Here is a 144,179-nt window from a genome sequence, read left to right on the forward strand (position 1 = left end):
CCAGGGAGCATCTATGAGATGCCCTGGAGCATCTCTCAGACGTCATGGAACATCTCTACGACGCCTGCAGCATCGCTGGGACGCCTTGGAGCATCTCTGGGACACCTGGAGCATCTCTGGGACATCTTGGAGCATGCCCTGGAGCATCACTGGTATGCCTGGAGCATCTCTGAGACGCCCTGGAGTATCTCTGGGACGCCCTGGATCATCTATGAAACGTCCTGGAGCCTCTCTGGGATGCCTGGAGCATTTCTGAGATGCCCTGGAGCATCTCAGGGACGCCTGGAAATCTCTATGAGACGCCCTGGAGCATCTCTCAGACACCCTGGAGCATCTCTGGGATGCCCCGGAGCAAGCACTGGAGCCTCGCTGGGATGACTGGAGCATCTCTGAGACGCCCTGGAGTATCTCTGGGATGCACTGGAGCATCTCTGGGACACCCTGGAGCATCACTGGGATGCCTGGAGCATCTCTGAGACGCCCTGGAGTATCTCTGGGATGCACTGAAGCATCACTGGGACGCCCTGGAGCATCTCTGAGAAGCCCTGTAGTATCTCTGGGATGCCTATAGCATCTCTGGGATGCACTGTAGTACCTCTGGGATGCCTGGAGCATCTCTGAGACGGCTGGAGCATCTCTGAGATGTCCTGGAGCATCTATGGGACTCCTGGAGCATCTATGAAACACTCTGGAGCATCTAAGAGATGCCCTGGAGCATTTCTGAGGCACTCTTGAACATCTCTGGGATGCCCTGGAGCATCTCTGGGACTCACTGCAGCATCTATGAGATGCCCTGGAGGATCTCTGGGATGCCCTGGTGCATCTCTGAGATGCACTGGAGCACGTATGAGACGCCTGAATCATCTCTGAGACACCAGGAGCATCCCTGAGGCGACCTGGAGCATCTCTGGAATGCCTGGAGTATATCTGGGATGCACTGGAGCATCTATGAGATGCCCTGAAGCATCTGTGAGACACCTTGGAGCATCTCTGGGACGCCCTGGAGCGTCTCTCGGATGCCTGGAGCATCTTTGAAACGCCCTTGACCAATTCGATGAAACCCTGGAGCATCGCTTGGATGCACTGGAGCACCTCTGAGATGCCCTGGACTATCTCTGGGATGCATTGGCACATCTATGAGACGCCCTGGAGCATCTATGAGACGTCCTGGAGCTTCTCTGGGATCCCTGGAGCATTTCTGAGATGCCCTGGAGCATCTCTGGGACGTCTTGGAGCATGCCCTGGAGCATCACTGGTATGGCTGGAGCATCTCTGAGACGCCCTGGAATATCTCTGGGACGCACTGGAGCATCTATGAGACGCCATGCAGCATCTATGAGACGTCCTGGAGCCTCTCTGGGATGCCTGGAGCATTTCTGAGGTGCCCTGGAGCATCTCGGGACGCCTGGAAATCTCTATGAGACGCCCTGGAGCATCTCTGGGATGCCCTGGAGAAGCTCTGGGATGCCTGGAGAATCTATGAGACGCCCTGGAGCATCTCTGAAACGCCCTCGAGCAACTTGATGAAACCCTCGAGCATCGTTTGGATGCACTGGAGCATCTATGAGACACCTGGAGCATCTCTCGGACGTCATGGAACATCTCTGGGATGCCTGGAGCATCTCTGGGACGTCCTGGAGCATGACATGGAGCATTTCTGAGATTCCCTGGAGCATCTCCGGGACGCCCTGGAGCACCTCTGAGATTCCTTGGAGCATCTCTGGGACGCCCTGGAGCATCTGAGATGCCCTGAAGCATCTCTGGGATGCCCTGAAGCACCTCTGGGACGCCTGAAGCATCTATGAGATGACCTGGAGCATCTTTGAGACGGCTGGAGCATCTGTAGGACACCTGGAGAATCTATGAGACGCCCTGGAGCATCTCTTGGACAACTGGAGCATCTATGAGATGCCCAGGGGCATCTATAGGACACCTGGACAATCTATTAGATGCTCTGGAGCATCTCTGGGACACGCAGATATTCTATGAGATTCCCTGGAGCATCTCTGGGACGCATGGAGCATCTCTGGGATGCCCTGGAACATCTCTGGGATGCCCTGGAGCATCTCTGGGATGGCTGGAGCATCTCTGAGACACCCTGGAGCATCTACGAGACGCCCTGGAGCATCTCTGAGATGCCGTGGAGCATCTATGGGAAGCCTGGAGCATCTCTGAGATACCCTGGAGCATCTCTGAGACGCTCTGGAGGATCTCTGGGATGCCCTGGAGCATCTATGGGATGGCTGGAGCATTTCTGGGATGCCCTGGAGCATCTCTGGGATACACTGGAGCATCTCTGAGACACTGGTAGATGCCCTGGAGCATCTCTGGGATGCCCTAGAGTATCTCTGGGACGCACTCGAGCATAAATGAGATGCCCTGGAGCATCTGTGAAGCGCCTGGAGCATCTCTGGGACGCCTGGAGCATCTCCGAGACGACCTGGTACATCTCAGAGACGGCCTGGAGCATCTATCAGACGCCCTGGAGCATCTCTGGGATGCCCTGGAGCAAGCCTTGGAGCCTCACTGGGCCGCCTGGAGAATCTCTGAGACGCCCTGGAGTATCTCTGGAACGCACTGGAGCATCTCTGGGACATCCTGGAGCATCACTCGGATGCCTGGAGCATCTCTGAGACGCCCTGGAGTATCTCTGGGACGCACTGGAGCATCACTGGGACTCCTTGGAGCATCTCCGAGAAGACCTGTAGTATCTCTGGGATGCCTGGAGCATCTCTGGGATGCACTGTAGTACCTCTGGGATGCCTGGAGCATCTCTGAGATGCACTGGAGCACCTATAAGACGCCTGAATCATTTCTGATACGCCGGGAGCATCCATGAGACGCCCTGGAACATCTCTGGATTGGATGGGGTATCTCTGGGACGCACTGGAGCATCTATGAGATGCCCTGGAGCATCTGTGGGATGCCCTGGAGCATCTCCGGGATGACTGGAGATTCTCTGAGACGCCCTGGGGCATCTCTGTGATGCCTGGAGCATCTCTGAGACACCCTGGAGTATCTCTGGGATGCACTGGAGCATCTATGAGACGCCCTAGAGCATCTTGGAGATGCCCTGGAGCATCTTTGAGACGTCCTGGAGCATCTCTGGGACGCCTGGAGCATTTCTGAGATGCCCTGGAGCATCTCTGGGATGCCTGGAGATCTCTATGAGACACCCTGGAGCATCTCTGGGATGCCCTGGAGTATCTCTGGGATGCCTGGAGAATTATGTGACGCCCTGGAGCATCTGTGAAATGCCCTTGAGCAACTCAGAGATGCATTGGAGCATCTCTTGGACGTCATGAAACATCTCTGGGACGCCAGGGAGCATCTATGAGATGCCCTGGAGCATCTCTCGGACGTCATGGAACATCTCTTGGACGCCTGCAGCATCGCTGGGACGCCTTGGAGCATCTCTGGGACACCTGGAGCATCTCTGGGACATCTTGGAGCATGCCCTGGAGCATCACTGGTATGCCTGGAGCATCTCTGAGACGCCCTGGAGTATCTCTGGGACGCCCTGGATCATCTATGAAACGTCCTGGAGCCTCTCTGGGATGCCTGGAGCATTTCTGAGATGCCCTGGAGCATCTCAGGGACGCCTGGAAATCTCTATGAGACGCCCTGGAGCATCTCTCAGACGCCCTGGAGAATCTCTGAGATGCCTGGAGAATCTATGAGATGCCCTGGAGCATCTCTGAAACGCCCTCGATCAACTTGGAGACGTCTTGGAACATCTCTGGGACGCCTGGAGCATTTCTGGGACGTCCTGGAGCATCCCTGGGATGCTTGGAACATCCCTGAGCCTCCCTGGAGCATCTCTGGGACGCCCTGGAGCATCTCTGGGATGCATGGAAATTCTCTGGGACGCCTGGAGCATCTCTGGGACATCCTGGAGCATCTCTGAAACAACCTCGAGCAACTTGGAGATGCCCTGGAGCATCTCTTGGATTCACTGAAGCATCCATGAGACGCCTCATGCATCTCTGGGACGTCATGGAACATCTCTGGGACGCCTGGAGCATCTCTGCGACATTCTGGAGCATGCTCTGGAGCATCACTGGGTCGTCCTGGAGCATCTCTGGGACATCCTGGAGCATCTCTGGGATGTACTGTAGCATCTCTGGGATGCCCTGGAGAATCTCTTCGATGCCTGTAGCATCTCTGGGATGCCCTGTAGTATCTCTGAGATGCCCGGAATATCTCTGGGATGCACTGTAGTACCTCTGGGATGTCTGGAGCATCTCTGAGATGGCTGTAGCATCTTCGAGATGTCCTGGAGCATCTATGGGACTCCTGGAGCATCTCTGAGACGCCCTGGAGCATTTCTGGGACACACTGGAGCATCTCTGGGGTGCCTAGAGCATCTATGAGACGCCCTGGATCATCTCTGGGACGCCATCAAGCAACACAGAGACGCCCTGGAATATCTCTGGGACGTATTGGAGCATCTATGAGACGCCCTGGAGCATCTCAGGGACGCCCTCAAGCAACTCGGAGACGCCCTGGAGTATCTCTGGGACGCACTGGAGCATCTTTGAGACGTCCTGGAGAATCTCTATTACATCCTGGAGCATCTCAGAGACACCCTCGAGCATGTATCAGACACCCTGGAGCATCTCTGGGATGCCCTGGAGCAAGCCCTGGAGCCTCGCTGGGATGACTGGAGCATCTCTGAGACGCCCTGGAGTATCTCTGGGATGCACTGGAGCATCTCTGGGACACCCTGGAGCATCACTGGGATGCCTGGAGCATCTCTGAGATGCCCTGGAGTATCTCTGGGATGCACTGGAGCATCACTGGGACGCCCTGGAGCATCTCTGAGAAGCCCTGTAGTATCTCTGGGATGCCTATAGCATCTCTGGGATGCACTGTAGTACCTCTGGGATGCCTGGAGCATCTCTGAGACGGCTGGAGCATCTCTGAGATGTCCTGGGGCATCTATGGGACTCCTGGAGCATCTATGAAACACTCTGGAGCATCTAAGAGATGCCCTGGAGCATTTCTGAGACACCCTTGAGCATCTCTGGGATGCACTGGAGCATCTCTGGGACTCACTGGAGCATCTATGAGATGCCCTGGAGGATCTCTGAGATGCCCTGGAGCATCTCTGGGATGCACTGGAGCACATATTAGACGCCTGGATCATCTCTGAGACACCAGGAGCATCCCTGAGGCGCCCTGGAGCATCTCAGGAATGCCTGGAGTATATCTGGGATGCACTGGAGCATCTATGAGACGCCCTGGAGCATCTATGAGACGTCCTGGAGCCTCTCTGGGATCCCTGGAGCATTTCTGAGATGCCCTGGAGCGTCTCTGGGACGTCTTGGAGCATGCCCTGGAGCATCACTGGTATGGCTGGAGCATCTCTGAGACACCCTGGAATATCTCTGGGACGCACTGGAGCATCTATGAGACGCCCTGGAGCATCTATGGGACGTCCTGGAGCCTCTCTGGGATGCCTGGAGCATTTCTGAGGTGCCCTGGAGCATCTCGGGACGCCTGGAAATCTCTATGAGACGCCCTGGAGCATCTCTGGGATGCCCTGGAGAAGCTCTAGGATGCCTGGAGAATCTATGAGACGCCCTGGAGCATCTCTGGGATGCCTGGATATCTCTATGAGACACCCTGGAGCATCTCTGGGATGCCCTGGAGTATCTCTGGGATGCCTGAAGAATATATGAGACGCCCTGGAGCATCTGTGAAATGCCCTTGAGCAACTCAGAGATGCACTGGAGCATCTCTTGGACGTCATGAAACATCTCTGGGACGCCTGCAGCATCTCTGGGACGCCAGGGAGCATCTATGAGATGCCCTGAAGCATCTCTCGGACGTCATGGAACATCTCTGGGACGCCTGCAGCATCGCTGGGACGTCTTGGAGCATCTCTGGGATGCCTGGAGCATCTCTGGGACGTCTTGGAGCATGCCCTGGAGCATCACTGGTATGCCTGGAGCATCTCTGAGACGCCCTGGAGTATATCTGGGACCCCTGGATCATCTATGAAACGTCCTGGAGCCTCTCTGGGATGCCTGGAGCATTTCTGAGATGCCCTGGAGCATCTCAGGGACGCCTGGAAATCTCTATGAGACGCCCTGGAGCATCTCTCAGACGCCCTGGAGAATCTCTGAGATGCCTGGAGAATCTATGAGACGCCCTGGAGCATCTCTGAAACACCCTCGAGCAACTTGGAGACATGCCCTGGAGCATCCCTGGGATGCCTGGAACATCTCTGAGACTCCCTGGAGCATCTCTGGGACACCCTGGAGCATCTCTGGGCCTCATGGAACATTTCTGGGACGCCTGGAGCATCTCTGGGACATCCTGGAGCATCTCTGAAACACCCTCGAGCAACTTGGAGATGCCCTGGAGCATCTCTTGGATTCACTGGAGCATCCATGAGACGCCTAATGCATCTCTGGGACGTCATGGAACATCTCTGGGACGCCTGGAGCATCTCTGGGACGTCCTGGAGCATGCCATGGAGCATTTCTGAGATTCCCTGGAGCATCTCCGGGACGCCCTGGAGCACCTCTGAGATTCCTTGGAGCATCTCTGGGACGCCCTGGAGCACCTCTGAGATGCTTGGAGCATCTATGAGACGCCCTGGAGCATCTGAGATGCCCTGAAGCATCTGTGAGAGGCCCTGAAGCACCTCTGGGACGCCTGAAGCATCTATGAGATGACCTGGAGAATCTTTGAGACGGCTGGAGCATCTGTAGGACACCTGGAGAATCTATGAGACGCCCTGGAGCATCTCTTGGACAACTGGAGCATCTATGAGATGCCCAGGGGCATCTATAGGACACCTGGACAATCTATTAGGTGCTCTGGAGCATCTCTGGGACACGCAGATAATCTATGAGATTCCCTGGAGCATCTCTGGGACGCATGGAGCATCTCTGGGATGCCCAGGAACATCTCTGGGATGCCCTGGAGCATCTCTGGGATGGCTGGAGCATCTCTGAGACACCCTGGAGCATCTACGAGATGCCCTGGAGCATCTCTGAGATGCCGTGGAGCATCTATGGGAAGCCTGGAGCATCTCTGAGATGCCCTGGAGCATCTCTGAGACGCTCTGGAGGATCTCTGGGATGCCCTGGAGCATCTATGGGATGGCTGGAGCATTTCTGGGATGCCCTGGAGCATCTCTGGGATACACTGGAGAATCTCTGAGACACTGGTAGATGCCCTGGAGCATCTCTGGTATGCCCTGGAGTATCTCTGGGATGCACTCGAGCATAAATGAGATGCCCTGGAGCATCTGTGAAGCGCCCTGGAGCATCTCTGGGACACCCTGGAGCATCGCTGAGATGCCCTGGAGCATCTCTGGGACGCCTGGAGAATTTATGTGACGCCCTGGAGCATCTCTGGGACGCCTAGAGCATCTCTGGGACGACCTGGTGCATCTCAGAGACGCCCTGGAGCATCTATCAGACGCCCTGGAGCATCTCTGGGATGCCCTGGAGCAAGCCTTGGAGCCTCACTGGGCCGCCTGGAGAATCTCTGAGACGCCCTGGAGTATCTCTGGAACACACTGGAGCATCTCTGGGACATCCTGGAGCATCACTCGGATGCCTGGAGCATCTCTGAGAAGACCTGTAGTATCTCTGGGATGCCTGGAGCATCTCTGGGATGCACTGGAGCACCTATAAGACGCCTGAATCATTTCTGATACGCCGGAAGCATCCATGAGACGCCCTGGAACATCTCTGGAATGGATGGGGTATCTCTGGGACGCACTGGAGCATCTATGAGATGCCCTGGAGCATCTGTGGGATGCCCTGGAGCATCTCCGGGATGACTGGAGATTCCCTGAGACGCCCTGGGGCATCTCTGTGATGCCTGGAGCATCTCTGAGACACCCTGGAGTATCTCTGGGATGCACTGGAGCATCTATGAGACGCCCTAGAGCATCTTTGAGATGCCCTGGAGCATCTTTGAGATGTCCTGGAGCATCTTTGGGACGCCTGGAGCATTTCTGAGATGCCCTGGAGCATCTCTGGGATGCCTGGAGATCTCTATGAGACACCCTGGAGCATCTCTGGGATGCCCTGGAGTATCTCTGGGATGCCTGGAGAATTATGTGACGCCCTGGAGCATCTGTGAAATGCCCTTGAGCAACTCAGAGATGCACTGGAGCATCTCTTGGACGTCATGAAACATCTCTTGGACGTCATGAAACATCTCTGGGACGCCTGCAGCATCTCTTGGACGCCAGGGAGCATCTATGAGATGCCCTGGAGCATCTCTCGGACGTCATGGAACATCTCTGGTACGCCTGCAGCATCGCTGGGACGTCTTGGAGCATCTCTGGGATGCCTGGAGCATCTCTGGGACCTCTTGGAGCATGCCCTGGAGCATCACTGGTATGCCTGGAGCATTTCTGAGACGCCCTGGAGTATCTCTGGGACGCCCTGGATCATCTATGAAACGTCCTGGAGCCTCTCTGGGATGCCTGGAGCATTTCTGAGATGCCCTGGAGCATCTCAGGGACGCCTGGAAATCTCTATGAGACGCCCTGGAGCATCTCTCAGATGCCCTGGAGAATCTCTGAGATGCCTGGAGAATCTATGAGATGCCCTGGAGCATCTCTGAAACGCCCTCGAGCAACTTGGAGACGTCATGGAGCATCTCTGGGACGCCTGGAGCATTTCTGGGACTTCCTGGAGCATGCCCTGGAGCATCCCTGGCATGCTTGGAACATCTCTGATACTCCCTGGAGCATCTCTGGGACGCCCTGGAGTATCTCTGGGACGCATGGAACATCTCTGGGACTCCTGGAGCATCTCTGGGAAATCCTGGAGCATCTCTGAAACACCCTCGAGCAACTTGGAGATGCCCTGGAGCATCTCTTGGATTCACTGGAGCATCCATGAGACGCCTAATGCATCTTTGGGACGTCATGGAACATCTCTGGGACGCCTGGAGCATCTCTGCGACATTCTGGAGCATGCTCTGGAGCATCACTGGGTCGTCCTGGAGCATCTCTGGGACATCCTGGAGCATCTCTGGGATGTACTGTAGCATCTCTGGGATGCCCTGGAGAATCTCTTCGATGCCTGGAGCATCTCTGGGATGCCCTGTAGTATCTCTGAGATGCCCGGAATATCTCTGGGATGCACTGTAGTACCTCTGGGATGCCTGGAGCATCTCTGAGATGGCTGTAGCATCTTTGAGATGTCCTGGAGCATCTATGGGACTCCTGGAGCATCTCTGAGACGCCCTGGAGCATTTCTGGGACACACTGGAGCATCTCTGGGGTGCCTAGAGCATCTATGAGACGCTCTGGATCATCTCTGGGACGCCATCAAGCAACACAGAGACGCCCTGGAGTATCTCTGGGACGTATTGGAGCATCTATGAGACGCCCTGGAGCATCTCTGGGACGCCCTCAAGCAACTCAGAGACGCCCTGGAGTATCACTGGGACACACTGGAGCATCTATGAGACGTCCTGGAGAATCTCTATGACGTCCTGGAGCATCTCAGAGACACCCTCGAGCATGTATCAGACACCCTGGAGCATCTCTGGGATGCCCTGGAGCAAGCCCTGGAGCCTCGCTGGGATGACTGGAGCTTCTCTGAGACGCCCTGGAGTAGCTCTGGGATGCATTGGAGCATCTCTGGGACACCCTGGAGCATCACTGGTATGCCTGGAGCATCTCTGAGACGCCCTGGAGTATCTCTGGGATGCACTGGAGCATCACTGGGACGCACTGGAGCATCTCTAAGAATCCCTGTAGTATCTCTGGGATGCCTGGAGCATCTCTGGGATGCACTGTAGTACCTCTGGGATGATTGGAGCATCTCTGAGATGTCCTGGAGCATCTATGGGACTCCTTGAACATCTATGAAACGCCCTGGAGCATCTAAGAGATGCCCTGGATTATTTCTGAGACACCCTGGAGCATCTCTGGGATGCCCTGGAGCATCTCTGGGGCTCACTGGAGCATCTATGAGATGCCCTGGAGGATCTCTGGGATGCCCTGGAGCATCTCTGGTATGCACTGGAGCACCTATGAGACGCCTGGAGCATCTGTGAGACGCCAGAGGCATCCATGAGGAGCACTGGAGCATCTATGCGATGCCCTGGAGGATCATCTCTGGGATGCCCTGGAGCATCGCTGGGATGCACTGGAGCACCTATGAGACGCCTGGATCATCTCTGAGACGCCAGGAGCATCCATGAGGCGCCCTGGAGCATCTCTGGGATTCACTGGAGCATCTATGAGACACCCTGAAGGATCATCTCTGGGATGCCCTGGAGCATCTCTGGGATGCCCTGGAGCATCTCTGGGACTCTCTGGAGCATCTATGAGATGCCCTGGAGGATCATCTCTGGGATGCCCTGGAGCATCTCTGGGATTCCCTGAAGCACCTATGATGCGCCTGGATCATCTCTGAAATGCCAGGAGCATCCATGATGCGCCGTGGAGCATCTCCGGAATGCCTGGAGTGTATCTGGGACGCACTGGAGCATCTATGAGACGCCCTGGAGCATCTGTGAGACACCCTGTAGCATCACTACGACGCCCCAAGAATCTATGAGACGCCGTGGAGCATCTCTGGGATGCCCTAGAGCATCTCTGAGATGCCCTGGAGTATCTCTGGGATGCACTGGAGCATCTATGAGACGCCATAGAGCATCTCTGAGATGCGCTGGAGCATCTATGCGATGTCCTGGAGCATCTCTGGGACTCCTGGAGCATTTCTGAGATGCCATTGAGCATCTCTGGGACGCCCTGGAGGATCTCTGGGATGCCTGGAGCATCTCTGGGATGCACTGGAGCATCTTCGGGACGCCCTGGAACATCTCTGGGGCGCCTGGAGCATCTCTAGGGTGCCGTGCAGTATCTCTGGGATGCCTGGAGCATCTCTGGGATACACTGTAGTACCTCTGGGTTGCCTGGAGCTTCTCTGAGACGGCTCGAGCATCTCCCAGATGTCCTGGAGCATCTATGGGACTCCTGGAACATCTCTGAGACGCCCTGGAGCATTTCTGGGACACACTGGAGCATATCTGGGGCGCCTGGATCATCTATGAGACGCCCTGGAGAATCTCTGGGACGCCCTCAAGCAACTCTGAGACGCCATAGAGTATCTCTGAGACGCACTGGAGCATCTATGAGACGCCCTCAAGCATCTCTGGGATGCCTGGAACATCTCTGGGATGTCATGAAGCGTCTCTGGGACGCCTGGAGCATCTCTGGGATGCATGGAGCATCTCGGGGACGTTCTGGAGTATCTCAGAGATGCCCTGGAGCCTCTATCAGACACCCTGGAGCATCTCTGGGATGCCTTGGAGCAAGCCCTGGAGCATAACTGGGACGACTGGAGCATCTCTGACACGCCCTGGAATATCTCTGGGACGCACTGGAGCATCTCTGGGACGCCCTGGAGCATCACTGGGATGCCTGGAGCATCTCTTCGACGCCCTGGAGTATCTCTGGGACGCACTGGGGCATCACTGGGATGCCCTGGAGCATCTCTAAGAAGCCCTGTAGTATCACTGGGATGCATGGAGCATCTCTGGGATGCACTGTAGTACCTCTGGGATGATTGGAGCATCTCTGAGATGTCCTGGAGCATCTATGCGACTCCTTGAACATCTATGAAATGCCCTGGAGCATCTAAGAGATGCCCTGGAGTATTTCTGAGACACCCTGGAGCATCTCTGGGATGCCCTGGAGCATCTCTGGGACTCACTGGAGCATCTATGAGATGCGCTGGAGGATCTCTGGGATGCCCTGGAGCATCTCTGGTATGCACTGGAGCACCTATGAGACGCCTTGAGCATCTGGGAGACGCCAGGGGCATCCATGAGGAGCCCTGGCGCATCTCTGGGATGCCCTGGAGCATCTCTGGGACTCACTGGAGAATCTATGAGACGCCCTGGAGAATCTCCGGGATGCCTTGGAGCACCTATGAGACTCCTGGATCATCTCTGAGACGCCAGGAGCATCCATGAGGCGCCCTGGAGCATCTCTGGAATGCCTGGAGTATATCTGGGACACACTGGAGCGTCTATGAGACGCCATAGAACATCTCTGAGATGCCCTGGACCATATATGAGACATCCTGGAGCATCTCCGGGACTCCTGGAGCATTTCTGAGATGCCATGGAGCATCTCTCGGACACCTGGGGATCTCTATGAGACTCCCTGGAGCATCTATGGGACGCCCTGGAGCATCTCTGGGATGCCTGGAGAATCTATGAGACCCCCTGGAGCATCTGTGAAACGCCCTTGAGCATCTCTTTGATGCACTGGAGCATCTATGAGACGCCCTGGAGCATCTATGAGACGCCCTGGAGCATCTCTGGGACGTCATGGAACATCTCTGGGAAGCCTGGAGCATCTCAGGGAGGTCTTGGAGCATGCCCTGGAGCATCACAGGGACGCCTGGAGCATCTCCGAGATGCCCTGGTGTATCTCTGGAACGCACTGGAGCATCTGTGAGACGCCCTGGAGCATCTATGAGACGTCCTGGAGAATCTCTGGGATGCCTGAAGCATCTCTATAAGACTTCTCTGAGCATCTCTGGGATGCCCTGGAGCATCTCTGAAATGCCCTCGAGCAACTCGGAGACGCCCTGGAGCATCTCTTGGATGGACTGGAGCATCTATGACACGCCTGGAGCATTTCTGGGACGTCATGGAACATCTCTGGGACGCCTGGAGCATCTCTGGGACGCCCTGGAGCATGCCTTGGAGCATCGCTGAGACTCACTGGCGCATCTCTGGGACGCACTGGAGCATCTCTGGGACGCACTGGAGCATCTCTGGAACGCTCTGGAGCATCACTGGGATGCCTGGAGCATCTCTGTGACGCCCTGGAGTATCTCTGGGACGTACCGGAGCATCACTGGGATGCCCTGGAGCATCTCTGGGACGTCCTGGAGCATGCATGGCCTGGAGTTTCACTGGGACGTCCTGGAGCATCTCTGGGACTCACTGGAGCATCTCTGGGATGCACTGGAGCATCTCTGGGATGACCTGGAGCATCTCTGGGATGCCTGGAGCATCTATGAGATGCTTTGGAGCATCTCTGAGAAGCCCTGTAGTATCTCTGGGATGCCTGGAGCATCTCTGAGACGGCCGGAGCATCTCTGAGATGTCCTGGATCATCCATGGGACTTCTTGAACATCTATGAAACGCCCTGGAGCATCTAAGAGATGCCCTGGAGTATTTCTGAGACACCATGGAGCATCTCTGGGACGCCTGAAACATCTCTGAGACGCCCTGGAGTATCTCTGGGATGCACTGGAGCATCTATGAGACGCCATAGAGCATCTCTGAGATGCCCTGGAGCATCTATGAGACGTCCTGGAGCATCTCTGGGACGCCTGAAACATCTCTGAGACGCCTTGGAGTATCTCTGGGAATGCACTGGAGCATCGATGAGACGCCATAGAGCATCTCTGAGATGCCCTGAGCTTCTATGAGACGTCCTGTAGCATCTCTGGGACTCCTGGAGCATTTCTGAGATGCCATGGAGCATCTCTGGGACACCTGGAGATCTCTATGAGACTCCCTGAAGCATCTCTGGCACGCCCTAGAGCATCTCTGGTATGGCTGGAGAATCTATGAGACGCCCTGGAGCATCTGTGAAATGCCCTTGAGCAAATCAGAGACACCCTGGAGCATCTCTTGGATGCACTGGAGCATCTATGAGACGTGCTGGAGCATCTACGAGATGCCCTGGAGTATTTCTGAGACACACTGGAGCATCTCAGGGATGCCTGAAGCATTTCTGAGACGCCCTGGAGTATCTCTGGGATGCACTGGAGCATCTATGAGATGCCCTGGAGGATCTCTGGGATGCCCTGGAGCATCTCTGGTATGCATTGGAGCACCTATGAGACGCCTGGAGCATCTGTGAGACGCCAGGGGCATCCATGAGGAGCCCTGTCGCATCTCTGGGATGCCTGGAGCATCTCTGGGACGTCCTGGAACATGTTCTGGAGCATCACTGGGACGCCTGGAACATCTCTGAGACTCCCTGGAGCATCTCTGGGATGCCCTGGAACATCTCTGCGACGCATGGAACATCTCTGGAATGCCTGGAGCATCTCTGGGACGTCCTGGAGCATCTCTGAAACGCCCTCGAGCAACCCGGAGATGCCCTGGAGCATCTCTTGGATGCCTGGAGCATCTCTGTGACATCCTGGAGTATGCTCTGGAGCATCACTGGGACGTACTGGAGCATCTCTGGGACATCCTGGGGCATCTCTGGGATGTACTGGAGCATCTCTGGGACGCCCTGGAGCATCACTGGGACGTCCTGGAGCATCTCTGGGACATCCTGGAGCATTTGTGGGACGTACTGGGGCATCTCTGGGACGCCCTGGAGCATCTCTGGGATGCCTGGAGCATCTCTGGGACGCCCTGGAGCATCTCTGGGACGCCTGGAGCATCTCTGGGATGGCCTGTAGTATCTCTGGGATGCCTGGAACATCCCTGGGATGCACTGTAGTACCTCTGGGATGCCTGGAGCATCTCGGGGATGCACTGTAGTACCTCTGGGATGCCTGGAGCATCTCTGGGATGCACTGTAGTACCTCTGGGATGCCTGGAGCATATCTGAGACGGCTGGAGCATCTCAGAGATGTCCTGGACCATCTATGGGACTCCTGGAGCATCTCTGAGATGCCCTGGAGCATTTCTGGGACACACTGGAGCATCTCTGGGGCGCCTGGAGCATCTATGAGACGCCCTGGAGCATCTCTGGGATGCCCTCAAGCAACTCTGAGACGCCCTGGAGTATCTCTGGTACGCACTGGAGCATCGATGAGATGCCCTGGAGCATCTCTGGGATGCCTGGAACATCGCTGGGTCGTCATGAAGCATCCCTGGGACGCCTGGAGCATCTCTGGGATGTCCTGGAGCATCTCAGATACGCCCTAGAGCATCTACCAGATGCCCTGGAGCCTCTATCAGACAGCCTGGAGCATCTCTGGGATACCCTGGAGCAAGCCCTGGAGCATAACTGGGACGAATGGAGCATCTCTGAGACGCCCTGGAGCATCACTGGGACGAATGGAGCATCTCTGAGACGCCCTGGAATATCTCTGGGACGCACTGGAGCATCTCTGGAACGCCCTGAAGCATCACTGGGACGAATGGAGCATCTCTGAGATGCCCTGGAATATCTCTGGTACGCACTGGAGCATCTCTGGGACGCCCCGTAGCATCTCTAAGAAGCCCTGTAGTATCTCTGGGATGCATGGAGCATCTCTGGGGTGCACTGTAATACCTTTGGGATGCCTGGAACATCTCTAAGAGAGCTGGAGCATCTCTGAGATATCCTGGCGCATCTATGGGATTCCTTGAGCATCTATGAAACACCATGGAGCATCTAAGAGATACCCTGGAGCATTTCTGAGACACCCTGGAACATCTCTGGGATGCCCTGGAGCATCTCTGGGACTCCTGGAGCATTTCTGAGATGCCATTGAGCATCTCTGGGAGCCCTGGAGGATCTCTGGGATGCCTGGAGCATCTCTGGGACGCACTGGAGCATCTCTGGGACGCCTGGAGCATCTCTAGGGTGCCCTGCAGTATCTCTGGGACTCTCTGGAGCATCTATGAGATGCCCTGGAGGATCATCTCTGGGATGCCCTGGAGCATCTCTGGGATGCACTGGAGCATCTCTGGGACTCTCTGGTGTATCTATGAGACGCCCTGGAGGATCATCTCTGGGATGCCCTGGAGGATCATCTCTGGGATGCCCTGGAGCATCTCTGAGACGCCTGGAGCATCTCTGAGACGCCAGGAGCATCCATGAGGCGCCCTGGAGCATCTCTGGGATGCCCTGGAGCATCTCTGGGATTCACTGGAGCATCTATGAGACGCCCTGAAGGATCTCTGGGATGCCCTGGAGCACCTATGAGACGCCTGGATCATCTCTGAAACGCCAGGAGCATCCATGAGGTGCCCTGGAGCATTTCTGGAATGCCTGGAGTGTATCTGGGACGCCCTGGAGCATCTGTGAGACACCCTGTAGCATCTCTATGACGCCCCAAGAACCTATGAGACGCCGTGGAGCATCTCTGGGATGCCCTGGAGCATCTCTGAGATGCCCTGGAGTATCTCTGGGATGCACTGGAGCATTTATGAGACGCCCTAGAGCATCTCTGAGATGCCCTGGAGCATCTCTGAGACGCCCTGGAGCATCTCTGGGACTCCTGGAGCATTTCTGAGATGCCATTGAGCATCTCTGGGACGACCTGGAGGATCTCTGGGATGCCTGGAGCATTTCCGGGACGCACTGGAGCATCTCTGGGACGCCTGGAGCATCTCTAGGGTGCCCTGCAGTATCTCTGGGATGCCTGGAGCATCTCTGGGATACACTGTAGTACCTCTGGGTTGCCTGGAGCGTCTCTGAGATGGCTGGATCATCTCTGAGATGTTCTGGAGCATCTTAGGGACTCCTGGAACATCTCTGAGACGCCCTGGAGCATTTCTGGGACACACTGGAGCATCTCTGGGGCTCCTGGATCATCTATGAGACGTCCTGGAGCATCTCTGGGACTCCTGGAGCATTTCTGAGATGCCATTGAGCATCTCTGGGACGCCCTGGAGGATCTCTGGGATGCCTGGAGCATCTCTCGGATGCACTGGAACATCTCTGAGACGCCCTGGAGCATCTCTGGGACGCCTGGAGCATCTCTAGGGTACCCTGCAGTATCTCTGGGATGACTGGAGCATCTGTGGGATACACTGTAGTGCCTCTGGGTTGCCTGGAGCGTCTCTGAGACGGCTGGAGCATTTCTTGGACACACTGGAGCATCTCTGGGGCGCCTGGATCATCTATGAGACGTCCTGGAGCATCTCTGGGACTCCTGGAGCATTTCTGAGATGCCATTGAGCATCTCTGGGACGCCCTGGAGGATCTCTGGGATGCCTGGAGCATCTCTCGGATGCACTGGAACATCTCTGAGACGCCCTGGAGCATCTCTGGGACGCCTGGAGCATCTCTAGGGTACCCTGCAGTATCTCTGGGATGACTGGAGCATCTCTGGGATACACTGTAGTGCCTCTGGGTTGCCTGGAGCGTCTCTGAGACGGCTGGAGCATTTCTTGGACACACTGGAGCATCTCTGGGGCGCCTGGATCATCTATGAGACGTCCTGGAGAATCTCTGGGACGCCCTCAAGCAACTATGAGACGCCCTAGAGTATCTCTGAGACGCACTGGAGCATCTATGAGACGCCCTCAAGCATCTCTGGGATGCCTGGAACATCTCTGGGACGTCATGAAGCATCTCTGGGACGCCTGGAGCATCTCTGGGATGCATGGAGCATCTCGGGACGCTCTGGAGTATCTCAGAGATGCCCTGGAGCCTCTATCAGACACCCTGGAGCATCTCTGGGATGCCCTGGAGCAAGCCCTGGAGCATAACTGGGACGACTGGAGCATCTCTGACACGCCCTGGAATATCTCTGGGACGCACTGGAGCATCTCTGGGACGCCCTGGAGCATCACTGGGTTGCCTGGAGCATCTCTGCGACGCCCTGGAGTATCTCTGGGACGCACTGGGGCATCACTGGGATGCCCTGGAGCATTTCTAAGAAGCCCTGTAGTATCTCTGGGATGCCTGGGGCATGCATGGCCTGGAGTATCACTGGGACAGCCTGGAGCATCTCTGGGACTCACTGGAGCATCTCTGGGATGCACTGGAGCATCTCTGGGATGCCTGGAGCATCTATGAGATGCCTTGGAGCATCTCTGAGAAGCCCTGTCGTATCTCTGGGATGCCTGGAGCATCTCTGAGACGGCCGGAGCATCTCTGAGATGTCCTGGATCATCCATGGGACTTCTTGAACATCTATGAAACGCCCTGGAGCATCTAAGAGATGCCCTGGAGTATTTCTGAGACACCCTGGAGCATCTCTGGGACGCCTGAAACATCTCTGAGACACCCTGGAGTATCTCTGGGATGCACTGGAGCATCTATGAGACGCCATAGAGCATCTCTGAGATGCCCTGGAGCATCTATGAGACGTCCTGGAGCATCTCTGGGACGCCTGAAACATCTCTGAGACGCCTTGGAGTATCTCTGGGAATGCACTGGAGCATCAATGAGACGCCATAGAGCATCTCTGAGATGCCCTGAGCTTCTATGAGACGTCCTGTAGCATCTCTGGGACTCCTGGAGCATTTCTGAGATGCCATGGAGCATCTCTGGGACACCTGGAGATCTCTATGAGACTCCCTGAAGCATCTCTGGCACGCCCTAGAGCATCTCTGGTATGGCTGGAGAATCTATGAGACGCCCTGGAGCATCTGTCAAATGCCCTTGAGCAAATCAGAGACACCCTGGAGCATCTCTTGGATGCACTGGAGCATCTATGAGACGTGCTGGAGCATCTACGAGATGCCCTGGAGTATTTCTGAGACACACTGGAGCATCTCAGGGACGCCTGAAGCATTTCTGAGACGCCCTGGAGTATCTCTGGGATGCACTGGAGCATCTATGAGATGCCCTGGAGGATCTCTGGGATGCCCTGGAGCATCTCTGGTATGCATTGGAGCACCTATGAGACGCCTGGAGCATCTGTGAGACGCCAGGGGCATCCATGAGGAGCCCTGGCGCATCTCTGGGATGCCTGGAGCATCTCTGGGACGTCCTGGAGCATGTTCTGGAGCATCACTGGGACGCCTGGAACTTCTCTGAGACTCCCTGGAGCATCTCTGGGATGCCCTGGAACATCTCTGCGACACATGGAACATCTCTGGAATGCCTGGAGCATCTCTGGGACGTCCTGGAGCATCTCTGAAAACGCCCTCGAGCAACCCGGAGATGCCCTGGAGCATCTCTTGGATGCCTGGAGCATCTCTGTGACATCCTGGAGTATGCTCTGGAGCATCACTGGGACGTACTGGAGCATCTCTGGGACATCCTGGGGCATCTCTGGGATGTACTGGAGCATCTCTGGGACGCCCTGGAGCATCACTGGGACGTCCTGGAGCATCTCTGGGACATCCTGGAGCATCTGTGGGACGTACTGGAGCATCTCTGGGACGCCCTGGAGCATCTCTGGGATGCCTGGAGCATCTCTGGGATGCCCTGGAGCATCTCTGGGACGCCTGGAGCATCTCTGGGATGGCCTGTAGTATCTCTGGGATGCCTGGAACATCCCTGGGATGCACTGTAGTACCTCTGGGATGCCTGGAGCATCTCGGGGATGCACTGTAGTACCTCTGGGATGCCTGGAGCATCTCTGAGACGGCTGGAGCATCTCCGAGATGTCCTGAACCATCTATGGGACTCCTGGAGCATCTCTGAGATGCCCTGGAGCATTTCTGGGACACACTGGAGCATCTCTGGGGCGCCTGGAGCATCTATGAGACGCCCTGGAGCATCTCTGGGATGCCCTCAAGCAACTCTGAGACGCCCTGGAGTATCTCTGGTACGCACTGGAGCATCGATGAGATGCCCTGGAGCATCTCTGGGATGCCTGGAACATCGCTGGGACGTCATGAAGCATCCCTGGGACGCCTGGAGCATCTCTGGGATGTCCTGGAGCATCTCAGATACGCCCTAGAGCATCTACCAGATGCCCTGGAGCCTCTAACAGACAGCCTGGAGCATCTCTGGGATACCCTGGAGCAAGCCCTGGAGCATAACTGGGACGAATGGAGCATCTCTGAGACGCCCTGGAGCATCACTGGGACGAATGGAGCATCTCTGAGACGCCCTGGAATATCTCTGGGACGCACTGGAGCATCTCTGGAATGCCCTGGAGCATCACTGGGACGAATGGAGCATCTCTGAGATGCCCTGGAATATCTCTGGGACGCACTGGAGCATCTCTGGGACGCCCAGTAGCATCTCTAAGAAGCCCTGTAGTATCTCTGGGATGCATGGAGCATCTCTGGGGTGCGTTGTAATACCTTTGGGATGCCTGGAACATCTCTAAGAGAGCTGGAGCATCTCTGAGATATCCTGGCGCATCTATGGGATTCCTTGAGCATCTATGAAACACCATGGAGCATCTAAGAGATACCCTGGAGCATTTCTGAGACACCCTGGAACATCTCTGGGATGCCCTGGAGCATCTCTGGGACTCCTGGAGCATTTCTGAGATGCCATTGAGCATCTCTGGGAGCCCTGGAGGATCTCTGGGATGCCTGGAGCATCTCTGGGACGCACTGGAGCATCTCTGGGACGCCTGGAGCATCTCTAGGGTGCCCTGCAGTATCTCTGGGACTCTCTGGAGCATCTATGAGATGCCCTGGAGGATCATCTCTGGGATGCACTGGAGCATCTCTGGGACTCTCTGGTGCATCTATGAGACGCCCTGGAGGATCATCTCTGGGATGCCCTGGAGGATCATCTCTGGGATGCCCTGGAGCATCTCTGAGACGCCTGGAGCATCTCTGAGACGCCAGGAGCATCCATGAGGCGCCCTGGAGCATCTCTGGGATGCCCTGGAGCATCTCTGGGATTCACTGGAGCATCTATGAGACGCCCTGAAGGATCTCTGGGATGCCCTGGAGCACCTATGAGACGCCTGGATCATCTCTGAAACGCCAGGAGCATCCATGAGGCGCCCTGGAGCATTTCTGGAATGCCTGGAGTGTATCTGGGACGCACTGGAGCATCTATGAGACGCCCTGGAGCATCTGTGAGACACCCTGTAGCATCTCTACGACGCCCCAAGAATCTATGAGACGCCGTGGAGCATCTCTGGGATGCCCTGGAGCATCTCTGAGATGCCCTGGAGTATCTCTGGGATGCACTGGAGCATTTATGAGACGCCCTAGAGCATCTCTGAGATGCCCTGGAGCATCTCTGAGATGCCCTGGAGCATCTCTGGGACTCCTGGAGCATTTCTGAGATGCCATTGAGCATCTCTGGGACGACCTGGAGGATCTCTGGGATGCCTGGAGCATTTCCGGGACTCACTGGAGCATATCTGGGACGCCTGGAGCATCTCTAGGGTGCCCTGCAGTATCTCTGGGATGCCTGGAGCATCTCTGGGATACACTGTAGTACCTCTGGGTTGCCTGGAGCGTCTCTGAGATGGCTGGATCATCTCTGAGATGTTCTGGAGCATCTTAGGGACTCCTGGAACATCTCTGAGACACCCTGGAGCATTTCCGGGACACACTGGAGCATTTCTGGGGCTCCTGGATCATCTATGAGACGTCCTGGAGCATCTCTGGGACTCCTGGAGCATTTCTGAGATGCCATTGAGCATCTCTGGGACGCCCTGGAGGATCTCTGGGATGCCTGGAGCATCTCTCGGATGCACTGGAACATCTCTGAGACGCCCTGGAGCATCTCTGGGACGCCTGGAGCATCTCTAGGGTGCCCTGCAGTATCTCTGGGATGCCTGGAGCATCTCTGGGATACACTGTAGTACCTCTGGGTTGCCTGGAGCGTCTCTGAGACGGCTGGAGCATTTCTTGGACACACTGGAGCATCTCTGGGGTGCCTGGATCATCTATGAGACGTCCTGGAGAATCTCTGGGACGCCCTCAAGCAACTATGAGACGCCCTAGAGTATCTCTGAGACGCACTGGAGCATCTATGAGACGCCCTCAAGCATCTCTGGGATGCCTGGAACATCTCTGGGACGTCATGAAGCATCTCTGGGACGCCTGGAGCATCTCTGGGATGCATGGAGCATCTCGGGACGCTCTGGAGTATCCCAGAGATGCCCTGGAGCCTCTATCAGACACCCTGGAGCATCTCTGGGATGCCCTGGAGCAAGCCCTGGAGCATAACTGGGACGACTGGAGCATCTCTGACACGCCCTGGAATATCTCTGGGACGCACTGGAGCATCTCTGGGACGCCCTGGAGCATCACTGGGTTGCCTGGAGCATCTCTGCGACGCCCTGGAGTATCTCTGGGACGCACTGGGGCATCACTGGGATGCCCTGGAGCATTTCTAAGAAGCCCTGTAGTATCTCTGGGATGCCTGGGGCATGCATGGCCTGGAGTATCACTGGGACGTCCTGGAGCATCTCTGGGACTCACTGGAGCATCTCTGGGATGCACTGGAGCATCTCTGGGATGACCTAGAGCATCTCTGGGATGCCTGGAGCATCTATGAGATGCCTTGGAGCATCTCTGAGAAGCCCTGTAGTATCTCTGGGATGCCTGGAGCATCTCTGAGACGGCCGGAGCATCTCTGAGATGTCCTGGATCATCCATGGGACTTCTTGAACATCTATGAAACGCCCTGGAGCATCTAAGAGATGCCCTGGAGTATTTCTGAGACACCCTGGAGCATCTCTGGGACGCCTGAAACATCTCTGAGACGCCCTGGAGTATCTCTGGTATGCACTGGAGCATCTATGAGACGCCATAGAGCATCTCTGAGATGCCCTGGAGCATCTATGAGACGTCCTGGAGCATCTCTGGGACGCCTGAAACATCTCTGAGACGCCTTGGAGTATCTCTGGGAATGCACTGGAGCATCGATGAGACGCCATAGAGCATCTCTGAGATGCCCTGAGCTTCTATGAGACGTCCTGTAGCATCTCTGGGACTCCTGGAGCATTTCTGAGATGCCATGGAGCATCTCTGGGACACCTGGAGATCTCTATGAGACTCCCTGAAGCATCTCTGGCACGCCCTAGAGCATCTCTGGTATGGCTGGAGAATCTATGAGACGCCCTGGAGCATCTGTGAAATGCCCTTGAGCAAATCAGAGACACCCTGGAGCATCTCTTGGATGCACTGGAGCATCTATGAGACGTGCTGGAGCATCTACGAGATGCCCTGGAGTATTTCTGAGACACACTGGAGCATCTCAGGGACGCCTGAAGCATTTCTGAGACGCCCTGGAGTATCTCTGGGATGCACTGGAGCATCTATGAGATGCCCTGGAGGATCTCTGGGATGCCCTGGAGCATCTCTGGTATGCATTGGAGCACCTATGAGACGCCTGGAGCATCTGTGAGACGCCAGGGGCATCCATGAGGAGCCCTGGCGCATCTCTGGGATGCCTGGAGCATCTCTGGGACGTCCTGGAGCATGTTCTGGAGCATCACTGGGACGCCTGGAACATCTCTGAGACTCCCTGGAGCATCTCTGGGATGCCCTGGAACATCTCTGCGACGCATGGAACATCTCTGGAATGCCTGGAGCATCTCTGGGACGTCCTGGAGCATCTCTGAAACGCCCTCGAGCAACCCGGAGATGCCCTGGAGCATCTCTTGGATGCCTGGAGCATCTCTGTGACACCCTGGAGTATGCTCTGGAGCATCACTGGGACGTACTGGAGCATCTCTGGGACATCCTGGGGCATCTCTGGGATGTACTGGAGCATCTCTGGGACGCCCTGGAGCATCACTGGGACGTCCTGGAGCATCTCTGGGACATCCTGGAGCATCTGTGGGACGTACTGGAGCATCTCTGGGACGCCCTGGAGCATCTCTGGGATGCCTGGAGCATCTCTGGGACGCCCTGGAGCATCTCTGGAACGCCTGGAGCATCTCTGGGATGGCCTGTAGTATCTCTGGGATGCCTGGAACATCCCTGGGATGCACTGTAGTACCTCTGGGATGCCTGGAGCATCTCGGGGATGCACTGTAGTACCTCTGGGATGCCTGGAGCATCTCTGGGATGCACTGTAGTACCTCTGGGATGCCTGGAGCATCTCTGAGACGGCTGGAGCATCTCCGAGATGTCCTGGACCATCTATGGGACTCCTGGAGCATCTCTGAGATGCCCTGGAGCATTTCTGGGACACACTGGAGCATCTCTGGGGCGCCTGGAGCATCTATGAGACGCCCTGGAGCATCTCTGGGATGCCCTCAAGCAACTCTGAGACACCCTGGAGTATCTCTGGTACGCACTGGAGCATCGATGAGATGCCCTGGAGCATCTCTGGGATGCCTGGAACATCGCTGGGACGTCATGAAGCATCCCTGGGACGCCTGGAGCATCTCTGGGATGTCCTGGAGCATCTCAGATACGCCCTAGAGCATCTACCAGATGCCCTGGAGCCTCTATCAGACAGCCTGGAGCATCTCTGGGATACCCTGGAGCAAGCCCTGGAGCATAACTGGGACGAATGGAGCATCTCTGAGACGCCCTGGAGCATCACTGGGACGAATGGAGCATCTCTGAGACGCCCTGGAATATCTCTGGGATGCACTGGAGCATCTCTGGAACACCCTGGAGGATCACTGGGACGAATGGAGCATCTCTGAGATGCCCTGGAATATCTCTGGGACGCACTGGAGCATCTCTGGGACGCCCCGTAGCATCTCTAAGAAGCCCTGTAGTATCTCTGGGATGCATGGAGCATCTCTGGGGTGCACTGTAATACCTTTGGGATGCCTGGAACATCTCTAAGAGAGCTGGAGCATCTCTGAGATATCCTGGCGCATCTATGGGATTCCTTGAGCATCTATGAAACACCATGGAGCATCTAAGAGATACCCTGGAGCATTTCTGAGACACCCTGGAACATCTCTGGGATGCCCTGGAGCATCTCTGGGACTCCTGGAGCATTTCTGAGATGCCATTGAGCATCTCTGGGACGCCCTGGAGGATCTCTGGGATGCCTGGAGCATCTCTGGGACGCACTGGAGCATCTCTGGGACGCCTGGAGCATCTTTAGGGTGCCCTGCAGTATCTCTGGGACTCTCTGGAGCATCTATGAGATGCCCTGGAGGATCATCTCTGGGATGCCCTGGAGCATCTCTGGGATGCACTGGAGCATCTCTGGGACTCTCTGGTGCATCTATGAGACGCCCTGGTGGATCATCTCTGGGATGCCCTGGAGGATCATCTCTGGGATGCCCTGGAGCATCTCTGAGACGCCTGGAGCATCTCTGAGACGCCAGGAGCATCCATGAGGCGCCCTGGAGCATCTCTGGGATGCCCTGGAGCATCTCTGGGATTCACTGGAGCATCTATGAGACGCCCTGAAGGATCTCTGGGATGCCCTGGAGCACCTATGAGACGCCTGGATCATCTCTGAAACGCCAGGAGCATCCATGAGGCGCCCTGGAGCATTTCTGGAATGCCTGGAGTGTATCTGGGACGCACTGGAGCATCTATGAGACGCCCTGGAGCATCTGTGAGACACCCTATAGCATCTCTACGACGCCTCAAGAATCTATGAGACGCCGTGGAGCATCTCTGGGATGCCCTGGAGCATCTCTGAGATGCCCTGGAGTATCTCTGGGATGCACTGGAGCATTTATGAGACGCCCTATAGCATCTCTGAGATGCCCTGGAGCATCTCTGGGACTCCTGGAGCATTTCTGAGATGCCATTGAGCATCTCTGGGACGACCTGGAGGATCTCTGGGATGCCTGGAGCATTTCCGGGACGCACTGGAGCATCTCTGGGACGCTTGGAGCATCTCTAGGGTGCCCTGCAGTATCTCTGGGATGCCTGGAGCATCTCTGGGATACACTGTAGTACCTCTGGGTTGCCTGGAGCGTCTCTGAGATGGCTGGATCATCTCCGAGATGTTCTGGAGCATCTTAGGGACTCCTGGAACATCTCTGAGACGCCCTGGAGCATTTCTGGGACACACTGGAGCATCTCTGGGGCTCCTGGATCATCTATGAGACGTCCTGGAGCATCTCTGGGACTCCTGGAGCATTTCTGAGATGCCATTGAGCATCTCTGGGACGCCCTGGAGGATCTCTGGGATGCCTGGAGCATCTCTCGGATGCACTGGAACATCTCTGAGACGCCCTGGAGCATCTCTGGGACGCCTGGAGCATCTCTAGGGTGCCCTGCAGTATCTCTGGGATGCCTGGAGCATCTCTGGGATACACTGTAGTACCTCTGGGTTGCCTGGAGCGTCTCTGAGATGGCTGGAGCATTTCTTGGACACACTGGAGCATCTCTGGGGCGCCTGGATCATCTATGAGACGTCCTGGAGAATCTCTGGGACGCCCTCAAGCAACTATGAGATGCCCTAGAGTATCTCTGAGACGCACTGGAGGATCTATGAGACGCCCTCAAGCATCTCTGGGATGCCTGGAACATCTCTGGGACGTCATGAAGCATCTCTGGGACGCCTGGAGCATCTCTGGGATGCATGGAGCATCTCGGGACGCTCTGGAGTATCTCAGAGATGCCCTGGAGCCTCTATCAGACACCCTGGAGCATCTCTGGGATGCCCTGGAGCAAGCCCTGGAGCATAACTGGGACGACTGGAGCATCTCTGACACGCCCTGGAATATCTCTGGGACGCACTGGAGCATCTCTGGGACGCCCTGGAGCATCACTGGGTTGCCTGGAGCATCTCTGCGACACCCTGGAGTATCTCTGGGACGCACTGGGGCATCACTGGGATGCCCTGGAGCATTTCTAAGAAGCCCTGTAGTATCTCTGGGATGCCTGGGGCATCTCGGGGATGCACTGTAGTACCTCAGGGATGATTGGAGCATCTCTGAGATGTCCTGGAGCATCTATGGAACTCATTGAACATCTATGAAACGCCCTGGAGCATCTAACAGATGCCCTGGAGTATTTCTGAGACACCCTGGAGCATCTCTGGGACTCACTGGAGCAACTATGAGATGCCTGGAGCATCTCTGAGACGCCAGGAGCATCCATGAGGCGCCCTGGAGCATCTCTGGGATGCCCTGGAGCATCTCTGGGATTCACTGGAGCATCTATGAGACGCCCTGAAGGATCTCTGGGATGCCCTGGAGCACCTATGAGACGCCTGGATCATCTCTGAAACGCCAGGAGCATCCTTGAGGCGCCCTGGAGCATTTCTGGAATGCCTGGAGTGTATCTGGGACGCACTGGAGCATCTATGAGATGCCCTGGAGCATCTGTGAGACACCCTGTAGCATCTCTACGACGCCCCAAGAATCTATGAGACGCCATGGAGCATCTCTGGGATGCTCTGGAGCATCTCTGAGATGCCCTGGAGTATCTCTGAGATGCACTGGAGCATCTATGAGACGCCCTAGAGCATCTCTGAGATGCGCTGGAGCATCTATGAGACGTCCTGGAGCATCTTTGGGACTCCTGGAGCATTTCTGAGATGCCATTTGGCATCTCTGGGACGCCCTGGAGGAACCTCTGGGATGCCTGGAGCATTTCTGGGACGCACTGGAGCATCTCTGGGACGCCTGGAGCTTCTCTAGGGTGCCCTGCAGTATCTCTGGGATGCCTGGAGTATCTCTGGTACGCCTTGGAGCATCTATGAGACGCCCTGGAGCATCTCTGGGATGCCTGGAACATCGCTGGGACGTCATGAAGCATCCCTGGGACGCCTGGAGCATCTCTGGGATGTCCTGGAGCATCTCAGAGACGCCCTAGAGCATCTACCAGATGCCCTGGAGCCTCTATCAGACACCCTGGAGCATCTCTGGGATGCCCTGGAGCAAGCCCTGGAACATCACTGGGACGAATGGAGCATCTCTGAGACGCCCTGGAATATCTCTGGGACGCACTGGAGCATCTCTGGAACGCCCTGGAGCATCACTGGGATGCCTGGCGCATCTCTGTGATGCCCTGGAGTATCTCTTGGACGCGCTGGAGCATCACTGGGACGCCCCGGAGCATCTCTAAGAAGCCCTGTAGTATCTCTGGGATGCATGGAGCATCTCTGGGATGCACTGTAATACCTCTGGGATGCCTGGAACATCTCTAAGAGAGCTGGAGCATCTCTGAGATATCCTGGAGCATCTATGGGATTCCTTGAGCACCTATGAAACGCCCTGGAGCATCTAAGAGATGCCCTCGAGCATTTCTGTGACACCCTGGAGCATCTCTGGGATGCCCTGGAGCATCTCTGGGACTCTCTGGAGCATATATGAGATGCCCTGGAGGATCATCTCTGGGATGCCCTGGAGCATCTCTGGGATGCACTTGAGCACCTATGAGACGCCTGGAGCATCTCTGAGACGCCAGGAGCATCCATGAGGCGCCCTGGAGCATCTCTGGGATGCCCTGGAGCATCTCTGGGATGCACTGGAGCATCTATAAGACGCCCTGGAGCATCTGTGAGACACCCTGTAGCATCTCTACGACGCCCCAAGAATCTATGAGACGCCGTGGAGCATCTCTGGGATGCCCTGGACCATATATGAGACGTCCTGGAGCATCTCTGGGACTCCTGGAGCATTTCTGAGATGCCATGGAGCATCTCTCGGACACCTGGAGATCTCTATGAGACTCCCTGGAGCATCTATGGGACGCCCTGGGGCATCTCTGGGATGCCTGGAGAATCTATGAGACCCCCTGGAGCATCTGTGAAACGCCCTTGAGCATCTCTTGGATGCACTGGAGCATCTATGAGACGCCCTGGAGCATCTATGAGACGCCCTGGAGCATCTCTGGGACGTCATGGAACATCTCTGGGAAGCCTGGAGCATCTCTGAGACGCCCTGGAGTATCTCTGGGATGCACTGGAGTATCTCTGGGACACCCTGGAGCATCACTGGGATGCCTGGAGCATCTCTGAGACGCCCTGGAGTATCTCTGGGATGCACTGGAGCATCACTGGGACGCCCTGGAGCATCTCTAAGAATCCCTGTAGTATCTCTGGGATGCCTGGAGCATCTCTGGGATGCACTGTAGTACCTCTGGGATAAATGGAGCATCTCTGAGATGTCCTGGAGCATCCATGGGACTCCTTGAACATCTATGAAACGCCCTGGAGCATCTAAGAGATGCCCTGGATTATTTCTGAGACACCCTGGAGCATCTCTGGGATGCCCTGGAGAATCTCTGGGACTCACTGGAGCATCTATGAGATGCCCTGGAGGATCTCCGGGATGCCCTGGAGCATCTATGGTATGCACTGGAGCACCTATGAGACACATGGAGCATCTGTGAGACGCCAGCGGCATCCATGAGGAGCACTGGAGCATCTATGAGATGCCCTGGAGGATCATCTCTGGGATGCCCTGGAGCATCTCTGGGATGCACTGGAGCACCTATGAGACACCTGGATCATCTCTGAGACGCCAGGAGCATCCATGAGGCGCCCTGGAGCATCTCTGGGATTCACTGGAGCATCTATGAGACGCCCTGAAGGATGTCTGGGATGCCCTGAAGCACCTATGATGCGCCTGGATCATCTCTGAAATGCCAGGAGCATCCATGATGCGCCGTGGAGCATCTCCGGAATGCCTGGAGTGTATCTGGGACGCACTGGAGCATCTATGAGACGCCCTGGAGCACTTGTGAGACACCCTGTAGCATCTCTACGACGCCCCAAGAATCTATGAGACGCCGTGGAGCATCTCTGGGATGCCCTAGAGCATCTCTGAGATGCCCTGGAGTATCTCTGGGATGCACTGGAGCATCTATGAGACGCCATAGAGCATCTCTGAGATGCGCTGGAGCATCTATGCGACGTCCTGGAGCATCTCTGGGACTCCTGGAGCATTTCTGAGATGCCATTGAGCATCTCTGGGACGCCCTGGAGGATCTCTGGGATGCCTGGAGCATCTCTGGGATGCACTGGAGCATCTCTGGGACGCCCTGGAACATCTCTGGGGCGCCTGGAGCATTTCTAGGGCGCCGTGCAGTATCTCTGGGATGCCTGGAGCATCTCTGGGATACACTGTAGTACCTCTGGGTTGCCTGGAGCGGCTCTGAGACGGCTGGAGCATCTCCGAGATGTCCTGGAGCATCTATGGGACTCCTGGAACATCTCGGAGACGCCCTGGAGCATTTCTGGGACACACTGGAGCATCTCTGGGGCGCCTGGGTCATCTATGAGACGCCCTGGAGAATCTCTGGGACGCCCTCAAGCAACTCTGAGACGCCATAGAGTATCTCTGAGACGCACTGGAGCATCTATGAGACGCCCTCAAGCATCTCTGGGATGCCTGGAACATCTCTGGGACGTCATGAAGCATTTTTGGGATGCCTGGGGCATCTCTGGGATGCACTGGAGCATCTATAAGACGCCCTGGAGCATCTGTGAGACACCCTGTAGCATCTCTACGACGCCCCAAGAATCTATGAGACGCCGTGGAGCATCTCTGGGATGCCCTGGACCATATATGAGACGTCCTGGAGCATCTCTGGGACTCCTGGAGCATTTCTGAGATGCCATGGAGCATCTCTCGGACACCTGGAGATCTCTATGAGACTCCCTGGAGCATCTATGGGACGCCCTGGGGCATCTCTGGGATGCCTGGAGAATCTATGAGACCCCCTGGAGCATCTGTGAAACGCCCTTGAGCATCTCTTGGATGCACTGGAGCATCTATGAGACGCCCTGGAGCATCTATGAGACGCCCTGGAGCATCTCTGGGACATCATGGAACATCTCTGGGAAGCCTGGAGCATCTCTGAGACGCCCTGGAGTATCTCTGGGATGCACTGGAGTATCTCTGGGACACCCTGGAGCATCACTGGGATGCCTGGAGCATCTCTGAGACGCCCTGGAGTATCTCTGGGATGCACTGGAGCATCACTGGGACGCCCTGGAGCATCTCTAAGAATCCCTGTAGTATCTCTGGGATGCCTGGAGCATCTCTGGGATGCACTGTAGTACCTCTGGGATGAATGGAGCATCTCTGAGATGTCCTGGAGCATCCATGGGACTCCTTGAACATCTATGAAACGCCCTGGAGCATCTAAGAGATGCCCTGGATTATTTCTGAGACACCCTGGAGCATCTCTGGGATGCCCTGGAGAATCTCTGGGACTCACTGGAGCATCTATGAGATGCCCTGGAGGATCTCCGGGATGCCCTGGAGCATCTCTGGTATGCACTGGAGCACCTATGAGACACATGGAGCATCTGTGAGACGCCAGCGGCATCCATGAGGAGCACTGGAGCATCTATGAGATGCCCTGGAGGATCATCTCTGGGATGCCCTGGAGCATCTCTGGGATGCACTGGAGCACCTATGAGACACCTGGATCATCTCTGAGACGCCAGGAGCATCCATGAGGCGCTCTGGAGCATCTCTGGGATTCACTGGAGCATCTATGAGACGCCCTAAAGGATGTCTGGGATGCCCTGAAGCACCTATGATGCGCCTGGATCATCTCTGAAATGCCAGGAGCATCCATGATGCGCCGTGGAGCATCTCCGGAATGCCTGGAGTGTATCTGGGACGCACTGGAGCATCTATGAGACGCCCTGGAGCACTTGTGAGACACCCTGTAGCATCTCTACGACGCCCCAAGAATCTATGAGACGCCGTGGAGCATCTCTGGGATGCCCTAGAGCATCTCTGAGATGCCCTGGAGTATCTCTGGGATGCACTGGAGCATCTATGAGAGGCCATAGAGCATCTCTGAGATGCGCTGGAGCATCTATGCGACGTCCTGGAGCATCTCTGGGACTCCTCTAGCATTTCTGAGATGCCATTGAGCATCTCTGGGACGCCCTGGAGGATCTCTGGGATGCCTGGAGCATCTCTGGGATGCACTGGAGCATCTCTGGGACGCCCTGGAACATCTCTGGGGCGCCTGGAGCATTTCTAGGGCGCCGTGCAGTATTTCTGGGATGCCTGGAGCATCTCTGGGATACACTGTAGTACCTCTGGGTTGCCTGGAGCGGCTCTGAGACGGCTGGAGCATCTCCGAGATGTCCTGGAGCATCTATGGGACTCCTGGAACATCTCGGAGACGCCCTGGAGCATTTCTGGGACACACTGGAGCATCTCTGGGGCGCCTGGGTCATCTATGAGACGCCCTGGAGAATCTCTGGGACGCCCTCAAGCAACTCTGAGACGCCATAGAGTATCTCTGAGACGCACTGGAGCATCTATGAGACGCCCTCAAGCATCTCTGGGATGCCTGGAACATCTCTGGGACGTCATGAAGCATTTTTGGGACGCCTGGGGCATCTCTGGGATGCATGGAGCATCTGGGGGACGTTCTGGAGTATCTCAGAGATGCCCTGGAGCCTCTATCAGACACCCTGGAGCATCTCTGGGATGCCTTGGAGCAAGCCCTGGAATATCTCTGAGACGTACTGGAGCATCTCTGGGACGCCCTGGAGCATCACTGGGATGCCTGGAGCATCTCTGCGACGCCCTGGAGTATCTCTGGGACGCACTGGGGCATCACTGGGATGCCCTGGAGCATCTCTAAGAAGCCCTGTAGTATCTCTGGGGTGCCTGGAGCATCTCTGGGATGCACTGTAGTACCTCTGGGATGATTGGAGCATCTCTGAGATGTCCTGGAGCATCTATGGGACTCCTTGAACATCTATGAAACGCCCTGGAGCATCTAAGAGATGCCCTGAAGTATTTCTGAGACACCCTGGAGCATCTCTGGGATGCCCTGGAGCATCTCTGGGACTCACTGGAGCACCTATGAGACGCCTGGAGCATCTGTGAGACGCCAGGGGCATCCATGAGGAGCCCTGGTGCATCTCTGGGATGCCCTGGAGCATCTCTGGGACTCACTGGAGCATCTATGAGACGCCCTGGAGGATCTCAGGGATGCCTTGGAGCACCTATGAGACTCCTGGATCATCTCTGAGACGCCAGGAGCATCCATGAGGCGCCCTGGAGCATCTCTGGAATGCCTGGAGTATATCTGGGACACATTGGAGCGTCTATGAGACACCCTGGAGCATCTGTGAGACACACTGTAGCATCTCTGGTATGCCCTGGAGCATCTCCGGGATGACTGGAGCATCTCTGAAACGCCCTGGAGCATCTCTGGAACACCTGGAGCATCTCTGGGACGCCTCGAGAAGTTTTGAGATGCCGTAGAGCATCTCTGGGACGCCTGGAGCATTTCCGAGACACCCTGGAGCATCTCTGGGATGCCCTGGAGCATCTCTGGGACTCTCTGGAGCATATCTGGGATGCACTGGAGCACCTATGAGATGCCTGGAGCATCTCTGAGACGCCAGGAGCATCCATGAGGCGCCCTGGAGCATCTCTGGGATGCCCTGGAGCATCTCTGGGATTCACTGGAGCATCTATGAGACGCCCTGAAGGATCTCTGGGATGCCCTGGAGGATCTCTGGGATGCACTGGGGCATCACTGGGATGCCCTGGAGCATCTCTAAGAAGCCCTGTAGTATCTCTGGGATGCATGGAGCATCTCTGGGATGCACTGTAGTACCTCTGGGATAATTGGAGCATCTCTGAGATGTCCTGGAGCATCTATGCGACTCCTTGAACATCTATGAAACACCCTGGAGCATCTAAGAGATGCCCTGGAGTATTTCTGAGACACTCTGGAGCATCTCTGGGATGCCCTGGAGCATCTCTGGGACTCACTGGAGCATCTATGAGATGCGCTGGAGGATCTCTGGGATGCCCTGGATCATCTCTGGTATGCACTGGAGCACCTATGAGACGCCTTGAGCATCTGTGAGACGCCAGGGGCATCCATGAGGAGCCCTGGCGCATCTCTGGGATGCCCTGGAGCATCTCTGGGACTCACTGGAGCATCTATGAGACGCCCTGGAGGATCTCTGGGATGCCTTGGAGCACCTATGATACTACTTGATCATTTCTGAGACGCCAGGAGCATCCATGAGGCGCCCTGGAGCATCTCTGGAATGCCTGGAGTATATCTGGGACACACTGGAGCGTCTATGAGATGCCATAGAACATCTCTGAGATGCCCTGGACCATATATGAGACATCCTGGAGCATCTCTGGGACTCCTGGAGCATTTCTGAGATGCCATGGAGCATCTCTCGGACACCTGGAGATCTCTATGAGACTCCCTGGATCATCTATGGGACGCCCTGGGGCATCTCTGGGATGCCTGGAGAATCTATGAGACCCCCTGGAGCATCTGTGAAACGCCCTTGAGCATCTCTTGGATGCACTGGAGCATCTATGAGACGCCCTGGAGCATCTCTGGGACGTCATGGAACATCTCTGGGAAGCCTGGAGCATCTCTGGGAGGTCTTGGAACATGCCCTGGAGCATCACAGGGACGCCTGGAGCATCTCCGAGATGCCTTGGTGTATATCTGGAACGCACTGGAGCATCTGTGAGACGTCCTGGAGCATCTATGAGACGTCCTGGAGAATCTCTGGGATGCCTGAAGCATCTCTATAAGACTTCTCGGAGCATCTCTGGGATGCTCTGGAGCATCTCTAAAATGCCCTCGAGCAACTCGGAGACGCCCTGGAGCATCTCTTGGATGGACTGGAGCATCTATGACACGCCTGGCGCATTTCTGGGACGTCATGGAACATCTCTGGGACGCCTGGAGCATCTCTGGGACGCCCTGGAGCATGCCTTGGAACATCGCTGAGACTCACTGGAGCATCTCTGGGACGCACTGGAGCATCTCTGGGACGCACTGGAGCATCTCTGGGATGCTCTGGAGCATCACTGGGATGCCTGGAGCATCTCTGTGACGCCCTGGAGTATCTCTGGGACGTACCGGAGCATCACTGGGATGCCCTGGAGCATCTCTGGGACGTCCTGGAGCATGCATGGCCTGGATTATCACTGGGACGTCCTGGAGCATCTCTGGGACTCACTGGAGCATCTCTGGGATGCACTGCAGCATCTCTGGGATGACCTGGAGCATCTCTGGGATGCCTGGAGCATCTATGAGATGCCTTGGAGCATCTCTGAGAAGCCTTGTAGGATCTCTGGGATGCCTGGAGCATCTCTGAGACGGCCGGAGCATCTCTGAGATGTCCTGGATCATCTATGGGACTTCTTGAACATCTATGAAACGCCCTGGAGCATCTAAGAGATGCCCTGGAGTATTTCTGAGACACCCTGGAGCATCTCTGGGACGCCTGAAACATCTCTGAGACGCCCTGGAGTATCTCTGGGATGCACTGGAGCATCTATGAGACGCCATGGAGCATCACTGAGATGCCCTGGAGCATCTTTGAGACGTCCTGGAGCATCTCTGGGACTCCTGAAACATCTCTGAGACGCCCTGGAGTATCTCTGGGATGCACTGGAGCATCTATGAGACGCCATAGAGCATCTCTGAGATGCCCTGAGCTTCTATGAGACGTCCTGTAGCATCTCTGGGACTCCTGGAGCATTTCTGATATGCCATGGAGCATCTCTGGGACACCTGGAGATCTCTATGAGACTCCCTGAAGCACCTCTGGCACGCCCTAGAGCATCTCTGGTATGGCTGGAGAATCTATGAGACGCCCTGGAGCATCTGTGAAATGCCCTTGAGCAAATCAGAGACACCCTGGAGCATCTCTTGGATGCACTGGAGCATCTATGAGACGTGCTGGAGCATCTACGAGATGCCTTGGAGTATTTCTGAGACACACTGCAGCATCTCAGGGATGCCCTGGAGCATCTCTGCGACGCATGTAACATCTCTGGGATGCCTGGATCATCTCTGGGACGTCCTGGAGCATCTCTGAAATGCCCTCGAGCAACCCGGAGATGCCCTGGAGCATCTCTTGGATGCCTGGAGCATCTCTGTGACATCCTGGAGTATGCTCTGGAGCATCACTGGGACTCACTGGAGCATCTCTGGGATGCACTGGAGCATCTCTGGGACGCACTGGAGCATCTCTGGGATGCTCTGGAGCATCACTGGGATGCCTGGAGCATCTCTGTGACGCCCTGGAGTATCTCTGGGACGTACCGGAGCATCACTGGGATGCCCTGGAGTATATCTGGGACACACTGGAGCGTCTATGAGATGCCATAGAACATCTCTGAGATGCCCTGGACCATATATGAGACATCCTGGAGCATCTCTGGGACTCCTGGAGCATTTCTGAGATGCCATGGAGCATCTCTCGGACACCTGGAGATCTCTATGAGACTCCCTGGAGCATCTATGGGACGCCCTGGGGCATCTCTGGGATGCCTGGAGAATCTATGAGACCCCCTGGAGCATCTGTGAAACGCCCTTGAGCATCTCTTGGATGCACTGGAGCATCTATGAGACGCCCTGGAGCATCTATGAGACGCCCTGGAGCATCTCTGGGACGTCATGGAACATCTCTGGGAAGCCTGGAGCATCTCTGGGAGGTCTTGGAACATGCCCTGGAGCATCACAGGGACGCCTGGAGCATCTCCGAGATGCCTTGGTGTATATCTGGAACGCACTGGAGCATCTGTGAGACGTCCTGGAGCATCTATGAGACGTCCTGGAGAATCTCTGGAATGCCTGAAGCATCTCTATAAGACTTCTCGGAGCATCTCTGGGATGCTCTGGAGCATCTCTAAAATGCCCTCGAGCAACTCGGAGACGCCCTGGAGCATCTCTTGGATGGACTGGAGCATCTATGACACGCCTGGCGCATTTCTGGGACGTCATGGAACATCTCTGGGACGCCTGGAGCATCTCTGGGACGCCCTGGAGCATGCCTTGGAGCATCGCTGAGACTCACTGGAGCATCTCTGGGACGCACTGGAGCATCTCTGGGACGCACTGGAGCATCTCTGGGATGCTCTGGAGCATCACTGGGATGCCTGGAGCATCTCTGTGACGCCCTGGAGTATCTCTGGGACGTACCGGAGCATCACTGGGATGCCCTGGAGCATCTCTGGGACGTCCTGGAGCATGCATGGCCTGGATTATCACTGGGACGTCCTGGAGCATCTCTGGGACTCACTGGAGCATCTCTGGGATGCACTGCAGCATCTCTGGGATGACCTGGAGCATCTCTGGGATGCCTGGAGCATCTATGAGATGCCTTGGAGCATCTCTGAGAAGCCTTGTAGGATCTCTGGGATGCCTGGAGCATCTCTGAGACGGCCGGAGCATCTCTGAGATGTCCTGGATCATCTATGGGACTTCTTGAACATCTATGAAACGCCCTGGAGCATCTAAGAGATGCCCTGGAGTATTTCTGAGACACCCTGGAGCATCTCTGGGACGCCTGAAACATCTCTGAGACGCCCTGGAGTATCTCTGGGATGCACTGGAGCATCTATGAGACGCCATGGAGCATCTCTGAGATGCCCTGGAGCATCTTTGAGACGTCCTGGAGCATCTCTGGGACTCCTGAAACATCTCTGAGACGCCCTGGAGTATCTCTGGGATGCACTGGAGCATCTATGAGACGCCATAGAGCATCTCTGAGATGCCCTGAGCTTCTATGAGACGTCCTGTAGCATCTCTGGGACTCCTGGAGCATTTCTGATATGCCATGGAGCATCTCTGGGACACCTGGAGATCTCTATGAGACTCCCTGAAGCACCTCTGGCACGCCCTAGAGCATCTCTGGTATGGCTGGAGAATCTATGAGACGCCCTGGAGCATCTGTGAAATAACCTTGAGCAAATCAGAGACACCCTGGAGCATCTCTTGGATGCACTGGAGCATCTATGAGACAGGCTGGAGCATCTACGAGATGCCTTGGAGTATTTCTGAGACACACTGCAGCATCTCAGGGATGCCCTGGAGCATCTCTGCGACGCATGTAACATCTCTGGGATGCCTGGATCATCTCTGGGACGTCCTGGAGCATCTCTGAAATGCCCTCGAGCAACCCGGAGATGCCCTGGAGCATCTCTTGGATGCCTGGAGCATCTCTGTGACATCCTGGAGTATGCTCTGGAGCATCACTGGGACGTACTGGAGCATCTCTGGGACATCCTGGGGCATCTCTGGGATGTACTGGAGCATCTCTGGGACGCCCTGGAGCATCACTGGAACGTCCTGGAGCATCTCTGGGACATCCTGGAGCATCTGTGGGACGTACTGGAGCATCTTTGGGACGCCCTGGAGCATCTCTGGGATGCCTGGAGCATCTCTGGGACACCTGGAGCATCTCTGGGATGGCCTGTAGTATCTCTGGGATGCCTGGAACATCTCTGGGATGCACTGTAGTACCTCTGGGATGCCTGGAGCATCTCTGGGATGCACTGTAGTACCTCTGGGATGCCTGGAGCATCTCTGAGACGGCAGGAGCATCTCCGAGATGTCCTGGACCATCTATGGGACTCCTGGAGCATCTCTGAGATGCCCTGGAGCATTTCTGGGACACACTGGAGCATCTCTGGGGCTCCTGGAGCATCTATGAGACGCCCTGGAGCATCTCTGGGATGCCCTCAAGCAACTCTGAGACGCCCTGGAGTATCTCTGGTACGCACTGGAGCATCGATGAGACGCCCTGGAGCATCTCTGGGATGCCTGGAGCATCTCTGGGATGTCCTGGGGCATCTCAGAGACGCCCTAGAGCATCTACCAGATGCACTGGAGCCTCTATCAGACACCCTGGAGCATCTCTGGGATACCCTGGAGCAAGCCCTGGAGCATAACTGGGACGAATGGAGCATCTCTGAGACGCCCTGGAGCATCACTTGGACGAATGGAGCATCTCTGAGATGCCCTGGAATATCTCTGGGACGCACTGGAGCATCTCTGGAACGCCCAGGAGCATCACTGGGACGAATGGAGCATCTCTGAGACGCCCTGGAATATCTCTGGGACGCACTGGAGCATCTCTGGGACGCCCCGTAGCATCTCTAAGAAGCCCTGTAGTATCTCTGGGATGCATGGAGCATCTCTGGGATGCACTGTAATACCTCTGGGATGCGTGGAACATCTCTAAGAGAGCTGGAGCATCTATGGGATTCCTTGAGCATCTATGAGATGCCCTGGAGGATCATCTCTGAGATGCCCTGGAGCACCTATGAGACGCCGGGAGCACCTATGAGACGCCTGGAGCATCTCTGAGACGCCAGGAGCATCCATGAGGCGCCCTGGAGCATCTCTGTGATGCCTGGAGCATCTCTGGGATGCCCTGGAGCATCTCTGGGATTCACTGGAGCATCTATGAGACGCCCTGAAGGATCTCTGGGATGCCCTGGAGCACCTATGAGACGCTGGATCATCTCTGAAACGCCAGGAGCATCCTTGAGGCGCCCTGGAGCATTTCTGGAATGCCTGGAGTGTATCTGGGACGCACTGGAGCATCTATGAGACGCCCTGGAGCATCTGTGAGACACCCTGTAGCATCTCTACGACGCCCCAAGAATCTATGAGACGCCGTGGAGCATCTCTGGGATGCCCTGGAACATCTCTGAGATGCCCTGGAGTATCTCTGAGATGCACTGGAGCATTTATGAGACGCCCTAGAGCATCTCTGAGACGCCCTGGAGCATCTCTGAGACGCCCTGGAGCATCTCTGAGACGCACTGAAGCATCTCTGGGACTCCTGGAGCATCTCTGAGATGCCATTGAGCATCTCTGGGACGCCCTGGAGGATCTCTGGGATGCCTGGAGCATTTCTGGGACGCACTGGAGCATCTCTGGGACGCCTTGAGCATCTCTAGGGTGCCCTGCAGTATCTCTGGGATGCCTGGAGCATCTCTGGGATACACTGTAGTACCTCTGGGTTGCCTGGAGCATCTCTGAGACGGCTGGAGCATCTCCGAGATGTCCTGGAGCATCTATGGGACTCCTGGAACATCTCTGAGACGCCCTGGAGCATTTCTGGGACACACTGGAGTATCTCTGGGGCGCCTGGATCATCTATGAGACGTCCTGGAGCATCTCTGGGACTCCTGAAGCATTTCTGAGATGCCATTGAGCATCTCTGGGACGCCCTGGAGGATCTCTGGGATGCCTGGAGCATCTCTCGGATGCACTGGAACATCTTCGGGACGCCCTGGAGCATCTCTGGGACGCCTGGAGCATCTCTAGGGTGCCCTGCAGTATCTCTGGAATGCCTGGAGCATCTCTGGGATACACTGTAGTACCTCCGGGTTACCTGGAGCATCTCTGAGACGCCTGGAGCATCTCTGAGATGTCCTGGAGCATCTATGGGACTCCTGGAACATCTCTGAGATGCCCTGGAGCATTTCTTGGACACACTGGAGCATCTCTGGGGCGCCTGGATCATCTATGAGACGTCCTGGAGAATCTCTGGGACGCCCTCAAGCAACTATGAGACGCCCTAGAGTATCTCTGAGACGCACTGGCGCATCTATGAGACGCCCTCAAGCATCTCTGGGATGCCTGGAACATCTCTGGGACATCATGAAGCATCTCTGGTACGCCTGGAGCATCTCTGGGATGCATGGAGCATCTCGGGGCACTCTGGAGTATCTCAGAGATGCCCTGGAGCCTCTATCAGACACCCTGGAGCATCTCTGGGATGCCCTGGAGCAAGCCCTGGAGCATAACTGGGACGACTGGAGCATCTCTGACACGCCCTGGAATATCTCTGGGACGCACTGGAGCATCTCTGGGACGCCCTGGAGCATCACTGGGTTGCCTGGAGCATCTCTGCGACGCCCTGGAGTATCTCTGGGATGCACTGGGGCATCACTGGGATGCCCTGGAGCATCTCTAAGAAGCCCTGTAGTATCTCTGGGATGCCTGGGGCATCTCGAGGATGCACTGTAGTACCTCTGGGATGATTGGAGCATCTCTGAGACGCCAGGAGCATCCATGAGGCGCCCTGGAGCATCTCTGGGATGCCCTGGAGCATCTCTGGGATTCACTGGAGCATCTATGAGACGCCCTGAAGGATCTCAGGGATGCCCTAGAGCACCTATGAGACGCCTGGATCATCTCTGAAACGCCAGGAGCATCCATGAGGCGCCCTGGAGCATTTCTGGAATGCCTGGAGTGTATCTGGGACGCACTGGAGCATCTATGAGATGCCCTGGAGCATCTGTGAGACACCCTGTAGCATCTCTACGACGCCCCAAGAATCTATGAGACGCAGTGGAGCATCTCTGGGATGCCCTGGAGCATCTCTGAGATGCCCTGGAGTATCTCTGAGATGCACTGGAGCATCTATGAGACGCCCTAGAGCATCTCTGAGATGCGCTGGAGCATCTATTAGACGTCCTGGAGCATCTTTGGGACTCCTGGAGCATTTCTGAGATGCCCTGGAGCATCTCTGGGACGCCCTGGAGGAACCTCTGGGATGCCTGGAGCATTTCTGGGACGCACTGGAGCATCTCTGGGACGCCTGGAGCATCTCTAGGGTGCCCTGCAGTATCTCTGGGATGCCTGGAGTATCTCTGGTACGCCTTGGAGCATCTATGAGACGCCCTGGAGCATCTCTGGGATGCCTGGAACATCGCTGGGACGTCATGAAGCATCCCTGGGACGCCTGGAGCATCTCTGGGATGTCCTGGAGCATCTCAGAGACGCCCTGGAGCCTCTATCAGACACCCTGGAGCATCTCTGGGATGCCCTGGAGCAAGCCCTGGAAAATCACTAGGACGAATGGAGCATCTCTGAGACGCCCTGGAATATCTCTGGGACGCAGTGGAGCATCTCTGGAACGCCCTGGAGCATCACTGGGATGCCTGGCGCATCTCTGTGATGCCCTGGAGTATCTCTTGGACGCGCTGGAGCATCACTGGGACGCCCCGGAGCATCTCTAAGAAGCCCTGTAGTATCTCTGGGATGCATGGAGCATCTCTGGGATGCACTGTAATACCTCTGGGATGCCTGGAACATCTCTAAGAGAGCTGGAGCATCTATGGGATTCCTTGAGCATCTATGAGATGCCCTGGAGGATCATCTCTGGGATGCCCTGGAGCACCTATGAGACGCCTGGAGCACCTATGAGACGCCTGGAGCATCTCTGGGACGCCAGGAGCATCCATGAGGCGCCCTGGAGCATCTCTGTGATGCCTGGAGCATCTCTGGAATGCCCTGGAGCATCTCTGGGATTCACTGGAGCATCTATGAGACGCCCTGAAGGATCTCTGGGATGCCCTGGAGCACCTATGAGACGCCTGGATCATCTCTGAAACGCCAGGAGCATCCATGAGGCGCCCTGGAGCATTTCTGGAATGCCTGGAGTGTATCTGGGACGCACTGGAGCATCTATGAGACGCCCTGGAGCATCTGTGAGACACCCTGTAGCATCTCTACGACGCCCAAAGAATCTATGAGACGCCGTGGAGCATCTCTGGGATGCCCTGGAACATCTCTGAGCTGCCCTGAAGTATCTCTGGGATGCACTGGAGCATTTATGAGACGCCCTAGAGCATCTCTGAGACGCCCTGGAGCATCTCTGGGACTCATGGAGCATTTCTGAGACGCACTGGAGCATCTCTGGGACGACTGGAGCATCTCTGAGATGCCATTGAGCATCTCTGGGATGCCCTGGAGGATCTCTGGGATGCCTGGAGCATTTCTGGGACGCACTGGAGCATCTCTGGGACGCCTGGAGTATCTCTAGGGTGCCCTGCAGTATCTCTGGGATGCCTGGAGCATCTCTGGGATACACTGTAGTACCTCTGGGTTGCCTGGAGCGTCTCTGAGACGGCTGGAGCATCTCTGAGATGTCCTGGAGCATCTATGGGACTCCTGGAACATCTCTGAGACGCCCTGGAGCATTTCTGGGACACACTGGAGCATCTCTGGGGCGCCTGGATCATCTATGAGACGTCCTGGAGCATCTCTGGGACTCCTGGAGCATTTCTGAGATGCCATTGAGCATCTCTGGGACGCCCTGGAGGATCTCTGGGATGCCTCGAGCATCTCTCGGATGCACTGGAACATCTCTGGGACGCCCTGGAGCATCTCTGGGACGCCTGGAGCATCTCTAGGGTGCCCTGCAGTATCTCTGGGATGCCTGGAGCATCTCTGGGATACACTGTAGTACCTCTGGGTTGCCTGGAGCGTCTCTGAGACGGCTGGAGCATCTCTGAGATGTCCTGGAGCATCTATGGGACTCCTGGAACATCTCTGAGACGCCCTGGAGCATTTCCTGGACACACTGGAGCATCTCTGGGTCACCTGGATCATCTATGAGACGTCCTGGAGAATCTCTGGGACGCCCTCAAGCAACTATGAGACGCCCTAGAGTATCTCTGAGACGCACTGGCGCATCTATGAGATGCCCTCAAGCATCTCTGGGATGCCTGGAACATCTCTGGGACGTCATGAAGCATCTCTGGGATGCCTGGCGCATCTCTGGGATGCATGGAGCATCTCGGGACGCTCTGGAGTATCTCAGAGATGCCCTGGAGCCTCTATCAGACACCCTGGAGCATCTCTGGGATGCCCTGGAGCAAGCCCTGGAGCATAACTGGGACGACTGGAGCATCTCTGACACGCCCTGGAATATCTCTGGGATGCACTGGAGCATCTCTTGGACGCCCTGGAGCATCACTGGGTTGCCTGGAGCATCTCTGCGACGCCCTGGAGTATCTCTGGGATGCACTGGGGCATCACTGGGATGCCCTGGAGCATCTCTAAGAAGCCCTGTAGTATCTCTGAGATGCCTGGGGCATCTCGGTGATGCACTGTAGTACCTCTGGGAGGATTGGAGCATCTCTGAGATGTCCTGGAGCATCTATGGAACTCATTGAACATCTATGAAACGCCATGGAGCATCTAAGAGATGCCCTGAAGAGTATTTCTAAGACACCCTGGAGCATCTCTGGGATGCCCTGGAGCATCTCTGGGACTCACTGGAGCACCTATGAGATGCCTGGAGCATCTCTGAGACGCCAGGAGCATCCATGAGGCGCCCTGGAGCATCTCTGGGATGCCTGGAGCATCTCTGGGACGCCCTGGAGCATCTCTGGGACGCCTGGAGCATCTCTGGGATGGCCTGTAGTATCTCTGGGATGCCTGGAACATCTCTGGGATGCACTGTAGTACCTCTGGGATGCCTGGAGCATCTCTGAGACGGCTGGAGCATCTCAGAGATGTCCTGGACCATCTATGGGACTCCTGGACCATCTCTGAGATGCCCTGGAGCATTTCTGAGACACACTGGAGCATCTCTGGGATGCCCTCAAGCAACTCTGAGACGCCCTGGAGTATCTCTGGTACGCACTGGAGCATCGATGAGATGCCCTGGAGCATCTCTGGGATGCCTGGAACATCGCTGGGACGTCATGAAGCATCCCTTGGACGCCTGGAGCATCTCTGGGATGTCCTGGAGCATCTCAGATACGCCCTAGAGCATCTACCAGATGCCCTGGAGCCTCTATCAGACAGCCTGGAGCATCTCTGGGATACCCTGGAGCAAGCCCTGGAGCATAACTGGGACAAATGGAGCATCTCTGAGACGCCCTGGAGCATCACTGGGACGAATGGAGCATCTCTGAGACGCCCTGGAATATCTCTGGGACGCACTGGAGCATCTCTGGAACGCCCTGGAGCATCACTGGGACGAATGGAGCATCTCTGAGACGCCCTGGAATATCTCTGGGACGCACTGGAGCATCTCTGAGACGCCCCGTAGCATCTCTAAGAAGCCCTGTAGTATCTCTGGGATGCATGGAGCATCTCTGGGATGCACTGTAATACCTTTGGGATGCCTGGAACATCTCTAAGAGAGCTGGAGCATCTCTGAGATATCTTGGAGCATCTATGGGATTCCTTGAGCATCTATGAAACACCATGGAGCATCTAAGAGATGCCCTGGAGCATTTCTGAGACACCCTGGAACATCTCTGGGATGCCCTGGAGCATCTCTGGGACGCACTGGAGCATCTATAAGACGCCCTGGAGCATCTGTGAGACACCCTGTAGCATCTCTACGACGCCCCAAGAATCTATGAGACGCCGTGGAGCATCTCTGGAATGCCCTGGAGCATCTCTGAGATGCCCTGGAGCATCTATGAGACGTCCTGGAGCATCTCTGGGACTCCTGGAGCATTTCTGAGATGCCATTGAGCATCTCTGGGACGCCCTGGAGGATCTCTGGGATGCCTGGAGCATCTCTGGGACGCACTGGAGCATCTCTGGGACGCCTGGAGCATCTCTAGGGTGCCCTGCAGTATCTCTGGGACTCTCTGGAGCATCTATGAGATGCCCTGGAGGATCATCTCTGGGATGCCCTGGAGCATCTCTGGGATGCACTGGAGCATCTCTGGGACTCTCTGGTGCATCTATGAGACGCCCTGGAGGATCATCTCTGGGATGCCCTGGAGGATCATCTCTGGGATGCCCTGGAGCATCTCTGAGACGCCTGGAGCATCTCTGAGACGCCAGGAGCATCCATGAGGCGCCCTGGAGCATCTCTGGGATGCCCTGGAGCATCTCTGGGATTCACTGGAGCATCTATGAGACGCCCTGAAGGATCTCTGGGATGCCCTGGAGCACCTATGAGACGCCTGGATCATCTCTGAAACGCCAGGAGCATCCATGAGGCGCCCTGGAGCATTTCTGGAATGCCTGGAGTGTATCTGGGATGCACTGGAGCATCTATGAGACGCCCTGGAGCATCTGTGAGACACCCTGTAGCATCTCTACAACGCCCCAAGAATCTATGAGACGCCGTGGAGCATCTCTGGGATGCCCTGGAGCATCTCTGAGATGCCCTGGAGTATCTCTGGGATGCACTGGAGCATTTATGAGACGCCCTAGAGCATCTCTGAGATGCCCTGGAGCATCTCTGAGACGCCCTGGAGCATCTCTGGGACTCCTGGAGCATTTCTTAGATGCCATTGAGCATCTCTGGGACGACCTGGAGGATCTCTGGGATGCCTGGAGCTTTTCCGGGACGCACTGGAGCATCTCTGGGACGCCTGGAGCATCTCTAGGGTGCCCTGCAGTATCTCTGGGATGCCTGGAGCATCTGTGGGATACACTGTAGTACCTCTGGGTTGCCTGGAGCGTCTCTGAGATGGCTGGATCATCTCCGAGATGTTCTGGAGCATCTATGGGACTCCTGGAACATCTCTGAGACGCCCTGGAGCATTTCTGGGACACACTGGAGCATCTCTGGGGCTCCTGGATCATCTATGAGACGTCCTGGAGCATCTCTGGGACTCCTGGAGCATTTCTGAGATGCCATTGAGCATCTCTGGGACGCCCTGGAGGATCTCTGGGATGCCTGGAGCATCTCTCGGATGCACTGGAACATCTCTGGGACGCCCTGGAGCATCTCTGGGACGCCTGGAGCATCTCTAGGGTGCCCTGCAGTATCTCTGGGATGCCTGGAGCATCTCTGGGATACACTGTAGTACCTCTGGGTTGCCTGGAGCGTCTCTGAGATGGCTGGAGCATTTCTTGGACACACTGGAGCATCTCTGGGGCGCCTGGATCATCTATGAGACGTCCTGGAGAATCTCTGGGACGCCCTCAAGCAACTATGAGACGCCCTAGAGTAGAGTATCTCTGAGACGCACTGGAGCATCTATGAGACGCCCTCAAGCATCTCTGGGATGCCTGTAACATCTCTGGGACGTCATGAAGCATCTCTGGGACGCCTGGAGCATCTCTCGGATGCATGGAGCATCTCGGGACGCTCTGGAGTATCTCAGAGATGCCCTGGAGCCTCTATCAGACACCCTGGAGCATCTCTGGGATGCCCTGGAGCAAGCCCTGGAGCATAACTGGGACGACTGGAGCATCTCTGACACGCCCTGGAATATCTCTGGGACGCACTGGAGCATCTCTGGGACGCCCTGGAGCATCACTGGGTTGCCTGGAGCATCTCTGCGACGCCCTGGAGTATCTCTGGGACGCACTGGGGCATCACTGGGATGCCCTGGAGCATCTCTAAGAAGCCCTGTAGTATCTCTGGGATGCCTGGGGCATCTCGGGGATGCACTGTAGTACCTCTGGGAGGATTGGAGCATCTCTGAGATGTCCTGGAGCATCTATGGAACTCATTGAACATCTATGAAACGCCCTGGAGCATCTAAGAGACACCCTGGAGCATCTCTGGGACTCACTGGAGCACCTATGAGATGCCTGGAGCATCTCTGAGACGCCAGGAGCATCCATGAGGCGCCCTAGAGCATCTCTGGGATGCCCTGGAGCATCTCTGGGATTCACTGGAGCATCTATGAGACACCCTGAAGGATCTCTGGGATGCCCTGGAGCACCTATGAGACTCCTGGATCATCTCTGAAACGCCAGGAGCATCCATGAGGCGCCCTGGAGCATTTCTGGAATGCCTGGAGTGTATCTGGGACGCACTGGAGCATCTATGAGATGCCCTGGTGCATCTGTGAGACACCCTGTAGCATCTCTACGACGCCCCAAGAATCTATGAGACGCCATGGAGCATCTCTGGGATGCCATGGAGCATCTCTGGGACGCCTGGAGCATCTCTAGGGTGCCCTGCAGTATCTCTGGGACTCTCTGGAGCATCTATGAGATGCCCTGGAGGATCATCTCTGGGATGCCCTGGAGCATCTCTGGGATGCACTGGAGCATCTCTGGGACTCTCTGGTGCATCTATGGGACGCCCTGGAGGATCATCTCTGGGATGCCCTGGAGGATCATCTCTGGGATGCCCTGGAGCATCTCTGAGACGCCTGGAGCATCTCTGAGACGCCAGGAGCATCCATGAGGCGCCCTGGAGCATCTCTGGGATGCCCTGGAGCATCTCTGGGATTCACTGGAGCATCTATGAGACGCCCTGAAGGATCTCTGGGATGCCCTGGAGCACCTATGAGACGCCTGGATCATCTCTGAAACGCCAGGAGCATCCATGAGGCGCCCTGGAGCATTTCTGGAATGCCTGGAGTGTATCTGGGACGCACTGGAGCATCTATGAGACGTCCTGGAGCATCTGTGAGACACCCTGTAGCATCTCTACGACGCCCCAAGAATCTATGAGACGCCGTGGAGCATCTCTGGGATGCCCTGGAGCATCTCTGAGATGCCCTGGAGTATCTCTGGGATGCACTGGAGCATTTATGAGACGCCCTAGAGCATCTCTGAGATGCCCTGGAGCATCTCTGAGACGCCCTGGAGCATCTCTGGGACTCCTGGAGCATTTCTGAGATGCCATTGAGCATCTCTGGGACGACCTGGAGGATCTCTGGGATGCCTGGAGCATTTCCGGGACGCACTGGAGCATCTCTGGGACGCCTGGAGCATCTCTAGGGTGCCCTGCAGTATCTCTGGGATGCCTGGAGCATCTCTGGGATACACTGTAGTACCTCTGGGTTGCCTGGAGCGTCTCTGAGACGGCTGGATCGTCTCCGAGATGTTCTGTAGCATCTATGGGACTCCTGGAACATCTCTGAGACGCCCTGGAGCATTTCTGGGACACACTGGAGCATCTCTGGGGCTCCTGGATCATCTATGAGACGTCCTGGAGCATCTCTGGGACTCCTGGAGCATTTCTGAGATGCCATTGAGCATCTCTGGGACGCCCTGGAGGATCTCTGGGATGCCTGGAGCATCTCTCGGATGCACTGGAACATCTCTGGGACGCCCTGGAGCATCTCTGGGACGCCTGGAGCATCTCTAGGGTGCCCTGCAGTATCTCTGGGATGCCTGGAGCATCTCTGGGATACACTGTAGTACCTCTGGGTTGCCTGTAGCGTCTCTGAGACGGCTGGAGCATTTCTTGGACACACTGGAGCATCTCTGGGGCGCCTGGATCATCTATGAGACGTCCTGGAGAATCTCTGGGACGCCCTCAAGCAACTATGAGACGCCCTAGAGTATCTCTGAGACGCACTGGAGCATCTATGAGACGCCCTCAAGCATCTCTGGGATCCCTGTAACATCTCTGGGACGTCATGAAGCATCTCTGGGACGCCTGGAGCATCTCTGGGATGCATGGAGCATCTCGGGACGCTCTGGAGTATCTCAGAGATGCCCTGGAGCCTCTATCAGAGACCCTGGAGCATCTCTGGGATGCCCTGGAGCAAGCCCTGGAGCATAACTGGGACGACTGGAGCATCTCTGACACGCCCTGGAATATCTCTGGGACGCACTGGAGCATCTCTGGGACGCCCTGGAGCATCACTGGGTTGCCTGGAGCATCTCTGCGACGCCCTGGAGTATCTCTGGGACGCACTGGGGCATCACTGGGATGCCCTGGAGCATCTCTAAGAAGCCCTGTAGTAACTCTGGGATGCCTGGGGCATCTCGGGGATGCACTGTAGTACCTCTGGGAGGATTGGAGCATCTCTGAGATGTCCTGGAGCATCTATGGAACTCATTGAACATCTATGAAACGCCCTGGAGCATCTAAGAGATGCCCTGGAGTATTTCTGAGACACCCTGGAGCATCTCTGGGACTCACTGGAGCACCTATGAGATGCCTGGAGCATCTCTGAGACGCCAGGAGCATCCATGAGACGCCCTGGAGCATCTCTGGGATGCCCTGGAGCATCTCTGGGATTCACTGGAGCATCTCTGAGATGCCCTGAAGGATCTCTGCGATTCCCTGGAGCACCTATGAGACGCCTGGATCATCTCTGAAACGCCAGGAGCATCCATGAGGCGCCCTGGAGCATTTCTGGAATGCCTGGAGTGTATCTGGGACGCACTGGAGCATCTATGAGATGCCCTGGTGCATCTGTGAGACACCCTGTAGCATCTCTACGATGCCCCAAGAATCTATGAGACGCCGTGGAGCATCTCTGGGATGCCCTGGAGCATCTCTGAGATGCCCTGGAGTATCTCTGAGATGCACTGGAGCATCTATGAGACGCCCTAGAGCATCTCTGAGATGCGCTGGAGCATCTATGAGACGTCCTGGAGCATCTTTGGGACTCCTTGAGCATTTCTGAGATGCCATTTGGCATCTCTGGGACGACCTGGAGGAACCTCTGGGATGCCTGGAGCATTTCTGGGACGCACTGGAGCATCTCTGGGACGCCTGGAGCATCTCTAGGGTGCCCTGCAGTATCTCTGGGATGCCTGGAGTATCTCTGGTACGCCTTGGAGCATCTATGAGACGCCCTGGAGCATCTCTGGGATACACTGTAGTACCTCTGGGTTGCCTGGAGCGTCTCTGAGACGGCTGGATCATCTCCGAGATGTTCTGGAGCATCTATGGGACTCCTGGAACATCTCTGAGACGCCCTGGAGCATTTCTGGGACACACTGGAGCATCTCTGGGGCTCCTGGATCATCTATGAGACGTCCTGGAGCATCTCTGGGACTCCTGGAGCATTTCTGAGATGCCATTGAGCATCTCTGGGACGCCCTGGAGGATCTCTGGGATGCCTGGAGCATCTCTCGGATGCACTGGAACATCTCTGGGACGCCCTGGAGCATCTCTGGGACGCCTGGAGCATCTCTAGGGTGCCCTGCAGTATCTCTGGGATGCCTGGAGCATCTCTGGGATACACTGTAGTACCTCTGGGTTGCCTGTAGCGTCTCTGAGACGGCTGGAGCATTTCTTGGACACACTGGAGCATCTCTGGGGCGCCTGGATCATCTATGAGACGTCCTGGAGAATCTCTGGGACGCCCTCAAGCAACTATGAGACGCCCTAGAGTATCTCTGAGACGCACTGGAGCATCTATGAGACGCCCTCAAGCATCTCTGGGATGCCTGTAACATCTCTGGGACGTCATGAAGCATCTCTGGGACGCCTGGAGCATCTCTGGGATGCATGGAGCATCTCGGGACGCTCTGGAGTATCTCAGAGATGCCCTGGAGCCTCTATCAGAGACCCTGGAGCATCTCTGGGATGCCCTGGAGCAAGCCCTGGAGCATAACTGGGACGACTGGAGCATCTCTGACACGCCCTGGAATATCTCTGGGACGCACTGGAGCATCTCTGGGACGCCCTGGAGCATCACTGGGTTGCCTGGAGCATCTCTGCGACGCCCTGGAGTATCTCTGGGACGCACTGGGGCATCACTGGGATGCCCTGGAGCATCTCTAAGAAGCCCTGTAGTAACTCTGGGATGCCTGGGGCATCTCGGGGATGCACTGTAGTACCTCTGGGAGGATTGGAGCATCTCTGAGATGTCCTGTAGCATCTATGGAACTCATTGAACATCTATGAAACGCCCTGGAGCATCTAAGAGATGCCCTGGAGTATTTCTGAGACACCCTGGAGCATCTCTGGGACTTACTGGAGCACCTATGAGATGCCTGGAGCATCTCTGAGACGCCAGGAGCATCCATGAGACGCCCTGGAGCATCTCTGGGATGCCCTGGAGCATCTCTGGGATTCACTGGAGCATCTCTGAGACGCCCTGAAGGATCTCTGCGATTCCCTGGAGCACCTATGAGACGCCTGGATCATCTCTGAAACGCCAGGAGCATCCATGAGGCGCCCTGGAGCATTTCTGGAATGCCTGGAGTGTATCTGGGACGCACTGGAGCATCTATGAGATGCCCTGGTGCATCTGTGAGACACCCTGTAGCATCTCTACGATGCCCCAAGAATCTATGAGACGCCGTGGAGCATCTCTGGGATGCCCTGGAGCATCTCTGAGATGCCCTGGAGTATCTCTGAGATGCACTGGAGCATCTATGAGACGCCCTAGAGCATCTCTGAGATGCGCTGGAGCATCTATGAGACGTCCTGGAGCATCTTTGGGACTCCTTGAGCATTTCTGAGATGCCATTTGGCATCTCTGGGACGACCTGGAGGAACCTCTGGGATGCCTGGAGCATTTCTGGGACGCACTGGAGCATCTCTGGGACGCCTGGAGCATCTCTAGGGTGCCCTGCAGTATCTCTGGGATGCCTGGAGTATCTCTGGTACGCCTTGGAGCATCTATGAGACGCCCTGGAGCATCTCTGGGATACACTGTAGTACCTCTGGGTTGCCTGGAGCGTCTCTGAGACGGCTGGATCATCTCCGAGATGTTCTGGAGCATCTATGGGACTCCTGGAACATCTCTGAGACGCCCTGGAGCATTTCTGGGACACACTGGAGCATCTCTGGGGCTCCTGGATCATCTATGAGACGTCCTGGAGCATCTCTGGGACTCCTGGAGCATTTCTGAGATGCCATTGAACATCTCTGGGACGCCCTGGAGGATCTCTGGGATGCCTGGAGCATCTCTCGGATGCACGGGAACATCTCTGGGACGCCCTGGAGCATCTCTGGGACGCCTGGAGCATCTCTAGGGTGCCCTGCAGTATCTCTGGGATGCCTGGAGCATCTCTGGGATACACTGTAGTACCTCTGGGTTGCCTGGAGCGTCTCTGAGACGGCTGGAGCATTTCTTGGACACACTGGAGCATCTCTGGGGCGCCTGGATCATCTATGAGACGTCCTGGAGAATCTCTGGGACGCCCTCAAGCAACTATGAGACGCCCTAGAGTATCTCTGAGACGCACTGGAGCATCTATGAGACGCCCTCAAGCATCTCTGGGATGCCTGTAACATCTCTGGGACGTCATGAAGCATCTCTGGGACGCCTGGAGCATCTCTGTGATGCCCTGGAGTATCTCTTGGACGCGCTGGAGCATCACTGGGACGCCCCGGAGCATCTCTAAGAAGCCCTGTAGTATCTCTGGGATGCATGGAGCATCTCTGGGATGCACTGTAATACCTCTGGGATGCCTGGAACATCTCTAAGAGAGCTGGAGCATCTCTGAGATATCCTGGAGCATCTATGGGATTCCTTGAGCATCTATGAAACGCCCTGGAGCATCTAAGAGATGCCCTGGAGCATTTCTGTGACACCCTGGAGCATCTCTGGGATGCCCTGGAGCATCTCTGGGACTCTCTGGAGCATATATGAGATGCCCTGGAGGATCATCTCTGGGATGCCCTGGAGCATCTCTGGGATGCACTTGAGCACCTATGAGACCCCTGGAGCATCTCCGAGATGCCAGGAGCATCCATGAGGCGCCCTGGAGCATCTCTGGGATGCCCTGGAGCATCTCTGGGATGCACTGGAGCATCTATAAGACGCCCTGGAGCATCTGTGAGACACCCTGTAGCATCTCTACGACGCCCCAAGAATCTATGAGACGCCGTGGAGCATCTCCGGGATGCCCTGGACCATATATGAGACGTCCTGGAGCATCTCTGGGACTCCTGGAGCATTTCTGAGATGCCATGGAGCATCTCTCAGACACCTGGAGATCTCTATGAGACTCCCTGGAGCATCTATGGGACGCCCTGGGGCATCTCTGGGATGCCTGGAGAATCTATGAGACCCCCTGGAGCATCTGTGAAACGCCCTTGAGCATCTCTTGGATGCACTGGAGCATCTATGAGACGCCCTGGAGCATCTATGAGACGCCCTGGAGCATCTCTGGGACGTCATGGAACATCTCTGGGAAGCCTGGAGCATCTCTGAGACGCCCTGGAGTATCTCTGGGATGCACTGGAGCATCTCTGGGACACCCTGGAGCATCACTGGGATGCCTGGAGCATCTCTGAGACGCCCTGGAGTATCTCTGGGATGCACTGGAGCATCACTGGGACGCCCTGGAGCATCTCTAAGAATCCCTGTAGTATCTCTGGGATGCCTGGAGCATCTCTGGGATGCACTGTAGTACCTCTGGGATGAATGGAGCATCTCTGAGATGTCCTGGAGCATCCATGTGACTCCTTGAACATCTATGAAACGCCCTGGAGCATCTAAGAGATGCCCTGGATTATTTCTGAGACACCCTGGAGCATCTCTGGGATGCCCTGGAGAATCTCTGGTACTCACTGGAGCATCTATGAGATGCCCTGGAGGATCTCTGGGATGCCCTGGAGCATCGCTGGTATGCACGGGAGCACCTATGAGACACCTGGAGCATCTGTGAGACACCAGGGGCATCCATGAGCACTGGAGCATCTATGAGATGCCCTGGAGGATCATCTCTGGGATGCTCTGGAGCATCTCTGGGATGCACTGGAGCACCTATGAGACGCCTGGATCATCTCTGAGACGCCAGGAGCATCCATGAGGCGCCCTGGAGCATCTCTGGGATTCACTGGAGCATCTATGAGATGCCCTGAAGGATGTCTGGGATGCCCTGAAGCACCTATGATGCGCCTGGATCATCTCTGAAATGCCAGGAGCATCCATGATGCGCCGTGGAGCATCTCCGGAATGCCTGGAGTGTATCTGGGACGCACTGGAGCATCTATGAGACGCCCTGGAGCACCTGTGAGACATCCTGTAGCATCTCTATGACCCCCAAGAATCTATGAGACGCCGTGGAGCATCTCTGGGATGCCCTAGAGCATCTCTGAGATGCCCTGGAGTATCTCTGGGATGCACTGGAGCATCTATGAGACACCATAGAGCATCTCTGAGATGCGCTGGAGCATCTATGCGACGTCCTGGAGCATCTCTGGGACTCCTGGAGCATTTCTGAGATGCCATTGAGCATCTCTGGGACGCCCTGGAGGATCTCTGGGATGCCTGGAGCATCTCTGGGATGCACTGGAGCATCTCTGGGACGCCCTGGAACATCTCTGGGGCGCCTGGAGCATTTCTAGGGCACCGTGCAGTATCTCTGGGATGCCTGGAGCATCTCTGGGATACACTGTAGTACCTCTGGGTTGCCTGGAGCATCTCTGAGACGGCTGGAGCATCTCCGAGATGTCCTGGAGCATCTATGGGACTCCTGGAACATCTCTGAGAGGCCCTGGAGCATTTCTGGGACACACTGGAGCATCTCTGGGGCGCCCGGGTCATCTATGAGACGCCCTGGAGAATCTCTGGGACGCCCTCAAGCAACTCTGAGACGCCATAGAGTATCTCTGAGACGCACTGGAGCATCTATGAGACGCCCTCAAGCATCTCTGGGATGCCTGGAACATCTCTGGGACGTCATGAAGCATCTTTGGGACGCCTGGAGCATCTCTGGGATGCATGGAGCATCTGGGGGACGTTCTGGAGTATCTCAGAGATGCCCTGGAGCCTCTATCAGACACCCTGGAGCATCTCTGGGATGCCTTGGAGCAAGCCCTGGAGCATAACTGGGACGACTGGAGCATCTCTGACACGCCCTGGAATATCTCTGAGACGTACTGGAGCATCTCTGGGACGCCCTGGAGCATCACTGGGATGCCTGGAGCATCTCTGCGACGCCCTGGGTTATCTCTGGGACGCACTGGGGCATCACTGGGATGCCCTGGAGCATCTCTAAGAAGCCCTGTAGTATCTCTGGGGTGCCTGGAGCATACTGGGATGCACTGTAGTACCTCTGGGATGATTGGAGCATCTCTGAGATGTCCTGGAGCATCTATGGGACTCCTTGAACATCTATGAAACGCCCTGGAGCATCTAAGAGATGCCCTGGAGTATTTCTGAGACACCCTGGAGCATCTCTGGGATGCCCTGGAGCATCTCTGGGACTCACTGGAGCATCTATGAGATGCGCTGGAGGATCTCTAGGATGCCCTGGAGCATCTCTGGTATGCACTGGAGCACCTATGAGACGCCTGGAGCATCTGTGAGACGCCAGGGGCATCCATGAGGAGCCCTGGCGCATCTCTGGGATGCCCTGGAGCATCTCTGGGACTCACTGGAGCATCTATGAGACGCCCTGGAGGATCTCAGGGATGCCTTGGAGCACCTATGAGACTCCTGGATCATCTCTGAGACGCCAGGAGCATCCATGAGGCGCCCTGGAGCATCTCTGGAATGCCTGGAGTATACCTGGGACACACTAGAGCGTCTATGAGACACCCTGGAGCATCTGTGAGACACACTGTAGCATCTCTGGTATGCCCTGGAGCATCTCCGGGATGACTGGAGCATCTCTGAAACGCCCTGGAGCATCTCTGGAACACCTGGAGCATCTCTGGGACGCCTCGAGAAGTTTTGAAATGCCGTAGAGCATCTCTGGGACGCCTGGAGCATTTCCGAGACACCCTGGAGCATCTCTGGGATGCCCTGGAGGATCTCTGGGATGCACTGGGATGCCCTGGAGCATCTCTAAGAAGCCCTGTAGTATCTCTGGGATGCATGGAGCATCTCTGGGATGCACTGTAGTACCTCTGGGATAATTGGAGCATCTCTGAGATGTCCTGGAGCATCTATGCGACTCCTTGAACATCTATGAAACGCCCTGGAGCATCTAAGAGATGCCCTGGAGTATTTCTGAGGCACCCTGGAGCATCTCTGGGATGCCCTGGAGCATCTCTGGGACTCACTGGAGCATCTATGAGATGCGCTGGAGGATCTCTGGGATGCCCTGGATCATCTCTGGTATGCACTGGAGCACCTATGAGACGCCTTGAGCATCTGTGAGACGCCAGGGGCATCCGTGAGGAGCCCTGGCGCATCTCTGGGATGCCCTGGAGCATCTCTGGGACTCACTGGAGCATCTATGAGACGCCCTGGAGGATCTCTGGGATGCCTTGGAGCACCTATGATACTACTTGATCATTTCTGAGACGCCAGGAGCATCCATGAGGCGCCCTGGAGCATCTCTGGAATGCCTGGAGTATATCTGGGACACACTGGAGCGTCTATGAGACGCCATAGAACATCTCTGAGATGCCCTGGACCATATATGAGACGTCCTGGAGCATCTCTGGGACTCCTGGAGCATTTCTGAGATGCCATGGAGCATCTCTCGGACACCTGGAGATCTCTATGAGACTCCCTGGAGCATCTATGGGACGCCCTGGGGCATCTCTGGGATGCCTGGAGAATCTATGAGACCCCCTGGAGCATCTGTGAAACGCCCTTGAGCATCTCTTGGATGCACTGGAGCATCTATGAGACGCCCTGGAGCATCTATGAGACGCCCTGGAGCATCTCTGGGACGTCATGGAACATCTCTGGGAAGCCTGGAGCATCTCTGGGAGGTCTTGGAGCATGCCCTGGAGCATCACAGGGACGCCTGGAGCATCTCCGAGATGCCCTGGTGTATCTCTGGAACGCCCTGGAGCATCTCTGAAATGCCCTCGAGCAACTCAGAGACGCCCTGGAGCATCTCTTGGATGGACGGGAGCATCTATGACACGCCTGGCACATTTCTGGGACGTCATGGAACATCTCTGGGACGCCTGGAGCATCTCTGGGACGCCCTGGAGCATGCCTTGGAGCATCGCTGAGACTCACTGGAGCATCTCGGGGACGCACTGGAGCATCTCTGGGACGCACTGGAGCATCTCTGGGACGCTCTGGAGCATCACTGGGATGCCTGGAGCATCTCTGTGACGCCCTGGAGTATCTCTGGGACGTACCGGCGCATCACTGGGATGCCCTGGAGCATCTCTGGGACGTCCTGGAGCATGCATGGCCTGGAGTATCACTGGGACGTCCTGGTGCATCTCTGGGACTCACTGGAGCATCTCTGGGATGCACTGGAGCATCTCTGGGATGCCTGGAGCATCTAAGAGATGCCCTGGAGTATTTCTGAGACACCCTGGAGCATCTCTGGGACGCCTGAAACATCTCTGAGACACCCTGGAGTATCTCTGGGATGCACTGGAGCATCTATGAGACGCCATAGAGCATCTCTGAGATGCCCTGGAGCACCTTTGAGACGTCCTGGAGCATCTCTGGGACGCCTGAAACATCTCTGAGACGCCCTGGAGTATCTCTGGGATGCACTGGAGCATCTATGAGACGCCATAGAGCATCTCTGAGATGCCCTGAGCTTCTATGAGACGTCCTGTAGCATCTCTGGGACTCCTGGAGCATTTCTGAGATGCCATGGAGCATCTCTGGGAAACCTGGAGATCTCTATGAGACTCCCTGAAGCATCTCTGGCACGCCCTAGAGCATCTCTGGTATGGCTGGAGAATCCATGAGACGCCCTGGAGCATCTGTGAAATGCCCTTGAGCAAATCAGAGACACCCTGGAGCATCTCTTGGATGCACTGGAGCATCTATGAGACGTGCTGGAGCATCTACGAGATGCCTTGGAGTATTTCTGAGACACACTGCAGCATCTCAGGGACGCCTGAAGCATTTCTGAGACGCCCTGGAGTATCTCTGGGACGCCCTGGAACATCTCTGGGGCGCCTGGAGCATTTCTAGGGCGCCGTGCAGTATCTCTGGGATGCCTGGAGCATCTCTGGGATACACTGTAGTACCTCTGGGTTGCCTGGAGCGTCTCTGAGACGGCTGGAGCATCTCCGAGATGTCCTGGAGCATCTATGGGACTCCTGGAACATCTCTGAGATGCCCTGGAGCATTTCTGGGACACACTGGAGCATCTCTGGGGCGCCTGGGTCATCTATGAGACGCCCTGGAGAATCTCTGGGACGCCCTCAAGCAACTCTGAGACGCCATAGAGTATCTCTGAGACGCACTGGAGCATCTATGAGACGCCCTCAAGCATCTCTGGGATGCCTGGAACATCTCTGGGACGTCATGAAGCATCTTTGGGACGCCTGGAGCATCTCTGGGATGCATGGAGCATCTGGGGGACGTTCTGGAGTATCTCAGAGATGCCCTGGAGCCTCTATCAGACACCCTGGAGCATCTCTGGGATGCCTTGGAGCAAGCCCTGGAGCATAACTGGGACGACTGGAGCATCTCTGACACGCCCTGGAATATCTCTGAGACGTACTGGAGCATCTCTGGGACGCCCTGGAGCATCACTGGGATGCCTGGAGCATCTCTGCGACGCCCTGGGTTATCTCTGGGACGCACTGGGGCATCACTGGGATGCCCTGGAGCATCTCTAAGAAGCCCTGTAGTATCTCTGGGGTGCCTGGAGCATCTCTGGGATGCACTGTAGTACCTCTGGGATGATTGGAGCATCTCTGAGATGTCCTGGAGCATCTATGGGACTCCTTGAACATCTATGAAACGCCCTGGAGCTTCTAAGAGATGCCCTGGAGTATTTCTGAGACACCCTGGAGCATCTCTGGGATGCCCTGGAGCATCTCTGGGACTCACTGGAGCATCTATGAGAGGAGCCCTGGCGCATCTCTGGGATGCCCTGGAGCATCTCTGGGACTCACTGGAACATCTATGAGACGCCCTGGAGGATCTCAGGGATGCCTTGGAGCACCTATGAGACTCCTGGATCATCTCTGAGACGCCAGGAGCATCCATGAGGCGCCCTGGAGCATCTCTGGAATGCCTGGAGTATATCTGGGACACACTAGAGCGTCTATGAGACACCCTGGAGCATCTGTGAGACACACTGTAGCATCTCTGGTATGCCCTGGAGCATCTCCGGGATGACTGGAGCATCTCTGAAACGCCCTGGAGCATCTCTGGAACACCTGGAGCATCTCTGGGACGCCTCGAGAAGTTTTGAAATGCCGTAGAGCATCTCTGGGACGCCTGGAGCATTTCCGAGACACCCTGCAGCATCTCTGGGATGCCCTGGAGGATCTCTGGGATGCACTGGGGCATCACTGGGATGCCCTGGAGCATCTCTAAGAAGCCCTGTAGTATCTCTGTGATGCATGGAGCATCTCTGGGATGCACTGTAGTACCTCTGGGATAATTGGAGCATCTCTGAGATGTCCTGGAGCATCTATGCGACTCCTTGAACATCTATGAAACGCCCTGGAGCATCTAAGAGATGCCCTGGAGTATTTCTGAGGCACCCTGGAGCATCTCTGGGATGCCCTGGAGCATCTCTGGGACTCACTGGAGCATCTATGAGATGCGCTGGAGGATCTCTGGGATGCCCTGGATCATCTCTGGTATGCACTGGAGCACCTATGAGACGCCTTGAGCATCTGTGAGACGCCAGGGGCATCCATGAGGAGCCCTGGCGCATCTCTGGGATGCCCTGGAGCATCTCTGGGACTCACTGGAGCATCTATGAGACGCCCTGGAGGATCTCTGGGATGCCTTGTAGCACCTATGATACTACTTGATCATTTCTGAGACGCCAGGAGCATCCATGAGGCACCCTGGAGCATCTCTGGAATGCCTGGAGTATATCTGGGACACACTGGAGCGTCTATGAGACGCCATAGAACATCTCTGAGATGCCCTGGACCATATATGAGACGTCCTGGAGCATCTCTGGGACTCCTGGAGCATTTCTGAGATGCCATGGAGCATCTCTCGGACACCTGGAGATCTCTATGAGACTCCCTGGAGCATCTATGGGACGCCCTGGGGCATCTCTGGGATGCCTGGAGAATCTATGAGACCCCCTGGAGCATCTGTGAAACGCCCTTGAGCATCTCTTGGATGCACTGGAGCATCTATGAGACGCCCTGGAGCATCTATGAGACGCCCTGGAGCATCTCTGGGACGTCATGGAACATCTCTGGGAAGCCTGGAGCATCTCTGGGAGGTCTTGGAGCATGCCCTGGAGCATCACAGGGACGCCTGGAGCATCTCCGAGATGCCCTGGTGTATCTCTGGAACGCACTGGAGCATCTGTGAGATGTCCTGGAGCATCTATGAGACGTCCTGGAGAATCTCTGGGATGCCTGAAGCATCTCTATAAGACTTCTCGGAGCATCTCTGGGATGCCCTGGAGCATCTCTGAAATGCCCTCGAGCAACTCGGAGACGCCCTGGAGCATCTCTTGGATGGACTGGAGCATCTATGACACGCCTGGCGCATTTCTGGGACGTCATGGAACATCTCTGGGACGCCTGGAGCATCTCTGGGACGCCCTGGAGCATGCCTTGGAGCATCGCTGAGACTCACTGGAGCATCTCGGGGACGCACTGGAGCATCTCTGGGACGCACTGGAGCATCTCTGGGACGTTCTGGAGCATCACTGGGATGCCTGGAGCATCTCTGTGACGCCCTGGAGTATCTCTGGGACGTACCGGCGCATCCCTGGGATGCCCTGGAGCATCTCTGGAACGTCCTGGAGCATGCATGGCCTGGAGTATCACTGGGACGTCCTGGTGCATCTCTGGGACTCACTGGAGCATCTCTGGGATGCACTGGAGCATCTCTGGGATGACCTGGAGCATCTCTGGGATGCCTGGAGCATCTAAGAGATGCCCTGGAGTATTTCTGAGACACCCTGGAGCATCTCTGGGACGCCTGAAACATCTCTGAGACGCCCTGGAGTATCTCTGGGATGCACTGGAGCATCTATGAGACGCCATAGAGCATCTCTGAGATGCCCTGAGCTTCTATGAGACGTCCTGTAGCATCTCTGGGACGCCTGGAGCATTTCTGAGATGCCATGGAGCATCTCTGGGACACCTGGAGATCTCTATGAGACTCCCTGAAGCATCTCTGGCACGCCCTAGAGCATCTCTGGTATGGCTGGAGAATCTATGAGACGCCCTGGAGCATCTGTGAAATGCCCTTGAGCAAATCAGAGACACCCTGGAGCATCTCTTGGATGCACTGGAGCATCTATGAGACGTGCTGGAGCATCTACGAGATGCCTTGGAGTATTTCTGAGACACACTGCAGCATCTCAGGGACGCCTGAAGCATTTCTGAGACGCCCTGGAGTATCTCTGGGATGCACTGGAGCATCTATGAGATGCCCTGGAGGATCTCTGGGATGCCCTGGAGCATCTCTGGTATGCATTGGAGCACCTATGAGACGCCTGGAGCATCTGTGAGACGCCAGGGGCATCCATGAGGAGCCCTGGCGCATCTCTGGATGCCTGGAGCATCTCTGGGACGTCCTGGAGCATGTCCTGGAGCATCACTGGGACGCCTGGAACATCTCTGAGACTCCCCGGAGCATCTCTGGGATGCCCTGGAGCATCTCTGCGACGCATGGAACATCTCTGGGATGCCTGGATCATCTCTGGGATGTCCTGGAGCATCTCTGAAACGCCCTCGAGCAACCCGGAGATGCCCTGGAGCATCTCTTGGATGCCTGGAGCATCTCTGTGACATCCTGGAGTATGCTCTGGAGCATCACTGGGACGTACTGGAGCATTTCTGGGACATCCTGGGGCATCTCTGGGATGTACTGAGCCTCTCTGGGACGCCCTGGAGCATCACTGGAACGTCCTGGAGCATCTCTGGGACATCCTGGAGCATCTGTGGGACGTACTGGAGCATCTTTGGGACGGCCTGGAGCATCTCTGGGATGCCTGGAGCATCTCTGGGATGCCCTGGGGCATCTCTGGGACGCCTGGAGCATCTCTGGGATGGCCTGTAGTATCTCTGGGATGCCTGGAACATCTCTGGGATGCACTGTAGTACCTCTGGGATGCCTGGAGCATCTCTGGGATGCACTGTAGTACCTCTGGGATGCCTGGAGCATCTCTGAGACGGCGGGAGCATCTCCGAGATGTCCTGGACCATCTATGGGACTCCTGGAGCATCTCTGAGATGCCCTGGAGCATTTCTGGGAGACACTGGAGCATCTCTGGGGCGCCTGGAGCATCTATGAGACGCCCTGGAGCATCTCTGGTACACCTGGAGCATCTCTGGGACGCCTCGAGAAGTTTTGAAATGCCGTAGAGCATCTCTGGGACGCCTGGAGCATTTCCGAGACACCCTGGAGCATCTCTGGGATGCCCTGGAGGATCTCTGGGATGCACTGGGGCATCACTGGGATGCCCTGGAGCATCTCTAAGAAGCCCTGTAGTATCTCTGGGATGCATGGAGCATCTCTGGGATGCACTGTAGTACCTCTGGGATAATTGGAGCATCTCTGAGATGTCCTGGAGCATCTATGCGACTCCTTGAACATCTATGAAACGCCCTGGAGCATCTAAGAGATGCCCTGGAGTATTTCTGAGGCACCCTGGAGCATCTCTGGGATGCCCTGGAGCATCTCTGGGACTCACTGGAGCATCTATGAGATGCGCTGGAGGATCTCTGGGATGCCCTGGATCATCTCTGGTATGCACTGGAGCACCTATGAGACGCCTTGAGCATCTGTGAGACGCCAGGGGCATCCATGAGGAGCCCTGGCGCATCTCTGGGATGCCCTGGAGCATCTCTGGGACTCACTGGAGCATCTATGAGACGCCCTGGAGGATCTCTGGGATGCCTTGGAGCACCTATGATACTACTTGATCATTTCTGAGACGCCAGGAGCATCCATGAGGCGCCCTGGAGCATCTCTGGAATGCCTGGAGTATATCTGGGACACACTGGAGCGTCTATGAGACACCATAGAACATCTCTGAGATGCCCTGGACCATATATGAGACGTCCTGGAGCATCTCTGGGACTCCTGGAGCATTTCTGAGATGCCATGGAGCATCTCTCGGACACCTGGAGATCTCTATGAGACTCCCTGGAGCATCTATGGGACGCCCTGGGGCATCTCTGGGATGCCTGGAGAATCTATGAGACCCCCTGGAGCATCTGTGAAACGCCCTTGAGCATCTCTTGGATGCACTGGAGCATCTATGAGACGCCCTGGAGCATCTATGAGACGCCCTGGAGCATCTCTGGGACGTCATGGAACATCTCTGGGAAGCCTGGAGCATCTCTGGGAGGTCTTGGAGCATGCCCTGGAGCATCACAGGGACGCCTGGAGCATCTCCGAGATGCCCTGGTGTATCTCTGGAACGCACTGGAGCATCTGTGAGACGTCCTGGAGCATCTATGAGACGTCCTGGAGAATCTCTGGGATGCCTGAAGCATCTCTATAAGACTTCTCGGAGCATCTCTGGGATGCCCTGGAGCATCTCTGAAATGCCCTCGAGCAACTCGGAGACGCCCTGGAGCATCTCTTGGATGGACGGGAGCATCTATGACACGCCTGGCGCATTTCTGGGACGTCATGGAACATCTCTGGGACGCCTGGAGCATCTCTGGGACGCCCTGGAGCATGCCTTGGAGCATCGCTGAGACTAACTGGAGCATCTCGGGGACGCACTGGAGCATCTCTGGGACGCACTGGAGCATCTCTGGGACGCTCTGGAGCATCACTGGGATGCCTGGAGCATCTCTGTGACGCCCTGGAGTATCTCTGGGACGTACCGGGCCATCACTGGGATGCCCTGGAGCATCTCTGGGACGTCCTGGAGCATGCATGGCCTGGAGTATCACTGGGACGTCCTGGTGCATCTCTGGGACTCACTGGAGCATCTCTGGGATGCACTGGAGCATCTCTGGGATGACCTGGAGCATCTCTGGGATGCCTGGAGCATCTAAGAGATGCCCTGGAGTATTTCTGAGACACCCTGGAGCATCTCTGGGACGCCTGAAACATCTCTGAGACGCCCTGGAGTATCTCTGGGATGCACTGGAGCATCTATGAGACGCCATAGAGCATCTCTGAGATGCCCTGGAGCACCTTTGAGACGTCCTGGAGCATCTCTGGGACGCCTGAAACATCTTTGAGACGCCCTGGAGTATCTCTGGGATGCACTGGAGCATCTATGAGACGCCATAGAGCATCTCTGAGATGCCCTGAGCTTCTATGAGACGTCCTGTAGCATCTCTGGGACTCCTGGAGCATTTCTGAGATGCCATGGAGCATCTCTGGGACACCTGGAGATCTCTATGAGACTCCCTGAAGCATCTCTGGCACTCCCTAGAGCATCTCTGGTATGGCTGGAGAATCTATGAGACGCCCTGGAGCATCTGTGAAATGCCCTTGAGCAAATCAGAGACACCCTGGAGCATCTCTTGGATGCACTGGAGCATCTATGAGACGTGCTGGAGCATCTACGAGATGCCTTGGAGTATTTCTGAGACACACTGCAGCATCTCAGGGACGCCTGAAGCATTTCTGAGACGCCCTGGAGTATCTCTGGGACGCCCTGGAACATCTCTGGGGCGCCTGGAGCATTTCTAGGGCGCCGTGCAGTATCTCTGGGATGCCTGGAGCATCTCTGGGATACACTGTAGTACCTCTGGGTTGCCTGGAGCGTCTCTGAGACGGCTGGAGCATCTCCGAGATGTCCTGGAGCATCTATGGGACTCCTGGAACATCTCTGAGACGCCCTGGAGCATTTCTGGGACACACTGGAGCATATCTGGGGCGCCTGGGTCATCTATGAGACGCCCTGGAGAATCTCTGGGACGCCCTCAAGCAACTCTGAGACGCCATAGAGTATCTCTGAGACGCACTGGAGCATCTATGAGACGCCCTCAAGCATCTCTGGGATGCCTGGAACATCTCTGGGACGTCATGAAGCATCTTTGGGACGCCTGGAGCATCTCTGGGATGCATGGAGCATCTGGGGGACGTTCTGGGGTATCTCAGAGATGCCCTGGAGCCTCTATCAGACACCCTGGAGCATCTCTGGGATGCCTTGGAGCAAGCCCTGGAGCATAACTGGGACGACTGGAGCATCTCTGACACGCCCTGGAATATCTCTGAGACGTACTGGAGCTTCTCTGGGACGCCCTGGAGCATCACTGGGATGCCTGGAGCATCTCTGCGACGCCCTGGGTTATCTCTGGGACGCACTGGGGCATCACTGGGATGCCCTGGAGCATCTCTAAGAAGCCCTGTAGTATCTCTGGGGTGCCTGGAGCATCTCTGGGATGCACTGTAGTACCTCTGGGATGATTGGAGCATCTCTGAGATGTCCTGGAGCATCTATGGGACTCCTTGAACATCTATGAAATGCCCTGGAGCATCTAAGAGATGCCCTGGAGTATTTCTGAGACACCCTGGAGCATCTCTGGGATGCCCTGGAGCATCTCTGGGACTCACTGGAGCATCTATGAGATGCGCTGGAGGATCTCTAGGATGCCCTGGAGCATCTCTGGTATGCACTGGAGCACCTATGAGACGCCTGGAGCATCTGTGAGACGCCAGGGGCATCCATGAGGAGCCCTGGCGCATCTCTGGGATGCCCTGGAGCATCTCTGGGACTCACTGGAACATCTATGAGACGCCCTGGAGGATCTCAGGGATGCCTTGGAGCACCTATGAGACTCCTGGATCATCTCTGAGACGCCAGGAGCATCCATGAGGCGCCCTGGAGCATCTCTGGAATGCCTGGAGTATATCTGGGACACACTAGAGCGTCTATGAGACACCCTGGAGCATCTGTGAGACACACTGTAGCATCTCTGGTATGCCCTGGAGCATCTCCGGGATGACTGGAGCATCTCTGAAACGCCCTGGAGCATCTCTGGAACACCTGGAGCATCTCTGGGACGCCTCGAGAAGTTTTGAAATGCCGTAGAGCATCTCTGGGACGCCTGGAGCATTTCCGAGACACCCTGGAGCATCCCTGGGATGCCCTGGAGGATCTCTGGGATGCACTGGGGCATCACTGGGATGCCCTGGAGAATCTCTAAGAAGCCCTGTAGTATCTCTGGGATGCATGGAGCATCTCTGGGATGCACTGTAGTACCTCTGGGATAATTGGAGCATCTCTGAGATGTCCTGGAGCATCTATGCGACTCCTTGAACATCTATGAAACGCCCTGGAGCATCTAAGAGATGCCCTGGAGTATTTCTGAGGCACCCTGGAGCATCTCTGGGATGCCCTGGAGCATCTCTGGGACTCACTGGAGCATCTATGAGATGCGCTGGAGGATCTCTGGGATGCCCTGGATCATCCCTGGTATGCACTGGAGCACCTATGAGACGCCTTGAGCATCTGTGAGACGCCAGGGGCATCCATGAGGAGCCCTGGCGCATCTCTGGGATGCCCTGGAGCATCTCTGGGACTCACTGGAGCATCTATGAGACGCCCTGGAGGATCTCTGGGATGCCTTGGAGCACCTATGATACTACTTGATCATTTCTGAGACGCCAGGAGCATCCATGAGGCGCCCTGGAGCATCTCTGGAATGCCTGGAGTATATCTGGGACACACTGGAGCGTCTATGAGACGCCATAGAACATCTCTGAGATGCCCTGGACCATATATGAGACGTCCTGGAGCATCTCTGGGACTCCTGGAGCATTTCTGAGATGCCATGGAGCATCTCTCGGACACCTGGAGATCTCTATGAGACTCCCTGGAGCATCTATGGGACGCCCTGGGGCATCTCTGGGATGCCTGGAGAATCTATGAGACCCCCTGGAGCATCTGTGAAACGCCCTTGAGCATCTCTTGGATGCACTGGAGCATCTATTAGACGCCCTGGAGCATCTATGAGACGCCCTGGAGCATCTCTGGGACGTCATGGAACATCTCTGGGAAGCCTGGAGCATCTCTGGGAGGTCTTGGAGCATGCCCTGGAGCATCACAGGGACGCCTGGAGCATCTCCGAGATGCCCTGGTGTATCTCTGGAACGCACTGGAGCATCTGTGAGACATCCTGGAGCATCTATGAGACGTCCTGGAAAATCTCTGGGATGCCTGAAGCATCTCTATAAAACTTCTCGGAGCATCTCTGGGATGCCCTGGAGCATCTCTGAAATGCCCTCGAGCAACTCGGAGACGCCCTGGAGCATCTCTTGGATGGACGGGAGCATCTATGACACGCCTGGCGCATTTCTGGGACGTCATGGAACATCTCTGGGACGCCTGGAGCATCTCTGGGACGCCCTGGAGCATGCCTTGGAGCATCGCTGAGACTCACTGGAGCATCTCGGGGACGCACTGGAGCATCTCGGGGACGCACTGGAGCATCTCTGGGACGCTCTGGAGCATCACTGGGATGCCTGGAGCATCTCTGTGACGCCCTGGAGTATCTCTGGGACGTACCGGCGCATCACTGGGATGCCCTGGAGCATCTCTGGGACGTCCTGGAGCATGCATGGCCTGGAGTATCACTGGGACGTCCTGGTGCATCTCTGGGACTCACTGGAGCATCTCTGGGATGCACTGGAGCATCTCTGGGATGACCTGGAGCATCTCTGGGATGCCTGGAGCATCTAAGAGATGCCCTGGAGTATTTCTGAGACACCCTGGAGCATCTCTGGGACGCCTGAAACATCTCTGAGACGCCCTGGAGTATCTCTGGGATGCACTGGAGCATCTATGAGACGCCATAGAGCATCTCTTAGATGCCCTGGAGCACCTTTGAGACGTCCTGGAGCATCTCTGGGACGCCTGAAACATCTCTGAGACGCCCTGGAGTATCTCTGGGATGCACTGGAACATCTATGAGACGCCATAGAGCATCTCTGAGATGCCCTGAGCTTCTATGAGACGTCCTGTAGCATCTCTGGGACTCCTGGAGCATTTCTGAGATGCCATGGAGCATCTCTGGGACACCTGGAGATCTCTATGAGACTCCCTAAAGCATCTCTGGCACGCCCTAGAGCATCTCTGGTATGGCTGGAGAATCTATGAGACGCCCTGGAGCATCTGTGAAATGCCCTTGAGCAAATCAGAGACACCCTGGAGCATCTCTTGGATGCACTGGAGCATCTATGAGACGTGCTGGAGCATCTACGAGATGCCTTGGAGTATTTCTGAGACACACTGCAGCATCTCAGGGACGCCTGAAGCATTTCTGAGACGCCCTGGAGTATCTCTGGGACGCCCTGGAACATCTCTGGGGCGCCTGGAGCATTTCTAGGGCGCCGTGCAGTATCTCTGGGATGCCTGGAGCATCTCTGGGATACACTGTAGTACCTCTGGGTTGCCTGGAGCGTCTCTGAGACGGCTGGAGCATCTCCGAGATGTCCTGGAGCATCTATGGGACTCCTGGAACATCTCTGAGACGCCCTGGAGCATTTCTGGGACACACTGGAGCATCTCTGGGGCACCTGGGTCATCTATGAGACGCCCTGGAGAATCTCTGGGACGCCCTCAAGCAACTCTGAGACGCCATAGAGTATCTCTGAGACGCACTGGAGCATCTATGAGACGCCCTCAAGCATCTCTGGGATGCCTGGAACATCTCTGGGACGTCATGAAGCATCTTTGGGACGCCTGGAGCATCTCTGGGATGCATGGAGCATCTGGGGGACGTTCTGGAGTATCTCAGAGATGCCCTGGAGCCTCTATCAGACACCCTGGAGCATCTCTGGGATGCCCTGGAGCAAGCCCTGGAGCATAACTGGGACGACTGGAGCATCTCTGACACGCCCTGGAATATCTCTGAGACGTACTGGAGCATCTCTGGGACGCCCTGGAGCATCACTGGGATGCCTGGAGCATCTCTGCGACGCCCTGGGTTATCTCTGGGACGCACTGGGGCATCACTGGGATGCCCTGGAGCATCTCTAAGAAGCCCTGTAGTATCTCTGGGGTGCCTGGAGCATCTCTGGGATGCACTGTAGTACCTCTGGGATGATTGGAGCATCTCTGAGATGTCCTGGAGCATCTATGGGACTCCTTGAACATCTATGAAACGCCCTGGAGCATCTAAGAGATGCCCTGGAGTATTTCTGAGACACCCTGGAGCATCTCTGGGATGCCCTGGAGCATCTCTGGGACTCACTGGAGCATCTATGAGATGCGCTGGAGGATCTCTAGGATGCCCTGGAGCATCTCTGGTATGCACTGGAGCACCTATGAGACGCCTGGAGCATCTGTGAGACGCCAGGGGCATCCATGAGGAGCCCTGGCGCATCTCTGGGATGCCCTGGAGCATCTCTGGGACTCACTGGAACATCTATGAGACGCCCTGGAGGATCTCAGGGATGCCTTGGAGCACCTATGAGACTCCTGGATCATCTCTGAGATGCCAGGAGCATCCATGAGGCGCCCTGGAGCATCTCTGGAATGCCTGGAGTATATCTGGGACACACTAGAGCGTCTATGAGACACCCTGGAGCATCTGTGAGACACACTGTAGCATCTCTGGTATGCCCTGGAGCATCTCCGGGATGACTGGAGCATCTCTGAAACGCCCTGGAGCATCTCTGGAACACCTGGAGCATCTCTGGGACGCCTCGAGAAGTTTTGAAATGCCGTAGAGCATCTCTGGGACGCCTGGAGCATTTCCGAGACACCCTGGAGCATCTCTGGGATGCCCTGGAGGATCTGTGGGATGCACTGGGGCATCACTGGGATGCCCTGGAGCATCTCTAAGAAGCCCTGTAGTATCTCTGGGATGCATGGAGCATCTCTGGGATGCACTGGAGCGTCTATGAGACGCCATAGAACATCTCTGAGATGCCCTGGACCATATATGAGACGTCCTGGAGCATCTCTGGGACTCCTGGAGCATTTCTGAGATGCCATGGAGCATCTCTCGGACACCTGGAGATCTCTATGAGACTCCCTGGAGCATCTATGGGACGCCCTGGGGCATCTCTGGGATGCCTGGAGAATCTATGAGACCCCCTGGAGCATCTGTGAAACGCCCTTGAGCATCTCTTGGATGCACTGGAGCATCTATGAGACGCCCTGGAGCATCTATGAGACGCCCTGGAGCATCTCTGGGACGTCATGGAACATCTCTGGGAAGCCTGGAGCATCTCTGGGAGGTCTTGGAGCATGCCCTGGAGCATCACAGGGACGCCTGGAGCATCTCCGAGATGCCCTGGTGTATCTCTGGAACGCACTGGAGCATCTGTGAGACGTCCTGGAGCATCTATGAGACGTCCTGGAGAATCTCTGGGATGCCTGAAGCATCTCTATAAGACTTCTCGGAGCATCTCTGGGATGCCCTGGAGCATCTCTGAAATGCCCTCGAGCAACTCGGAGACGCCCTGGAGCATCTCTTGGATGGACTGGAGCATCTATGACACGCCTGGCGCATTTCTGGGACGTCATGGAACATCTCTGGGACGCCTGGAGCATCTCTGGGACGCCCTGGAGCATGCCTTGGAGCATCGCTGAGACTCACTGGAGCATCTCGGGGACGCACTGGAGCATCTCTGGGACGCACTGGAGCATCTCTGGGACGCTCTGGAGCATCACTGGGATGCCTGGAGCATCTCTGTGACGCCCTGGAGTATCTCTGGGACGTACCGGCGCATCACTGGGATGCCCTGGAGCATCTCTGGGACGTCCTGGAGCATGCATGGCCTGGAGTATCACTGGGACTTCCTGGTGCATCTCTGGGACTCACTGGAGCATCTCTGGGATGCACTGGAGCATCTCTGGGATGACCTGGAGCATCTCTGGGATGCCTGGAGCATCTAAGAGATGCCCTGGAGTATTTCTGAGACACCCTGGAGCATCTCTGGGACGCCTGAAACATCTCTGAGACGCCCTGGAGTATCTCTGGGATGCACTGGAGCATCTATGAGACGCCATAGAGCATCTCTGAGATGCCCTGGAGCACCTTTGAGACTTCCTGGAGCATCTCTGGGACGCCTGAAACATCTCTGAGACGCCCTGGAGTATCTCTGGGATGCACTGGAGCATCTATGAGACGCCATAGAGCATCTCTGAGATGCCCTGAGCTTCTATGAGACGTCCTGTAGCATCTCTGGGACTCCTGGAGCATTTCTGAGATGCCATGGAGCATCTCTGGGACACCTGGAGATCTCTATGAGACTCCCTGAAGCATCTCTGGCACGCCCTAGAGCATCTCTGGTATGGCTGGAGAATCTATGAGACGCCCTGGAGCATCTGTGAAACGCCCTTGAGCATCTCTTGGATGCACTGGAGCATCTATGAGACGCCCTGGAGCATCTATGAGACGCCCTGGAGCATCTCTGGGACGTCATGGAACATCTCTGGGAAGCCTGGAGCATCTCTGGGAGGTCTTGGAGCATGCCCTGGAGCATCACAGGGACGCCTGGAGCATCTCCGAGATGCCCTGGTGTATCTCTGGAACGCCCTGGAGCATCTCTGAAATGCCCTCGAGCAACTCGGAGACGCCCTGGAGCATCTCTTGGATGGACGGGAGCATCTATGACACGCCTGGCACATTTCTGGGACGTCATGGAACATCTCTGGGACGCCTGGAGCATCTCTGGGACGCCCTGGAGCATGCCTTGGAGCATCGCTGAGACTCACTGGAGCATCTCGGGGACGCACTGGAGCATCTCTGGGACGCACTGGAGCATCTCTGGGACGCTCTGGAGCATCACTGGGATGCCTGGAGCATCTCTGTGACGCCCTGGAGTATCTCTGGGACGTACCGGCGCATCACTGGGATGCCCTGGAGCATCTCTGGGACGTCCTGGAGCATGCATGGCCTGGAGTATCACTGGGACGTCCTGGTGCATCTCTGGGACTCACTGGAGCATCTCTGGGATGCACTGGAGCATCTCTGGGATGACCTGGAGCATCTCTGGGATGCCTGGAGCATCTAAGAGATGCCCTGGAGTATTTCTGAGACACCCTGGAGCATCTCTGGGACGCCTGAAACATCTCTGAGACACCCTGGAGTATCTCTGGGATGCACTGGAGCATCTATGAGACGCCATAGAGCATCTCTGAGATGCCCTGGAGCACCTTTGAGACGTCCTGGAGCATCTCTGGGACGCCTGAAACATCTCTGAGACGCCCTGGAGTATCTCTGGGATGCACTGGAGCATCTATGAGACGCCATAGAGCATCTCTGAGATGCCCTGAGCTTCTATGAGACGTCCTGTAGCATCTCTGGGACTCCTGGAGCATTTCTGAGATGCCATGGAGCATCTCTGGGACACCTGGAGATCTCTATGAGACTCCCTGAAGCATCTCTGGCACGCCCTAGAGCATCTCTGGTATGGCTGGAGAATCTATGAGACGCCCTGGAGCATCTGTGAAATGCCCTTGAGCAAATCAGAGACACCCTGGAGCATCTCTTGGATGCACTGGAGCATCTATGAGACGTGCTGGAGCATCTACGAGATGCCTTGGAGTATTTCTGAGACACACTGCAGCATCTCAGGGACGCCTGAAGCATTTCTGAGATGCCCTGGAGTATCTCTGGGACGCCCTGGAACATCTCTGGGGCGCCTGGAGCATTTCTAGGGCGCCGTGCAGTATCTCTGGGATGCCTGGAGCATCTCTGGGATACACTGTAGTACCTCTGGGTTGCCTGGAGCGTCTCTGAGACGGCTGGAGCATCTCCGAGATGTCCTGGAGCATCTATGGGACTCCTGGAACATCTCTGAGACGCCCTGGAGCATTTCTGGGACACACTGGAGCATCTCTGGGGCGCCTGGGTCATCTATGAGACGCCCTGGAGAATCTCTGGGACGCCCTCAAGCAACTCTGAGACGCCATAGAGTATCTCTGAGACGCACTGGAGCATCTATGAGACGCCCTCAAGCATCTCTGGGATGCCTGGAACATCTCTGGGACGTCATGAAGCATCTTTGGGACGCCTGGAGCATCTCTGGGATGCATGGAGCATCTGGGGGACGTTCTGGAGTATCTCAGAGATGCCCTGGAGCCTCTATCAGACACCCTGGAGCATCTCTGGGATGCCTTGGAGCAAGCCCTGGAGCATAACTGGGACGACTGGAGCATCTCTGACACGCCCTGGAATATCTCTGAGACGTACTGGAGCATCTCTGGGACGCCCTGGAGCATCACTGGGATGCCTGGAGCATCTCTGCGACGCCCTGGGTTATCTCTGGGACGCACTGGGGCATCACTGGGATGCCCTGGAGCATCTCTAAGAAGCCCTGTAGTATCTCTGGGGTGCCTGGAGCATCTCTGGGATGCACTGTAGTACCTCTGGGATGATTGGAGCATCTCTGAGATGTCCTGGAGCATCTATGGGACTCCTTGAACATCTATGAAACGCCCTGGAGCATCTAAGAGATGCCCTGGAGTATTTCTGAGACACCCTGGAGCATCTCTGGGATGCCCTGGAGCATCTCTGGGACTCACTGGAGCATCTATGAGATGCGCTGGAGCATCTGTGAGACGCCAGGGGCATCCATGAGGAGCCCTGGCGCATCTCTGGAATGCCCTGGAGCATCTCTGGGACTCACTGGAACATCTATGAGACGCCCTGGAGGATCTCAGGGATGCCTTGGAGCACCTATGAGACTCCTGGATCATCTCTGAGACGCCAGGAGCATCCATGAGGCGCCCTGGAGCATCTCTGGAATGCCTGGAGTATATCTGGGACACACTAGAGCGTCTATGAGACACCCTGGAGCATCTGTGAGACACACTGTAGCATCTCTGGTATGCCCTGGAGCATCTCCGGGATGACTGGAGCATCTCTGAAACGCCCTGGAGCATCTCTGGAACACCTGGAGCATCTCTGGGACGCCTCGAGAAGTTTTGAAATGCCGTAGAGCATCTCTGGGACGCCTGGAGCATTTCCGAGACACCCTGCAGCATCTCTGGGATGCCCTGGAGGATCTCTGGGATGCACTGGGGCATCACTGGGATGCCCTGGAGCATCTCTAAGAAGCCCTGTAGTATCTCTGGGATGCATGGAGCATCTCTGGGATGCACTGTAGTACCTCTGGGATAATTGGAGCATCTCTGAGATGTCCTGGAGCATCTATGCGACTCCTTGAACATCTATGAAACGCCCTGGAGCATCTAAGAGATGCCCTGGAGTATTTCTGAGGCACCCTGGAGCATCTCTGGGATGCCCTGGAGCATCTCTGGGACTCACTGGAGCATCTATGAGATGCGCTGGAGGATCTCTGGGATGCCCTGGATCATCTCTGGTATGCACTGGAGCACCTATGAGACGCCTTGAGCATCTGTGAGACGCCAGGGGCATCCATGAGGAGCCCTGGCGCATCTCTGGGATGCCCTGGAGCATCTCTGGGACTCACTGGAGCATCTATGAGACGCCCTGGAGGATCTCTGGGATGCCTTGGAGCACCTATGATACTACTTGATCATTTCTGAGACGCCAGGAGCATCCATGAGGCACCCTGGAGCATCTCTGGAATGCCTGGAGTATATCTGGGACACACTGGAGCGTCTATGAGACGCCATAGAACATCTCTGAGATGCCCTGGACCATATATGAGACGTCCTGGAGCATCTCTGGGACTCCTGGAGCATTTCTGAGATGCCATGGAGCATCTCTCGGACACCTGGAGATCTCTATGAGACTCCCTGGAGCATCTATAGGACGCCCTGGGGCATCTCTGGGATGCCTGGAGAATCTATGAGACCCCCTGGAGCATCTGTGAAACGCCCTTGAGCATCTCTTGGATGCACTGGAGCATCTATGAAATGCCCTGGAGCATCTATGAGACGCCCTGGAGCATCTCTGGGACGTCATGGAACATCTCTGGGAAGCCTGGAGCATCTCTGGGAGGTCTTGGAGCATGCCCTGGAGCATCACAGGGACGCCGGGAGCATCTCCGAGATGCCCTGGTGTATCTCTGGAACGCACTGGAGCATCTGTGAGATGTCCTGGAGCATCTATGAGACGTCCTGGAGAATCTCTGGGATGCCTGAAGCATCTCTATAAGACTTCTCGGAGCATCTCTGGGATGCCCTGGAGCATCTCTGAAATGCCCTCGAGCAACTCGGAGACGCCCTGGAGCATCTCTTGGATGGACTGGAGCATCTATGACACGCCTGGCGCATTTCTGGGACGTCATGGAACATCTCTGGGACGCCTGGAGCATCTCTGGGACGCCCTGGAGCATGCCTTGGAGCATCGCTGAGACTCACTGGAGCATCTCGGGGACGCACTGGAGCATCTCTGGGACGCACTGGAGCATCTCTGGGACGCTCTGGAGCATCACTGGGATGCCTGGAGCATCTCTGTGACGCCCTGGAGTATCTCTGGGACGTACCGGCGCATCCCTGGGATGCCCTGGAGCATCTCTGGGACGTCCTGGAGCATGCATGGCCTGGAGTATCACTGGGACGTCCTGGTGCATCTCTGGGACTCACTGGAGCATCTCTGGGATGCACTGGAGCATCTCTGGGATGACCTGGAGCATCTCTGGGATGCCTGGAGCATCTAAGAGATGCCCTGGAGTATTTCTGAGACACCCTGGAGCATCTCTGGGACGCCTGAAACATCTCTGAGACGCCCTGGAGTATCTCTGGGATGCACTGGAGCATCTATGAGACGCCATAGAGCATCTCTGAGATGCCCTGGAGCACCTTTGAGACGTCCTGGAGCATCTCTGGGACGCCTGAAACATCTCTGAGACGCCCTGGAGTATCTCTGGGATGCACTGGAGCATCTATGAGACGCCATAGAGCATCTCTGAGATGCCCTGAGCTTCTATGAGACGTCCTGTAGCATCTCTGGGACTCCTGGAGCATTTCTGAGATGCCATGGAGCATCTCTGGGACACCTGGAGATCTCTATGAGACTCCCTGAAGCATCTCTGGCACGCCCTAGAGCATCTCTGGTATGGCTGGAGAATCTATGAGACGCCCTGGAGCATCTGTGAAATGCCCTTGAGCAAATCAGAGACACCCTGGAGCATCTCTTGGATGCACTGGAGCATCTATGAGACGTGCTGGAGCATCTACGAGATGCCTTCGAGTATTTCTGAGACACACTGCAGCATCTCAGGGACGCCTGAAGCATTTCTGAGACGCCCTGGAGTATCTCTGGGATGCACTGGAGCATCTATGAGATGCCCTGGAGGATCTCTGGGATGCCCTGGAGCATCTCTGGTATGCATTGGAGCACCTATGAGACGCCTGGAGCATCTGTGAGACGCCAGGGGCATCCATGAGGAGCCCTGGCGCATCTCTGGGATGCCTGGAGCATCTCTGGGACGTCCTGGAGCATGTCCTGGAGCATCACTGGGACGCCTGGAACATCTCTGAGACTCCCCGGAGCATCTCTGGGATGCCCTGGAGCATCTCTGCGACGCATGGAACATCTCTGGGATGCCTGGATCATCTCTGGGATGTCCTGGAGCATCTCTGAAACGCCCTCGAGCAACCCGGAGATGCCCTGGAGCATCTCTTGGATGCCTGGAGCATCTCTGTGACATCCTGGAGTATGCTCTGGAGCATCACTGGGACGTACTGGAGCATTTCTGGGACATCCTGGGGCATCTCTGGGATGTACTGAGCCTCTCTGGGACGCCCTGGAGCATCACTGGAACGTCCTGGAGCATCTCTGGGACATCCTGGAGCATCTGTGGGACGTACTGGAGCATCTTTGGGACGGCCTGGAGCATCTCTGGGATGCCTGGAGCATCTCTGGGATGGCCTGGGGCATCTCTGGGACGCCTGGAGCATCTCTGGGATGGCCTGTAGTATCTCTGGGATGCCTGGAACATCTCTGGGATGCACTGTAGTACCTCTGGGATGCCTGGAGCATCTCTGGGATGCACTGTAGTACCTCTGGGATGCCTGGAGCATCTCTGAGACGGCGGGAGCATCTCCGAGATGTCCTGGACCATCTATGGGACTCCTGGAGCATCTCTGAGATGCCCTGGAGCATTTCTGGGAGACACTGGAGCAACTCTGGGGCGCCTGGAGCATCTATGAGACGCCCTGGAGCATCTCTGGTACACCTGGAGCATCTCTGGGACGCCTCGAGAAGTTTTGAAATGCCGTAGAGCATCTCTGGGACGCCTGGAGCATTTCCGAGACACCCTGGAGCATCTCTGGGATGCCCTGGAGGATCTCTGGGATGCACTGGGGCATCACTGGGATGCCCTGGAGCATCTCTAAGAAGCCCTGTAGTATCTCTGGGATGCATGGAGCATCTCTGGGATGCACTGTAGTACCTCTGGGATAATTGGAGCATCTCTGAGATGTCCTGGAGCATCTATGCGACTCCTTGAACATCTATGAAACGCCCTGGAGCATCTAAGAGATGCCCTGGAGTATTTCTGAGGCACCCTGGAGCATCTCTGGGATGCCCTGGAGCATCTCTGGGACTCACTGGAGCATCTATGAGATGCGCTGGAGGATCTCTGGGATGCCCTGGATCATCTCTGGTATGCACTGGAGCACCTATGAGACGCCTTGAGCATCTGTGAGACGCCAGGGGCATCCATGAGGAGCCCTGGCGCATCTCTGGGATGCCCTGGAGCATCTCTGGGACTCACTGGAGCATCTATGAGACGCCCTGGAGGATCTCTGGGATGCCTTGGAGCACCTATGATACTACTTGATCATTTCTGAGACGCCAGGAGCATCCATGAGGCGCCCTGGAGCATCTCTGGAATGCCTGGAGTATATCTGGGACACACTGGAGCGTCTATGAGACACCATAGAACATCTCTGAGATGCCCTGGACCATATATGAGACGTCCTGGAGCATCTCTGGGACTCCTGGAGCATTTCTGAGATGCCATGGAGCATCTCTCGGACACCTGGAGATCTCTATGAGACTTCCTGGAGCATCTATGGGACGCCCTGGGGCATCTCTGGGATGCCTGGAGAATCTATGAGACCCCCTGGAGCATCTGTGAAACGCCCTTGAGCATCTCTTGGATGCACTGGAGCATCTATGAGACGCCCTGGAGCATCTATGAGACGCCCTGGAGCATCTCTGGGACGTCATGGAACATCTCTGGGAAGCCTGGAGCATCTCTGGGAGGTCTTGGAGCATGCCCTGGAGCATCACAGGGACGCCTGGAGCATCTCCGAGATGCCCTGGTGTATCTCTGGAACGCACTGGAGCATCTGTGAGACGTCCTGGAGCATCTATGAGACGTCCTGGAGAATCTCTGGGATGCCTGAAGCATCTCTATAAGACTTCTCGGAGCATCTCTGGGATGCCCTGGAGCATCTCTGAAATGCCCTCGAGCAACTCGGAGACGCCCTGGAGCATCTCTTGGATGGACTGGAGCATCTATGACACGCCTGGCGCATTTCTGGGACGTCATGGAACATCTCTGGGACGCCTGGAGCATCTCTGGGACGCCCTGGAGCATGCCTTGGAGCATCGCTGAGACTCACTGGAGCATCTCGGGGACGCACTGGAGCATCTCTGGGACGCACTGGAGCATCTCTGGGACGCTCTGGAGCATCACTGGGATGCCTGGAGCATCTCTGTGACGCCCTGGAGTATCTCTGGGACGTACCGGCGCATCACTGGGATGCCCTGGAGCATCTCTGGGACGTCCTGGAGCATGCATGGCCTGGAGTATCACTGGGACGTCCTGGTGCATCTCTGGGACTCACTGGAGCATCTCTGGGATGCACTGGAGCATCTCTGGGATGACCTGGAGCATCTCTGGGATGCCTGGAGCATCTAAGAGATGCCCTGGAGTATTTCTGAGACACCCTGGAGCATCTCTGGGACGCCTGAAACATCTCTGAGACGCCCTGGAGTATCTCTGGGATGCACTGGAGCATCTATGAGACGCCATAGAGCATCTCTGAGATGCCCTGGAGCACCTTTGAGACGTCCTGGAGCATCTCTGGGACGCCTGAAACATCTCTGAGACGCCCTGGAGTATCTCTGGGATGCACTGGAGCATCTATGAGACGCCATAGAGCATCTCTGAGATGCCCTGAGCTTCTATGAGACGTCCTGTAGCATCTCTGGGACTCCTGGAGCATTTCTGAGATGCCATGGAGCATCTCTGGGACACCTGGAGATCTCTATGAGACTCCCTGAAGCATCTCTGGCACGCCCTAGAGCATCTCTGGTATGGCTGGAGAATCTATGAGACGCCCTGGAGCATCTGTGAAATGCCCTTGAGCAAATCAGAGACACCCTGGAGCATCTCTTGGATGCACTGGAGCATCTATGAGACGTGCTGGAGCATCTACGAGATGCCTTGGAGTATTTCTGAGACACACTGCAGCATCTCAGGGACGCCTGAAGCATTTCTGAGACGCCCTGGAGTATCTCTGGGACGCCCTGGAACATCTCTGGGGCGCCTGGAGCATTTCTAGGGCGCCGTGCAGTATCTCTGGGATGCCTGGAGCATCTCTGGGATACACTGTAGTACCTCTGGGTTGCCTGGAGCGTCTCTGAGACGGCTGGAGCATCTCCGAGATGTCCTGGAGCATCTATGGGACTCCTGGAACATCTCTGAGACGCCCTGGAGCATTTCTTGGACACACTGGAGCATCTCTGGGGCGCCTGGGTCATCTATGAGACGCCCTGGAGAATCTCTGGGACGCCCTCAAGCAACTCTGAGACGCCATAGAGTATCTCTGAGACGCACTGGAGCATCTATGAGACGCCCTCAAGCATCTCTGGGATGCCTGGAACATCTCTGGGACGTCATGAAGCATCTTTGGGACGCCTGGAGCATCTCTGGGATGCATGGAGCATCTGGGGGACGTTCTGGAGTATCTCAGAGATGCCCTGGAGCCTCTATCAGACACCCTGGAGCATCTCTGGGATGCCTTGGAGCAAGCCCTGGAGCATAACTGGGACGACTGGAGCATCTCTGACACGCCCTGGAATATCTCTGAGACGTACTGGAGCATCTCTGGGACGCCCTGGAGCATCACTGGGATGCCTGGAGCATCTCTGCGACGCCCTGGGTTATCTCTGGGACGCACTGGGGCATCACTGGGATGCCCTGGAGCATCTCTAAGAAGCCCTGTAGTATCTCTGGGGTGCCTGGAGCATCTCTGGGATGCACTGTAGTACCTCTGGGATGATTGGAGCATCTCTGAGATGTCCTGGAGCATCTATGGGACTCCTTGAACATCTATGAAACGCCCTGGAGCATCTAAGAGATGCCCTGGAGTATTTCTGAGACACCCTGGAGCATCTCTGGGATGCACTGGAGCATCTCTGGGACTCACTGGAGCATCTATGAGATGCGCTGGAGGATCTCTAGGATGCCCTGGAGCATCTCTGGTATGCACTGGAGCACCTATGAGACGCCTGGAGCATCTGTGAGACGCCAGGGGCATCCATGAGGAGCCCTGGCGCATCTCTGGGATGCCCTGGAGCATCTCTGGGACTCACTGGAACATCTATGAGACGCCCTGGAGGATCTCAGGGATGCCTTGGAGCACCTATGAGACTCCTGGATCATCTCTGAGACGCCATGAGCATCCATGAGGCGCCCTGGAGCATCTCTGGAATGCCTGGAGTATATCTGGGACACACTAGAGCGTCTATGAGACACCCTGGAGCATCTGTGAGACACACTGTAGCATCTCTGGTATGCCCTGGAGCATCTCCGGGATGACTGGAGCATCTCTGAAACGCCCTGGAGCATCTCTGGAACACCTGGAGCATCTCTGGGACGCCTCGAGAAGTTTTGAAATGCCGTAGAGCATCTCTGGGACGCCTGGAGCATTTCCGAGACACCCTGGAGCATCTCTGGGATGCCCTGGAGGATCTCTGGGATGTACTGGGGCATCACTGGGATGCCCTGGAGCATCTCTAAGAAGCCCTGTAGTATCTCTGGGATGCATGGAGCATCTCTGGGATGCACTGTAGTACCTCTGGGATAATTGGAGCATCTCTGAGATGTCCTGGAGCATCTATGCGACTCCTTGAACATCTATGAAACGCCCTGGAGCATCTAAGAGATGCCCTGGAGTATTTCTGAGGCACCCTGGAGCATCTCTGGGATGCCCTGGAGCATCTCTGGGACTCACTGGAGCATCTATGAGATGCGCTGGAGGATCTCTGGGATGCCCTGGATCATCTCTGGTATGCACTGGAGCACCTATGAGACGCCTTGAGCATCTGTGAGACGCCAGGGGCATCCATGAGGAGCCCTGGCGCATCTCTGGGATGCCCTGGAGCATCTCTGGGACTCACTGGAGCATCTATGAGACGCCCTGGAGGATCTCTGGGATGCCTTGGAGCACCTATGATACTACTTGATCATTTCTGAGACGCCAGGAGCATCCATGAGGCGCCCTGGAGCATCTCTGGAATGCCTGGAGTATATCTGGGACACACTGGAGCATCTATGAGACGCCATAGAACATCTCTGAGATGCCCTGGACCATATATGAGACGTCCTGGAGCATCTCTGGGACTCCTGGAGCATTTCTGAGATGCCATGGAGCATCTCTCGGACACCTGGAGATCTCTATGAGACTCCCTGGAGCATCTATGGGACGCCCTGGGGCATCTCTGGGATGCCTGGAGAATCTATGAGACCCCCTGGAGCATCTGTGAAACGCCCTTGAGCATCTCTTGGATGCACTGGAGCATCTATGAGACGCCCTGGAGCATCTATGAGACGCCCTGGAGCATCTCTGGGACGTCATGGAACATCTCTGGGAAGCCTGGAGCATCTCTGGGAGGTCTTGGAGCATGCCCTGGAGCATCACAGGGACGCCTGGAGCATCTCCGAGATGCCCTGATGTATCTCTGGAACGCACTGGAGCATCTGTGAGACGTCCTGGAGCATCTATGAGACGTCCTGGAGAATCTCTGGGATGCCTGAAGCATCTCTATAAGACTTCTCGGAGCATCTCTGGGATGCCCTGGAGCATCTCTGAAATGCCCTCGAGCAACTCGGAGACGCCCTGGAGCATCTCTTGGATGGACTGGAGCATCTATGACACGCCTGGCGCATTTCTGGGACGTCATGGAACATCTCTGGGACGCCTGGAGCATCTCTGGGACGCCCTGGAGCATGCCTTGGAGCATCGCTGAGACTCACTGGAGCATCTCGGGGACGCACTGGAGCATCTCTGGGACGCACTGGAGCATCTCTGGGACGCTCTGGAGCATCACTGGGATGCCTGGAGCATCTCTGTGACGCCCTGGAGTATCTCTGGGACGTACCGGCGCATCACTGGGATGCCCTGGAGCATCTCTGGGACGTCCTGGAGCATGCATGGCCTGGAGTATCACTGGGACTTCCTGGTGCATCTCTGGGACTCACTGGAGCATCTCTGGGATGCACTGGAGCATCTCTGGGATGACCTGGAGCATCTCTGGGATGCCTGGAGCATCTAAGAGATGCCCTGGAGTATTTCTGAGACACCCTGGAGCATCTCTGGGACGCCTGAAACATCTCTGAGACGCCCTGGAGTATCTCTGGGATGCACTGGAGCATCTATGAGACGCCATAGAGCATCTCTGAGATGCCCTGGAGCACCTTTGAGACTTCCTGGAGCATCTCTGGGACGCCTGAAACATCTCTGAGACGCCCTGGAGTATCTCTGGGATGCACTGGAGCATCTATGAGACGCCATAGAGCATCTCTGAGATGCCCTGAGCTTCTATGAGACGTCCTGTAGCATCTCTGGGACTCCTGGAGCATTTCTGAGATGCCATGGAGCATCTCTGGGACACCTGGAGATCTCTATGAGACTCCCTGAAGCATCTCTGGCACGCCCTAGAGCATCTCTGGTATGGCTGGAGAATCTATGAGACGCCCTGGAGCATCTGTGAAATGCCCTTGAGCAAATCAGAGACACCCTGGAGCATCTCTTGGATGCACTGGAGCATCTATGAGACGTGCTGGAGCATCTACGAGATGCCTTGGAGTATTTCTGAGACACACTGCAGCATCTCAGGGACGCCTGAAGCATTTCTGAGACGCCCTGGAGTATCTCTGGGATGCACTGGAGCATCTATGAGATGCCCTGGAGGATCTCTGGGATGCCCTGGAGCATCTCTGGTATGCATTGGAGCACCTATGAGACGCCTGGAGCATCTGTGAGACGCCAGGGGCATCAATGAGGAGCCCTGGCGCATCTCTGGGATGCCTGGAGCATCTCTGGGACGTCCTGGAGCATGTCCTGGAGCATCACTGGGACGCCTGGAACATCTCTGAGACTCCCCGGAGCATCTCTGGGATGCCCTGGAGCATCTCTGCGACGCATGGAACATCTCTGGGATGCCTGGATCATCTCTGGGATGTCCTGGAGCATCTCTGAAACGCCCTCGAGCAACCCGGAGATGCCCTGGAGCATCTCTTGGATGCCTGGAGCATCTCTGTGACATCCTGGAGTATGCTCTGGAGCATCACTGGGACGTACTGGAGCATTTCTGGGACATCCTGGGGCATCTCTGGGATGTACTGAGCATCTCTGGGACGCCCTGGAGCATCACTGGAACGTCCTGGAGCATCTCTGGGACATCCTGGAGCATCTGTGGGACGTACTGGAGCATCTTTGGGACGGCCTGGAGCATCTCTGGGATGCCCTGGGGCATCTCTGGGACGCCTGGAGCATCTCTGGGATGGCCTGTAGTATCTCTGGGATGCCTGGAACATCTCTGGGATGCACTGTAGTACCTCTGGGATGCCTGGAGCATCTCTGGGATGCACTGTAGTACCTCTGGGATGCCTGGAGCATCTCTGAGACGGCGGGAGCATCTCCGAGATGTCCTGGACCATTTATGGGACTCCTGGAGCATCTCTGAGATGCCCTGGAGCATTTCTGGGACACACTGGAGCATCTCTGGGGCGCCTGGAGCATCTATGAGACGCCCTGGAGCATCTCTGGTACACACTGGAGCATCGATGAGACGCCCTGGAGCATCTCTGGGATGCCTGGAGCATCTCTGGGATGTCCTGGGGCATCTCAGAGACGCCCTAGAGCATCTACCAGATGCCCTGGAGCCTCTATCAGACACCCTGGAGCATCTCTGGGATACCCTGGAGCAAGCCCTGGAGCATAACTGGGACGAATGGAGCATCTCTGAGACGCCCTGGAGCATCACTGGGACGAATGGAGCATCTCTGAGACGCCCTGGAATATCTCTGGGACGCACTGGAGCATCTCTGGAACGCCCTGGAGCATCACTGGGACTAATGGAGCATCTCTGAGACGCCCTGGAATATCTCTGGGACGCACTGGAGCATCTCTGGGACGCCCCGTAGCATCTCTAAGAAGCCCTGTAGTATCTCTGGGATGCATGGAGCATCTCTGGGATGCACTGTAATACCTCTGGGATGCGTGGAACATCTCTAAGAGAGCTGGAGCATCTATGGGATTCCTTGAGCATCTATGAGATGCCCTGGAGGATCATCTCTGGGATGCCCTGGAGCACCTATGAGACGCCTGGAGCACCTATGAGATGCCTGGAGCATCTCTGAGACGCCAGGAGCATCCATGAGGCGCCCTGGAGCATCTCTGTGATGCCTGGAGCACCTCTGGGATGCCCTGGAGCATCTCTGGGATTCATTGGAGCATCTATGAGACGCCCTGAAGGATCTCTGGGATGCCCTGGAGCACCTATGAGACGCCTGGATCATCTCTGAAACGCCAGGAGCATCCATGAGGCGCCCTGGAGCATTTCTGGAATGCCTGGAGTGTATCTGGGACGCACTGGAGCATCTATGAGACGCCCTGGAGCATCTGTGAGACACCCTGTAGCATCTCTACGACGCCCCAAGAATCTATGAGACGCCGTGGAGCATCTCTGGGATGCCCTGGAACATCTCTGAGATGCCCTGGAGTATCTCTGGAATGCACTGGAGCATTTATGAGACGCCCTAGAGCATCTCTGAGATGCCCTGGAGCATCTCTGAGACGCCCTGGAGCATCTCTGGGACTCCTGGAGCATTTCTGAGACGCACTGGAGCATCTCTGGGACTCCTGGAGCATCTCTGAGATGCCATTGAGCATCTCTGGGACGCCCTGGAGGTTCTCTGGGATGCCTGGAGCATTTCTGGGACGCACTGGAGCATCTCTGGGACTCCTGGAGCATCTCTAGGGTGCCCTGCAGTATCTCTGAGATGCCTGGAGCATCTCTTGGATACACTGTAGTACCTCTGGGTTGCCTGGAGCGTCTCTGAGACGGCTGGAGCATCTCCGAGATGTCCTGGAGCATCTATGGGACTCCTGGAACATCTCTGAGACGCCCTGGAGCATTTCTGGGACACACTGGAGCATCTCTGGGGCGCCTGGATCATCTATGAGACGTCCTGGAGCATCTCTGGGACTCCTGGAGCATTTCTGAGATGCCATTGAGCATCTCTGGGACGCCCTGGAGGATCTCTGGGATGCCTGGAGCATCTCTCGGATGCACTGGAACATCTCTGGGACGCCCTGGAGCATCTCTGGGACGCCTGGAGCATCTCTAGGGTGCCCTGCAGTATCTCTGGGATGCCTGGAGCATCTCTGGGATACACTGTAGTACCTCTGGGTTGCCTGGAGCGTCTCTGAGACGCCTGGAGCATCTCTGAGATGTCCTTGAGCATCTATGGAACTCCTGGAACATCTCTGAGACGCCCTGGAGCATTTCTTGGACACACTGGAGCATCTCTGGGGCGCCTGGATCATCTATGAGACGTCCTGGAGAATCTCTGGGACGCCCTCAAGCAACTATGAGACGCCCTAGAGTATCTCTGAGACGCACTGGCGCATCTATGAGACGCACTCAAGCATCTCTGGGATGCCTGGAACATCTCTGGGACGTCATGAAGCATCTCTGGGACGCCTGGAGCATCTCTGGGATGCATGGAGCATCTCGGGACGCTCTGGAGTATCTCAGAGATGCCCTGGAGCCTCTATCAGACACCCTGGAGCATCTCTGGGATGCCCTGGAGCAAGCCCTGGAGCATAACTGGGACGACTGGAGCATCTCTGACACGCCCTGGAATATCCCTGGGACGCACTGGAGCATCTCTGGGACGCCCTGGAGCATCACTGGGTTGCCTGGAGCATCTCTGCGACGCCCTGGAGTATCTCTGGGATGCACTGGGGCATCACTGGGATGCCCTGGAGCATCTCTAAGAAGCCCTGTAGTATCTCTGGGATGCCTGGGGCATCTCGAGGATGCACTGTAGTACCTCTGGGATGATTGGAGCATCTCTGAGATGTCCTGGAGCATCTATGGAACTCATTGAACATCTATGAAACGCCCTGGAGGATCTAAGAGATGCCCTGGAGTATTTCGGAGACACCCTGGAGCATCTCTGGGATGCCCTGGAGCATCTCTGGGACTCACTGGAGCACCTATGAGATGCCTGGAGCATCTCTGAGACGCCAGGAGCATCCATGAGGCGCCCTGGAGCATCTCTGGGATGCCCTGGAGCATCTCTGGGATTCACTGGAGCATCTATGAGACGCCCTGAAGGATCTCTGGGATGCCCTAGAGCACCTATGAGACGCCTGGATCATCTCTGAAACGCCAGGAGCATCCATGAGGCGCCCCTGAGCATTTCTGGAATGCGTGGAGTGTATCTGGGACGCACTGGAGCATCTATGAGATGCCCTGGAGCATCTGTGAGACACCCTGTAGCATCTCTACGACGCCCCAAGAATCTATGAGACGCCCTAGAGCATCTCTGAGATGCGCTGGAGCATCTATGAGACGTCCTGGAGCATCTTTGGGACTCCTGGAGCATTTCTGAGATGCCCTGGAGCATCTCTGGGACGCCCTGGAGGAACCTCTGGGATGCCTGGAGCATTTCTGGGACGCACTGGAGCATCTCTGGGACGCCTGGAGCATCTCTAGGGTGCCCTGCAGTATCTCGGGGATGCCTGGAGTATCTCTGGTACGCCTTGGAGCATCTATGAGACGCCCTGGAGCATCTCTGGGATGCCTGGAACATCGCTGGGACGTCATGAAGCATCCCTGGGACGCCTGGAGCATCTCTGGGATGTCCTGGAGCATCTCAGAGACGCCCTGGAGCCTCTATCAGACACCCTGGAGCATCTCTGGGATGCCCTGGAGCAAGGCCTGGAACATCACTGGGACGAATGGAGCATCTCTGAGACACCCTGGAATATCTCTGGGACGCACTGGAGCATCTCTGGAACGCCCTGGAGCATCACTGGGATGCCTGGCACATCTCTGTGATGCCCTGGAGTATCTCTTGGACGCGCTGGAGCATCACTGGGACGCCCCGGAGCATCTCTAAGAAGCCCTGTAGTATCTCTGGGATGCCCTGGAGCATCTCTGGGATTCATTGGAGCATCTATGAGACGCCCTGAAGGATCTCTGGGATGCCCTGGAGCACCTATGAGACGCCTGGATCATCTCTGAAACGCCAGGAGCATCCATGAGGCGCCCTGGAGCATTTCTGGAATGCCTGGAGTGTATCTGGGACGCACTGGAGCATCTATGAGACGCCCTGGAGCATCTGTGAGACACCCTGTAGCATCTATACGACGCCCCAAGAATCTATGAGACGCCGTGGAGCATCTCTGGGATGCCCTGGAACATCTCTGAGATGCCCTGGAGTATCTCTGGAATGCACTGGAGCATTTATGAGACGCCCTAGAGCATCTCTGAGATGCCCTGGAGCATCTCTGAGACGCCCTGGAGCATCTCTGGGACTCCTGGAGCATTTCTGAGACTCACTGGAGCATCTCTGGGACTCCTGGAGCATCTCTGAGATGCCATTGAGCATCTCTGGGACGCCCTGGAGGTTCTCTGGGATGCCTGGAGCATTTCTGGGTCGCACTGGAGCATCTCTGGGACTCCTGGAGCATCTCTAGGGTGCCCTGCAGTATCTCTGGGATGCCTGGAGCATCTCTGGGATACACTGTAGTACCTCTGGGTTGCCTGGAGCGTCTCTGAGACGCCTGGAGCATCTCTGAGATGTCCTGGAGCATCTATGGAACTCCTGGAACATCTCTGAGACGCCCTGGAGCATTTCTTGGACACACTGGAGCATCTCTGGGGCGCCTGGATCATCTATGAGAAGTCCTGGAGAATCTCTGGGACGACCTCAAGCAACTATGAGACGCCCTAGAGTATCTCTGAGACGCACTGGCGCATCTATGAGACGCACTCAAGCATCTCTGGGATTCCTGGAACATCTCTGGGACGTCATGAAGCATCTCTGGGACGCCTGGAGCATCTCTGGGATGCATGGAGCATCTCGGGACGCTCTGGAGTATCTCAGAGATGCCCTGGAGCCTCTATCAGACACCCTGGAGCATCTCTGGGATGCCCTGGAGCAAGCCCTGGAGCATAACTGGGACGACTGGAGCATCTCTGACACGCCCTGGAATATCCCTGGGACGCACTGGAGCATCTCTGGGACGCCCTGGAGCATCACTGGGTTGCCTGGAGCATCTCTGCGACGCCCTGGAGTATCTCTGGGATGCACTGGGGCATCACTGGGATGCCCTGGAGCATCTCTAAGAAGCCCTGTAGTATCTCTGGGATGCCTGGGGCATCTCGAGGATGCACTGTAGTACCTCTGGGATGATTGGAGCATCTCTGAGATGTCCTGGAGCATCTATGGAACTCATTGAACATCTATGAAACGCCCTGGAGGATCTAAGAGATGCCCTGGAGTATTTCGGAGACACCCTGGAGCATCTCTGGGATGCCCTGGAGCATCTCTGGGACTCACTGGAGCACCTATGAGATGCCTGGAGCATCTCTGAGACGCCAGGAGCATCCATGAGGCGCCCTGGAGCATCTCTGGGATGCCCTGGAGCATCTCTGGGATTCACTGGAGCATCTATGAGACGCCCTGAAGGATCTCTGGGATGCCCTAGAGCACCTATGAGACGCCTGGATCATCTCTGAAACGCCAGGAGCACCCATGAGGCGCCCCTGAGCATTTCTGGAATGCGTGGAGTGTATCTGGGACGCACTGGAGCATCTATGAGATGCCCTGGAGCATCTGTGAGACACCCTGTAGCATCTCTATGACGCCCCAAGAATCTATGAGACGCCCTAGAGCATCTCTGAGATGCGCTGGAGCATCTATGAGACGTCCTGGAGCATCTTTGGGACTCCTGGAGCATTTCTGAGATGCCCTGGAGCATCTCTGGGACGCCCTGGAGGAACCTCTGGGATGCCTGGAGCATTTCTGGGACGCACTGGAGCATCTCTGGGACGCCTGGAGCATCTCTAGGGTGCCCTGCAGTATCTCTGGGATGCCTGGAGTATCTCTGGTACGCCTTGGAGCATCTATGAGACGCCCTGGAGCATCTCTGGGATGCCTGGAACATCGCTGGGACGTCATGAAGCATCCCTGGGACGCCTGGAGCATCTCTGGGATGTCCTGGAGCATCTCAGAGACGCCCTGGAGCCTCTATCAGACACCCTGGAGCATCTCTGGGATGCCCTGGAGCAAGCCCTGGAACATCACTGGGACGAATGGAGCATCTCTGAGACGCCCTGGAATATCTCTGGGACGCACTGGAGCATCTCTGGAACGCCCTGGAGCATCACTGGGATGCCTGGCACATCTCTGTGATGCCCTGGAGTATCTCTTGGACGCGCTGGAGCATCACTGGGACGCCCCGGAGCATCTCTAAGAAGCCCTGTAGTATCTCTGGGATGCATGGAGCATCTCTGGGATGCACTGTAATACCTCTGGGATGCCTGGAACATCTCTAAGAGAGCTGGAGCATCTATGGGATTCCTTGAGCATCTATGAGATGCCCTGGAGGATCATCTCTGGGATGCCCTGGAGCACCTATGAGACGCCTGGAGCACCTATGAGACGCCTGGAGCATCTCTGGGACGCCAGGAGCATCCATGAGGCGCCCTGGAGCATCTCTGTGATGCCTGGAGCATCTCTGGGATTCACTGGAGCATCTATGAGACGCCCTGAAGGATCTCTGGGATGCCCTGGAGCACCTATGAGACGCCTGGATCATCTCTGAAACGCCAGGAGCATCCATGAGGCGCCCTGGAGCATTTCTGGAATGCCTGGAGTGTATCTGGGACGCACTGGAGCATCTATGAGACGCCCTGGAGCATCTGTGAGACACCCTGTAGCATCTCTACGACGCCCCAAGAATCTATGAGACGCTGTGGAGCATCTCTGGGATGCCCTGGAACATCTCTGAGCTGCCCTGGAGTATCTCTGGGATGCACTGGAGCATTTATGAGACGCCCTAGAGCATCTCTGAGATGCCCTGGAGCATCTCTGAGACGCCCTGGAGCATCTCTGGGACTCCTGGAGCATTTCTGAGACGCACTGGAGCATCTCTGGGACGCCTGGAGCATCTCTGAGATGCCATTGAGCATCTCTGGGACGCCCTGGAGGATCTCTCGGATGCCTGGAGCATTTCCGGGACGCACTGGAGCATCTCTGGGACGCCTGGAGCATCTCTAGGGTGCCCTGCAGTATCTCTGGGATGCCTGGAGCATCTCTGGGATACACTGTAGTACCTCTGGGTTGCCTGGAGCGTCTCTGAGACGGCTGGAGCATCTCCGAGATGTCCTGGGGCATCTATGGGGCTTTTGGAACATCTCTGAGACGCCCTGGAGCATTTCTGGGACACACTGGAGCATCTCTGGGGCACCTGGATCGTCTATGAGACGTCCTGGAGCATCTCTGGGACTCCTGGAGCATTTCTGCGATGCCATTGAGCATCTCTGGGACGCCCTGGAGGATCTCTGGGATGCCTGGAGCATCTCTCGTATGCACTGGAACAACTCTGGGACGCCCTGGAGCATCTCTGGGACGCCTGGAGCATCTCTAGGGTGCCCTGCAGTATCTCTGGGATGCCTGGAGCACCTCTGGGATACACTGTAGTACCTCTGGGTTGCCTGGAGCGTCTCTGAGATGGCTGGAGCATCTCTGAGATGTCCTGGAGCATCTATGGGACTCCTGGAACATCTCTGAGACGCCCTGGAGCATTTCTTGGACACACTGGAGCATCTCTGGGGCGCCTGGATCATCTATGAGACGTCCTGGAGAATCTCTGGGACGCCCTCAAGCAACTATGAGACGCCCTAGAGTATCTCTGAGACGCACTGGCGCATCTATGAGACGCCCTCAAGCATCTCTGGGATGCCTGGAACATCTCTGGGACGTCATGAAGCATCTCTGGGACGCCTGGAGCATCTCTGGGATGCATGGAGCATCTCGGGACGCTCTGGAGTATCTCAGAGATGCCCTGGAGCCTCTATCAGACACCCTGGAGCATCTCTGGGATGCCCTGGAGCAAGCCCTGGAGCATAACTGGGACGACTGGAGCATCTCTGACACGCCCTGGAATATCTCTGGGACGCACTGGAGCATCTCTGGGACGCCCTGGAGCATCACTGGGTTGCCTGGAGCATCTCTGCGACGCCCTGGAGTATCTCTGGGATGCACTGGGGCATCACTGGGATGCCCTGGAGCATCTCTAAGAAGCCCTGTAGTATCTCTGAGATGCCTGGGGCATCTCGGGGATGCACTGTAGTACCTCAGGGATGATTGGAGCATCTCTGAGATGTCCTGGAGCATCTATGGAACTCATTGAACATCTATGAAACGCCCTGGAGCATCTAAGAGATGCCCTGGAGTATTTCTGAGACACCCTGGAGCATCTCTGGGATGCCCTGGAGCATCTCTGGGACTCACTGGAGCACCTATGAGATGCCTGGAGCATCTCTGAGGCGCCAGGAGCATCCATGAGGCGCCCTGTAGCATCTCTGGGATGCCCTGGAGCATCTCTGGGATTCACTGGAGCATCTATGAGACGCCCTGAAGGATCTGTGAGACACCCTGTAGCATCTCTACGACGCCCCAAGAATCTATGAGACGCCGTGGAGCATCTCTGGGATGCCCTGGAGCATCTCTGAGATGCCCTGGAGTATCTCTGAGATGCACTGGAGCATCTATGAGACGCCCTAGAGCATCTCTGAGATGTGCTGGAGCATCTGAGAGACGTCCTGGAGCATCTTTGGGACTCCTGGAGCATTTTTGAGATGCCCTGGAGCATCTCTGGGACGCCCTGGAGGAACCTCTGGGATGCCTGGAGCATTTCTGGGACGCACAGGAGCATCTCTGGGACGCCTGGAGCATCTCTAGAGTGCCCTGCAGTATCTCTGGGATGCCTGGAGTATCTCTGGTACGCCTTGGAGCATCTATGAGACGCCCTGGAGCATCTCTGGGATGCCTGGAACATCGCTGGGACGTCATGAAGCATCCCTGGGACGCCTGGAGCATCTCTGGGATGTCCTGGAGCATCTCAGAGACGCCCTGGAGCCTCTATCAGACACCCTGGAGCATCTCTGGGATGCCCTGGAGCAAGCCCTCGAACATCACTGGGACGAATGGAGCATCTCTGAGACGCCCTGGAATATCTCTGGGACGCACTGGAGCATCCCTGGAACGCCCTGGAGCATCACTGGGATGCCTGGCGCATCTCTGCGATGCCCTGGAGTATCTCTTGGACGCGCTGGAGCATCACTGGGACGCCCCGGAGCATCTCTAAGAAGCCCTGTAGTATCTCTGGGATGCATGGAGCATCTCTGGGATGCACTGTAATACCTCTGGGATGCCTGGAACATCTCTAAGAGAGCTGGAGCATCTCTGAGATATCCTGGAGCATCTATGGGATTCCTTGAGCATCTATGAAACGCCCTGGAGCATCTAAGAGATGCCCTGGAGCATTTCTGTGACACCCTGGAGCATCTCTGGGACTCTCTGGAGCATATATGAGATGCCCTGGAGGATCATCTCTGGGATGCACTTGAGCACCTATGAGATGCCTGGATCATCTCTGAGACGCCAGGAGCATCCATGAGGCGCCCTGGAGCATCTCTGGGATGCCCTGGAGCTTCTCTGGGACGCACTGGACCATCTATAAGACGCCCTGGAGCATCTGTGAGACACCCTGTAGCATCTCTACGACGCCCCAAGAATCTATGAGACGCCGTGGAGCATCTCTGGGATGCCCTGGAGCATCTCTGAGATGCCCTGGAGCATCTATGAGACGTCCTGGAGCATCTCTGGGACTCCTGGAGCATTTCTGAGATGCCATTGAACATCTCAGGGACGCCCTGGAGGATCTCTGGGATGCCTGGAGCATCTCTGGGACGCACTGGAGCATCTCTGGGACGCCTTGAGCATCTCTAGGGTGCCCTGCAGTATCTCTGGGATGCCTGGAGCATCTCTGGGATACACTGTAGTACATCTGGGTTGCCTGGAGCGTCTCTGAGACGGCTGGAGCATCTCCGAGATGTCCTTGAGCATCTATGGGACTCCTGGAACATCTCCGAGACGCCCTGGAGCATTTATGGAACACAATGGAGCATCTCTGGGGCGCCTGGATCATCTATGAGACGTCATGGAGCATCTCTGGGACTCCTGGAGCATTTCTGAGATGCCATTGAGCATCTCTGGGGCGCCCTGGATGATCTCTGGAATGCCTGGAGCATCTCTGGGATGCACTGGAACATCTCTGGGACGCCCTGGGGCATCTCTGGGGCGCCTGGAGCATCTCTATGGTGCCCTGCAGGATCTCTGGGATGCCTGGAGCATCTCTGGGATACACTGTAGTACCTCTGGGTTGCCTGGAGCGTCTCTGAGACGGCTGGATCATCTCCGAGATGTCTTGGAGCATCTATGGGACTCCTGGAACATCTCTGAGACGCCCTGGAGCATTTCTGGGACACACTGGAGCATCTCTGGGGCGCCTGGATCATCTATGAGACGCCCTAGAGAATCTCTGGGATGCCCTCAAGCAAGTCTGAGACGCCCTAGAGTATCTCTGGTACGCACTGGAGCATCTATGAGACGCCCTCAAGCATCCCTGGGATGCCTGGAACATCTCTGGGACGTCATGAAGCATCTTTGGGACTCCTGGAGCATCTCTGGGATGCATGGAGCATCTCAGGGACGTTCTGGAGTATCTCAGAGATGCCCTGGAGCCTCTATCAGACATCTTGGAGCATCTCTGGGATGCCTTGGAGCAAGCCCTGGAGCATAACTGGGACGACTGGAGCATCTCTGACACGCCCTGGAATATCTCTGGGAAGCACTGGAGCATCTCTGGGACGCCCTGGAGCATCACTGGGTTGCCTGGAGCATCTCTGCGACGCCCTGGAGTATCTCTGGGACGTACTGGGGCATCACTGGGATGCCCTGGAGCATCTCTAAGAAGCCCTGTAGTATCTCTGGGATGCCTGAGGCATCTCAGGGATGCACTGTAGTACCTCTGGGATGATTGGAGCATCTCTGAGATGTCCTGGAGTATCTATGGAACTCCTTGAACATCTATGAAACGCCCTGGAGCATCTAAGAGATGCCCTGGAGTATTTCTGAGACACCCTGGAGCATCTCTGGGATGCCAAGGAGCATCTCTGGGACTCACTGGAGCATCTATGAGATGCCCTGGAGGATCTCTGGGATGCCCTGGAGCATCTCTCGTATGCACTGGAGCACCTATGAGACGCCTGGAGCATCTGTGAGACGCTAGGGGCGTCCATGAGGAGCCCTGGCGCATCTCTGGGATGCCCTGGAGCATCTCTGGGACTCACTGGAGCATCTATGAGACGCCCTGGAGGATCTCTGAGACGCCAGGAGCATCCATGAGGCGCCCTGGAGCATCTCTGGAATGCCTGGAGTACATCTGGGACGCACTGGAGCATCTATGAGACGCCCTGGAGCATCTGTGAGACACCCTGTAGCATCTCTGGGATGCCCTGGAGCATCTCCGGGATGACTGGAGCATCTCTGAAATGCCGTGGAGCATCTCTGGAACGCCTGGAGCATCTCTAGGACGCCTCGAGAAGCTTTGAGACGCCGTACAGCATCTCTGGGACGCCTGGAGCATCTCTGAGACGCCCTGGAGTATCTCTAGGATGCACTGGAGCATCTATGAGACGCCATAGAACATCTCTGAGATGCCCTGGACCATCTCTGAAACGCCCTGGAGCATCTCTGGAACGCCCTGGAGCATCACTGGGATGCCTGGCGCATCTCTGTGACGCCCTGGAGCATCTCTGGGACGCCCTGGGGCATCTCTGGGATGCCTGGAGAATCTATGAGACCCCCTGGAGCATCTGTGAAACGCCCTTGAGCATCTCTTGGATGCACTGGAGCATCTATGAGACGCCCTGGAGCATCTTTGAGACGCCCTGGAGCATCTCTGGGACGTCATGGAACATCTCTGTGAAGCCTGGAGCATCTCTGGGATGTCTTGGAGCATGCGCTGGAGCATCACAGGGACGCCTGGAGCATCTCCGAGACGCCCTGGCGTATCTCTGGAACGCACTGGAGCATATGTGAAACGCCCTGGAGCATCTATGAGACGTCTGGAGAATCTCTGGGATGCCTGAAGCATCTCTATGAGACTTCTCGGAGCATCTCTGGAATGCCCTGGAGCATCTGAAATGCCCTCGAGCAACTCGGAGACGCCCTGGAGCATTGCTTGGATGCACTGGAGCATCTATGAGACGCCTGGAGCATCTCTGGGACGTCATGGAACATCTCTGGGACGCCTGGAGCATCTCTGGGACGCCCTGGAGCATGCCTTGGAGCATCGCTGAGACTCACTGGAGCATCTCTGGGACGCACTGGAGCATCTCTGGGATGCACTGGAGCATCCCTGGGACGCCCTGGAGCATCACTGGGATGCCTGGAGCATCTCTGTGACGCCCTGGAGTATCTCTGGGACACACTGGAGCATGCATGGCCTGGAGTATCACTGGGACGTCCTGGAGCATCTCTGGGACTCACTGGAGCATCTCTGGGATTCACTGGAGCATCTCTGGGATCACCTGGAGCATCTCTGGGATGCCTGGAGCATCTATGAGATGCCTTGGAGCATCTCTGAGAAGCCCTGTAGTATCTCTGGGATGCCTGGAGCATCTCTGAGACGGCCGGAGCATCTCTGAGATGTCCTGGATCATCTATGGGACTCCTTGAACATCTATGAAACGCCCTGGAGCATCTAAGAAATGCCCTGGAGTATTTCTGAGACACCCTGGAGCATCTCTGGGACGCCTGAAATATCTCTGAGACCCCCTGGAGTATCTCTGGGATGCACTGGAGCATCTATGAGACGTCCTGGAGCATCTCCGGGACGCCTGGAGCATCTCTGAGACGCCCTGGAGTATCTCTAGGATGCACTGGAGCATCTATGAGACGTCCTCTAGCATCTCTGGGAATCCTGGAGCATTTCTGAGATGCCATGGAGCATCTCTGGGACACCTAGAGATCTCTATGAGACTCCATGAAGCATCTCTGGCACGCCCTGGAGCATCTCTGGTATGGCTGGAGAATCTACGAGACGCCCTGGAGCATCTGTGAAACGCCCTTGAGCAAATCAGAGACACCCTGGAGCATCTAAGAGATGCCCTGGAGTATTTCTGAGACACCCTGGAGCATCTCAGGGACGCCTGAAGCATTTCTGAGACGCCCTGGAGTATCTCTGGGATGCACTGGAGCATCTATGAGACGTCCTGGAGCATCTCCGGGACGCCTGGAGCATCTGTGAAACGCCCTTGAGCAAATCAGAGACACCCTGGAGCATCTAAGAGATGCCCTGGAGTATTTCTGAGACACCCTGGAGCATCTCAGGGACGCCTGAAGCATTTCTGAGACGCCCTGGAGTATCTCTGGGATGCACTGGAGCATCTATGAGACCCCATAGAGCATCTCTGAGATGCCCTGGAGCATCTATGGGACGTCCTGGAGCATCTCCGGGACGCCTGGAGCATCTCTGAGACGCCCTGGAGTATCTCTGGGATGCACTGGAGCATCTATGAGACGCCATAGAGCATCTCTGAGATGCCCTGAGCTTCTATGAGACGTCCTGTAGCATCTCTGGGACTCCTGGAGCATTTCTGAGATGCCATGGAGCATCTCTGGGACACCTGGAGATCTCTATGAGACTCCCTGATGCATCTCTGGCACGCCCTGGAGCATCTCTGGTATGGCTGGAAAATCTATGAGACGCCCTGGAGCATCTGTGAAACGCCCGAGCAAATCAGAGACACCCTGGAGCATGTCTTGGATGCACTGGAGCATCTATGAGACGCCCTGGAGCATCTCTGGGACGTCATGAAACATCTCTGTGAAGCCTGGAGCATCTCTGGGAGATCTTGGAGCATTCCCTGGAGCATCACAAGGACGCCTGGAGCATCTCTGAGACGCCCTGGCGTATCTCTGGGACGCACTGGAGCATCCGTGAGACGCCCTGGAGCATCTATGAGATGTCCTGGAGAATCTCTGGGATGTCTGGAGCATCTCTATGAGACTTCTTGGAGCATCTCTGGGATGCCCTGGAGCATCTCTGAAATGCCCTTGAGCAACTCTGAGACGCCCTGGAGCATCTCTTGGATGCACTGGAGCATCTATGAGACGCCTGGAGCATCTCTGGGACGTCGTGGAACATCTCTGGGACGCCTGGAGCATCTCTGGGACGTCCTGGAGCATGCCTTGGAGCCTCACTGGGACATCCTGGAGCATCTCTGGGACTCACTGGAGCATCTCTGGGACGCACTGGGGCATCTCTGGGATGCCCTGGAGCATCTCTGGGATGCCTGGATCATCTCTGGGACATGCTGGAGCATCTATGACCTGCCTTGGAGCATCTCTGAGAAGCCCTGTAGTATCTCTGGGATGCCTGGAACATCTCTGGGATGCACTGTAGTACCAATGGGATGCCCGGAGCATCTCTGGGACGCACTTGAGCATCTATGAAATGCCCTGGAGCATCTAAGAGATGCCCTGGAACATTTCTGAGACACCCTGGAGCATCTCTGGGATGCCCTGGGGCATCTCTGCGACTCACTGGAGCATCTATGAGACATCCTGGAGGATCTCTGGGACATTATGGAATATCTCTGGGATGCCTGGAGCATCTCTGGAACGTCCTGGAGCATGCCCTGGAGTATCACTGGGACGTCCTCGAGCATCTCTGGGACTCACTGGAGCATCTCTGGGATGCACTGGAGCATCATTGGGATGACCTGGAGCATCTCTGGGATGCCTGGAGCATCTATGAGATGCCTTGGAGCATCTCTGAGAAGCTCTGTAGTATCTCTTGGATGCCTGGAACATCTCTGGGATGCACTGTAGTACCTATGGGATGCCTAGAGCATCTCTGTGATGCACTGGAGCATCTCTGAGATGCTCTGGAGCATCTGTGGGACGCCTGGAGCATCTCTGAAACGCCCTGGAGCATTTCTGGGGCACACTGGAGCATCTCTGGGATGCCCTGGAGCATCCCTGGGATGCCCTGGAGCATCTCTGGGACGCCCTGGAGCATCTCTGTAAGTAAGACTGAGTTTCTCCTCATCGGAACACCCGCTCCCGCTTTTCCTGTCGCTCTCTGGCAAGCCTCTCTTAGCCCTCTTCCTGCTCCCACCTGTGAGGCTAAAAACCTCTGGGTCATCTTCGACTCCACACTCTCCTTCTCTCCTAACATCTCTGATGTCTCTAAGAAGTCACACTACCAGCTGCACCTCCTCAGAGGTATTCTTCCTTTCCTCTTCTTCCCCCAGAAGCTCACTGTCTCCAGAGCTCTGGTTCTCACTAGGTTGGACTAACGCAACAGCCTCTTTCTAAATCTACCTGCCTCTACTCTCCGCCCTCTGCAATTAATCCAGAACAGGACTGAAAGACTTGTCCTCAAGCCCTGGGATCGTATTTCTCCAGGACTGAAATCTCTGCACTGGCTCCCTGTGGCTGCAAGGATTAAGTTTAAAGCCTCTGCATTGTCCACAAGGCCTTCTGGGGCCTGGGGCCTCAATACCTTCAACTCTCTCTTCCTAAATATCTTTCTTTTCAAGCTCTTCCCTCATCCGCCTCCAACTCCCTCAGGGTCAGTTGCTTCTCCAAGCAAAGAGTTGGTGGTAGATTTCTTTCTGAGACTGGTGCCCCCCTCTGGAACAGCCTCCCTGAATCTTGAGATGAACCATTTCCGGTTCCGGAAGCACCTCAAAACCTTTATCTTTGCTTCTGCTTTCTCTCTGGTCTGGTCTGGTCACCGGTCACCAAACTGCACTGGTCACCTGGCCACCCTCTGTTCTCTGGCCCAAGCCCCCTCACCCGCCAGTTGCATACCTGCACTGCTTTCCTGGCAACCCGCGCACTTGGGGACTGTTTTCTGTATCCCTACAGTGCCCCTACCAACTCTTGACACCTGATATCTGCACTTACCCTTGCACTTGCCACCAGCTGGACGCACTTTTACTTACTGTTTATTTATTCCATTTATCCCATGTACTGCACTGTCCCCTCACCTTCCGCCCCCGCACTTCCCCCCTTCCGCCTTCCCATGCACTTACGCTATCTGAATGACACCTGGCCTAGTAGGATCGTTGTCTATGTCTTCCCTCTGTTCCCCCTCCCTTGCCTCATCGTGCCTTCAAACACTTGTGTACAGGTGCATTATAAATGCCATATCATATCATATCTCTGAGATGCCCTGGATCATCTCTGGGACACCCTGGAGCATCTATGAGATGCCCTGGAGCATCTCTGGGACACCCTGGTCCACATGCTCAGGTTCCGCAACATTAGAGTGAAGACAAAAGCCCAGTGTTCCCTTGGGCAGGTTCAGACCTTGGCCAGAAGGGTGAGTGCTTGAACAGTTTCCAAGTTATAGAACTTAATACTATAGATCTAGAGGGCTGTGTTGAAGCCGCTCGATCCGAGAGAGCACTCTGATATGATAGTTTATTTACATAGCGCCATACACAAAGTGTTTCAAAATGCTCCAAGGCAGGGGAGGGAGCAGGGGAAAATACAGTAAACATTCTTACAAGGCCCTGGAACATTCAGAATAAATAAAAACTATACTATTGTACTAGGCCTGGCGACATTTCTGATAGTGAAAGAGCCTTGACATTAAAAGAGGGAAGGAGGCGAGGGGGGTATAGGGAGAGGAGCAAGATCTAGAGGGTTGTTTTGAAGCCACTCGATCCGAGGGAGCACTCTGATATGATCTGATAGTTTATTTACATAGTGCCTATACACAAAGTGTTTCAAAGTGCTCCATGGCAGGGGAGGGAGCAGGAGAAAATACAGTAAACATTCTTACAAGGCCTTGCAACATTCAGAATAAATAAAAACTAAACTATTGTACTAGGCCTGGCGACATTTCTGTTAGTGTAAGAGCCTTGACATTGAAAGAGGGAAGGAGCAGAGGGGGGTAGAGGGAGAGGCGTAAGATCTAGAGGGTTGTGTTGGAGCTGCCCGATCCGAGGGAGCACTCTGATATGATATGATAGTTTATTTACATAGCGCCTATACACAAAGTGTTTCAAAGTGCTCCAAGGCAGGGGAGGGAGCAGGGGAAAATACAGTAAACATTCTTACAAGGCCTTGCAACATTCAGAATAAATACAAACTAAACTATTGTACTAGGCCTGGCGACATTTCTGATAGTGTAAGAGCCTTGACATTAAAAGAGGGAAGGAGCAGAGAGGGAAAGAGGGAGAGGCGCAAGACAGCGAACAACAAACTATCGTACTAGGTCTGGCGACATTTCAGATAATGTGAGAGCATTGACATTAAATGAGGGAGGGAGGGGAGTAGAAAGAGAGGAACAAGACAGCGAACAAGAAACTATCATGCTAGGTCTGGCGATATTTCAGATAGTGTAAGAGCATTGCTCAAGGTGGCGGAAGGGGAGAGGAAGAGAAGGAGAAAAAGCCAGGGACAGAGAAGAGGTAGCGATAGACAATCAGAATGAATATGGTGAGCAGAGGTAGTGCCGGCCAGATTCAAATGTCCCACACCATACATACAAATGGAAGATGGAGCAGCGATACAGAGCCTACCACTATATAAGAGTGTCCATGATACCATTAGAATCCCAACATTGGTGCTACCTCATAGTCTGTGTCCGCTACTTGGGCGTCGCTGAATGTGGAAGCAGAAGGTTCAGTGCTGCAGGATAAGGCAGGCAAAGGCGAGAGTTCAGAATGCTTGCAGCGACGTCCAGGTGGCCGGAAGCAAGAGAGGCAGCAGAGGGAGGGGGGTGAGAGGTGAGGGGGCAGCTTGTAGGCATCATTCAGTGGTGTGGGCCCTAGTGGTAATGCCTTCTGAGTTACAAGGCAATCAGCTGGAAGGAAGGGATGGGGCTGATCCAAGGGAATGATAGATGGACCAAATTGAGCGTGATGACAGGCGTGTGATGCGCCTATTCCCAGCTTCCAGGAGGGGTTGTAGTGAAGGGCCCCAGGCACAACCAGGAACGAACGCGAAAAGTAGAAAATAATACAGACGTCCTGAATGAGAGACGCATGTACGTGAGGGAATCGAACCACTAGATGAACCTTACACACAGTGTGGAAAGAAGGAAAGCCGTGGACTTAGAAGTTATTTCTCCCGGCCAATCAATTGTTCAAAAACGAACAAACATCACAGTACGTGGCTGTTCCCACTTTTGAATCAGAGGACAATTCTCCTTAAGGCTGCAATTGAGACGCTCTGAAAGCCAATATCACATTCTGCCCCTCCTGATTCTACTGGATAGGAGATGCTGTGGCTCATGCCAATAGATGTGTTTGAAAAATGGGATGTTCTGTCCTGAAGAAGGTTGCCGTACAGAGAGAGCACTAATGGGGATGCTCGCAGAGAGCAACTGAAACACGTGTCGACGTGAATCTGTGGGAACAAGAGAACACATATCTTTGTTATACCCCAAGATTGTGGGGAGTTTTTTTCCTAATGAACTATAATGAGATGGAGATATAACAGATGTTGAACTGTTGTTTTTTATATGTAGACCATTTTTCGAAAAAAACGAATTGCTGAATAAGAGATTGATGAGATGAGTATGTATGTGAATGAATACAAAGTGAATGGGTCACAACGTCATAGGAACTGTTTAATTTTACTTTTAGACTGTGTACAAATAAACTAATAAAGACTTGGAAATTGAAACCAAGTTAAATATAAAAATTATCTAGGCATTCCGTCATCCTGATTTGTCCACTAGTTCGAGTGTGTTTATATTTTCTGATTGATCTACCTGAAGAACTAGGGACGTTAAAACAGGTACCCCTTATATATTTTTACAACCAGGAACGGACAGGGAACAGACAGCGACCTTAGTAGGTGGGCCTTAGAAGGTGGGCCTTGGAGAGGGGGCTGGCATTCACCTACTGGCTTTCCGATTGGCCAATTTCAGGACAACAAAGGCCAATCATGCAGCTGCAACAGCTGATGCAGGAAGTCTTGAGGGGAGCGTTTTCTTTGGAATTGGAATTGGAATTGTGTACAGCAGCACAAACGTCTGGGGGGAATCAGCCTTTCGAATTGAGTCTAAATTTAGCGGAGATGAAGAGCGGCTTTGCAGCGGTGAACACCAAGCTGGATGGCATGGAGTATAAGATGGACCGGATGCAAGAGAGAATCTGCAAGGAGAGTGGCAGGCTCCGCGAGACAGAAAATACAGTGGGGGTACTTGAGGACACCAGCATAGAAGTCTCTGAAATAATCTGAGGCCTCCAGAGGGAAATAAAAGAGGTGCAAGACAAGAACGAAGACCTGGAGGCGCGCTCAAGATGCAATAACATCCGGGTGATGGGAATACTGGAGTCGGTGTCCTTGCGCAATATGAGGAATTCATGGAGTCCTTTGTTAAGGAAGTGCTGCAAAATCCCCCACTCTCCTCCCAGTTCATAGTGGAGAGGGCCCACAGGATATCGGGTCAGGCACCAAGGCCAGGACCGAGCCCTCGCCCGGTCATTATCGAAGTGCTGAATTACTGTGACCGGGACATCATCCTACGCAGGGCCTGTGATCTAGGGGACAATTAATATAAGGCAGCCTGAATATCCTTTTTCCAAGACTTTACTCCGCTGGTAAAGAAAGCTAGGCTCTCCTTTTTGGCAGCAAAACGTATGCTACGTGAGAAGCAGATACAGTACGCAATGCTGTAACCATCTAAACTGAGAGTTGTGCATAATAACAAGACACTTTTCTTCACGAGCCCGGCTGAAGCGGTTGCTTTCTCAGAGTCTCTGCCTATGCCCTGAAGGAGGCCCCGGGGGGGGCTCATAACTGAATCCTCTATTTGCTAAGTGCTTTATTTTGCTGGCAGGAGGCGGACTGTTCCATGTTACTCCCGGCAGCGTGCTCTCTTTTCTTCCTTTTTCTGTGGTTTGCAACAGAACAGTACTGTAATGAAATGGGCCATTTGCTATGCATGATGTTGCAATAGGTCCTCTCCCCTCACTGGGCAGTGAAGATGTGGTTTGTGTGGACTAGGTTGCTGTTTCCGGGACACCTGGGCAATTTCCCATCAGTTAAATTTTGGTGTTGGGGAGGTTTGCCATTGCTAGGTGGGTTGGGCAGTGTGGGTGGGACGAGGAGTTGGGGAGGGAATGCCAAAGGTTGCGTGGGGGTTCAATGTGATAGTGGGAGGGGGTGTGTTGGGTGAGTGGTTAAAGATACAAAAGGATTCACGTCATCTCATGGTGGGCTGGTGCAAGATGAAATGCTAGAACCTTCAAGAGGCATGACGGACTGTAACATAATAAGCTGGAACGTCCGCGGGTTAAATAACCCAAAGAAAACTAGGAAAGTGATCAACTACTGCGAGAGGCATGGGGCCAAGGCTATCACGTTGCAGGAGACCCTCTTGAATGGGAGTGCCAACGAGGGGATGGCGAAAACCTGGGGTTCCAATAAATATTACACCTCATACTCTAATTATTCTGCTGGGGTGATGACATTGAATCGCAAGGCACTACAATTGCATTTGCTGGAATTGGTGGTTGATGCTAGGGGTAGATTTATCATTGTGTCGGGGGGATGGGCCCATGGGCTGGTGACATTCGTGAATATCTACAGTCCCAATTTTGACGACCCCGGCTTCTTTGCATCCCTACTCTATAGCTGCTACAAGTATATGCACACCAATATTATATGGACGGGAGATCTGAATGTTGTTATGGTGAAGTCGCTGGATAAATCAGTGTAGAGAGCCCGACATGGCAGACTGTGGTCCAAATAGGAGGGTGTAAAGCGGAACTGGGGCTTGTGGATGTGTGGAGAGTGCTACATCCGGGGGGGTGAGGGAGTTCTCCTTCTACTCATCAGTACATGGGACGTCGTCCAGGCTAGATTACATTTTCACTGGTCCGTATTTGATGAGGAGGACGACAGACTGTGTGTGACTCCCAAGAACGCTGTCAGATCATTCTCTGATTCTGTGGTCTTTGGAACTGAGGAGGGGGATGGTAGCCAGGCCCAGGTGGAGGGTTAAAGTGCCAGCCTGGGCGGATATAGTGTTTTGCAGAGAGGTGGTTGATGAATTGCATCTATATTTCCAAGAGAACATAGGCTCTGTTGACTCAATGGCGTCTGTCTGGGAGGCATTTAAGTTGTCCTGCATGGGCGGTGTATGTCTCTGGAAAGTGGTATGTTGAAAACAATTAGGAGGCAATTAACAATTCTGGAAGGGGAGCTCAAGTCAATCGAAGTTATGTTGGTTGATGCCGAGAATGTGGATGCCAGGGCTGATTTTGAAATTGGGCTGGTTCAAAGATCTGGCAGAACGGGAGGTTAAATAGCGGACCCAACCGGTAACAGCAAGGAGATACGGGGAGGGGGATAGAGCAGGCCGCCTACTGGCGACTATGTTGCACGGGGAGAGAGGAGCCCTGGACATTGGACTTGGTCCAGAGGCGAGAGAGGTGCTAGCAAGGCTTATCTCACAAGAGAATATATTGGCAGCTGTGAGGGCTATCCCATCGGCTAAAGCGCGCAGGTCAGATGGGATAGTCGTGGAATTCCTTTAGGACATGGGGCCAGAGGTGGCTAAACACATGGTGGTAATGTGGAAGGAGGCTTTGGGGAGTGTTCGGCTGCCTCCCACACTATGCAAAGCAGTGATAGTCCTACTTTTGAAGGATGTGAAGGACCCCCAAGACTGCGCCTTGTACCGCCCGATTTCTTTGTTGAATTTGAACACGAAGATTTTTGCGAAAATCCTGGTGGATAGTTTGCTCCCATTTATTTCGAATTTGGTGCATGTGGATGAATCGAGTTTTATTCCCGGGAGGTCAACAGCGTTAAATCTTTGCAGACTCTTCTCCATACTGGCTCAGATTGATCCAAAGGTTCATGCCGTTGCCGCTCTTTTGGATATGGAGAAGGCATTTGACTCTGTTGAGTGGGGTTATCTCTTTGCGGTGTTGGGCGCTGTGGGGGTTCCTCCATCCTTTCTCTCGGCAGTGAAGCTGTTATACTTGGGTGCGTCCGCGAGAATAGGTCTGTTTGGAAAGTTCTCGGAACCGTTTGAGCTTGGGAGGGGAACACGACAGGGTTGCCCGCTTTCCCCGCTCCTCTTCACCCTGGCTATTGAGCCATTGGCATCCAGACTGCTGAAACTGCATATTCATAGGGGTTTGGTGCTGGATGGACTATGAGGGAATTGGTATCTCTATATGCAGATGACACAATACTCTGTTTTAAGAACCTGAGTGAGAACTTGCACCATTTGGCACAAGAAGTGGCTGAGTTCGGGGAGAATTCAGGCATCCGAGTGAACTGGTCTAAATCAATATCATTCCCTCTGACGGTGGTAACAGAGAAACCTGGGGACCTCAAAGGGTTTAGATGGGAAGAAGCCTCTGTCAAATATCTGGGTGTGATGGTTAGTAGGGATTCCCGGTCTTGCCTGGCAGAAAACCATCTGGCATACCTGGCAGTCCTCGGGAAGAGGGATTTACAGATGGTGCACGCTTCCCTTATCACTGTAGGGAGGGTAGCGATTGTCAAAATACTGGTATTGTATATGTTCCAGAATATCCCGGTGTGGCCCAGAGTATCCTTCTTTAGCACTTTGAGGTCGTTGATGGTTAGGCTGATGTGGCACCCTGCACCCCCTAGGATTGGGTGGCAGACCCTTGTTCTTCCGTGTGATCAGGGGGGCATAGGAGCACCGGACGTCAAGTTATACTCGATTTCAGCTCAATTACACTTTGTTTCATATTGGATGCCGGGCTCACAGCCATACCCTTGTGTTTGTATAGAGAAATGCTCTGTGCAGCCACACGCAATTCAGGGGGGTTTGGTTTCCAGGAAGGTGGCAGATAAATGCAAATTTGACCTAGTCGCATGTTCGGTGCATGCATGGAACAGAGCGCTTAGAAGGCTGGAAGTTGAGGTCCCGTTTGACCAGGGACTCCACCTTTGGATGATTGAGTGTCATTACCCCACTTGTAATGAGGCGTTGGAGAATGAATGGCGGGGGCATGGAATAGGGGACAATGGGGATCTATACCCAAAGGGCGTGTTCGTATCTCAGGAGGTGTTTGTTGCTAAGATGGGGGCCTAGGTAAACGGTTTCAGTATTTTCACATTAGGGCTGCCTTTAAGGCATGCCCCCCCACATTCCCGGCTCTCCCCAAACCTCTCTGTGTTCTGAAGTACCTTCTTCACTCGGCACATGCAAAGAGTGTGGTGTCTACTATTTACAGAATGATACAATAGGACTACCCCAAAGTGATGCTGAAGTGTAGGGAGCAGTGGGAAAGGGGCACTGGGGTCTCATCCACCGATAAACAGTGGACTATGTTGTGTTCTAGATCACATAAGGGGGCCTCTAATACGGGCTTGCAACTAATTCAGTTGAAACCCTTTATACGTTATACCTGACGCCAGCTCGTCATGCTTTATTTGACAAATCTAAAAGTGACCAGTGTCCAAGGTGTCAGAGGCCAGCTACTGACACCCTTCACATGTTGTGGTCCTGTTCTAAGTTGGGGGAGTACTGGGTTAGGTGACGGGTACCCTCACAGAGGTATTGCACCACAGTGTACCGTGCAATCTTTTATTCTGTATGTTTGGGTGGCTACCAGGGATCCCGGCTTCGAGTAGGAAACTGTTGACCACAAGCATGACAGTTGCTAGGAAATGCATATTGATGCGGTGGACCAGCCATATTCCCCTGATTGCTCCTACATGGCTCAATGGTCTGACTTACCTTGATAGAGACTTTGGACTACTGAGTGGACCAGGGGCAAGACCCAGAGATATATGGTCCCCCATGAGGTCCTATTTACTTGCACAGTGCTCAGACTCGGCCACTGCAGTGTCTCTCGCTGGACACCTCAATCCAGCACTATTGTAGTGGCGGGCAACCCAGCTTACTGTAATGGCATGTATGACATAACCTGCACTGTCCTATGTATATATTGGTGACAATCTGTGCATGTGTGATGTGAATCTATGTTTAATATACAAAGTTTAAAGAAAAATAATAATTTAAAAAAAAGACTTGCAGGTTACTGCGATGGGTTTGAACATCACAAGCAAATTGTGCCCAAGCAATGAGTGCATCTGTACCGCCTTCATCACCAATAATTCACGCTCAATGACAGAATAGATTCTCTGAAAAGAGGTAAGAGGGCCAGAGAAAAAAATAACTTGAGGTTCCATCCGGTGGCATACCTTCCTACAGGGAACTCTAGAGATTTCCTGATGGACCTCTGCATCATAGGCCTCTTGTCTGGTTACCCAGGGGTTGACCAGCCTACAGGGAACTCTGGAGAATTACCGATGGATTTCTGCATCATGGTCCTCTTGGTGTGGTTATCCAGGGATGGACCGGCCTACAGGGAACTATGGAGAGTTCCTGACGGTCCTCTGCATCATGGGCCTCTGGTGTGGTTACCGAGGGGTGGACCGGCCAACAGAGAACGCTGAAGATTTCCTGATGGACCTCTGCGTCATGGGCCTCTGGTGTGGTTATCCAGGGGTGGACTAGCCTACAGGAAACTCTGGAGATTTCCCGATGGACCTCTGCATCATTGGCCTCTGGTGTGGTTACCCAGGGGTGAACCGGCCTACAGGGAACTCTGAAGCTTTCCTGATGGACCTCTGCGTCATGGGCTTCTGGTGTGGTTACCCAAGCATGGACCAGCCTACAGGGAACTCTGGAGATTTTCCCGATAGACCTCTGCATCATGGACCTCTGGTGTGGTTACCCAGGGATGGACCGGCCTACAGGGAACTATGGAGAGTTCCTGACGGTCCTCTGCATCATGGGCCTCTGGTGTGGTTACCGAGGGGTGGACCGGCCAACAGAGAACGCTGAAGATTTCCTGATGGACCTCTGCGTCATGGGCCTCTGGTGTGGTTATCCAGGGGTGAACCGGCCTACAGGGAACTCTGAAGATTTCCTGATGGACCTCTGCGTCATGGGCTTCTGGTGTGGTTACCCAAGCATGGACCAGCCTACAGGGAACTCTGGAGATTTTCCCGATGGACCTCTGCATCATGGACCTCTGGTGTGGTTACCCAGGGGTGGACCTACCTACAGGGAGCTCTAGAGATTTCCTGATGGACCTCTGCATCATGGGCTTCTTGTGTGGTTAACTAGAGGTGGACCGGCCTACAGGGAACTCTGGAGATCTTCCGATGGACCTCTGCATCATGAGCCTCTTGTCTGGTTACCCAGGGGTGGGCTGGCTTACAGGGAACTCTGGAGATTTCTCGATGGACCTCTGCATCATGGGCCTCTTGTCTGGTTGCCTATTTTATTTCCAAATGTTCCTATAGGAGAGGGCTTGGTTTCTCACACTGTGTAATATGGGGATACTTTGAAAAACATTTCCAGGGCCTATTTTGGTCCCAGTCCACCACTGGTTCCATCTGATCCTCATTCAAGGCTTGCAGCAACACAGCTCCCATGTGCTTGTCCGAGGAGGCGGTCTCAACAGGAAATGGCCTAGAAGTAGCTAAACTGTACGACACACGGACAGAAGTAAATGCTGGAAAAGTGGCCTTCACCCGTCACCCCAGGAAACAATTTAGTTACCTTCTCTATCTTCAACGACCACGTTCAACGGCAGCCAGTAGTTTTTAATAGACTATCTATAAATATCTGAAAACCCCATAAGCGTTGAATCGACAAAATGGAAAGTGGGCGCAGCCAACCTAAAACAGCAGATACATTTTTAGGGTCCAAAGACAGCCCCCAATAGACGAAAATAGGAACCCCTTCGTGAAAAAAATTGATTCTTAAGTAAATGCTGCGATATCCCTCACACCAGGGGTGCTGAGTAGGTGCTCTGGGCCCGGGAACCAACCCCCATGAAAGGCTATCTGCAAGGAAGTCCCTATACTAACAATGGGCATTGTTTTTTTATTTTGCTGTGCTGCCCCCCAGCGCGGCCCCAACTCAGTTGCCCTGTTGTAGAGAAGCAGCTGAAATCCTCTGCAGGAAGTCCCGCCCCCGTTTTGCCTGTAAATTGGAAACCGGAAATTGCGACATGCGCATCGCCAGTAATGATGCCTATACCACGAAGAGCCTTTGAGACAAAGTATCAGTTGAGAAAACCCTACCTGATGTATCCCCATATAGATAACAATCTCTTGGAGGAAGCCCCTGAAGGAATATGAAGATGAGTGAAAGAGAAGATTGTGACATCACAAATCACAAGAAGCAAGAGTGACACACTGAGAAGAGTGGCAGAAGAAGAGAATGCATAGTTCGTACTGAATCTGATGGTGAAGTAGAGAATCGGGAAGACTTTCATATGCGGAATGAAGATTGCATGTGTGAAGAGCACTGCAGAAAATACAAGCCGTTTTATAACTGCACAGATGCTGCAACGCAAATAGATTAAGTAATCATGAAGGCTGGCTATATGCAGTAAGTACACTTGTATAGATGATATTATATAGAATCTGGATATTCAATGTCACAATTTTAGTAAGCTTGAACTCGTGGAGAAAGGAGAATTGATAGCTATGCATGTGTCGCAGCAAAGAAATAAGCTGAAGCTCAAAGGTAGACCAAGGCAGGCTGTCTGGCCTGGTGACAAAGGGTGAAGCAGCCAAAACTGGTTATCAGCCCTTGAAGAACAGTGAATGTGAGATGCTGAGACATCCCATGTTAAGTTGCAAAGAGAGAATGCCCTGAGTGCCAAGTTTCTTTATTCAAGACAATTAAATGCTATAATATGGGCCGATTCACGGTCTCCTGTCACGTGAGTCCAGGATGGAAATAGACGGGGCATGCCAACCAGAACTTTGATAAACATATGCTCATACTCCCTTATATTCCCAGAGAAGAGAAGCTACTACAAGGCTAAGTTGAAAGACAATCTGAATGGCAGATGGCATGAGTGATGATGATTGTCAAGCTAATTGGGTGGGGAGGCATGGTCAAGTCCACCCACCAGCACTTGGCGTACCAGCTCACATGCTGCTAGTGAGTTGAATATTCTAGAAGGGTACAAGCATGCCAGCCAATTGTAGAGTGCCTTATAGTTTGAGAGCCAATGATATGCTGTGTACTTAATAACTGTTGAAGATGACTTGCGCTCAGTGTGGGCATAATTTGCCCACCTGACTATAAAGACCCCATCACAATCCAATCCCTTATAGAAAGTATACTTAGATGTTCCCCTTGAAGCAACCACAGTCTCATGTAGGTTTTCTTGGTTTGCCATGTAGTAGGACGTCACGTATGACAAATGTTTGCTATATAAGTATTCTTTTTTTATAAAAATGCCTTGAGAGTGTGATGTGCGATATCCATTGATGTACGTTGTAACTCTCTGTTTTAATCAATTGAAATTAAAACAGTCTGTGGAGACACTTTGCCAACTTCCTCAGTCTGTCTTATCATTTGGTGTAAGAGTTATTCTGCATCCCCCTCCATCGTAGGATGTGTTACCTTAATTTAAAGGACCATAAGGGTTCACCGGGAAAACCACAAGACCACGCCCTGCCTCACACCCAAAACATGACAATGTGCAGCTGAACATCAAATATCCAAATAAACAATCATATATTGATTCAGAATAATAGAAAAAACCAGAATCAGTTTCCCACGACAAAGTGAGGGAGTCCGGCGCCATCTTGTATCGTTGTGCCCCTATCCCACGAAGGCACCTGCCCAGGACTTCCCCACAATGGTGAGCAGAAACAGGTGAGCCGGCGCCAGTGCCATCGGCGCTTTTCACCCTGCATGGCCCCTAGGCGAAGCTGGTCCTGGTTATGTGACGCCGGAAGCAGGCACCCTCATCCACACGCACTATTGGCACCATTTTCCATAAGTGAGAGAGGCAGGCAGGCTGCACCTTCCATCTTTTTGCTTCTCCTTTCCTGACCTCCTGCTGCATTTGCCCCGGAACCTCCCCACAAAGAAGAAGAGAAACAGGTGAGACTCGAGCCGGCGGCTGCCACTTTAGCACTACTTGCCCCTGCCCCCACACCGACACAGATCTACCCACTCAACTGTGGGACCCGCTCATTCACCAACACATTAGTATCGCACCAGCTGCCCTGAAACAACACTACTTGATTTACCACGAGTCTTGTTAGTTGCTATGCTGGCCTGTTTGCAACTATTACCTGTTGGTCGCTACTCGCCTATTTGTAATCGTTTCCTGTTGATCACCACCTGCCTATTCATAATTTGGTCGCTAGCAGCCTATTTGCAGTTGTTTTCCTGTTGGTCGCTGCCAGCCTAATTCCCTGTCACCCCTCTCCTGGACCAGGTATCTACACCTGCCTTAACTGCTGCCTGCTACCAGCTATTTACCATTATCCCAATGCCTCCAACTCCCCTTTGACAAACAGCCCCTCTCCTTCACCTTAGAAACATTATCCAAATCTTCCCCTGGAGCCCCTTCCAACGGAATTCCTACCGCTCTCATGGAGCCTCCTACCCCCTCATAGATACCCCCCGACATCCAGAGCTAATTTCTCTCCTATCTGAATGCACACTGTCCTCCCCACACAACCTTCCCACTAACACTGAAGGCAACTCTTTTGACCCTGTCTTCCTTTTTTCCTCCAATGATCAACACGCTCCCCATCCAACCACACCATTATCCACTTGGATGTCTCTGCCCCCCAAGTCTCTTCTTTCCTACCCTCTGCCCCATCCCCAAAGGCAGGTTTAAATCACATGGCTAAGGTGCTAACCTCCACTCCAATTCTCTCTCCTCCCTGGGCCGCCTCAATCAGTGGCTTTCAATGACTTCAACCTAGTTCATACCTTACCCTGCCCTACTTCACCTACACCCTTGCCATCGCCCCAGCAGTGGATTACCCTTGAGAGCTCCTGCTTTCGACACAGTCAACCACCCATCTCTCCTGCTAGCCATCTGTACGTAACCCTAGACACTGCTCTGACCTAGATAGCTTCCTTTTCCTTCTCTATATCCTACAACATCGGCACCTATGGTCCTACACCTCACCCGGAGAAGTCTCCCAAGACACTCTCCTCTGCCCACATCTATTTCAGCTTCACACCTCCCCCATCAGAAAGCTTGTTGCATCCTTCAGGAAATCTATGTGATTTTACTAAGGCAAACCTCCACGAACATGCCACCCGTCAATTCTATTTCTTGTAGAACACCCCTTTCATGGCCCCTGCTTGCTTCGCTAAAGGGTCTTTGCATCTTCCATACCACCCACTGCCCCTCCAGTTCCCTCTAAGTTGCGCATTCAACGGCAGGGGCTAAGCCCCCGGTCTCTGCCCAAGTCCCATCCTGCCCCATGCGCTACTCCACCACATACCTGTCCACGCCGCACTGCGCTCCACTTCCTGGCTCTGCACAGCAAACACTGGACATAGAAAGCAGACAGCGCTTTTGGAGGCCGAGTGTTCAGGTCAGTTGCCGGCCCGTGGGTTCGGTGACCTAAATTCGGCAAAGATTGATACAGTGAATGCATCTTCGCCGAACAGGGATAAAATCCTCTCAGGTTCTCCTATCACCTTTCAGTGAATGATACCTACATTTCCTTTTCCTTCCCCTCCTTCACCCCTGACCTCTCCCTGAGAATCTCCTCCAGCCTCTAACGACCCTTCTCTTCTCGCCTCCCTAATTTCTTCTACCCCAACCTCTTCACTACCTCCCGCAGGGCACACAACAGTGAGATCCTCTTTGAAAGCTCCAGGGCTTCATCCCCTCTACAGCCACTGCTGATAAGATCAACCTCCTTAACACCCATAAGATGTGCCCCGTCCTCAACTACTATTCTATTGAAACTCTTATGTCCACTCTAGTCCTCATTCACAAACTGCTCGAGCCTCCTCCTGGGCCTTCCTCTCCACTACTCCTTTGCTCCCTTTGAGAAAATCCTCAACTTTACCACACGCACCCAGTAAAATGTCCCTCAATCCTCTCCATTTCTCCTCACAGCCTTAATACCATCTAGCAAAACCAGTCACAATACAATACCTTATTCTGATTTTCAAATCCATTCATGGCCCCCACACCCACGACCTGGCTCCCTCCATCTCCTGCTACTTTCCTCCTCCCAGCCTTTAACTGAATTCCCGTCTCAATCTGGATGTCTCTCAGCTGCCCTCTGCAACCTCTAAATTCTGGTCCTTCCAATGGCTTGCCACCTCCACTGGAACTCAATTCTCCATTACATCAAAACCCCACCAACACTGACTTGTTCAAATCCGCTCTAAGGCTCCAATCCTCCTACACAATGAAGGAGCACCAACCCTCCCAAACAACATGCCAATCCCAAACCCAGCCTCCCTACCACCACTGCAATAACTGCCTCCTACCTGCCAATATCCCCCGTCCACCGTCTGAGTACATGTCTTATGTGTTACTCAGGGGTGTTGCTAGGTCTGGAAAAGACCCGGGGCTACGCTGATGTCTGAACTGTTGGGACTGGGGACTAGCTAGCCTTTTGCTTGTAGCTCCTGAGATTCTATCCGGGGCTACAACCAAAAGATCAGGGGCTATAGCCCTCTCAGCCCCCCCCCTAGCAACGCCTCCGGTGTTACTTGACCCCGTCAAGGTTCCTCATCATCCAATCAATTGACTAAATCCACTGCTCAAAAACTTTTTGAAAGCCACCAGCTTTCTGGATTGGCCAGTCTACTGTGTAATATACTGTATGCGTTTTTGATCGAAACACCAGGTGAAAACCAAATACAAATTCAAAACAGCCAGAACTTATCATTATAGAACCGGCATTGCATGACACTCGCGAAGCACGAATGACGTCCTAAATACTGTCTTCCATTCATCTCGAGACTTAAACCGCAGCAGGTGATAAGCCCTTCAGATATCCAGTTTAGTAAAAAAAAATCAACTATCATAACCTTCCTTTGTTCTGATATTATCCAAACATAGATTATGCACACAGGAGGGTCATTCTTCTTTTATTTATTGTCAAAAAATAAATTTACCTTCCAGTCGGGGACTCGGAAGGAACAATAAGCCCATTGCACGCATTTTCCGGCAAATGCTCCTCAACGTTTCTTTCTCATTCTTGCGCAAGGCTTGCCATCTCCCAGGCGCAACTACGGAAACTTGTTCACTCACTACTGCGCCATCATACTGCTGATGGTGAGACAGTGCACAATCGACGAGCTTATGAAAAACACATCATACGTCGTCCCACTGGTAGGACTTTGTGTCGGCTTCAGCAGTCACCACATGTGCCAGGCAGCCTTCCCCAGGAGCTCTGCATGAACTTCCTCTGCGACACAATATCCATCCGCAGCTCTGTAGCCAATTTCATGAACTAAATATCCCCATGATTACAGACCTGAAAGTACAGCAGATATAGCAGATAGTCATCATCAACGATTGAATCCTAAATTGGCGGGTGAAATCACCTCACAAGACAGCACCTCCCCTTGTTTACTTAACCGTACCCAGAGGAGCATTGTTTGGGTACTAACTAGAAGCCCAAATGGTTCCACCCACAGAATGCACCACATCTATACCTGATGTGAAAAGAGCCTGGAAGAACCTAGACCTGGAGTCCTTAAAAATGTACTAGACTTGACCCTACCTACCACCACAGATCCAGCCAAAACAGCCCCAAATTCAGCAGAAACACAGTCATCATTCGGATTGCGGAGGCACTGGGCCACCTGGGGCCACCAAAACCTTTCAAAGCCACACCAAAAAACATCTAACAATCATCCACGACTCTGGACCCTTACGCACACAACTAACCAGTGCACAGGACTGCAAACCCCACCCTAACATCATACGACACAAACACCCAACACAAACATTAGGACACATCCGAGACAATGAGTCCTATCCATACAGTTACATCACACGTGGCCTTCCGAACCAACTCCCACATGCAAGGCAACACTCACAGACACCAGTTCCTCCTGGTTCTGAACCTATCCTATCACCCTGTCCCCACTAACACACCCAGCCCTCTTCTCTTGCAGAGCCACATGAGCACCTGGAGACTGCTGTTGGGTCATGTCTTCAAACCTGGTCACTCCATGCATCCCTGGACTCCAGTGGGTGCAGGTCCGATTGCGAGGGTTGGAAAACCCTCATCTCAGAGACCAAAGAAGGTGACAAAATAGCACCACACTCATGCATCCGGCATTGGTTTACACATTCTTTCTATAGCCAAAAGGAAAGACCAACAGTTGCTGATATGAAAAATATCAACCCGAAGTTACTGTGTTAATTTCGTACTCAAGGAATTAAAAGGAGCTTCTATTTGTAGATTCACTGCTTTGCTACTCAAGCTGTGGAGAACCTCAGTTCCAAATATTCTGCGGTCTTTCTTCTGGTGCTCATTCAATGCGCATGAAGTCTTTTTTCCCTTTCTTGTTCCTAATCGAACTGCCTGCTTCTGCAGTGCTCCTGTGGTCCAGCTGCTATCCTACCTGATCCACTAGTGTTCGGTGTTGCCACCTGCTATCAGTCTGTAGGTTATCAGAGGACTTTTGCCTCCACGCCAAATTGCCGGCTTCCCCGCCTTTGCTTCCAGCCATCTTCCACCTACCAGTCACTCCCAGGGCTGCAACTGCCTTAGAACCTCTCCGCCCCTTCATGTGCCATCTCCAAGTCTCTCGGCAAGATTAATTCTGCAAGCATGGCTGAACAACCTTCACAGATCTGAAAAACCCGAGATCTGCCGAGTTGCCAGTTATCTGGAGAACCCGATAAATTGGACATTAAACTTTATCAGTGACCCAATGCCAGTTCCACATCCAGTTTGACTTGCCTGTGAGGAAGGTGGACTATTTAAGCAACTCTCCCTTAGGGTGATCTGACAGAACCAATCATAGCTATTTCCAACAAAAGCAACAACCCTTATTATCCTTAGAAAGAGAACCACATACTGAATGAATCTACTTTGGCTCACCAGCCTCCGACGACTTACGCTGACCCAAATTCAAATCTCATCTTTCCACTTAAGTCGCGTGTGGAGCAATGGTTCCCCCCAACACCCCCCCTTCCGCCTTCCATGGCTTTGTTCTTGCAACTGGATATCAATCAGTAGGACCAGTTTCATTACTTCTTAAATGGTCGAAGGCCTACTCTACCTAATGCATACACAATCTACCAAAGAACAAGCCGTGCTGTGTTCTTTCCAGGCATGTGGTTTTAGACGTCATGTACCGGTACCTTGTAACATAACAAAGAACATCCATTCATCCCGGCTGTGGGTCACATGACGCTTGCCAACAGGTGGATCAATATCTCGTTGATCAAACCTCTCTGAAAAAATAAACAATAATATGAATACAAAGTACTCTGCGGCAGACAGGTGGCAAGGAACTCTTTGACCTTGTTAGGCTCACCATCAAACTTGTGAAGCCCCCCATCCCAGGCGTATCCATATCACCCTCCTGGCAGGCAGCTAAATAAACTTCCATGCTCATACTCTCTCAAATTCTAGACCTCATCTGGCAGAGTAAGGCCTGGAAGACGTTAAAGACTGGATTAGACATAACTGGCTCAGCCTCAGTGACCCTCGGACAGAAGTCCTACTGTCTAGCCCATCCACCCCACGCTTGCATCCATGACTTATCAATCCATCATCTTATAGAAAACCTCTGGCTCCTGTGGATAATGTTAAAGAGCATGCAGAAACAGCTCAACAAAAGCATGCTGAAACAGCTGAACAACAGCATGCAAAAACAGCTCAACAACAGCACACAGAAACAGCTGAACAACAGCATGCATAAAACAGCTTAACAACAGCATGCAGAAACAGCTCAACAACAGCATAGAGAAACAGCTCAATGGTCACCACAGCACCCACCGCCCTTACTCCCGCTAGAACGCCAGGCTATTCTCTGTCAAACCATGGCTTTGTCTACCATAGATAGCTCTCTTCAACAGTGTGCAAGGTGGTTTATAAAAAAATATATATCCACAGCGGTTTTGAAAGGTCCATGAAAGGGCTCTTTGTTTGTGGTAGGCGACACGCCTGCTGGAGGGTACTGCCCCATGCAGGAACAAACTGGGTTGGGTATGAATTAAAGATCAGAATCAGATCACATTATAGTTGATTAGTTGATGGGACTGCTCCAGATGGCAGGAGTGGACTGGAAACCAAAAGAAGCCCTGGATTTAATTTTCAAAGTGGCCCCATATTACACATTTTCACCAAGCCCAACCCTTTTCCTACGGGAACATTTGGAAATACCACACACAAGAGGCTCAGGGTGCCGAGACCTACCAGGAAATCTCCAGAGTTCACTATAGCCAGGCCACCCCTGAATGTTGGGCTCTTTATCTCCAGTCACTGGGTGTCCCACATTCACTGACCGGTTCTCCCCCATGAATCTGAGGGTTGTTACTCCCCATCTGGGTGCGCCATGGAGCAAGTGCACAAATAGTGCCTGTGTAGGGGTCCACTGCTGTGAGTTCTCCGCTGAGTGCCGAACCACACATCAGGGGCTAGAGCCAGGCTAAGATTCAAAGCCGCGGCCAAGCACTTTTATGAGAGAACCTGGTAAGTCACTGTTCTTATACAAGGCCGCTCCAGGTGGGTTGCAGCTGAATTAACTTAGCTGGTTTCTCTTGCAATAGATAGCTTTGCGAACCTCACCTACAATGTTTCTACTTTTTATCTTGCATTGTACTTCATAATATACAGTGTTGGCTTGTTTTCTATGTGTATTCTTGTTGCATTATTTTATCTTTTTATTTATTATAACTCGGTATCAACTCAGAGACAGCCCTGGCTCTGCTGTGCTTAATGAAGGCTTGTTGACGTGATTCAGGTTGACTTTTGTCCAACTACAAACTTAGGCTGCCAGATCTTGTAATTGGTCCACAACTTGCATCACAACCTGGCAACATCTGGATACATAGATGTTTCTCCTTGTCCTGACCCCCAAAGAAAGGTGTGGTCCAATCCAGAAACAACTGCGCGTATTCCAAAGGCTTAAACCCCCGCAACAGCATAAATAACCTCCCCTGTAAATTGTCCTGGGAGTCCAGCAAGCGCGAGGTGAGAAGGATAGTTGAGAAGGATAAGAGAGCACTGGTGAGACACAGTCATAGCTGTGATGCACCGACTCGCCATCTCCAGCCGCATGAATACTAACCGTGGCCTATGACCAAAGGAGGGTGTGATACGATACAATATGGCATTTATAACACGCCTACACAAGTGCTTCCAGGCGCGACGAGGCAAGGGAGGGGGGACAGAGGGAAGACAGAGACAACAAACCTACTAGTTCGATATTTCACACTTGAATGTCATCAGGCAAAATTGAACTACGTGCAATGGTTGACAAGTCTGCATAGGAGCTCTACGATGTCTGGTATAATGGCCAACTCCCCCTTAATACCTACTGCCTTGAGCAGCCATAATGGCATGAATGGTAATCAATCGAGTGCATTCTGCCCATGTGATGGGTGAACTCTTGGGTGATCTTACACATTTGCTGTTTTTCTGTCCTCTTTCACATGCTTTAAGGAAAGGATACTTAATTCCAATGCTAAGAAAGATGACTTGGAGAACATTTGTTGATGCAGATAAACACTTGTGTTCTATGCCGGACAAACCAGTTATTTATGATGTATATTCTGTCATTGAAGGACCCCTGTCATTGAACGAAAAATGTTCCCAACCTAATTAATTTATTTGTACTTTTCATTTCTCTTGATTGGTTATAGTATTGTCACTTCTGGGAATAACTGTTTTAATTTGTATTGTATGTATTAGTCTTTTAGGATGGTTTAAAAACCTTGGAAATTAAGGTAAGTAGTACTACTTAGTAGGAATCCGGCATACTGGTTTTCATGAAACTGGGGAGTAAAAGCATGTAGACATCTGTAGCACAATAGAACACGAGACTTCTTTCTGCTTTCTAATTGATCTCGTGTGACCACAAACACCATTACCCCTAGTGCAATGCTACTGCAGCTTCATGGTGGCATGGACTGGTCGTCCTCCGGCACAAGTACAACACTGCCTCTGATGTCCCCGGACGCTAAACTGGTCATGAGGATACTTGAATCCCACACTGGCCACAAACACCCAACATGCCCTGTTGGCCCTGATGCCAACATGTGACAGTGCGACGAGACACCATGGGCCCTCATTACGAGGTTGGAGGTAACCATGCCGCATTTAGCGGCATGGTTGCCTCCTTACCGCATACTGGGCCCGGGTCCTCAAATGAGGACTTACCTGGCCATCCCAACCTTGGCGGACCCAGTAATTCCTCGTCCGAAGAACCCGGACCCGGTACATCCCCATTCCCATTCGAGCCCCCATAGGGCTCAATGGGAATGGGGAAGGAGCTAACAACAACAAGGAGTTATAAACGGGCCCGTTGTTAGCTCCCTGGTCTCCTCGCGGGACCCAGTAAACCCATTCCGCCAACCTCGTAATGAGGGCCCATGTCTTCTCTAAAGCAGAAACACAGTCTGCAGCAGGTCAGGAAGACCTCTCAAGCCAAGGTAGCATCTATCGAGCGATAGAACTAATCTTGACACTAGCAAATGTCCAGGCAGCAATGCTTTCTCAAGGACTGATGGCCATGAGGTGAGGGCTATCTCACCTATATAATTAGGGTGCTTCCAGAAAAACAGAGGTAGAAGACACATTGCCCACTTACAGCGAAGCCTAGGAGACCAACTCCAGCTGCTCCAGTAGGCGACAGTTCTCACTCAGTGGTGGCACTATCTTGTAGTGCTTAGGGGGGTACATCTTACAGCCAGACATCCAATCAAACCCATAGCTACTCTGATGGTAATCGTTGCATCATACTGGGGAGTGGGTGGGCGTGTCCCAACATTGAAAATACCTAGTGTAGTAGAGCGGTCATGTTTGTTCTGGCTAACAGCTGTGGACACGTCTCTCATACATGATAAGATTCCAGATGAACACTTCCAGATAGGGATGTTGACCACCCCAGAAACAATTCCAAAGGTTCCTAGGCCTTGCGCCAGCAGCCCATGATACTGCATTTTTTTTTTAAATAGCTTGGGCCCGGCGACCCCCGATCTACAAATTCAGGTGTTGCCAGGTCTTGCCCCGGCATAGCTCTATGATGCATTCTCTAAAAAATAATGTGAGGACCACTGATAAAAAATGGTGACCCCCCTGCAACAACTGCAGTCATTCCGGGGCATGGTCCCAGCAGTCCACGATATGATTGGTTATTTATAACGCGCTTAATACCCAGAGGTTGCTAAGCGCGGACTCAGGGATTCAACCTGTGGTGCTGCGTGTCGTCTTGCGTCCAAGGCGAGTGTGTTGCCCCTGAGCTATCCTCCCGAGATCCCTACTGCATTTAAGAAAAAATAATGTGGAGGCCACTGGGGCAAGGCTCAGCAACAACTGAAAGTGGACTGGCCTTCAGCTTCGAGTGAGTATTGTCAGAAGAAATTCGGCCGAAAACTAATAGCTGGGATGAGGGCGAAATTTGGCCGAATACTCACTCAAAGCCGAAATTCAGTGCACCCAACTTCCAGATTGTCATACTTATTATTTACACAGGTTGATAGAAGAATACATTCGCCTAAATAGGTGAACACTGATGCTGCTGCTAGAATGTTCCATCTTGGCACTGTCCACTACAGTGACCTTTGCCACTCGGTACTTGCAAGGGTCTTTTGGCCTGCGCGTGTGCATTGCCACAAAGATGAGTGGGATCAAGATCACACAGACACCTTTTGAGAATCTCTAAATCAGTATTCTGGGTGTTCAATGTATGGTGTTCTAGTACTATCCAGAAACTGCTCAGAACCTCCTCTCCAGTCCACCAGGCTTTCTTTCTGCCACTATGGGGGAATTGGGGATTTTCCCAGGGTATGGTTTCTGGGTCTCAAACGGTTCTACTGGTTCTCTGTGATGGGGTTGTTTATTCCTGACTCAAGCCCCCAGCCCAGAGTCCCCATCTCTCCTTCCAGCTAAACCTTCTGATATGCTGCTACCGCCAAAGTAACTCAATACCCAAATGATCTTTTGCCCTCTGGACTAACATCTTCAGCCTATGGGGTTGTCACCGTAATGCTGCAAAGACGTTTGCCGACAGAAAATGCAAAAGATCAAATGTCTGTTGGTGCCACAAATAGGTTTCCCTGGTTCACGGAAAAGAACTTGCAATCTGGGGTCTCTTCCCAGAAACCAATCCTAATGCTCAAGCATGGAAAATCTGAGGACAGGGAGTGTTCAGTTTCCCTGGAATTCTTTCTTGATTCCTGCTTTCTCCAGACTGGGGCTTCTTCTTCTTCTTGTCGTGTCTCTCAGATTCTTGGTAGACCTCTGCACCCGGGTCGCAGGCTTTTATTGCACGTGAGTGTTCTCCCTGAGGGCCATCCAGCCAGCCCCCAGAGTTTCTACCTCCACTATGTGCTAGGATGATCTGGCACCTTTCCTGCTTCTACTCTCCACTGAACCCCACTCTCAGCCTCACTATCACCTCCTCCTTCTGCTGTCATATGCTGTTACTTCCACCCCTCCCCATTTCCCTTCTCCGTGGCTTGAAGCGTGCATGTCTGATCCTCCTTCCTATTTGTTTCAGAACCTCTTTGGTGATTCTTCTCCTTTCATGTCTCTTCAAACCTCCTCCAGTGCTTTCTGTCCCCTTCCTAACTTTTGAACCCCCTCAACCCCCTGATCTTTTTTCATTTCTTTACTCTCCTCCTCCCAGGTTGTCACTTCCTCTTAATCCCCCCCCCTATACTTTGTTGACACCTCCTCTTTTCTGTCCTTGCCTTACTTGTTCTCCTCCTTCTCCTTGTTGCTCCTCACTTAACTACTCTTCCCCCTTTCCAGTATCTGTCTCCTCTGCTCTGCTCTCTGCCTCCTCCTACCCCTCTCTCTAGCCTCCATCTCCACTCCCCACCTCTTCCTTCTGCTTCTGCTTCCAACACTCTCCTGTATCACACCTCCACTGGACCTACTTGCTCCTGAAAACACGGTGCTGTATGTAGCTGCCTTGCCCCTCGCCCCCACGCAATACCCTTGCTTAACCACCCACAAGTGTGTGGGTAGTGTGTTCTTTAATGGATTTGGCCAATGGCTGCAGGCCATCGTGGACTAGCCTACAGGGTACTCAGGCAAGTTCCCAGTTGGCCTCTATACCAGGGGCCTCCTTTGTGTGGGTCCCTGGTCTTTAGCTCCTCCTACCCTCTCACCCGTCACCCTAAACCCTTTCTTTCATATCTCCTCCTCTCAAGTATCAGTTTGAAGTGAGGATATGTTTATAAAGATTCCAGTATGTTATTCCTTACTCTTAAACAATCTTATATGTCAGTTCTTTTTATTTTTTTTATTTTTTATTGTTGCATTCATGGCTTGCAGAAAACCTTACACAACATAGATAAAAAAGATAAAAATAGATAAAAAGAAATTAAACAACACTCATCGTTATTAGAACATGAAAAGATAAGAATACATCTTCACATGCATGCCACAACAAATAATTATACAGTTTTATTTAATGCGTAAATACTTTTTAATGTTTCCATATGGATAAGTGTACCGATTTTCCAACTTTTGTTAGGAGAAGAATCACCTGTAGACATCCCTAGAGGGCTCGTGTTTGCTCACTGCATTTGCTCACAGAGCGTAATATGTGGCCACTTTTCCATATATTTCCAGGGCCACTTTTGCTCCCCAATCTGCAAGCCAGAGGCTTTACTGCTGCTCTGTTGGCTCGGTCCCTCTCACGTCGGGCCATGGTCCAAGCCTTCACATCAGCTGGCCTCCATCTTGGAATCTCACTTTGCACTTACGTGAGGAGCGGTCAGCTTGAGAAGGTCCTCGACACAATTCCTCCTTGGACTTACTCTTGCTCACAATGTCTCTTGGGGCCCTCTTGGTGCCTCTCCTTGGTTCTCATCCTTAACCTCTCTATAGTCCTCATCCTTAGCCTTTCTTTGTTGTTCCTTTGTACCATTCTCTCCCTTTCTCTTCCTTGAATAGTTTCCCTTTCACTTTTTCCACATTCCATGACTCAGACGCCCTTCATCTTTCCCCTTCTCCACACTCATTCCTTGGACCCATCGCTTTCTAACTGTCTCAGTCTCCCGTAGATACCTCCCTCCATATGTCTACCTCCCGGAATCATTTACATTATATATCTTTCACTCTCCTTCCTTCTCTGTTTCTCTTTCTGACTCTCTCAACCTATATCTCTCTGTCTCTTTTGATCTCTCTCGCTGCAGCTCTGTCTCCTACTCTGTTCTCGCTCTTCATAACTCTCTTCTTCCCTAACAGAGGGCTGCCTTGTGCAGATGCCCCAGGTGTTTACAGGAATCAGTGACTCATCTTGAGAGCAGGGACCTTCTGCGGATATGTCATCAGCCTCAGGATCATTTACCAGCAACAGAACTAAAGCATCCACCTCTGCCACCCAGCAGAAGGCTGCAATGCCACAGACCCACACCAGCCACCCCGTTACCCGGGTGCTCAGCTCACAAACAGAGAGTCATACCGCCACCAGTTAACCCCAGGAGCCTAAAAGTCAGATCACACCCATTGCAACTGGATACCACTCTGCTGCACAAATCTATGCTAAACACCATTGAACCACACTATCCAGACCCACATTGTTGGGCCCCTTCCCGCCCGATAATAGAATACAACGGAGCCTTTGTTGGTCACATCTAACCTCCTTTATTCACTTACATCAAACTCCTCTTCCTCTTTCTCGTCCCTCCCCTTCTTCCGTCCTCCTGCTTCCTGCCCCTTGCCAAGCAGTCCTTCCTTCTTAAAGGGGCTATGTCCTTTTCCAGCCACAACACATATGTTATATATGAAACCCCGGATGGACTACCTTAAAGGAAATTCCACCTTATGGGAAAGAAAGGAAGGGAGCCGCACTGGGAAATTAGGGAGGAAGAGGAGGGGCTACTAGAGCCTGGACAGAGAATTGTAGAGGGGAATAAAGAGAAGTCCAACATATGGTGGCTCAGCTGCTCTTTATATATCAGGAAAGAACCAAAGGACCTTTCTGTTACTTTTCGTCACTCAGGTGAGGGACACAAAACCACACTCTAGTCTTTAGTTAACAACAGCCACTAAACCCACCACTTGAGGAATCGGCACATGGTCTCAGATTCACATCTGGAATTCAGTCCAAATCATCATAAACCCCTGACACTGAGTTACTGATCCAAATAACCCCCACCCTAGAACTCAGCTGAAAGAAACGGAACCACAGTATCAATCGCAATACTTCCAGAATTCAGCCAATAGCTAAAGAGACCCAATACCCTGTGCAACTCATCTCACAGACACAGGCGTTTACCAACCACCAAGCTCAGTTGTTTTTCTAGGTCTTCTCATAAACCTATAACTCTGCTTACATTCACAGAGGTCCCACCCTTGCTACGACAATATAACCCAGCAGGCTGGCTCGGAATCCTATTGCCCATCCCTACCACATTTGAGCTTGGTGGAGAGCTACAGAACAAACCACCCATCCTCCCCACTAGAACTCAACTCACAGCCACAAAGCAATACCAACCAGGCTCAGCATCCTAGAATCCGGCCCGCAGCCACAGACACCTACCATCCTAGAATTTAGCAGTCCGCCACAGAACAGCACCCACTGCCACAACTACAACTTAGATCACAGTCACTTAACACTACCACCCTTTCCACAAACTGAGAACTCAACTTGCAGCTACGGGACCACACCATCGCCACACCACCTGAGGTATTAAATAACAGCCACATTACAACATCACCCACCCTAAATATTCACCTAAACCCACCAACCTAAAGATATGCATAAATATAAAGAACCATACCACCCACACCAACTACATAACTCAGTTCACAGGTAGAATACACAGGGATGAATATTGGTTTCTAGAACATCAATCAGCCCCCACCTCTAGACCACCAGAAAGGATCCGAAGAGATTGGAAACACAAGAATATGATAAACCTCCATGTTCACTTTTAGTAACATGGACGGAATGGCAGGCTTATCTCCAAAAGATTGTGGATCGTTGGTTAGTTGTAACACAGCGGAAATACAATTATTACCCAATGCTAAAATGGACTGTCTAGTCAAGGTTCTATAAAAATATATACTTTATTATTATCACAACAAACATTTCTTGCACACTATGAAATACACCCCACCATGTTTTGGAATGCAGAGGACAGACAGATTTAAAGACGGAAAGGCGATGCACTCTGGATACATGTCACTAGTGGCCTTTTGGCGAAGGATCAGGGGGAGAGAACTACAATGTACTTGGTGCTTGAAGGTGGTCTTGGTGCTCGACAGGGTCGATTCGGTTTCAGGGCGCTTTGCAACTTCTGCGACAGAGATCAAGACTGGAAACAACTGCGGGTATCAGGCGGCAGGCAGTTCGGCCAGTGAAGCTGGAAGGACGACTGCAGGCTGTTTTACACAGTGGGTCGGGGTCAGGAATCATTGTCTCAGTGCTGGTTGGTGGTTCTGAAGCACTGATCAAAGCATCTCGGACGGCTTTAGAGACTGCGGCGTAACAACAGTCAGCAGTGCAATCGGTTGCTGCTCGAGCGGCTCGACTGGCTAAAATATGTCCTTTAAGGCAGACGTTGGTAGATGCTCGTCGATGCACTTCTCCTAGCTTCTTCATTGGGCTTGTGCCATCCTTTTAAGGTGGACGGCCCAAAGCTGAGAAAAGTGTTGCAGGCAGCTGTCTTGTCCTTGGTTTGGTTCAGAGACTCTCTGGCACTTTCTACCTAGGAAGCTTGCTGCAGAGCCTAGCAGGGCATGCTGTGTGCTGGTTGAGTACCAGTTCTGGAGCTGCTGGAGGGTCCTCTGGATTAGGTATATTCCATCATTTCCCTGAGAGATGTTTAAGGGAGGCTTCCCTTTTAGAGATCCTGGTCTTCCTTCATTGGCGGAAGATGTAAGGCAGACTGTACCTTCTGCCAGGGTCGAAAGATGAGTTCTTCCTTCTGCTTTAAGTGCAGCCTTCAGATGATCTGCCAAAAGAGGGGTTCAGCGCTCTTTTAAAGCCAAATGGGCCGCAAGAACTGATGTAGGTTAAGCCTACCTTAAGGAACCAATCCTGGTTCCCCACCAACAATCTCCTGTATGCATGAGGCCATGACCAGAGTGCTTTGCAACAGAAAAGGTAAAGTAGTGAAACATGTAATACTAAGTGCCACCCATCGTCCTGCCTGTTGTGGAGCAAAGGGTCCCTCTGGTTAATGTAGCTCTCTCTGGTTCGTGATTAAAGTAGGCAGGTCTCCCTTTACGCTGCAGTGAGACCAGACTTTCTGTTTACTCCAAACCACATACTCGTAGCTTCTCAATGTGGTTCCCCTCCGGGGATGACAACTGTAAACACACAGTCCCAGACATGACATTTTACTGTCAATTGATACCGAAGGTGGGAGCTGACATCAGGTTGACACAGTTCCATATGATGGGATGTTGCAGTTTGCTGTCTCCTTTGTTAGTCTCTGCAGCCAGACCCAAGGTGGGCCTTTTTGAATTAAACTATGATTAGTATGTGGATGCTGCCACCAGCTATGGAGATCAACAGGAGGACAGGGAGAGGATCCATGAAGGCTTTCTTAGTTAATTAGGCTGGCCATGTCAGGAGGATCAATTTGGCCGTGCCCCTTCTGGAGATGCATTGTGTACTCCACCTGTCAGTTCCCAACTAAATATGACAGGGGGGAGTGTGCCTGTAGGCTGTGTTTACCCAGAGTACACAGGTCTATGCGTTTGTCATGCGGTGAGCATAGGAACATTTGTGCAGATTAGCCCCACACATTTTCCAGAGGTTGATATACCATCATTCAACTTCATTTAAAAAAAAAAAATTCCAGGCGAGCACACACCGACTGTGGAGATGTATTTATATATTTATTGTGCATTTGTAAGCGCGTATACATCAAGACATTGTGTTTCCAAGATGGTCTAATTCCTCACAACAACTGCCTGTCTTCCTTCACACTTACAAACTCCCTCCCTCACCCTATATTGGCTTTCACCAATACTGCTTTATAAAGATGACTTGAAAAGTACACATCACAATAAATTACTCTTACAAATACGTATATCTGTGTAGGATGATGGTAAACTAAAAGAGTACAATTGTAGCTTTATTTCCTGCCATCTTGAAGACTACAAGTACCAAAATGCAATTCAGCAGAAGACTAAAAACCAAGCGCGCGTGGGTTCTGTGAATTCACTTTCTAGACTTCGACCAACAACAAAAGAAAATGTGTCCACAGGTAAACCTGGTTGGTATTCATTGTCTGAGAAAGGCATGCTTTAAATATGAATTGAGGAAAATGTGACAATATCTACAAACAATGGGTTTTGATGTGTAAAGTAAGAACACAGAATGGGATAGTTTAAAACCTATTTGTCTGACATGTCAATAGTCTTGGACCAGAACAGACATGCGGTCAAGAGGCACAGCGAGTAGAGCGCTCGCTTTGACATCAGTGCAGAGCCTGCTGACGCAGGTTCGAATCCCAGCAGGGCCACACTCAGCCTTTCTTCCTTCCGAGCTCACACCGTGGGTAAGTGGGTAATAATAAGCAGCGCTCAGATACCTGAGGGTTTGTAGCTCTATATAAATACTAAATTATTATTAAGATAACTGGCGCTCAGTGTGCGCGTTCAGAAGAAAAATGTTCTTTGTGCATTTCTTCGCACCTGTGAACTATTACTTATAAACAGCGCCTGCCAAAACAAAGAGTGGCAAGGAGTCAAGTATTGATGGGGCCCCATGGGGGGTATTTGTCTCCAGTTAGTCACAGCAGGGGAGAGAGGTGACAGCATAGAAAATAAAGCTTCCTGTAAAGTAACGCAGCCCCTGTGGAATGCATGCAATGGGTCTCATTACAAGTTTGGTGGTGTGGGAAAAAAGTGGCAGGAATTCCATTGGAGCCACTTTTTGTGTGCAATGGAATTACCGCAGTTTTTACTGCACAGTCAAATTATAGGTTTTGGCAGATTTACCGCCAGCAGAATTAGCAGGTGGTAAATTGGCAGATTTGCTCTGAAGTAATTCCACTTGTGGTAAATGTTCCAAAGCACCCCATGGAGTCCTGTGAGCTACAACATTGGGGAATGACATCGCCCTACCACCACTTGTAATCACTCCATGGGAACAAGTGGAGGTAACAGGAATTGACCTTGGTGGTAATTTGATGTATTTCCTGCCCCAAATTACCGCCAAACTCATAATGAGGTCCAATGTCTCTTACTCCAAAAACAGGTGGCAGCTGCTCGCTGCAGGGCCCCTGTTAGCACAGGGCCCCAGACATGGCACAGACTGCCATGCCTAGGGCTGGCCCTGGGGCCAGAACTTCTAAATACTGCAAATAGATAAAACGCAGATGCCTGCAGCGCCTGTAGATTAGGACAGGAGGCCAGGCAGATCTTCTGCCAAGTAGGGCGACTGTACAAAATATTCTAGGCAAAGAGGGACTTGTCTGCAATAGACACATATGATATACAGACAAAGAGCACTTCAGTGTGGATTGGCGCAGTATAAATGTCTCTCAACATAACGTATAGACAATTAAAGAAACTCTTGGTTGTCCGAGGGTTGAACCTACCTGGTAGTATTCTTACTCCACCCTGGGAGTAGGAAAGGATAAGCAGACCCAATGAGATTCTGCCCTGTTACTTGCTGGATGAACACGGTAGCAGGCATTTAACCACCTGAGCTACATGACCATTTTATAAGGGAAACAATATGACTGTACAGCAAGTACTGTATATCACAAGTCATTACTAATACAGGAAGAATGCAAGCAGAATATATACAAGGCCTAGCAGGACATTGGTCATTGAAATGCAAAATAATGCAAAGATAATTGCCACAAAGTGGACGTTTCATTTAGATTTGCTAGTAGGCTAAATGTGATTAAAAGGTGCTGTAGATTTAACAAGCAAATGACGAGGCATCGTCCAGATCATCTAGTGTCTGGAAGCCTGCCAATTTAGCAGGCGGCGCTACACAGGTGCCACATTTGTCCAATTCTGCTGAAGCGTTCGCCTTTTGGACCATGGAGACCTAATTAGAGCCCTCGCGAGGACAAACAGAGCACAAACAGTCCCTTCCCCGCGTGCCATGCGCTCACAACAACCCCCTCTCCCGCCTAAGGTGGCTCCGCTCTCCATGACTACAACTGCTGCTGGCTCTGCCCCGGGGGAGCGTGTGGGGGAACCCTGCCTCTGCGCAGCGGAGAGGGCTAGCGACTAAAGTGCATTGGCATCCCAACCTTCTGAGCTCCGCCTTGAGTAATAATAGTGTTGCTATACTCTCCACTCTCGCCCTACCCTACACTCTCCCCCAAATGCCAGATTTGTTTGTATTTTGTAGCAGTCTCAGTGCGTTCTTTCTGGAGCGCTTTTCCGCTCCTTTTCCCCTCCAACCACCGGAATCGTGCGGCCCCCCACCTAGGGGGACAGCCTTCCAATTTGAAGACCACTGCTATAGAGAGAGGGAGTCCTGCTAGGGCTTGGGGAAGTACCCAAAAAAGAAGGGAGAGCCCTTTCAAGTGGATGGGCCAGGCCATCATAAGTGTTTTTGGGCCTTGAACACAGATTCCCCCTCCCAAACATTCTGCCAGTAGTTTGGAGGCGCCGCTAGTGGCCCCACCAGAGCGGCGCCATTAGGGGCTGCCTCGTGGGCCATGGCGTGGCCTTTGTTCTGGGCAGGGAACATCCGGCCGTGGAGGGCAACAAATGGAGGGGCCATGGCAGAAGGTGGGGGTCGCCCTTACCTGGCATCCGGGGGGTTACCCATGAAAGGGGGCCGTGCTGCGGCTCCAGCATCTTTTCCCGCCGCCCGCACTGTACAGAAGAAGTTTTCCCGCCCACCCAACGCCTTGCGGCGGCAGTCTTGATTGAGCGATTATCCGGGGACCCAATTTTCACAATGATGTTTTGATGATTGGTGTGTAATTATATGTGTTATTTGCGTGTCGCATTTTGGCGCTGTTGCCGGGGACCTACACAATGGATTATGGGAAATGTACGGACCATAACCAAATCATGATCTAGAGGAACTCTTCTTTTGCTGCCCGGGTTGTGGGTTGAGGGCTCCACTCTCGTCCAACAGGCCAACCAGACGGAGATGGTGGTCCCTTGGGTTGGCCATTGGCTGGAATTGTAGCCCAGGCTTGGGCGTTGACATTTGCATTCTGCAATTAACCCTGGAACAGCTCAGACTGCTTGTAGGCCAAACTGGCAGCTGGCGGGTCGGCAAGGCTGCTAGGGTCAAGGTCATGGTAACCGATTATGGTTGATGTAAAACGCGTGTGATGTAAAAAAATGTGGCCTGTTTACCTCCAGAATAGGATGTGGTACAATTGTGTATAATGCAATGTGTGTTTTCTGAAGACATGGTCACCACGAGTGCACCCCTATATCCAGGTGCCCGATGATCTATACAGTTGCACAGGAGTTCACTTTTGAAAATCCATCATTGAAATTCTTAAATCTGGGAATCTGTGGATCTGGGAATCTGTGCAGATTCTCAGATTGCATCTCTGATTGTGTATCTGACATTAAAGCCTCTGTGTTGAGCAACTCTTTTAGAGACCAGAAAAAAGGTGCCAGGTGGCAGTTGGCTTGCGCTAAAGGGATAGCATGGGCTGAGATGGCAGGGGTCTCTGTACAATAGCTCAGACCCACCAAAGGGAAAGAGTTTGTGGGAAGGGTGGACAAGAGAGAGGGTGTAGTAATGTGCCTGTGTGCCATGTAAGGTTAATAGTGGGTGCTGGTGTCTGGAGTGCCTGGGTGCATGAATGAAATGTCAGAATGGAGTGCTTGGTGAGTGTTCCACAGAGTGACAGTTACAGAGTGAGCTGACTCCAGTGTGGATGGACCAGTGGTTTCATACCCGTATGAACTTACCAGATGTGACTAAGTGACCTTATTGGAAAAGGAAATAATCCTACTTAGTTACCTTGGCTCTAGCGTGGTAAATCAACATAGCCAACAAGCGACAGCAAAAGAAGCTTAGAAAGTGGGAGAGTTAGCAACAGGTCCGGGAATCACGGTTTAGGCTACCCCAAACCTGCTCCTCTCCCAGAAACCTTGCTGCCCCGGGTAAGGCTTGTCCCCAAGACCAGATGCTCTTTAAAGTCCACTCTTCAGGCTGTCCCTCAGGGATGTTGTTCTTACCAAAATGCCAGGGGTAGCGGACGTGGCATCACACATAAGATGGCATCCCAGGAAGTGATGTCACATGACCTTTGACCTGGATGCCAGCAGTTCCTCGAACAGTGGTGACGTCACCGGAAGTGGCTTGGAGCGTTAAATAAAAGTGCATAAATATAAAAATTTTAGAATACAAAAATACCAATACAATAAAATACCAATATAGTATCCAAAAATCCAATAAACGCAAGTCACCAACAGTGCTCAGGAGCAGTAATGCTTTTGAGTTAGGTCCGTGCTTTAATCAAAATAAAAAATACTGATTTGTTATTTATTCGCCAAAGCACTATACTTAGCACATATTTACATACAATTATCATCCCAACCAAAGTTGGTACTTATTTATCAACCATGGAAAAATGAAAGGCTGTGTTAGCCTTGCCAGGTTTCGAACCTGTGACCTGCAGATCGCAGCAGCGAGCGCTCAACCTGCTGAGCTACCTTCCCGCTTTTCTATTGAAAATGCAATGCCACAATAAACATGTCGAAACTGGATGCACAATGTAGTCCAGACATGCAATACACTTATGTGTGCTGTAACCTTGATGACGCACAGTAGAACATTCTATGCAACAGTGACACATACCTAGACTGGCTGCACCGAAATGCCCAACCCAGTTACTAGAAATAAAAGTAGGACTTCATTTAAAACTGCTCCCATAATCTGTCAGCCATCTTGGCCTAGTATCTCCAGCATGTATCAAACATAGTGTGCTTTGTGCACCACACTAGACATTGTCCTATGCAGTTACAGCACCACCTTTCTCATGTTAGATAATGAGGTAAGAGAAATCAATTTACAGTTCAGGTGTGTACCACTGACTGGGTGCTCCTTTTTAGCTGGTTATGGTCTCTTCCCCTTTACTAATTACACCGCTGATATCTGTAATACATGTGGGCTATACACTGGCAAACTGACCCAACATCCTGCATGTAGTGCATAGAGATTAGGGACGGATGCACCCTTCACTGAGGTGAACCCCTAAGGAAGGATACCTCCCTCTTAGTTTGGGGGCGTCGAGGTGGGAGTCGAGCACACCTGCTCCTCACTGATTGTGGCACAAGCAGCGACACAAGGTTGAAACTAGGCAATAGTCATGAACAATAGTGTCGCCTTGGGACGGGCTATATCTAAGTTGGTTTATTTTCATGTTCATGTCTCCACAGCATTGGAGCCCCCACCGTTACATTGCTGGCTATTGGGGGACAGAGGAATATATAACATATAACCTACCCCATGATTATTTACCCTGAAGAAGGCTGGGCCGTATCAAAGTATTAATTGACCCACAGAGCCGATACTTAAGTTGGCAATTGTTGATTGCAGTACATGCTGTATAAATAGATGACTTTGATAAAAGTTTTTTTGTATTGAAATGTGTTTTTATGTAGGTGTTAAAATATTGTTAACACGTTGTGCAGAGTAGTGGCACACAGTATTAGTAGAGTCAGTGCTGGGTGGGAACTGGTTGTAGCACCGGTTCCTATTAATGGATTGTTGTTGTGTTCATTATTTGTGTATGTGAGGATAGAGTGTAATTGTGATTGACCCATCTGGGGTTTGATTGCAGATGTATCCTTGGGGACATTGTCGTGTGTTAGTGGGTTAGGTGTTTGTGGTGTGCAGAACCAATTGTCTCTGTCTTGCTAATTTGTGTGTATTATTGTTAAAACAAAATATTTGCTTGATATTAAATTTGTTTTTGGTCTGTGATTGTTGTTTTGTTCTGTGCTGAAATTGTATATCTCTGTCTTATGATGTGACTTATGTTGGCAGGGACTCCTTCTTTGTTTGTGTTATTGCCTTATACATGACACAGGCTACCTCTGAGAGTATGAGAGGCGGGATAAGTAACAAGTGCAGTTCACGTATGACTGGTGCCATGTGGTCAAACGTCTCTGATGTTGTCATCATGCAGGCTAGGCATGTGCGTGCGGCTAGGATGCCAGCAAGCCGTGCGTGCCCTCCATTGAGGGATGAGATCCTCTGGTGGGAAAATAGTTGCTTGTCCATAGTAGCACTAGTTGATACCAGGTGGTCTGGAGTTTTTTGATAAATGGTCATTGGAAGGAGATGTCACAGTTGAGAGTGGAGCAGAGTGATTTGGCGGTTGGGGCAGCTGAGAAGTCACCCCATAGATGGGCAAAACATGATCATGTAGCCACCTTTGAATGGTGCCCTGTTTAGTTGGTTGGCCTTGTAGGGTACATTCTCCATTTGTAGGTTTGAGCTCGCGGCAGGGCTTATCATCATTGCATGAATGGAAGCAAGGCACTCGATGAGGAACACGATGTCTTGAGCCCAACTCGCCATGAGGTATAACTGCGCGTCATTTGCATGTGGGTGAAGTGAATGTATGTCTTGTGTGTGCCCTGCTAATTCGCGTAACATTGTTGTGGCTTGGATTGTACACGAATGCAATTCTTGTTGATGACACCACCTGGAAATATACCTGTATTTACACTTTTGATGCTCATTATATATCATTTTTTTGGTGACAATAGCCAAAGGCCCTGACGAAGGACACAATGGGCCTCATTACGAGATTGGTGGTAGTCATGGCGCTATTTGCGCCATGACTGCCACCAATAACGTGTCCGGAACCGGTCTCATTCAAAGGTGTAGTCGACCTTTGCAGGACTGGTAAGTCCCCATTGAAAAAAAGCCATTCCCCATTCCCATTTGCGCCCCATAGGGCTCAATGGGAATGGGGAAGGCGCTAATAACGGTACCGCAAATTGCGGTACCGTTATTGGCTCTGAATTCCCTTAATGGGTCCTGTCTATAACGCCTGGTCAGACGAGGCGTTAAAGGAGGGACCCGCTAAGGGAATTCGTAGTAGGGCGGTAAGGGATTACCGGCACCGGTCTGCTTACCGGTGCCCGGTATCCCTTACCGGCCTACTCGTAATGAGGCCCAATGTCCGAAAAGCATTGTCCTAATATTCGCATCTGCTGAGAATTTTGATTTGTAAAGAATAAAAACTTTATTTTATGGAATTCAGAAAATAAGTTTGTTATCGAACCATCACAAAAGCTGATATACCATTCCATGAACAGAATTAACGCCTAGCGGGTAGGAGGGTGTGCGGCCCACACCGAAGGCTAATTAGCCTTGGTCTTTCTTTTGAAAAGTCTTAAGTAGTGCCATGAGTGTGTTCCACATGGCGTGATTCTGGGACCGCGTTGCCTGGTTTTGTCTGTCATAGCAATGAGGAAGTTATTAAATGTGTTACATGTTTCTGAGGCCCCTCGGCTTACTGGTTAGGGTAGCAGGTTGGAGAAGTGTTTGATTGCAGTAAAGAGTGCTTTTATAATTAGAAGAAAGGTTGTGTCCAGGATTTACAAACAATTGACAGGGTACCAAACACACTGCCCCCTCAATACCTCTTGTTCCCTTTGAACAACATCAGATAATCTCTTGCTGGTCTCCAGCTCTGTTTATAACCCTCACAGAGCCGACAACAGCCCCTGATTTACAGTCTCATGGTAGAGTGTAATGGCACCCATGAGGTCTACTTGCAGCCTATCACTAAAATGAATGGACAGCATTGGCAGTACCATCTCCTAATGTTGTACTATGTATGCTATTTTGTATACTACAGTCTACCAGAAACCCAGTGTGCAGCCTGAGGTGTACCAAAACACAGGCAGCTGCAGCAATGCTCTGTCGCACGGTCACTCCATGCGACAAGAGGACACACATGGTGGTTTAGCACTTTACATATGTCTAGTATGTGTTCCTGACAGAAATCACCTAGAAGTCATTTTATTTTTTTATTTTTTTTAGATTGAGTGTGGGGGGGTCACCTCCATGGTCCCCCTTCCCCATCACTACTTCCCCTAACCAAGTTCCACCCACGTTTTACCCCTAAACCCACAACTCCATATTTTCAAAGTATTTTCGAAGTAATCATTTTGAAGTAAATTACTTCGAAAGGATTTCCATCGGTGAAACCACAGGGTACGCTAGTACGATACGGCAGCACCAAAAAGGCACTTGGTCTGTGGCAGCATGAATCCATGCACTGTTCCTCACTGGCTACCTTTGCGATCTCAATGTCACTGGGTCTAGTAAGATCGTTGTCTTGTTCCCCCTTGTTCCCTTCCCATGCCTTGTTGCGCCTTGAAACACTAGGGCTCAATGGGAATGGGGAAGGCGCTAATAATGGGCCCGCGAATAGCAGGCCCATTATTAGCGCCCTGGTCCCTTAGCGGGACCCGTAAAGGATGTGTGGTCAGACCACACGTCCTTTACGGTTCCCGCTAAGGGACCACAGAATTGGGCGGTAAGGGACTACCGGCACCGGTCTCCTTACTGGTGCCTGGTATCCCTTACCGCCCAACTCATAATGGCCCCCACTGTCTTTTTAATGGAGCCAGGTATGAGGGCAATACTGCTTTTCTGTTGCTACTCACCCTGCGCAATCCATTTCCCAAGTCAGCGGAAAGTTACCAGCAGGGCAGGAGACAAGAATACGTAGTACATGTCCAAGAAAGGTGCAGAAAGCCCAAAGTTACATGCACGTGTGCATGCTGAGAGAAAAGTAGCACTTGCATGGAGCAGGCAGCTCCCACGCACTGTATTGTCCTCGTGCATGGGCGAGAGCCAAATCAAGAATGGTGGTACATACTTTTATGAGCTTGCACGGCATAAGCACTATGAGAAGGGGCAGGACATGAATGGAGATATGATGTGATATGATATAAGTCATTTGAAACACACCTGTACACATGTGGGTACGTAGGGAAGACAAGCAATCTTACTAGGTCTTGTGTCATTCAGAACGTGCAAGTGCGGTAGCCCAAGGAGAAGGAGCGGGGGGAGGGAGAAGTGCAAGGGAGAGGGAAAAGGAAAGTGCGATCAGGGTACTATGCTCTGAATAAGTGCAGGGGAGAGGGAAATGGAAAGTGCGATCAGGGTACTATGCTCTGAATAAGTGCAGAGGAGAGGGAAATGGAAAGAGCGATCAGGGTACTATGCTCGGAATAAGTGCAGAGGAGAGGGAAATGGAAAGTGCGATCAGGGTACTATGCTCTGAATAAGTGCAGAGGAGAGGGAAAGGGATGGTGCGATCAGGGCACTTTGCTCTGAATAAGTGCAAACAGGGCGGCACTGCCTGTGTAAGGGCAAGGTGGCAGGGGACTGTAGAGGCTAACCGTTACAGCATCTAGTGTGCGACAGGCCCAGAGGCAGTGCGGGGGAGACTGGTTATAGAGGAGCAGGGTACCCATTGAGACTCTGAGGGTATCCAAGCAACCAATCAGCACAGCATGCAGATAGGTCAGCAGGGGAGGGAGAGAGAGAGAAGGCAGAGGGGAAAAGGAAAGTCTTCACCTGCTTGCAGAACTTCAGGTGATCTGGCTCAAGTTTGAGATAGGTAGAGAGGCCATTCCAGAGGGAGGCACCTGCAGAAGAAAGTGTCTTCCCCCATCTCTCTGCCTGGACACGCATCTGACCCTCAGAGACTTGGAGGCAGTAGAGCGAAGGGCTCAAGAGGGAAGGTATTTAGGAAGAGACAATTGGATGTAGTGTGGGTCCTGGCCCCAGAAATCCTTGTGGACGATGCAGAGGGTCTTGAACTTGATCCTTGCAGCCACTGTTAGCCAGTGGAGAGATTTCAGGGCTGGAGAGATACAGTCCCTGGGCTTGAGGCCAAGGATAAGCCTTCCAGTCCTGTTCTGGATGAGTTGCAGAGGGCAAAGAGTAGAGAAAGGCAGATTAAGAAAGAGGATGTTGCAGTAGTCCATCCTAGAGAGAACCAGAGCTCTGGAGACAATGAGCTTCTGGGGGAAAGTGAGAAAAGGAAGAGTGCCTTTGAGGAGGTGCCGCTGTAATGGGCCTTCTTTGAAAGGCCTGTAATGTGAGGAGAGAAGGAGAGAGTGGAGTCGAAGATGACCCAAAGGTTTTTTGCCTCACAGGAAGGTGAAGGAAGAGGGCTCTTGGAAGTCAGCCAGAGTGAGAGAGGGAAAGTGGGAGAAGGGGTCCCGATGAGAAGGATCTCCGTTTCACTGGTATTAGGGCAGAGATTATTAGAGGCGCACCACTCGTGAATAGCGAATAGACAGTCAGGAATGCGCGAGATATCGGAAGAGGCTGTAAGGAGTATCATCTGCATAACACTGAAAGTTGGAGCAGAAGGTAGAGATTAGGTGGGCCAAGGAGCAGACTGGAAGCACAAGTGATTAGCCAATCACATTACAGGCTGCACAAATACACACACCTGAGGCTTGTTAGGCTAAGGGAGGGCGGCAAAGTGGGGTCAGGACCCTAAATAAGGCTACAGATTTTTCAGAAGAGTGAAGGTTTTTTGTGAAGGAGAGTGTCCAAAGGGGAAGGAGGAGAGAGCAGATTGAGCGAGAGGAGGCCAGAAAGTCCCATAGGTACGAGGAAGTCGTGGGCCACCAAGAAGGCAGAGATGGAAGTGCAATATAAATCATTGGTACTCTGTACCACTAGTTGCTTTGCTTTTTACAGAGAGAACCTTTAGTTCAAAGGCTTAAGAAACATGTCCTGGGCACTTTCTCTTTTTTCTGAGCCAAATATAGAATCTGCTCAGACTGGACATTCAAGCACTGCCAATTTCCCAAGTCACAGCTGGGCAGACACACACAGAGCGTCCGCGGCTCTGCCGGTCGTTAAGGCGCTCAGGTTGCAAACACATTTCTTTTATCTGTGGCAGAGCCTTTCATATGCATGATGGAACATTTTCAATTGAAAGAACTTGCAAAACACCAGTTGCCTTGCAAATCTGTGATAGTTAAAGTGAGCAACACAAAGCACCCATTTAAAGAGTTGCTTATATGCATGATGACTATTCTCTTGACATGTAAAACATTAAAGTTGCTTTATGTCACTAATCAAATGTTTTCAACATCATGAATAACAATGAGCTGGCGGTTTGTTGCAAAGAATCTCCACATCTATCTGAGTTTATTACACAACTTCTTTTATTTATAAATGGAAAATAAATAAATAAACAAATGACATGCATTAAACCACTGAAAGTACAGTGGGGTTAATTAGATTTTTCAAGTTGGCATTATCTTGCATTCTGGGATTTGCAGTTTACCATTCAGATGTGAAAATTAAAGTCACAATGATATTCTTTTGTCTTAACGTGCTGCTATAATGATTTACATGTTGTCGTGTGGCTTTATTATGCAATTTGTGTTTTTTGTAAGTAAACTTTATAAGACAATATTACTGTAGACCTTGAAATCCAAACTATTTCTACTGAGCAGTCAATGCTTGTGATCCTGGTCCCTCCCCTCTTGTCCCCCCCACATGCTATCTGCCTGGCCATCCAACTCCCTCCTTTTTGGATGCAGCCAGAGTACCACTAGTTCCTTTTTTCCACTTCTACCACTGCAAGGAGGAGAGAGAAAGAATGGGATGGTGGGCCTCAGACCCAGTACCCTTGAGAAGCCTATTGAGGAGCTAGTGGGACAAGGGGTGGCTTTCTCTCTAGTTTGTCATCTGACCATTTGGGCGAGAGGGTTCAGATGCAATTGATGATCCAGGTCCAGCAGCAATGATCACTTGAGACCCAAGGCCAAATAGAGGGTTCCTCCCACCATACGCCAGCTACCCAAAGTCCCAGCCAAGAAAGCAGGAAGTTCAAGACAGAGACATCAGTCAGAGACTGTAAGTGATGGAGCATGGCCCCAACAGCCCAAAAGAGGACTTGCAAGAAGCATTCTGATCTGGGTTCTTTCTGTTATACCTTTTTGGCTAACCTTTCCCTATCCCTATATCTGGTCCATGGTGTCAAGGCACTTGGAGAGCACGAGAGCAGGATTGAGGTCAATTGGACGACTTGTTGCTTTAGACCTTTTTGGACACTCGGCTAAAAAGACTGGTATCCTGAGCCGCTTGAGCTAACCCTGGGAAATTGAGTACATTCAGAAGAGCCACTCCATGGAGTAAGAGGAAGACACTTTGTTTTGTGTGCAAGTGAGTCATTTGTGTTGGCCTTATGGGAACAAGGCTCTAAAGAAGTGCTAGGAAAGAATGTTCCTGTCTATCATGTGCTTGATCCACGTTCATTTTATGATGCCACTCTCTGAACCAAGTCACCACAGGTTGCATGCGTCCTTCGTTCATGTCTATCTCTCAGGCCTCCATGGTAGGTCACAATAAGAACTAGGACCATACTTGCTAACATTCTGTAACCAGAAAGATCTAGGATTTTTCAAGTTTCAAAAATAATAATTCGCATAACAATGACATCACAGGAATATACTAAACATACATTGTGGGCACCAGTGAAGCATTCTAAAATACGCAACCCATGAAACAGCACAACATGGAAAGATGTTCAAATGTTAAAAATGTATAATTCTGAATGGTAAGTTAACACCATATTCAATTACCTAACTTCACAGAAGGTAATCACACAGAGCTGGAAGGCAGTGTTTGCCATATGTATTTCTGCAGTGCAGGTTGAACACTGAATGACATGGATACTGATACCCTCCTCAGTCTGATAGGCAGATGCTGTGTGATGGTGTTACACTCTGCCACTTGCCTTCACTGGTGGTTCACCTAAGGGTTGTACCGGCCAGAGTGCAGGGCAGAGTCATGTAGCTGTCAGGTCAATGGATTGGTCTGAGCCCAATCAAAGTAATCCCCTACCAGCCCACTGTATAGACAAACTAACTAATGTGTTGCATGCTTTGTCCTGCAGCCTGCCTTAGAGTCACATAAATGACCTGCCACCGTAAAAGCAGTAGGATTTGTCACCCAAATCTGTAGGCGGTAGGACTGCTTAAAAAGCAGTAGCCTACTGCCTAAATCTGTAGGGTTGGCAAGTATGTAGGGCGTCTATGGTTCTGCTGGTATGAATTCCTTTAAACTCCACTACTGAGTTATTCGGTGTACAGGCAATGGAAATAACGCGTTCGGTAGTCAACCGCTCTAGATTAGCGTAACACTGAACACACGAGAAGGTAAGTATAGATGCTTGCTTCTTGTGGTGTCCGTATACCAAGTAAGACTCCTTGACTTTGCGGCAAATCCGCGTTAATGATGCATAAGATATCAAAATCATGTTTTTCAGCTCACATTGATGCTGCGGTCCTCGCCAATCAGAGCATGATGCCTTGACTCTTATAGTTTTAGGAATGTGTTTGAGATATGTGACCCTACTTTTTTGACTGGCTTTCATTGATTTCTGCAGCCACTGATCGTAATTTCCATTTTCAGCTCATCTGTGAGTACCTTGTGTGTTTATTCACCAGTGGTGATGGGATAATTGGTTCGGGGAATGCTTCTTTCACTTCAGTTTCCACTTCTCTTGAATTTCAGGCCACAATGGTGCTGTCTCACTGTAAGTACTTAAAATATTAGCAATAAGTTTCTACATAACTCATACAGTGGTATCATTCTTAAGGTTTGTTCTTTTCTTCTTGGTTTATTCTGTACATGCCCTGATGAGGACGTGCATAACTTTGCACGCAATGTCGAAACCAGTCTGAACTTTTGTTTGGCTACTTCATGGAAGGAGAGAACAACTTCAATTTGGTCTATGTGTCCAGCAGTGCCGGCCTTAGCTGTGGGAGCGCACCCGGGCGGTTTAAGGAAAATGTGGAGCCCCGCCCCTCCCGCGTGCCCCTGGTCAATGCTGGGGGTGAGGAGGCTGCCAATTTCTTTTTTAACTACCCACCCCGGGGCATGAGCAGGGAGTTAATCACTGCAATAGGGCGCTCATGCTAATTCATGTGCACTCTATTCTACTGAAAAGCACCTTACTCCCGCGTCAGAGTGGAGGTAATCATCTCAGTATGGTGCCCATGCTTCTGCATCAGCACCCTATTGATATTACATGCACCCTGCTGCCATGGGCGCATTTAATAACAGTAGGGCGCCTGCTGCGCCTTCTCCCACTAAGTCAGCTCGGAGGAGACCTTGAAAGACTCCCCCGAGCTGGCGTGGTGGGGGGTTAATGGTGCCCTGGGTGGTCGCACGTCCTACCCTGCCCTAAAGCCAGCCCTAGTGTCCAGCCTTGTAAACATGAGATGGTTATCTTTTTGTTGTTTAACCTGATTTCTTATACATTTCCTAAATAACAGAGTTCGTATACATCTGTAGGGTACCGTGAATTGTTAGCCGGTCCAAATCTGTTCATGCACTTTAATATCTGCGCACATTTCCTCAAAGTTATGCGATTTTAGAAGTCCATTATAAGCCAATTATGCACTTTCATGTCTGCTGCAATTCTCATAGTGCTTAGTGGTGGCACTGCACTGCTATCTAAATGCTTTTATTTTGGTGAGGAAGTGATGTGCCTATAGGGAGTTGTGGCTTTTTACAACTGTTTGCACTTTAATCATGTGATAATGTGATATTTGTAATCTTGTGTTCATATATCTGTTGTGCTGTCAATTTTAAAGATGTGTTGTTTTCAAAAAAAGTTTCAAAAGACTACTTTTTGTAGTGATAAAAAAAGAGTAAAAAAAAGCACATTGATTCTTGCCATAAGACCCCCCTTTAATGCATATACTTGAAATGTGGCACTAGTCAGTTTCTAAAGTCTGTTTTTTAAGAAGTTATATGTGATTGTCTGTCTTTGTCGAGCGTCGCGCGTCCCGCTGTCCTTCTGAGATGTTGGGAAAAGCAGAAGCGGAGCGCTTATGCAGAATCTTCACTGATTCCCCTGATTCCCCGATTATTGTTAAGTTCAGAAAAGCAGTGTTCTGGCTTTTGTGTGCAACTCATTTCTTGGCATGGAACCAGTGTAGTGGCCTCGTGACTACATGAAAAGGGCCTCATTACGAGTTGGGCGGCATTCCGGTGGAAAATCTGCCAGAATAGCACCCAATTATAACAGTTTATTGAGAAGCCACCCTCAACATGGGGACTTCCTTCCCTCACCACTGAAGGTGTCATGCAACAAACTGTTTAATGGATTATTTCATTCAGCCCTATCTCCAATTCATATAACACCCTTTGGATCCCTCCCCCAGAGCTACCAATGGGCCAAGAACAAGACCGGTGTACAGGAAATATATTTATATTTATTTGAATTCGATGTTACGAAACTTGCACTGAAATGTCAAACACCACTTTATCGGTGGCACAACACAACACACTTCTCTCATCATAAATAAAGTGTTGAAAATAACGTAAATCACAATTCTTTACTTTCTACAAATTTTACTTCAAGAAATAATTAGCGCCAGCCAATGAACTCAAATTACAAATGTAGTGCTGTGCAATTTCGATTTTCCTGTGTGCTTAAAAGGCTAGCAGTTTAGTTGTTCAGATTTGGAAAAATGCATGTGGCAATTATGATTTCACCCACACGTTTGGTTTAAAATAAACTCAGGGTGATTTAGCAGTTTGTTTTTAGACCCTCCCTCCCACTTTGGCCTGGGTTGGGGAAGTCTGACAGAAAAATTAAGATGATTGAAACATTTTAGATTTCAGACCCCCCTCCACTGAAAGGCCTGTGTTGGGGAACATTGGACAAAAAGATTAGACTGCTGTGTTCTGCCAAAGGGAATTAATTAAATTAATATTTTATTGTTAAATAGGCTAAGGATCTATACAGTTTTGCCCTCGCCCCCAACCGGTCTGCAAGAAAGGGACAGGATTTAAGGCCAGCAGACTCCCCCACCTTTTCGTCTCGCAGGTCTCACTTCTACTTACATAGAAAGCATCTGTTTAAAGTTCAGGAAAGCCAGCTGCATGTCAGTACCCTCTGGAAAGATAGGGCAGGTGTCAGGTCACTCCACTCTCTTGGACGGTCCCCAACTCTCCACCATAGGACCCAGTCAGCTTTAGGCCTTCCCAGAAATAGACAGCTCCACCCTGATGCACTCTCAGCAATCTCCTCTGGTGTTTCCTTGCTGTCAGATGGTAAGTTCCAGCAGCTCTCCATGATGGTACATTTCAGCAGCTCTGTCCTTTCCACATAGTGCATTCCCTCTATATAGCAGTGATTACACCATAAAGTTTACACTCCTGGGGAGTAACCGTGGATGAGTTCTCACAAATAGGATTGGACAATTACCCTTCTCTCTCCTCCCAACTCCTGCCTCTCTCTACGGATTGGTTTAAGAGTCTGGAGCAGACATGACAGCTTCATTTGCAATCCCCATTTGTTCTCATGTCAAATTTTGGCAATAATCTAGTTATGTGGCAAAACATCATAGTTTTACTCACAACTGCCATGATACATATATTTTCCAATTCAGCTAATCATGTGGAATTCAATAAGAAGACAGCCAGATCCACACCATTTTGCACAGCTGTGTGGTAATGTTCTGCCGTTTTCACAAAAGCATAACTGTTAGGAACATGCAATGTATTCACCATATTCCTAATTTCTCCCTCCACCGGTTCATTCACTCCCAAATTTGGAACATTTTCAGATCAGCAAGATAACCATTTTAGATGGCCAATACAGATCCATGAGTCGTAAGTGGATGTATATTATATTACTAAAATCACCCGGAAATCACCTAAAAAATGACATATACATGTAATCAGTAGGACCTATGGTTGCTCAGCAAAAGGCCTAAGTTATAATAGTAATTTTAAATTAATAGTAAATCTTCATGTTTGACAAACGACAACTCCCCTGCCTCCATGCCATTTGTTCTCACTGAGCCAGCATGTAACCAGAGTTTTTTTATTAGTTTCTTTATGTTTGAAGCTTGCTCTTTGAAGTTGGAGTTTCAGCTTCCATTAATTGTAGCCCCCGTGTTCACACTTCCTTCTTACATTCTGGGGATCCACCAGCCAGGGCCATTTGTCTCTACATAGAACCTGTTCAAAAGACACCAAGGGGGTCATTACGACCCTGGCGTTAAGGGTTTAACGGCGCCGTAAAAGCTGTTGGCGCCGTTAAACCCTTAATGCCTGATTACGAGGTCCCTTTGCGGGACCCGACCTTAACGGCTGGTTTTACCAGCCGTTAAAGTAGGGTGCCTCAAAGGGACCTCGGTGCTAATTATGGTACCGCGTACTTAGCGCCTTCCCCAGTCCCATTGAGCCCTATGGGGCAAAAATGGGAATGGGGAAGGGCCATGGTGAAATGGGGATATAACGCCCCGCCAACCTTGGAATGGGGCGGTATTTCCCCATTTCACCATGGCGGACTCGTTACAACACTGGCACCAACCATGGTGCTAATAGCGCCATGGTTTAGCGCTGGGGTTGTAATGAGGGCCCATGTCTAGAGAAAGTCTGTTTTCTACACCTCTTAGCAGCCGCACTTTATTGTAGTTGTAAAATAGCTGGGGAAATTAAACCAGACTTTCGGTGCGGGATCCTTTGTGACATTTGTCCCACAGCAAGCAAAGGGTCTGCCTCAGGCCTGCAGAAACATTTTCATGGAAACAAAGTGGGCTTTTCTTTTAAAATGTTTGCTCATATTTTGCATGCAAAACATAATATACCTTACTTTTTGTCAACACACACCATGTCTTTTCCCTGACATTTTTATGTT

This window comes from Ambystoma mexicanum, chromosome 10 (genome assembly GCF_040938575.1).
Source record: "Ambystoma mexicanum isolate Mex_15411 chromosome 10, UKY_AmexF1_1, whole genome shotgun sequence".
Classification (NCBI taxonomy): domain Eukaryota; kingdom Metazoa; phylum Chordata; class Amphibia; order Caudata; family Ambystomatidae; genus Ambystoma; species Ambystoma mexicanum.